The 132,500-nt window shown below is 42.3% G+C and overlaps 4 protein-coding genes across 7 annotated transcripts in view; 1 reads left to right on the top strand and 3 right to left on the bottom strand.

Annotated features, from left to right (window-relative positions):
* The window catches only part of LOC139340574 (E3 ubiquitin-protein ligase SH3RF3-like), an 88,581-nt gene extending 50,735 nt beyond the window's left edge, over positions 1-37,846 (bottom strand). For both annotated transcript variants that reach the window (XM_070976484.1, XM_070976483.1), the window contains exon 1: positions 37,267-37,846. In XM_070976484.1, the coding sequence (XP_070832585.1) occupies positions 37,267-37,680 (414 nt within the window). In that variant the 5' untranslated portion in view covers positions 37,681-37,846. The remainder of the gene's footprint in view (positions 1-37,266) is intronic.
* Positions 37,847-44,394: 6,548 nt separating this feature from the next.
* edar (ectodysplasin A receptor) lies at positions 44,395-84,613 on the top strand. 3 transcript variants are annotated; one of them, XM_070975921.1, is made up of 12 exons: positions 44,395-44,579; positions 57,853-57,918; positions 62,173-62,292; positions 66,865-67,046; positions 69,808-69,893; positions 74,741-74,812; positions 74,963-75,088; positions 75,185-75,259; positions 78,081-78,153; positions 80,379-80,703; positions 80,825-80,888; positions 81,739-84,607. In XM_070975921.1, exons 2-12 carry the CDS (start codon positions 57,868-57,870, stop codon positions 82,122-82,124), a joined length of 1,560 nt encoding a protein of 519 aa, XP_070832022.1. In that variant the 5' UTR covers positions 44,395-44,579; positions 57,853-57,867; the 3' UTR covers positions 82,125-84,607. The 3 variants fall into 3 exon arrangements, with proteins under 3 accessions (XP_070832022.1, XP_070832023.1, XP_070832021.1); XM_070975922.1 differs by lacking the exon at positions 74,963-75,088 and having other exon boundaries at positions 81,739-84,613; XM_070975920.1 differs by lacking the exon at positions 44,395-44,579 and having other exon boundaries at positions 57,820-57,918.
* Positions 84,614-92,623: 8,010 nt separating this feature from the next.
* On the bottom strand, positions 92,624-109,120 carry LOC139340464 (coiled-coil domain-containing protein 138-like). The gene is made up of 15 exons (XM_070976302.1): positions 109,046-109,120; positions 108,603-108,642; positions 108,396-108,510; positions 108,203-108,303; positions 106,609-106,763; positions 106,219-106,356; positions 104,722-104,841; positions 104,115-104,192; positions 103,863-103,976; positions 102,513-102,665; positions 102,265-102,381; positions 100,520-100,733; positions 98,185-98,358; positions 93,585-93,723; positions 92,624-92,756 (listed from the first exon to the last, which is right to left on the bottom strand). The coding sequence occupies exons 1-15, from the start codon at positions 109,118-109,120 to the stop codon at positions 92,630-92,632; spliced, it is 1,860 nt and encodes a 619-aa protein (XP_070832403.1). The 3' UTR covers positions 92,624-92,629.
* A 22,302-nt stretch (positions 109,121-131,422) lies between these two features.
* The window catches only part of vgll3 (vestigial-like family member 3), a 2,620-nt gene continuing 1,542 nt past the window's right edge, over positions 131,423-132,500 (bottom strand). The window contains exons 3-4 of the mRNA XM_070976324.1: positions 132,245-132,500; positions 131,423-132,124 (exon numbers count right to left, since the gene is read on the bottom strand). The exon at positions 132,245-132,500 is cut by the window's right edge and continues 284 nt beyond it. Of these exons, the coding sequence (XP_070832425.1) occupies positions 132,084-132,124; positions 132,245-132,500 (297 nt within the window). The 3' untranslated portion in view covers positions 131,423-132,083. The remainder of the gene's footprint in view (positions 132,125-132,244) is intronic.

The raw sequence follows: 132,500 nt of genomic DNA on the forward strand, positions 1-132,500 counted from the left end.
GCAGACAGGAGGACCAGAAGAGAAGAATTAGTATCAGTAGTTACTGGCAAAATGAATCTTTAATAAGTCCTAAAACTGAATGGAAGTTACGATGCATTAACAAGTGGACTGATTCTTACTGCACACATAATGTAGTAGCTGCACATAACATAGCATATACATTAAGCTCCGCACTTGGAGAGCTCTTACAGGCAATTACAAAGATAATCTTCACCACATGAAGCTCTACTGAAGCTATTACATCATTAAACAACCACTGCAGCTAATCAAATGACGCAACCGCGACACAAAACATGACACGCCACCTGATGATTATCACTGGTCCGTCTGCGTCAGCGACACGCATTTCTGCCTTATGTGCAGCTGTGACAAAACGATGCGTGTTAACTCATTTCATCGCGGGGGCATTTTAGATGGAGCGCGCTCGGAAATTCAGAATTTGCCATTTTGATCAATGTTTTCGCTCCAAGGTCTGACACAGAGACTACCTGATTCAATATGCTGACTGGAAAAGATGGCATAATGATGAAATAATGACATTACAAACGGGCTTAGGATGACACACTCATACATACTGAGACAAGTGTCAACGCAAGTTAAAAATGTTGCCGCGACCACGACTGCCAAATCTGTATACAGCCAGAGCATCACAGCATTATGGACATATTTTTTTCCATTAGTCATATTTCCCTGTGTAGTATTTATGTTTTCAATGAACCGTTTTGGCAGCCAGGCTGACGGGCTCTCAGTCCAACATTCTGGTCTTCAGTGAAATATCTTGACAACTATTTGATGAAGTTCATGGTCCTAATAGGATGAAATTAAGCTCCTATTAGTGCCTGCTGATGCTGGAAGTTGTCAGAAATCATCTGGACTGCTTCATTTTTTTCGATTCAAATTCTCCTCCTCCTACATATTATGTAAAAATGTACAAAAGAGTATTTAGAACACAATATTTGCACCTAAATGAATAATGAAGTATGAGTTGGATGTGAGACCTGACTTTGAGAAGTTACTGAGGTTTAACCAAGGTGAAAAAAACAGGATTGTGCTCGTATATGTCTGGAGAGCGTTATTGGTTCATATCTGAATAATTCATTCAGACTCACTTAAATCCCTGCTGACTCCTGACACATTTGTCATTTTAAACGTGTTATTTTACAGGTCGCCGTGTTGCTGACTTTGAATTTGTGAATTGTGTACTTGGTGCATATTCAAAAAAACTGAGAATCTGCATCCGGACGACCCCTTCGGATGTTTTCCGATGCGAGGCGACTCTCTTTATTGCTGTTTACAGTAATGTGGTCCTCTTATGACAAGAGAAAAAACAGGGTGAAAATAAGCTGCAGGTTACAAGTCCCCCCAAGTAAGTAACAACATGTGAAGAGATAAAAGCCTTTTTCAGTCTCCAGCCACCTCTTGTCTCCGACATGTCACCTTGTCCTCTCTGTTGCTGGAAACTCTTTCTGACATTTGACATTTGATTTCAGTCCTCGGGGTCAGGGGTGTAGCAGGAAGAGGTGCTGAACAAACCTTGTTAGCCTCCTCTGTCATTAGCACCCAGGGCTCCCGCTGCGCTTTCATAATGAAGCTGCTCTTTACAGCAGCCTCTCGCTGTGATTCAAGTCACTGCCCGCATACTGGCATTGCTCGAGAAGTGACTCAATTACTCACAGCCAGAAAGTTTAATGTGTGAGTTTCTCAAGGCCAACAGAATATCATTATTGGATATAGGACTTACGGCTTGTGCAAAATTTCTAACAGCCTAAATCTGGTCCTTGTGAAAGCGTGATAGACGAAAATTAGCTGTGATGAGAGGAAGAGATGCAGGGAGCAGGTGAGGTTACTATGGTTGACAGGCTGTCATGGATGTGCCCTTTCTATTGGTCCCCTCCCCTCTCCAGACCCCTGTTACTGTGGCGACAGGGGGCCTTGAGTGACAGATGGTTGCTGAGGCGTGTCGGCGGTTGTTAAGAGTACTAAATGTGTCAATCACAGTCACAGATATAAAGAGCTTAGAGGATGTACGCATGGCCAAAAGAAACACAAACCACAGTGAGCTCGAGAGTCCAATATGGACACAAATGCAAGTGAAGTACGTAAGAACTCACATGTTCTGCAAAAGGGATTCATTAGAAGATATTTATGTCACTTGTAAGATAAAAGAACTTCTTTCATGTGCGACCTTTCTCACCCAATGCATGCTGGGATAGACTCGAGCAGCCCGCAACCCTGAACATGATAAGTAGTTATCTAAGTGGATGGACAGATGTGCATCAGTCATGAATAATTTAGCAATGGAGCATGAATTCCACTTTGATTGAACTCTTCCTTGTCAAGAGATAAACTCTTCATTCTTAAGCAGGGACATGTGAGCACCGGGTGGCTCGTTTTTACAGAGTTTGTAATACATTTTTTCTATATTTGGCTGTTGTTATGCTGTTAAAAGATGCAGTTAACAGCGCATTTACAAACTAAGATACTATTACAGCTTCAGTAAATAATTTTGTATGAATCAAAATTAAGCATATCATAGGGCACAATTTTTAAACCCGGTCTCCGAAAAGTACGTTTATATACAACCAATTAGCATTAGCACATGATAACATGGTTAGGCCAATGAGTAAATGTTCACATAATACATTTGCGAACTACTATGCGATGCGGTTGAAATCGTTTTTAGCATTTAGCATTTCACTGCTATAACACTGCCACGGAGCATGTCTGACATTGTCCGATATGCCTTTTAAATTTGTCGCATTATTCATCCTTGTCGAAACCTGGCGCCTGCGTTACCCACAATCCAACTGTGCAGCTGATGCGCAAAATCTCTGGAATTAAAAAAAGGTCCCACTAAATACATTCGGCAAAGCAAATTTATTTTAGAGAAACATAGAGTGCATCCTCTGCACTGGACGTTAAGAATACTGCAGACCACTCTCAGGTTTGGTGTTAGAGACGTCTCTAAATGTGGTGCATCAGCGATATCTCTCTTACTCTTCCTATTTTTCCCAGGTATCCCTCGGTAGGCTGGAAAGAGAGCGAGACATGAGCGATAGTGACAAATCTGACCATTCAGATAAGGTGGACTCTGTCTGGCCGAGCCGGGTTGAAATGAACGTAGCAGACAGACATAACAGATGAGCGTGGCCTGATCCAGAATACTGAACTCTACAGTCTAATGCAAACGTCCCTCTGTAGAGCTGCGTCCCAATGCAAAGAGCACAGTCCTGCATAGTGAAAGACTGACCAAGACGCTCACACTGCAGTGTCAACACAGAAGAACAGTGCTGCACACACACACACACACACACACACACACACACACACACACACACACACACACACACACATGCCCCTCCACAAACCACAAAAGCATGTGCACACATGCATGAGCGCTGAAGTCAAAGGGAACACAAACTGAGGTTCTTCCCTGAGGCTCTCCAGCGAGCACTTGTTGAAAAGGAGATTCCTCCACCATGATGTCAGTCCTTCGCACAGTACACCAGTGTACACACACTCCCACACACACAGCTGCATCGACAACAAAGATGACTGGAGGAGGAGCTGTTGGCGATGACCAATCAGCTTACACTAACATGTGATGATGACAGCAGCGTCTGTCTCCTATGTCTTCATTTCTCCTGCCTGTGTGTCTCTATCTTTACATCCACCACCTCCTTCCAGCTCCACCTGGCATGTCTCCCTCTATCACACGTCACATCTCTCCCTCTTCCTCTCTCCCTCGTCTCCCTCTGCCTGTCTTCCTTCCTTCCTGCTCTGCCTCATCCTGTTGTTCCCGGGTGTTATTTTTTTTGTGTGTCTTGTCTGTTTCTCAATTTTCAGATTTGCTTCAGAAAACAAAAGGTCCACCGTGGAGGATTTAGGTGGATCTATGGGCAGAAATGGAATATCATATTCACAACTATGTTTTTATTATGTCTTTATATTCACAGAGGGAGCACGTCCTCTTCCACGCTGGACCTTTTATAAGAAAGCAAATAACCAGAATCAACAGCGACGACACTGCATGGCCGGGTGATCTGATCTGGCGTGCCTCACCCTAAACATGATGGATATGATGCATTTTATTTTACTCAAATCACCCTCAGGCTGCGTTTTTTCATCAAACAAATACATGGAGTATACATTTTTATTTATTTGTCTTAATCTTGGTTTTCACCGCTGTGCTGTCAGCTCCCTCGTCTTGACAAATTAGACACCAAAGCAGCTGCGCTAAAATAAATGATCAATTACTGAACCTGAAGCGAAACTTAAGTTTGCTTTTGTTTCCTTTTAATCTCTGTAGCATGCCTGATTAGTTGCAGTGAGGTGCTTTAAGGCTGCTTAGGCATTATATCGACTGAAAGGCCACGCAGGGTGGGTAGAGGTAAATTTGCCCCGGCAGCACAGAGGCAGACATTTACCGAGATTTAACTGTAGACATGGGAGTCCTCCATCAGCGGGAACACGGCAAAGGGGGGGGGGGGGGGGGGGGAGAGAGAGAGAGAGGGAAAAATACTCTTGACACTGCCTAACAATTTGTTTCATTTCTCCCCCGGTATCATTACTGTACACAGCTCCTCTTCCTCTGTACCATCACCTCGGTTTCGTCACATTTGTTTTCCAGAGCTCTTTGAACCTCAAACCTATAATTACCCCACTAACTTATTTCACTGCGTGAGTTAAGTAGGCGTCGCTGTGGTTCGGGAAAACCGCACCGATGTAGTCATAAGCACTCGGGGAGAGTTCATTTATGTAAATGCATGCAACAGCACAGCCTCGCCGGGCGCCGCTGCACAGCATCACGTGCCTCTGATAAAGCACTCTTGATTGATATGCGCTCGGACAGCCTAAAGGTGTGGGCAAAATGGAATCAAACAACTCAAGAGTGTGTGATGTTAGAACAGGTAAATGTGGCTGACAATCAAAATCCCGCTTCATGCATCACACTTTCTTAAATCTAGAAATTAGAGAGGACGCTCAGGAACACCCCCCAAACCAACCACTGTTTCCATAGACATAATTACATCTACCTTGCTTAATGGATGAAACACCACCTCTAAAAATAACACTTCATTTCCTTTCCCACTTGTTTGGGTGTTCCTCTAAATTCAACATATTTGATCTGCCAAAATGTCCATTTTTACACTCGAGCGTTAAGGTTTTCACAAGCGCTTAAGGCGCTGAGTGAAGATGCGGCGCATGGTCGGCAGCACATCAGGTGTTTAATGTGGAGCAGAAGAAAGCTGATGTGGCTTAGACTGATGTATTCTGAAAGCAATCCAGCTAAAGAGACTTCTTCATGCCATTAGCTACTCTTAGTCAGCTGTATCTTCTGTTGTAAGCTGCCAAGCTACATTACCAAGTTAATGAAGCCTGAATTGTTCAGTTTTTGTGAACAAGAGGACGATTTTTATCAAATGATAAACCTCTAACTGGTTTTCTTCCACTTTCTACCACTGGACAGGTTTTTTTTTTTTTGAGTAACAGCAGGTGTCATCTGTGCCAGCACACCATGCTGGCTTCTACAGCCTGTTTGATGCGTCTCCAATAAATTTCCAGCAGACTAGATGCTGCAAGATGCATTCCTGCTTCCCAGGTCGATACTACACATCAAATTTTTGGTGGAACTCGGGGATATGCGTTAGGAAAATGAATGTGACCACGAGTTGCCGCCACAGATTTAGCAAAAGCATCACAAAGTGCAGGATTAATAGTTTTCACTGAGGAAATGAGGTGCGGCTTACTGCACATACAAAAACTTCATCATTCAAATGACTGAAGTGCACTGCTGCACGCTTTCATACAGAGAAAGGCATCAGAACAAAAGCAGGATTTTTCTGTGTCAGCTGCCCTCATTTCACCTCCATGAACCACTTTGATTTGATGAGCGCAGGTTAACTAATAAAATTAATAATGGCTGCATTTGGCTGAGGTCACGGGGGAATAACATGATTAATGTCATTAGTAACACCTGTGCTTTTCCTACCAGGACCAGTTAAAACACCTGCTCTGAAAAGGGGTTTTTGCAGCATCCTGTTAGTGCAATTCCTCCAAGTCCAAATGTCTTCTGCAAGAAAGGCCTATTTCTCAACATCTCACATAAAGACGCACCTCTTGTGCAGTGTATGTGTGATTAATTGATAGCATGAACTGTACAGTGTGCCTGCAGTCGTTAATTTAACACTTCATTACAGCTCGTTAGAACTTCTGGGAAAAACTTGCAGCTGAGAGAATCTGGTAATTAATGCAGACAATGAGAGGAGGTTACTCTTTAGGTGTCTTACGAAGCACAACTTTATGTATGGAAATACTTTTTCATTCAACAGGACCAGAGCAGTAGTTCTTCATCTAAAAAAAAAAGAGAGGATGTGCCATCATTGTAATGACATTAAACTACAAATGCCAAACAGCCACTGAAGAATCAGTTTTTTTTTCTGTTTCGCTCATAATAATCTCATTTTTTGATAGATGACTGTGAAACATGGTCTTTTTAAATGGTTCTGGGGTGTTTTCACAGTTCCTCGAGAGCAAAAGAGTGAACAGTAAGGCTGTGATAGAGCACAGACAAAGCAATTCACTGACAGGAAGTATACTAAAATGTACTTTTTCTCTTCTCTGGTGTGTATGTGTGTGTGTGTGTGTGCCCTCTTTTGCTTCTGTCTTTTTTCGGAGCATTTTTGAGTTCAGACCATGAAAATTATTAAAAGCCTCAGACGAGAAGTGATCTGTGGCTGTCAGAGACTTGGACCACTAGTCTACAACTGCATGAAGTCACCAAAGAAAACACAACTGCAGCTGCAAAGACAAAATCAGCCAGTGTCTGTTCAAGTAAAACCACGAGCAAAACTGCTGTAAAATGAGCAAACAAAATGAGCTAAACACCAAACATTAATATGATTTGATCTACTCCTGTGACGTTGTCAGTCAGAGAGCGAGCGATGTGCGAGCGAGCGTGTCGTCATTGATGATACAGTGGAAATAATCTGGACCATTTCAAATCCTCTCTTTGGGAAAAGTAAACAGTATTTTTCCAGTCTTTAAGCAAATCTCCATTTCAAAGTGCACAAAATGCATAATTTTGTGCCCCCTTGCACCTTGTTACTTTGAAATGCTAATGATGCTTCTTGCTTGCTGAGTGTGTGTGCGTGTGTGTGTGAGTGAGAGAGTATGTGTGGTAGAGTGTGATTGGTCTGTACTGTATAGCCTTGCTGTTAACTGAATGACGTCTTCAGTTCTCATTTGTCCCATTTGCTCTCATTTGTCACACACACACCTACGAGCAAAATTCAAAAATCACACGCGTTCTCACACACACACACACACACACACACACACACACACACACACACACACACACACACACACACAGTCCTGCAATGCTCCATATCTATCTTGATGTACTAGGAAGGTGAGCCATTACTCCTCATACATCAAGTCATGGACTCTGCCGCCTCCCTGGCTATTACACCAATACATCTCCCACCCACACTGCTTTTATCTCCGCAGTTATTTAGGAAAAGGTCATGACCTATGTAGGGTTCATTAATCACGCGGCGCAAACTGCTCTGATTGGTGCGTTCACATTTAACAAGGGGCGGAGACTGACCTTTGAGAAGCGAGGGCGCTTGTTAGGACCTGCAATATAAAGTGGTGATAAGCATGACAAGAGCTCTTATGCTCTTAATGTGAAGCTCTAGAAAGACAAAATGAAAGGATGAATTAAAAAGAGGGGGCAGAGGGGAGGAAATAACAACAGGAAACATGCCCTTCAGAATGTGGCGTCAGGTAGTTTGACTCCTGTAAGGCCAGATTAATCTTCAGCTTTGCCCCACAGCGGAAAGTTTGATGGTTTTGAAGCAGCATCTCTCTTTCCACACCTCTTCTCTCACTATGACTGACACTCTTTCCTCAGCGTGCAAAGGATGAATTCTCGATATTAACATGTACACTTCTGGTTTCCAGTCCTTTTCAGGCCTGCGTGTGGGTGTGTGTATATATATGTGTGTGTTCGGGATCTCTCTTGGCAGCTGGGTGAAGAGACAGCACTACAGGAGATGACAGTGAATAGTAAAAGAGGGGTGGAAGGATTGATGTAGTAGTTGGGAAAACACGGCTGTTTAGCTACAGAATGTGTGTCCTTGGGGGAAGAAATAGTAAGAATGCCAAAATGAAATCTGATTGCCAAGCGATCTCCAGGAACGCAGTGCAACAGCACCAAAGTAAGGAGCCTAAATGTAGGCACAAAGCAAGGAGAATAGAGCCATTATACAATGAACATCTGGGGAGCTCATTTACAAACACTGCATATGCACAAAAAAGGGGGCTTTGAAAGATGTATACACCACTTCCTGTGCAGAAGCTGGGGTTTGACGGGGGCAAGTCTGAGTGACACCAACAATGAAGTGGTGAAATAAAGTCGAATGTTTTAATGAGCCTTCTGACACACTTCTCTCCAAATCAAATCAAATTACTCAATAATTACAGCCTGTCACGGGAGGCGTCTAAGGCTAATCAGTGTTTGCTTGTTTTTGTTTCAGTAACTAGATGTGAAATGACAAGCAGCTAATGAAGTGCTCTTATTCACTTGATGTTTTTTCCCCCTCTGCGTGTGAAAGTCAGATCAGACTTACAGAATATCAACACCAGACACCTCATACAATACGATTATTTCCACAAACACGCCGTGTCTGGTAATTTATAGTGTAAATTTCACAGAGAAGGCGAAAGAAATGGAGGAAGAACAGCAAGTTTTAACGAGGTGGCGCACAGCGAGACGCAGGCACGACTGCGAACGCTGCAAGGAGAGTTGACAGTTGAGGGTGTGAACTTTGGAAAAGTGAGGTGAACTTCAGGTGAGCTGTGGCCGCGCTCTGAACCCTGATGAACTGGATTATAGATGAATTTTCGCTGCACTGTTGCTGGACTGTTTTTAAAATTATTTTCTGCGGCTCTGAGATGCTGCCGGCCCCACACTCGTAATAAAAAACACAGAATCGCACGTGGAATCTGCATTCAAAATTAGTTTGAATGCAAATTTTGTTGCATTCAAAAGTGACAAAAACAGAATAAAACAGGAAAAACTTCCTTGGTTCATGCGCGTGTGCATGCTAGGTGTCTCGCACGTGTCTGAGACCCCAGAGGGCTGACTGGGAGACGTGGGGGGACTGGGCAGCAGCGTGTAATGGCTTTAGGGGCTGAAGGGGTGGGCTGGATCAGGTGACACATTAGGTGGGTGGACCACTGCTGTGAGCGCACACGCATGCCAACCCGCACATGCAACCCCCGCCTCTGACACACACACACACACACGTGCACAGGAATAACACAAGCAATATCCACAGATATACAGTAATGTATCCCAACTGACAGGAGCAGGAAGACACACAAACGCACACACACTGCCTATTCAGATAGGCTTGCATGAGAAAAATGCGCTTTCCTCCCTGACCTTCTCCTGAGTCATCTTGACCTGGTTATAACCCCGAACCATTAGCAGACTGTACGTGTGTGTGTGTGTGTGTGTGTGTGTGTGTGTGTGTGTGTTTGAGCGTCTGCGCACACACACTCGCATCCTCAGCTGTTCAGCTCATTCAGTCCTCCCCAGCGTTCAGCTGCTTCACTGAGCCGATTTCTCGACAGTGTCTTCACAGCTCTATCGGAGCCTCTGTCACTTCAGATCTCTACAGGGTATTTTCTCTCTTGCTGCCTTGCGTTTTCACACAGCTGGTAATTAACCAGCCTCACTGAGTGCTGCTATTTCTGAGAGAAAAGCACAAAGCGTCATGACAGACATAAAAGCTGTGAAGGCCGTTACCTCTGCCATCACCTGCAGTTAATGACAGGCTCGAACTTAAGTCGTAATCTGTGAGTTGACATTGTTTTCCTTTGTTCTCAGCACTATCTTCTGTAGTCAAACGACAAGAACATTAGACCTCAATGTGTTTGAGTTCTGACGGACATCCTGATTTTAGAAGAAAAAATTTGCTGGTTTGGGAAATAAAACACAAACCTCTTAATTAGAAGTGTTTCTGCTTCTTATTTCTTTTCAATGTGTTTGTAGCGTACAAATTGACGCTCCAGGGAGTCACAAGTAATCCTGCTACTTTTTGAAATGAGTACTGAGCTCTTACATTCATATATTCTGTCTGTATCTTGATGTTTATCATTTCCTTCCGCGCGCACACACACACGCACACACACACACACACACACACACACACACACACACACACACACACACACACACACACACACACACACACACACAGGACGTCGCTCAGTGGCTGAATTTGAGAGGGAGCGCTATCAGTAACAAAGACAAATATTCATCAAATCCCACCAGACAATGCATAATTCATCACATATGGATTTGAATTATATATATCGATCATCAAATATTTACAGTATTTGCGTTCTTTTCAAGAAGGGGCTCTGGATGTAGTCTTGTCTGGATTGGCTCGATGCGACAGAGGGGGAAAAAGACAAGATGTAACGGGATTTGGTTTCGCAGGGCTACAGAACAAGATGATGATGATAAAACAGAGATGGAGTTTGATCTCTTCTCCTCGCGAGTTCATTTTGAAGTTACACACTTTCTGAATTTACTCTCAGTGTTATTAAAATGACTTTCGCTGAGATTAATTAGTAGGTAAAAAGAGGATTGAGGGAGCTCCTGACTGGGATTAAACCACTGTAATCTGTGATATACACACAGAAACACATATGCACAGGCTTGTCATCCAAGCCCACCTCATGTCAGACAAACTGATCTGCTTGATCTCTTTGGTCTCCAGCCAAAAAACACCGGTGGGTGAAATAAAGGGAACCTAAAGCGAGACAGTGTTTTTCAATCCAACCCAACAGACCTAAAGTAAATGTAACCTTTCCATAGGATGTTCATGTTTGTTTGTCCACCCCTGTTAAAATTGCCCCAATGAATAGTGGATTTTCCCCTCTAAAATAGATGGATTTGGTAAAGATAGGAAGCAGATTAACTGTGTGTCTATGTGTGTGTGTGTTTGTGTGTGTGGGTTATAATTCTTTTTAAAGGAGATTAAACCTTTATTTTGGCAAACATCTTCCTCAGAAATGATCCTTTTTACACACACACACACACACACACACACACACACACACACTCATGCGCTGCAGGGGAGTGTGATTTGGGAACGGGCCAAATGAGAGGGATGGAGGGAAGTCACGAGAAAATGAAAGAGAGACACTGAACAAAGATAGAAAGACAGAGAGGCAAGTGGGACAGATGTACCAGGCCACAGTGGGTCAGATAACGCCTCACTGATGGAGAGAGAGACAGAAAGAAACCTGATCCTCTGATACTCTTTCTCTCTCTCTCTCTCTCTCTCTCTCTCTCTCTCTCTCTCTCTCTCTCTCTGTGTTCCCATATGTGTCTTGCTCTCTCTCTCACGGAGACACTGAGTCTTGCAGTCAAGCATGCAGCTGTCTGCAGCTCTCCCTCAATCTATGGCAGCTCCGCAACACACAACTCCTTCACCAAAAATGAATCGTACTGTGTATTAGGGATGTAATGGTACACAGAAGTCACGGTTTGGTACGCTGTTTCAGCAGCTCTGTGAGGCTTGTACTTACACACAGCAGTGTTTTGAGCTAAATGCTAACATAAGCATGCTAACATACCCACAACTGCAAAGCAAATCTTGTCTAGGTATAATGTTTACCACGTTAACTTAGTTTATTGTATTAGTTTGCTAAGATTTGCTATTCAACACTTAGATGCTTGCCCATGAAGCGTTACTGCTTTCATTCATAACACGTTCACATTTCCCTGAAATATGACTGACTCTTTAAGGGGTACACTGGCAGCGAAGATTTCCCTGAATATTGATCCCTGCTCCCATTCACACGCGAGCCCAGGCGGGAAAAGTTCCCGAACATTTCAGGGATAGACTGCGTGTGTAAAAAGGGGCTTATTAAGACGAGCTTAAATCGATAATTACAGTTCAGCAAGTTCACACTCAGTCAAGACTCACTCTATTTCCAAATTTTACACCGTGAAGTAGCTGCTGCAGCCCTGGAGGTCCAACTATCAGTGGTGAGAGCGACTGGCGGTGCAGGGGATAATTCCCGCTCAGCTGCAGCTTGTGCTCTTTCACACAGTGCGGGCACAACAGACTGACTGATGCGCACATAAGGAACGTTATGGCAGGGCTCAAGGCTGCAGATCTGTGATACACTGTATCTTTCAATTTTCTTGGAAGCAGCCCACTAGACTTGGAACAAGATAAGAGTCACGGTTAATGAAAAAAACTTGATAAGGGCTCATAATAAAGGAACTTGATTAGTTATAAAGGAGAAAAAATTAATTTGAGAGGAGTCACAATTTAAAGGGAGCTAGATAAGAGGCATTCATGGGCGATAAAGGAACAAGAGGATTAAAGTAGTGATACTGGGATACTGTTAGACATCTGCCATATGAGAGTGACCACCAAAACAAACTAAAACATCTGCCAAATTGCTGCTTTCTTTATTGGCAAATGTATATACAGTACATTAGGGAGATCACTTTTCTGACCTACTGTTGTTGGGATACAAATAATCCATCAAACAAATAGTGGATACAGTTAAAAAAGACGAGATTATACTTCTCTCTTGCTTAAAATCTTGTATGATTCTAACTCTAACCTTCATAAACCAATAAACCCATTTAAATTAAGGTAAAATCAACAAAATTTGTGCAGGTTTATTTTCTTTAAATTTAAGACAGACGGCAGAAGTGTTCTTTCGGAGCTTGCAGCCAGCTTTAATGTAGAAATATCTACTAATTAATTCAGATTTTGTAATGATCTTAACACATCCAAGAGCTGATATTTTATGGAGATGCAGGAGCTTGGAAGGTAACTCATATACAGGATTCAGTGATTTAGGAAAAAGTCTTAATCGCCTGATATAAAGGCCACATTAGAGCAACAGTAACTTTGATGGAGGTTAGTGTGGATGGAGTTTATCTACTGAACCATTTCACGCAAGGGAATATGCACTGGGGTTCAGGACCTCTTTCATTCTCCATTGCCTCAGTAATGGTCAAAATTGTGCTAATGAGAAAATGTTGTTCTTTTCCTTTGCGGGAAACTGAGCACAAGTTCATCAGGAGTGGAAGGCAAATTACACACAACAGTCTAATATACTGCGTTTCAATAGCACGATAATGTGCAGACATCCTATGGAGAACAATGCCGGGGCGATTGAGATGGAAGATTTCATGATGTCAGAGTGAGGGGGTGCGGAGTGAGATACACAAGAGAGGAATAAAGTGTGTAAAAAAGGAAAGGGAAGGGAAGGAGCAGGCTGTGGTGTCAGATGGAGCGGGCAGATGGTTGGAGGATGCGTTTCCAATCAGCCTGGTGATGGGAGCGAATCCTCAAACACTAAATCCAGAGAAATCCTTACAATCAAAACACACACATACTCTCTCTGGGCTAGCCTGAAGGTTACAGTGCGCCCTATTCTTGCCAAAAAAACATCATGGTAAATAACATCATATGGCCCACTAACAGCCAAGTTAGTGAGCGAGTATTTCTTTCGACTCTTGCATTTTTACACTGTGTGTAAGAGAACTATAGCAGCCAACACTTCATTGAGAATCACCAATCGGACACCAAATCAACAAATAACAATTATGCAAAGGTGGACAAAACAATGCATGAAAGCACGAGCCGCAATGCCACCAGTAAAACCCCCTGCACGTGTCGGGGTGGCTTGGTATAGCTGGGGGGGTTCTGCAAAAAGTTTTCTGCAGTTGCAGCACCATTAAGCGACTTGCTAAGCCCAAAGGTTCAGTCTGTGTGGCCTGACAGTTGTCGACATGCTTTTCAGCAGATTGTGTTTTTCTCCCCCTCGTTTCCTCTTTCTTCTCTCGCAGATGCTCCTGGTTGTGGTGATGGCTGCGTGGCCTCTCTCCTTTTTCTCAGTTCTTTGTTTGCTAAAGCAGATTCCATGCATGACAAAGTAACCCTGAGGTACACCGTTCTGTCCCAATCACAAGGTTGAGCCAACTCGCTTTTTGTGGCCGTAACAAGACCCGCAGATTGAAAGCTGCATCGTTTGTGTCTTCTTGTAGTCGTTTTGTGCCTTTTGTTTCTCAGCGAGAGGTCACTTTGCATCACTTTGCGGTCGCTTGCATCTCTCTCTCACAGTGTTCAGGAAGTGGTTGAAGTTGGCACAGGATTTTTTTTTGTTACATGTTTACTCTGAAAACAAGCAGCTGCTGGATGATTTTTTAACCCTCAACTATCAATATAAGACTCAAAAACAGTAACTATCCACGGGCTCCGTCTTTTATGGTCAGATTTTCCTTTAGCATCAAGGAAATTAGAACAAGATGCGAAGCTGCAGTGGAAACTAGTGTCAGAAGTCCAAATAATACTGATGGCTTCAGCTAAAACTGACCTGCGTTACAGGTAAACACTAGCTCATGTGAGGGAGCCAATACAGAGTGTGTTTCTGTCAGGGACGGGTGGGTTGTCAGTGTCATCGCTGGGCTGCAGCTGCTTGTTGACATCATGACCACGAGACAGCTGAGAGCAGCTGCAAGGCCCCAGAGTGAGAGAGAGAGAGAGAGAGAGAGAGAGAGGGGAGTTCAGGTCATTGAACCAAACCTTCAGTATCTCCACCTTCCTCCGTCTCTCGTGTTTCTCTCTCTTTCCATCCCTGTTTCTCTCATTGGAGCAACCACAACCTTTTCCTGAACAAACAGGCTGAAACACAAACTTTGCAGAGTTTAACTTGAGGGCCTCACACGCATGCTGCCAAAAATACAGCATGGAGAGTAGATTGTAGCCATAATTGTGGTTGAGTCAGTCTGAGGTGCACTCAGCCAACGAGGATTACTTTTTATTCTTTCTCTCACGCACACACATCGTACAGAATGCTGTATATTTACTGTACACGCACACGTGCACAGAGCATCTGTGACTGACTGACTGACTGACAGACTGACTGACTGACTGACTGTGGCCAGACGCAGCAGCTAGGAAAACCATACGTGTGTCAGAATAGTCTGGCCAAAAACACAAAGGCAGGGGAAGCGACTGCTGGTGCAGACGGACACATGCAGACACACACACACCTTCCTCCATCTGTCTACTTAGCGGGTCAATCATAAGCTCATTCACGCAGAGAAACAGAGAGAGACTGAGAGGCTCTGAGTCCCGCTGGGACCGAGAACACATTCACATCCTCACTATGTGAACTGAGCTGGTCTGAACCAGATTATACTGAAGTGAAATGGGATTATATTAAACTGAACTGAATCATGTGGTTCTAAAACTGATTATACTGAATTAGTGGATTATACAGAACTGGATTATACTAGACAGATAAGACTAGTGGAGCGAGTAGGAATAGATGGCAGTGAATTAAAGTCGAATGAATCAGATTATACTGAAATGAACCCGGTTTTACTTCACTGGCAACAATTTTAGTGGAATTACTGGTAATAGAAATTTAATGGGTTGAAATGGATTAGTTTAAAATAACAGAGGTGTATCTGCACAAGCGTATGTCTGACTTTTCTCGATGAAACATTTCAGCCATCTTTAATGGAAAGTGTGAAATATCAGCTGGTTCCAGCTTGTCATATATGATGCTTTGCTGCTTTTCTTTGTCATATATAACAAACGATTTATCTGGAAAATAACTGGCAGATTAATCGAGAACAAAAAGAATCCTTAGTTGCAGCCCTTCAATATACAGATTAAATAATATTTAATTAAACAAAAAAAAGAGGGGAAAAAATCAAGGAAAAGTTTGGTGAGATCAGTTTTCTTCTTGTCAGTGAATCCAATGAAAAGACCAAATTATTTTCACTGCCTGTGCAAACACAAACAATGGTGTCCTGCCTGCTAAAGTGGCCTGAAGCAGGACAGCAAATCCCAGGGTGCTGTTCACCGCCTGACCTTCAGAAAACTCAGAAGTTCCCCACAGGGATAGAGGAGTTCATCATTATCTGACATTAAATTGGTTCAGTTCATTGTATTTCACTGGGCTCTTTCTGGTACTGTGCTGTGAAATACCTCACTCAGATGGCAGGTCAAACAGTGGGGGCCAAGGAGACACACACGCACACACACACACACACACACGCATGCACACACACATGGGCAGCTCCGATACCACATGCAGGGAAGCCTCAGCCATGCGAGCACAAATGTCTCTCTCTCTCTCTCTCTCTCTCTCTCTCTCTCTCTCTCTCTCAGATATACACACACACACACACACACAAACACACACACACGTCAGTAGACCACCAGTGGGATACCAGACTAGCCCACCTGTCCGCTTATGGACCACCAGTGGCTAATGGATCAGTGTCAGTCGGTGAGTGCCGAGGCAAAAAAAAAAAAGACACTACTGGAAAACCAAAACAATGTTAATCTGCGTGTGTGTGTGTGTGTCTCATGAGCCACAAGCCAGTCATGAGATTCAATTATAAAAAACAAGAGATCTTTATTCACGATTGACAACAGCAACACACAAACATCTGCAGGGTTCAGAGCCATCTGTTGTTACAGACTGCTCAATCAGCGCCGGTGTGTGTGAGAGTGTGTGTGAATGCCACGTATCTTCCTGTTCGACATAAACCATTGTCTTCTGAATGTGTGTGTGTGTGTGTGTGTGTGTGTGTGTGTGAGAGAGAGGGAGAGAGGGTGAGTGTGTGGTTTCTGAGAGTATGCTCAGTTTGTGGCTGGGAATGTAGCCTGTCTGCGAATAGGAATGTCAGTCAGCAGAAATTCTTTGCTTTATCATAGTGAGAATATGCAGAACTATACTTACACACAGTCAAACTGATTACTGCCTCCACCATATGGAAAAAAGTATGAAGAAAGAGGGAAACGCTAACCCATAAGACGTCTAAAATATAGACGCACGATGGCAGTTATGGGACAATTCAGGATTTCAACACTACAAGGAGCAAAGCCCTGCTTCAGTCATGATGGACGACATTTACTTCAACGTGTCTTATTTTTTTGTGATTGATTGAACAACACAGACCAAATGCGCGCCCTGATAGTCTTCATCTACACAAAAGGCCCGGCAGCGATGCGTCCAGTAATCTGCCTCCTTCATGCTGCCACCATCACACGTTCATCCCGGCTGCTGATGTATTCAGTATTGTATTCTCTTTGAGGCACTTGACGGCCAGTGACACATTTCTTCACACACTCCTCGTCAAGATTATGTAAGACCTTTATGTAGCGGCACGGCTCAATGCTGGAGGCACGACCGAGTGGAGCTGTACTACACTTTGTTCAGACATCATTCACAATTCGGCTGGTTTAAGCAGGGTAGGAAGTCGTTCATTCAACTCTGACCGATGCGATGCAGATTGATCACACACAACAGAACTGAGACCCCGAGTAACAGCTATTATTGATGACTGTATCGATTAGGGCTGCAATACTGTCAATTATCTTCTCGATTAATTGTTTTAGTGATCAAATGTCAGCGAGTAGTGAAAAATGATGATTATCATTTCCCATAGCCCAAGGCGACATTAAAATTGCACATTTTATTTTACTAACAGTCCTTAAAATTCATTATCATGAAGCAAGTTGGAACCAGTGACAGTTTTGCTTGAAAAATAATTGAAACAATTAACACTTTGCACCATTAACTAGTTACTTATTAGCATGCATATTAGCAGCATATTGGCTCTTTATTAGTCATTATAAAGTCCATAATAACAGTTTTCCCTCAAAAACCTCCTAACTGCTTATTAATAGTAAGTAAAGAAGTTGTTGTACATCAATTATGATCTTGATAGAGTAACCGTAACACCATAGCCCCCAGAATAAGGCATTAATAAGTGCTTTATAATGACTGATGAAGAGCTAATGTGCATGCTAATGAGCAACTAGTTAATGGTGAAAGGATCCACCTTAATATAAATTGTGCACAATTCCTGAGAGCTCAAAATTATTTTCAGAATTAGTTTATTTTGTCTGAAAGTCAATTTTGAATTAAAAAAAGGAGCTGGAAAAGGTGAATGTTTGGCATTCTTGCTTGGTAAATGACTAAAAAAGGTCAGCAAAGATGTTTTTATTACTATCTGTCTCCCAGCAGGTTTGCGTGGGACGACCTTAACTTGAATTTGTTCAAATTTGTGTGCAAATGTATTCGTAAGTGTACTACTGCTAGCTTCTGGCAAGGAAACAGACAATCTGGAAGAGGTTAAATACCAGAAGAAATACCAGCTACATTATTAGCAATTGTCAGCAAAACAATAGCGCTGGCCTTAAAGAGCCCACATCAGCTGGGTACGACTGTGTATGCGTGCGCATAAGTGTGTGTGTGTATATGCATGCACCGAGGGACATGAGTGACTTATCTGGGACGGGGACATCACATGGAACAACAGCGGTAGAAATTCAATTTTCTGGTGGCGATAGAAGAAGGAGCAAGAGCGTGACTGAATAGGTGTGACTGCAGAGGTTTTCCTTTAATACAGCCAAGATCATACAATACACAGAAGAACAGGCGGCTGGGAGAAGCCTTCCTGCTGACATTGTTTTATGTCTTAAAAAGTGTAAGAGCGTGTGTGTGTGTGTGTGTGTGTGTGTGTGTGTGCATGCATCTAAAGCTGCAGCAGCTGAATTCAGCAGATATAAAGGAGCACTGTAGTGTCACTCAAAACCAGAGGGAGAGAAAAGAGTGCAGAGAACAAAGAGGAAATAAAACAACGAGGGAACAGCCGAACTGGAGAGAGGACATTAGTCAATTGAAGAGGATAGCTGCTATTGTACAGTGTTTACCCTTTTTTATCACTTATAGGGTATATTTTAATTTAGTTTCCTCCTAGCTGTCATCCTGAAGGGTGCCTCAACTCCCGCAGGACTGCACTGAATTATAAATGGCAACAAAATGGCTGCTGGACTTTCCTCTAATGGGTGAAACTTTCAAGCATGTTGCACTTCTGAACTCCCAACAAGTGATGTCACAGCAGGTGCTGTCCATCAGCTGTCGAAGGGAAAACACCTGGTGTGCCAGCGCCGTTTGGAACGCAAGTACTACACCGACACCATACGGTCCATTTACAGCTCCCACTCAGGATGGGGCATCAGTATGGGCCACTGGCTAATTGCTGGTATGTTTTATGAGTGGCAGTGAGGCTGTTAAAGCTACAGGCCACTGTGGGCGGTAAGAACATTTCCCATACGCACTTTAAAGTCTGATGCAGTGCTGCATCACAACTCAAATTTAGACCACCACAGTAAAACCTTGTGTACCGAAAATAAAAAAAAAGCCTTGGAGAGACGACGCAGCATCTCTTCCTGTGACTGCGAGACACTAAAAACTTGCCAGCTTCACAAAGACATGCAAACACAGTGAGAGTCGCGAGAATCCGAGACTGGTGCTATTGTTAAATCCCCCAAAATATTGTCATTTTTCTTTGTCCCAGTAGCCACCCTTCAAAGTGCATACTGAGAATATCTATTAAGGGTGTTTGGAAAAGGCAGAAAAATGCAGATTTTCTGGCAAGGCGTTTGTGTGGGCATAACAGCGCTAACAAACACTATTTCATGCTTTTGCAGGCGCTTGCAGCATCACAGGGGCCACAGTTTCAAAGCGAAATAGTGCATTACTGCCAATTCAGCAAGGGTCACATCTGGGTTTATTTCTGTCAAAGTTATGGTGTGGTAATACAGCTGAAACAGATGTCTGCTTTCAAAAGTTTGCTCATGTGGTGCTGCCTTTTCGGTAAGAAGCTGTGACATCTCAGGAAGCTAATTTTGAAAACCAAAGGGGCACGGCGGTGATGTCGGACTGCTTTTGGTATCTTCGCGACTGCACGTGTGCAGGGTGATAAAAAGGAGGTGGCATTGTCACATGCTCTCAGTGTGCATGTTGGGGTGCTGCTGTTTGGTAATTATGGTAACAGCCACATGGGCTGTCCTCAGCTCCCGTCAAAGCAGAGCTCTCCCACCACGCAGCACTGACTGACTGGTAATGGAGAGCAGAGAGGAGCTTCTCTTGAGAAGTGCAGTGTTGCAAGATGAAATATAGAAGAGTGCAAATATTTCTATTGCAAAGGACTTTGTGCCAAATAAGTAACTGAACACTATATCAGTATCAGTATATATCAGCCCCATTGCTTCACATTGTAACAAATAAGATACATACAGGCTCCACTGCTTCACTTTCTTTCAAATAACTGTGTGTCTTTCATCCTTTGTGGCCGCCCCAAGCACCGGTACTGTAACAGCGCAAGTTGACACGCATGAAAATCCAAGCAGCGGCTGGTTTGGCACGGTTTTCGCATGACGGCTCACAAGACCGCAAGCTAGGCTCCATACGTGGTGCTAATAACTTATAGAGGAGTTGGGTCTCAGAGCGTTTCAGAGCGCAGAAACAGAGTTAACTTAACTGCATCAGTTCTGGACACATTTGTGAAGAGGTGTTTGTGATACTAACAATTTGTTAACTCCAATTTGATTCTATTTGGGAATTAAGCTGCAGGGGAAAAGCCAACTCCCAAGCATGATCATGACTTCAATGATGAACTCTAGATGCATTGTTATGTCAGTACAGCCAAAATGAGAACACAACAATAGTCTCTTCATGCATTTGCATGGTTGCATAAACTGACAATCATGAATCGCTCCTAAAATAATAATGAAATTAAGTCATTCTTGCAGTCATACACGTGATGCTTCAGGCACTACTCTTGTCAGACTTTGCTTCAATAACCCGATGGTGCTGGATGAAAAGACAGAAACCGAGTATACTGAGTGATTCCAACGACACTGATGATTTTTGTTGCATCAAGCGGCAGACTTTGTCGAACACTGAGCTATAACCAACCAGTTTGATTTGCCCAAGAACACAGAAGTTTGTGTAGCTATTTTTCAACAGGCTGGTGCTGCACGGTTTAATCAAAGGAGCCGCAGTGGAAGTGAAAGCCTTGAAGCTGTTGTTTGTGACAATCGCTGGAGAGCATCACACGCTGATCTAAACTCTGCCTTCCTTGCAAATTATAATAATAAACCTGTGATAAAACTATACAATTTGTCTGTACAATTGCATGTTTCAGGTGGGTGCTTCCGCAGCTACTTTGTTGTATGAGTCACCAAAACACTCAACAGTCACAGGTGAAGACATAACCCGTTTTTTCAGCGTACCAGCTTTCTAAAAATACAAAGGCGATAATTTACATAATCACAAATGACTGTGGCTGGCTGGCCAAAGAGTTCTTTTCCTCACATCAAACATGCAACACATAATGCCGCGTTCAGGATGCAGACATGTCAGGTGGCTCTGTTTGGGATATTTTGGAATAGTGTTAAGAGTTCACTGTGTGCAGCTGCATTATATATTTAGTTTTGTATTTGATTTTTGCATCTGTTTTTGGTGTCTTCTGGTGTAAAATCATCCAGCTAGTAGCTTGGTTTCAATGTTTTCAAAGCAGCTTCAGTCCAATGTCAGTTTCCTTCCTATCATGGCACTGGCGTTGATTTTTAATTGATTCCTAGGGAACGTGTTAATAAACTGTAATTATACAACACGCTTATCTTTCTCGTCGTGACCAAGAAGCACAATGGAAGTGAACCGAGGTGGGATACTGGGAGGGGGGTGTGCAAAAGAGAAAGAGGGCGCGTTAAGGAGGTTGAGATAGGAAGGCGGAGTGTGTTGATGAAGGGAGAAATGGGGTTAATGTATGAAAGAATGTGTTTTCAGAGAGGAAAAGGGAAAGCCATGGCTGCAGGGTCTGACACTGTCCCAGTTTTACTACAGTGCCAGTATCTCCTGTGGCTCTCCAGCACATTTCCACCCAGTTGATTAATGCTGCCATCACAACCATTGCCAGCGTCTTTGAAGACCGAAAAAAAAAAAGGACTACGATGATCCACATAAAAATTTCTGTTCAACGCTGCACTCAGTTTTAGCCTAGTTTTAGTCTTGATTGCCGGAGACAAACAGTTCTGGGACATGATGGCATGATGGTGGAAGTAGGCCATGACAGCACACTACAGCTCAGGTTGGTCTGTAACAAATGAAATTTATGGCGCAGAGCAAAACGGTTCTCTAAAAGCTGAAGCTGCTATATTTTCTATCAGTCATTTCTTCAGAGTGACAGTTTCATGTTATCAAAGGTGTTTTTCCGTTGTTACTTTTTATTTCTGTCTCTTTTGCAGCTCTTTGTGTGTCTGACTGATAAGGCAGGATATGATTACATAAAAATCTTTAGCCGCTTCAAAAAGAGCCAATATGAGCAGCATCTGCTAAACTTTAATGGGAGCCAACCCAACGGTTTGTCTGAAAGAAACCTGCGGAAGAGGAACAATGCATACATTGTTGATTGATTACTGTGTAAGAGCAGCAATTTTAGTTTGCTTTTTAAACCCCTTAATTTCTTCTTTCGAACAGATGAAGATTTTGGATAATAGCACATTTATCTGGAAAGTGTACAGCCCAAGATTCCTTCCTACAAAGCTATAAGGCTGGAAATTGGAGGTGTAAGTACTGCTATTATTGCCACTGTATGAGAAAGATGAAAGTCATGCAGATGTTAAAAAAAGGAAGAGGATCCATCGTGGACCTCTTTCAGCAATGTGCGTGAGATATGTATAGATGCACACACACACACACACACACACACACACACACACACACACACACTGTTGCTGAGCATCAGTGTCTGCCTTTTATCTGTGCCTGTATAGGGATTTGATACTAATTGATTCCTCTTATCAGTCACAGATAACCTTCGCTTGGGTAGAGTATCATATGAAAGAAAGACACCACAGCAGGCTATACGACAGGAAATGCCGTTGCATAACGAAGAATAATCACACAAAAAATCACTTTGTTTTGTATGTAAATTGATTTTTACCTGAACACGATCCTGCCATATTTGCATGAGCAAGAGATGCCAACAAAGCACTAATTTCTCTGGAAGCTGCATTAACAAACCGCAAGACTGTGTCAAAACCGCATGACAAACTGTGCACAGGCAGAGGGGGATGACAGAAAAACACATTTTCCGTGCGAGAGAGCGAGATCATGGAGCGAAACAGCAAAATAACAAAATGAGAACAATATGAGTCATGAGTAAGAATGATGGCCTGACACCAAAACACCCTTCAAAGTCTTAAAAAACACATGATGGTCAAGCTGCAAGGCTGCTTTTCCCAGTTTCAACAAAAAGACATATTGGGCATACTATGAGGTTTGCCGATGACAGCGATATGCAGCTTGTGCCAGACAACAGCACGATGACCTATGGTGTTTTAATAGAGCTGGCAGGACCGGGCGAAGGAAGCCTGAGATGAGCCTGGACCTCGGCCAGCTGTCTGAGGACAGACGAAGAGAATGAATGGAGAGCTGAGCGGAGAAGTGGCTGCGTTCATTCCCTAGAAGTCTCTCTCTGAGCTGACAAACATCAGTCAAAGACAGAGATGAGAGTAAAGAAAGAGAGGGAGCAGAGAAAGCAGAAAATGAAACATGAAAGAGATGACAGTGATGCACAGCGGCAGAGCAAGACGTGGAGGGGCTTTAGTATTCAGGGAGCGATACCAACTTCTGCTCTGAAGACTGCCAGCGTTTGTGCCAGTTAAATAAAATGACACATTATCAATGCACTGGCTGCGCTGCTCAAACACCATCTCTTGTTAGGTGATCCGATGATTTTGATTAATCAATACATGATAGATTTGACATTATTTGCAATGTTTTGTACTTACATGCTATTTTGTATTTTGTCATTCCAGGACGTAACGTAGGCTCCAGTGTTTTGGGGGTTTTGACTCATTCTTGAATCTAGTTCGCAACCTTTCTTTTTTTTTTTTTATTCTCTCTCACAAGTCCATCAAATTAATGGAAGTGCACTAAATTGCTGCAATGCCTCATTAATAGTATTTGGGAAAATGTGAAAAGTGAGAGTTATTATGTGCAGCCTTCCTTTATTAAAATGTAACATTGAACAGTTGTTTCTTCAGCTCAGTGTTCGGATAATTTTTCAATGTCATGCTTTCCTCTCTGGTTACACAGATGTCACAATGTGTCATAGATATCATCGTTTTTCACCGGCATGGTGTGATTTATATATATATATGATATTCTCTCTCTATATGACAAAGAGTATATTGAGGATATTGATAAGGAAAGCCTTGAGAGCAGTATGCCATTGTTGTTGTCAGCTGTGAGACAAAAGAAGAAAAAGAGTAGAAAGATAGATGATGGAGATTGAATGCAGCTGGGATTTACGACAGAATAATAACTGTGACATCTCTATCTGTCTCTCTGGAAATGAGGTGTGGAGTGGAGATGATGGACCTCAAGTTTCATCACAAACACGCGAGCAGGCACACGCACACGCTCGCACAACACAGAGCAGATGAATCACGCAGGATAGATTGAGCCACCTACGCACACATTCCCAAATACCCACACATTCGCATTAACAGGTGAACGCAAACAACAAGAGTTGCTCATCAACACAAGGACAGTTATTTTCCGTGGCTTGGTCATTTTAGACCAACCTGAGCGTGACCCCACGCAAAAAAAAAGCAAAATACTATCAGACAAAAGCTCCTGAACGACTTGTTTAAGTGTTTAAGTGTGCGTTTCATTTCCATCAGTAGCCTTTATACAAACTTTAACTTAGTTACTGGCATTAATTTAATTAAATGTAGTGCAGAGAGGAGAGTGATAGCATTTTCTCAGGTTAAATGACTAAACAACAAAGTGAGGCGAGTCCCATTTAGGATGTAAATTTTGTGTTTACCCAAACAGTCTGTCCACCCACGAAAAGTCACAAACTGCACTTCAAAAGAACAAATTGTTGATATTAGTCATGCGGTAGCACACTTCTAATGTCCACAATGCCTGCAGGTGCTGTTTTTTACCCAGTTTAAACGACAAATGCATAAACTATAAAATGATATTGATGTATATATTAAACAATATGGCATATTTACAATGCGAAATGATTGAGCTGAATGCAGCACGCTGTGTTTAGCTCTTACGTGCTGCAGCAGAAAGTCACATATATAAAACCAAAAAACCTTTTAATTAGAAATTGCTTGGAATAATTACCTGAACTTCACAGTTTGATATTCACATTAGAGTATAAATTCACCAAAAGTTAGTTTACAATAATGAATGTAAACAGTGTTTTGTTATGTCTGAGTCCATATCGGGTGACATTAGACGTTCAGGTTGATGAAAACTGAGTCACCAGCAGCCAACAGTGTTAAATGTAGCTGCTTCGGCTTGGCACCGGTGCACGTACTGCCTGCACACGGGGTTGTTGACGATAAAGTGTCATCAGCAGGTGGATGTGATAAGCGTCTTACACGAACAGCCAGGTAAACACACAGGGCTTCTTTTAGGTTTCCCATTGAGATGCTTACACGTTTACTCTCTCGCATACTGGAACATGAAGCACTTACAGGCTCCACAAGGAAGTGCGCCAAGCCGCCTCTGAACATGAATGGCCCTGAAATAAATTCACTGGACTGCAGAGACGGCGTGGATGTTTACACAGCATGTGTGGATTCGCTCTTCAGCAGAAACACGCTGTCTTTGTGTACTGCGGTGTATTAGTTCTGACTTGTGTCTTTGCAGTTCAAATTGGTGACCAGTTATCTCTAACTACTGTCGTTTTGTGTCATGCAGCCTAACACCTACAAATCATTACCACATCTGGTGTGATTTTAGATTGCAATTACTGTAAACAAACAAGACCATCGCCGAGGACAGCGGCAGCCTGCACCAGCCTTTACAGTGTACTTTACACAAATGACCCTATATCACTTTTTTTGTAAATGTTAGCTCTTGAACCTTTAAAAAAATCCCAAAAATTGTATCATCTGTAAGACAGGATGTCAGGAAACCTTCACTACTACAAGCACAAACATCAACACCTGCTTCTTTTTCCACAAAGAGCCGATTTACAACATGTACAACATCGGGCGCTGCTGCGTTTAAGAGCAGACGGTTCTGACTGTACCAGTGTTACCATTGTTCCCAGTCTAAACAGAACACAGCTGGATGGAGGGTGGTATTTGACCTGACTTTTCTCTGCTTACATAATCCCTGTCCTGGATGGAGAAAACTGCCAGATCCCCTCTTATATACACAGACACACACATATACACACACCAGACCCCAAGCCAAAAATTCACTACATAACTGCCACTCGGCTTCTTGCGCTTTCCTTCCAACTTTCCCTGCACACTCCCTTCCCTTCTAACATATGAGCATGACAGGCTACACACCCCTTAAACACACACACACACCGCCCTCAATCCCCGACCTCAAGTCCAGGACTATAAAAGGTTGAGAAATTCTGCTGAAAAACAGCACACACATGCACGTTCTGATTTATATGACACGAAACGAAACTCATATTGTTTCTAAGTACACATAAAAACAACCAGCAAACACCACAGTGACATGCATATGAAACACATGTACACACACACACACACACACACACACAGAGCCAGGAGTGGATGTTTGGACGCAGACGTCAGAGTGGAAAGCTGATCACAGTTGTACTGCAGCCATGAGCAGTGTGGATCAGAGTGTGTCCCGAAATAACCTGAAATGTTCTAATCTGACCCCCAAAAATTCATATGCATGCAGCACACATTCGGAAGAATATCACAATTATCCTCAGCGGGAAGAAAACATTGTAATTGCGATACCACAACAATATCCCTGTAGTCACAATTTGTTATGCATAACACTCATTAGTGAGTTTATCGTGGCCATATGGTCGTCCACTAGCACTGCAATAATATTCCTTTAATGCTCATGCTCTGTTAAATAATAAATTTATGGTGACCTAAAAGCAGTTTGGTGTACTTATCCTATTATAGATGTTATATATGCTTGCCATTTTTGTGTTGGCGTCATATTTTAACACCTAGACTATTAGAAAATGTAATTTATTACATGATTCAAAACTAGCCTGCTCTATTAATGCCTTCAAGATTTAGCTTCAATGACTCAATACTTGCTTTTTTGGGGGGTTTCATTTATTTATACTAATATTTTATGAACATAGTTCAGTCCAAGACATTCAAACTGCTGAAAAGTCCAGTTAACACATTCCAGTGAGCATCTTATTGTTAAGTCGAGAGAGAAAAAACTCCTTTAGAAGGGACTGAACTACCTCAGAAAGTTCAACCAGTCCTATGGGCAAAGTAAAAAAGAGGGGAAAAGAATGATTTCACAAAGATCCATAAACACTGCTGGTGATGAATTGAAGTTGAGAGCTGTGAGAATGAACAGCAGGTCGATGAAGAGGAGGACCTGTATTTGCTGCCATGTTTCCAAATTCTCTTCAGATGTGTGTGCGTGTATCTGTGAGTGTGTGTGTATGTACACTGATCTCTCTTCTCTACTCCAGCCAAGACTCTGTTTCCTGCCAAATCTAAAGTGGGTGGTGGGTGAATTTCAACATCTCTCCATTACAGAGAAAGCTGAGCAGGGGGAGGAGGAGGCGGGGGGGTGGAGGAGTCATTTTTGCAACACGACAGGAAGGAACCTAAATGTATTAACGCACAGGCAGACACACACACCTGCGCCGTCTGACACCTGGAGAAACCGCAGTGTGTTTCCATGAATCTCTTACCCCGAGAGAAGCGTTCCACTTCTTCAAGCACATCACCAGTGGAACCTCATCTGTTATTACAACAGACACACACATTATGTCACATGCTGCTGGAGGAGTCAGCTCGAGTCAGTCAGAATCCAAACACCAAAGTGAAACTACCTGGAGTCACAAACTATGACTCCTAACACTTTTCCTACATTGTAGAAGCTGCTTGGGGCAATTTTACACTTGGACGGTCCCAGCTGGCAGCAGGAGGTAACTCGGGTTTGGTCTGAAGGTTGCCGGTTTCATTAATCAGAAGCCGTGTAATGCGATGCCAGCACAGAAGCTGTGACTTTCCCACCAGGAAGTAGCACGTAAACGCCCACCCACATTGGACAGCGTTCTAGATGGAGCACTAATTATGAAGTTGTTGCTTTGCACAACATGGCACGCTTCTTTGCCTTCTCTGCTCTTCTCTTCTCTATATGCTCTGCCTAATTAACATTCATTTTAGATGGTGACACTGGTAACCTGAAGCTAATAATGGCTGCACCTCATCTGTGACAATAACCTCATGATCACAGTGTGTGACATGAAGTATAATAAACACAATAATCACTGTTTAGTTATTGTTACTGACTATCCATCCTATGTTCAAGGGCTCCTAGAGGAAGAAAAAATTCATTTTCTTGTCACTTCAGATTTGCAGATGATGGATGGATGGATAGACTCTACTAGGCGAGCAAACAGCAGATATTAAAAGGGGAAGGGACAGTCCATTAAACATATGGGGGATTTCTTGTGTGTGTCCAATTACTATTAATTATTTATAGACCTGAGTACTTGTGATATCTACAGATTAAACTGAACATATAATAAACAGACATGAAAGGCAGAAGCATAAAACCTCTGGAGTTAGATGAGAATTGCAGGTGCTTATAGCGAACACACTCTCTAATGTGGTGCTCATACGGTTGACGCTAACGCTAGCCGCTTGACATTATTCAATTCCCCTATGTTGCCCTTTGCGTTGCTAAATCTTTTCATAACTACGGCTCTGTTCGCTGACAGTAGCTTCGCTTCTTACACCATGTTGTGTTGGTCTTTTTCAATAACTACAAGAATCTACCCTGATTTTGAGACCAATTTGTTGTGGCTACGAATTACCGGCATCGTGGGAAGCCCCACGACACCCCGACGCAACGACTAGCATGTCAGAATTTTTTTGTCTTGAGTTTGTTGAGCTGTGGCAACAGTACCCCTGCCTATTCGACGTTTCCTCGAGGACGACATGTTGACGAGAAATGGCGGAAGCTCTCCATCAGCCCGACGATTAGCTGACTGTGCTGTCTTAACATTATCCCCGGTCTTAACTGTGGACATATGCTTATCATTACTAATTCAATATCTAAAGTTAAAGTAGCTGTTTGATGCTGCCATCACAGCCATGTCAGCTCCTTGTAGAATAAATTACTACGGAAATAAAATTACTATATGTGAAACTCGTTGGCAGTCTTAGATAACTTAGATTAGGGCTGGTCGACATGTTGCCTTGGGTCATCCAGGCTCAGGTCTCTGGGTGGGCATGTCCAATGAATGACAGTGTTTGTGACACACTGTCACTTTCTGTGGTGACTAGAGGAAGTGATAACCCTGCACAGCCTATCAGCATTGATTCGAGATTTTTTTTTTTTTTTTTTTTTTACCCTTTTTCAGCAAGTCCACAGCGATGGATGTATACTGTGAGAGACTTTTGGGAAGAACGATTGTGCTGTTTGTATTCCACCAGAAAAGTGGAAGCTGGTTAGCCTAGCTGCTAACATTAGCGCTGATCCCTCTGACTTTTCATTTTTGTTATTTCAAAAGCTGCTAAATCAAAATGTATGTATATTTATTAGGGCCCGATCAAATTCCCAGTAAAGATATGGTCAGTCATAGTTACAATTTTGATGATATATGTACTGATTTCTTAACAAAAACACATTTTTTGGACTTTAAATATCTACAGTGTGATGCATTAGACATACGCTGTCAAGTTACTGTTCATGGTGCCATGTTTTCATTTCAGCCTTAATGTGCCCTGTCTGAAATATATTAGCTTGACCAGTGGCCAGTGACATCTCACCCTCATCTCCATAGTAACAATAGGACCAGGAGTGAGGGGGTTAACCCTTAACCTAATGTGTGTGCGTGCGGATGTGTGTGTTTGTGCGACTGGGGGATGGGATTGATGGGATTCCACCCGTGCACCCGTGGGAATGGCAGTCAAGCTCCAAAGCTTGTTTAGGCTTTAACACCCATTATGCATCCACCCCCCCGAAACTAAACAACACGCACCATCTCATTACACCATAACCTCAGCTATAAGCTGCGCTCAACTGCCATCCTGCCTCCATCCATCAATGCAACATCTGACCCCCCTCCTCCCATCTACATATCTGCATGAGCAGGATGATAGCAGGGCCAAGGCTGACACTGATGTGAGAGGACATCGTCCTGATTCAACGTGGACACAAATACTTAAGGCATCTTATGTACATAGTAGGCACACACTGTAACAGCTGGTCAGATGACAGCATGAGTGGATAAGATTGATCCAGTTAAAGCAAAGTTGAGGAGGCTCACTCATTTTGTCCTTCCTGGCTTTTCACATTAAATTAGTACCAACACGATAGCCAAAGCTCTTTGACTGTGAGTCAAGATCAACGTGGACACAAGCAAGTAATTTGATGTTTCATGCTAAATATGCTATGCTATGCTAAAAAAAATATGCTAAAATCCTATCATTTACAGTTTTACCACAAGCTGATGTTACCAGTCTTTAAATCAGAAAAAGAAGCAAAGGACCTTTTACTGGTAATCATATTTGGCCCAGCTGTTTAAACTTGTCATCCTCTGTTTACTGCTTGAAACAGTAGCTGCCAGTGACTGTATTGAAAGTTTGATTTCATTATCCCTGTTTATTCAGTATTTTTAGTACCACCCTGTATTTCAAAGGAGGGTAAGAAATAAATGCAGTTTCACAGGCTTTTCCTGGCGGACAAGAGTGAAATTCTGCAAGAAACACTGGCACGGCAATTTTTGGCATGAAAACGGTTTAAACAACAAAATGTTGAATGCTGGCTGTGGGCAGCCTCATTGCAAACCATTCAAAATCCAATTGTGCCTCGTGTTTACGAGGGAAAAAATATAACTGGTAAACAAACACACAAGCATGGAAATAGACGAATGCATGCTATATGTTGACTTACACGCATTTGTGCAAACCCATGTAAACACACACACACACAAAGAACAAAACAGCATAATTCCCAAGAGATCCCAGGAGGCACAGAGCGCAGTCGTATAGTTTTAACTACTCCTTAAATGGCAGCGACTGTGTGTGTGTGCGTGCACGCCTGTGTGTGTGGAGGGAGGCTTCATTATGTGGTAACAGTGAAATTAATTAAGTTCTCTTCACACGGACATCAGAGGAAAAGCAAGCGGAAGATGACAAAGAATTAGTAAAGAGCGACTGAGGAAAAAAGATGTGTTTGTGTGCAAGTGTGTTCATTGAACAATCTGGGTTGAGAAAGGTGGAGAAGGCAGAGAGAGATCGTTCACACACATACACGCACATGCGTACTTCTATCCTTGTGAGGACACTCATTGGCATTATGCATTCCTCAGCCCCTCTAGCCTTAACCATCACCACCAAATGCCTAACAGTAACCCTTAGCCTGACCCTAACCTAAACCTTATTCTGACCCTTAAAACCAAGTCTGAACCCTCAAACAGGCCTTTGAAGGTCTGTCCCAAAAACTTGTTCCAGTTCCACACACACAAGCAAAGAGAAAGAAATGTGTCCAGAGAGATTTTCAGGTTTGAGAAGATGAATTGTGTGTGTCTGTCTGGTTGCGTGTGTGTGCTCACACAGTGTCAAACCTTCGTTCAGTATTCATGAAGTGAGGGGGTAATGTGGAGGTAATGACTGAGAGCCTGTTGTTTACTGCAGAGATCGTCAGTTTCTAACAGTAATGAATGTGCATGCATGTCTGCGTGTGTGTGTTTGTGTGGGAGAATAAACAAAAAAATGAGGCTGTCTCACATTGTGTTATTGTTAAGGTGAGGGAGATATCAAGATTAACTATGAATGGAGCTGCAGAGCAGGAAATGTAGCGAGAGCCTGTGTGCTTTTGTATTTCTATGTTTGTGAAGACCAGATTGGAAAGTGAGGATATTTTGGTCAGTGGTACTTCAAAGGGCCACTGTTCTGAAAAGACTTGGTTTTTTGGGTTGAGTTAAGTTTAGGTTAAGGTTAGGCCTTGTGTGTGTGTGTGTGTGTGTGTGTGTGTGTGTGTGTGTACAATAGAACACAAAAGACACAGGTTTAAAGGATCATTACAGGGATTGGTAACAGACTATTTCCTTTTTGGAACCCCCACCTAATCCTCTTACACACACACACACACACACACACACACACACACACACACACACACACACACACACACACACACACACACACACACACACACGCACGCATGTACACACACATGCACACAGTCACACACATAGGATACACGGGAATGACAGGGCAAAGCAATGAGCAATGTCTCACTCCAGAGATGAAAGAAGGCGCCGTCATTGTTGCAGTGTGTTGCCATGGTAACCTCAGGTGTCACCGTGGCAACCCCAGGTAAATACAGGTAAGGGAGAAGATCAAGGGATGGGACCGTTTAGAGACACTGCTTTGATGGGAGCTGGACGGGCCGAGTGTAAACAGTAAACTGCGATGGGTTTTCTGGCAGTTCACGCGATATTTTTTGTTTATCGGAGCTTTTTTTGCAATTGGTAGCAGTTTTTGATGCTGGTCACATCATCGCCCTCTGATACGACGGATATGCTGCAGATGGCTTGATTTGATCATCGAGCAACACACCATTGTGTGTCTAACATGAATTGATTTTCATGTGACATTTTCATTGTCAGAGCTCCGGTGTCCCCTCACTGTCATCTGTACCTGCCAGGAACATAATCCTGGGAAACATATTGGATTCTTGTTCCTGTTTGAACATTAAAATGATCAAAATATGCTGTAAGATGTTTAATGCTTTCGGCACAGCACGAAATGAATCCCCTCCCAGTCTCTTGTAAAAACCTATCCTCGGCGGATGGACGAATAGACAAATAGAAAAAGAAGAAAAAACAGCTTCATGAACACCAAACAGGAACCTGAGTTAGTCACTTAGGTGTGAAAGAGAGACCACATTCAGAAGGCCCCCACTCTTAAAGCACGATAACTCCAAGAGGACATTCACCTGCCAAGGCCCACCAGCCAAGGCCAGAAAAATTAATGAATCAGTGAGAGTCATCTGCCAGTGTTGTTGCTAGGTAGGGAATTAATCAAATTTTAATGCCTCAGGTATATGCGGTCTGTTTTCAAGCTTTTCACCTTTCTGCCAACTAAAACCTTTATGACCACATCAAGGCTGATCAATGCAAAGGGCTCAGTATCGCAAGTAACAAGCTGTCAGATAGCTTCTCTCTTCTCTGGAGGTTTAGTTATTCTACACTTAGTTGAGTCCCTAAGTGCAAGATATTTATCTCAAAACATCACTGCAAAATAAGCTTTGACACATGCTGTGCTGTGGAAAAACTGAGACCGTTAACAGCGTAAACTCTTTCCACAAATGTATGGCTCTGTATGTGTTCCATGTGTCCAAGCCATGATTTGGCAGGAAAAGCGCAAGATGACATATGGCCAAAACTTCTTCTAGTAAGCACAGACACAAATTCACAAACCCAGCAAACACTGAGTGTGTCCATATCTCCGTCGGGCTGAATAATTCCTCACATTTGTTGCTTCAGTAATGTAAAAAGGTTTGTAAAATCTGTTGACTGAATCACTGGATTGATTTCTGCCTTTCAAACTGGTGTAGCACTTAAAAAGACAACAGAGAATATGCTTAAAAATGCCTTGTCTGACAACACCAGGAAATACTTTTGCAACTAATAACTGTACATGTGGACCCTGGATGAGCATTTCACCAAATGTAATTGATGATGGCAGATTTTTGGGATATCCAGCTAACGAACAAAGAGATCAACAGGACTAAGAGCCGAACCTCCTTGGCTGTGGTAACAAGATCGGTCAGTTTAGCTCAAGGAGGTGTGTAGTATCCACTGTTGTGACGGTACTAAAGAGGGAAAACTTTGATGATAATGGCAAAATTTACCAGTGTATTGTCTGGAATTTGAGATTTGCTCTCCTGTACCACAGAGCACTAATCTGCCAAACGGCAGGGGAAAAAAAGCTGGTCTTTAAGCAAGGCATCGATGACTTCATCGACGTCTTGAGGTAATTAATTACCTAGCTGGATAAGCTGTTGTTGGAGATAACTGTGGTTTTGTCACTGTCTTGGTTGACGTTAGATTAGCATTTTTACAAGCCAACACTCATCCATGTTTTTAGCATGTCCGAAACCACCAGTGACAATAACAACAAGAACAAAATAACTGACACTTTTTCTTGTTAAAGACAGAGTGAAACACCGAAAAAACAGCACCCAACCCTCGCCTTGACTGAGCCTCATCACGCGTTGAAGCAGCGACATTTGGTTGACAGGCTAAACTGAGACTGGTTCCTGATGAGCATCTTGTCACATTTTGGAAAAAGAACCCACAAATTGTCACACAAATGTATTACAGTCCCATTATTCAGTTTACATGACACTGCTACATTGTTAAAACACCTCTTCTGTTTGCATACAGTGTGTGTCCACACGCTGCTGTCTGTGAACGGGGGAACGAGTCGCGAGTCATCTCTGCAACAGCTGATGCACGACACTGCAACTGAGGGACTAGTTAATGGGTTGCCACAGTCATCAGCTGCTAACAGGCTCGACATTTTTCCTCTGGGGTAAGTGACTAAGCACTTGAACGCTTGAGGCAGCACCTGATTAAGCACAGAAAATAACGCTAAATACGTACGGGGAAATATTCCTACGACACACACGAGCTAATTATCTGTGTTAACATTGTTCTAGGTGGCTGTTTTATTTTTCCTTCTCTTGGCAAATTGCGTGTTTGTGAGAAGTTCATCTCACACGGAGGCTCGAGGAAAAGAAATGATCAGCCTCGATAAACTCTTATGGTCAAAGCGCAAAGTCAGTAACAGCGGCCCAAAGAGCACAAACGGCGGGGGAAAAAGCTGGTCTTGCTGCTGACTCAGCATGTCTGCATCTTCTTCTATTTCCATAGCAACACATTCATCCTCATCTTCAACCCTTAATACCTGATGTAGAGTGCTCTGTTTGACCCGTGTGACTCCTTCAATTACTGCGTGTGTGTGGTGGTACTGCATTAGAGTGTCATTCAAAGACAGATTTAACTCCCTTTGCAAGACCCCTGCTCTTTGTGTGCACATCCACATGCACACACACGCACACACACACAACCGTTAGAGGAGATTAATTCACACTTTCATCACCAAGCCGCGGTCCCAAGGGAGCCTGGAGGAGACTTGGGCAAAGTGACTGCAGGGGATTGCAAAGGGTAATGGGTTATAGGTGTGTGTGTGTGTGTGTGTGTGTGTGTGTGTGTGTGTGTGTGTGTGTGTGTGTGTGTGTGTGTGTGTGCATGTGTGTGTTCACTGGCAATAAAGGCTCCATCCACAGTGGAGTGCTCTCCCCATGGGGTCCTAAAACAAACACAGACTGGCCACCACTAAGAGGTGAGTGTACACTGTGCGTATTGTGTGTTTTCGCGTGTATGTGTGCACGCATGCACGCACGCGCTCCCTCTCCGCTGGGTTAACACTCTTCCACACAGCCTCTGAAATTTCTCTAATTTTTCATCATGTCCTCACAAATTAAACATTTTCTGGCTCCAGCTCCTCCAGGCTGAGGACCAGCTGCTTTTCTCTCATTCATGACACTCTGAAGTGAGTCCCTTTGGATTTTAAACCATTGGCCACACTAAATTAATTCAAGACTTTTCTCGGGCTCTGAAGGAAGTTATGATAAGCGCTTGTCTAAACATAGAAAAAAGGTGAGTGATAGGTGCACTCCAACACATGACGGTTGCTTTTCTGCCGTTTCAATCTTGTGTGTTGGTCTTTTTTTTTTTTCCTCTCATGTACCAGGCATTAAAAAAAATTGGCCTGTAGGGACCGGTAAAGTTTATTGAGTGAACTGAAATGGAGTGTTAAGTGTTAGTGGAAACGTCACTGAGGATTTGGATTCCTGTTCATCTCCATGAATGAGTGACTGCCCAGTGCTGCGGCACTTCATCACACCACGGCGCTCCACTGCTTCAATCAATGGTGAGCTGATGCCTGGTAAGCCTTATTGTACTGAGTACTGTGTGAGGGTGTGAAAGCCGATGACAACACTTTTGTTAGGCTCATAATTCACTGCATCCCTCTTATAGGGGACGTCACGACCCTCAGGGTGAAAGATGCTGAAGCCAAACATGAACACACCTGCCCGCGACCACCCTCATGCACTCCAACTCTGAGAAATCCCATTGCGTTTATCAGTAAGCACACAACACAAGCTCAGCTTAGAGAAATACAGCATATCCGTCAGAACAAGCCATAACATGAAGTTTTGGGACTGGAAATCTGGTCTTTAAAGAAAAACAAGCAAGTCGTGACTATTTTTTCTTCCGCTAGAAGTGTCTCCTAGAAGTCTTTAAAGATTTTAGATTCCAACTGAGGCAAAATGACAACCAACAACTTCTGCAGCACAGTGCTGCAGATATTGGATTTTCTGTCTAATTGCCACATTGCAGCCTCATTCTTCAGCACATCTCTCATGACAGCCATGAGATAATGCACTGGATGCACTGCATAGCAAGTAATCAAGGCTCTCCATTCTACTCCCAAGGAGCCTGGCTTATGAAACCTCACACGGCTGCAGCCTGTGGGCATCTGTGCTCCACCAGGGCTATGGAGAACAGTATCACAGACAGGTGACCCTCTCAGTCTGCAGCCTGTCTCAGCTCCTCAGTTTAATTATACCACAGGAAACACACCCTCGTTATGACACCCAAGTCACATCAGGGAATATCACAGACACAACTGGTGACAATTCAGCAAGACAATCAATAGACAACAGTATACATCAGTCAATAGATATCGGTGTCACCCGCCAATATGACAAAAGCACAGCCATGCATTTCTCTGTTTGCATCCTCCAGAACTTGGGAGTCTGCATCCAAGTTTATTCCTCATCATTGTTATCAATCTATGCTACAATCAGTTTCTCTGCGTGAATATTCAGAGCAGCGTCTGCAAATTTGCATCTATATAACCATACAGCAGCAGGGTATCTGTGCAGGCAGCATGCTGCACACACTGTTCCCCATTTCCAGCAAACATCAGAGATTAACAGTGGGGAATTCATCTTTGCGATGCTCCTCCAAAGCTTCTCCCATCACATTCTGCTGCTAAACTGGGCAGAAGCTTGCGATGGGATCCAATCTTTAAGTTGTTATCGTGTCTTGTGTGTGCCGAATCGAAAAGGGGCTCCAGAGTATTCGCAAAATCTTGAAGTCGTATTTTCGGAAGTGCGTGTTTTGGTGAATAAACGCGGGTTCTTAAAACGTGGAAACATTTAAACATAGTTTGGTTGTGCACAGCTCCACACAGACACGCACTGGCACATATTGTAGATGGTGGGAAAGTAACTAACCTTAACAGGAGAGCTCCTGATGGCTACGGGCAGCTCTCTGATAGCAGTGCCCGGGGGAGAAGCGGATATCCCGGCTGCATACCCCTGCAGCGAGCCCCCGGCCAGGGACTGCCTGCCGCCTGCTCCCACTCCTCCTCCGCTCCCTCGCTGGGGCCGCTGCTTGATACCGTCCAGGAGGCGAACCAGGAGGATGTTAGCCGGCAGGTCGTCCACCCCGCAGTCCACCAGGATGCGGCACTCCGGGCAGCGGAGCTCATTCCGGGAGCTGACAATGTTTTCCAGGCAGCGGCGGCAGAACGTGTGCTGGCACGGCAGCACCTTGGCCGTGGTGTCCAGGCGCTCCAGGCACACCGAGCACTCCAGCAGATCCAGCAGCGACGAAGACTCGTCCATGTCGGCGGAGAGGGTGAGCATCTGGGCTTCAGTGTCCGAGTGGACGCCGCGCAGACTGGTTCGTGTAGCGGAGAAATGAACCGGGGGCACAGAACATTCTGGGAGGCAGCCAACGGACGCCCCACGACCGAGTCCCCGCGCGCCGAGCAGTCCCCCCGGTGTTGCGAACGCTCTCCGCTGTTCCGTTCCTCTCTCCGTCTCCCGCAACGTGCTTCTGTTTCTAGCTTTCTCTCTCTCTGTGTGTGTGTGTGTGTGTGTGTGTCTCCCCCTCTCTCCGGCAGCTGTGCAGAAAGCAGTGAGGTCACGTTCTCATCACCACCATCATCCGCGCGCCGATCAGAATTGCGGCGCGCGCTCGCGCACAGAGACAGATTGATCCAGACCGGGAGGAAGAGAGCGCGAGCGAGCGAGCGAGAGAGAGAGAGAGAGAGAGAGAGAGAGAGAGAGAGAGAGAGAGAGAGAGAGAGAGAGAGAGAGAGAGAGAGACCCCACAGCCACCAGAGACACGCGGCTCCTCCAGCTCCAGTTATTACCAGTCAGGCTCCTGCGTCCTCACACCTCCGCCGGCTGGTGTCACACCTTTCTAACAAGCCTGTGAGGCTGTTGAAAGCTTTCCCATCACCTCACCTGCTCACGAAGACAAGCTAATGTAATCTGCCAGGCGGTGCGTTCAGGTTCGATTCACAAAACCCTCCGATGTGATGTTCAGTGTTTTCACCCAAGTTGGAGCAAGACGGAACCTAAATGTTTGTGCTGTTTTTGGGCAGAACTTCGGAACAGATTTCTGGCCGTTTGTTTTAGGTGTAGCCTGCAGAGCAAACAGCAAATCAAAGTTTAACTGACTTGGTGTCAGTTTATGTGGTTTCACACAGATGACAGGCCAAAGACATCACTTTCATTACCTCATTAACTACATCCAGCTGACAAACGGGGCAATTTGGAAAAATTGGTTTCTGGCGACGCCTCGTGGCGGATGATCAGCTGATTTTTCTTGCTTTTTGCTTGTTTGTACAAGCGATATCTCCAAAAAGTTATCATCAGCTAATTTTTAACAATCTGAGACAATATAATTATATTGAAAAACAACAATGATGCTATTTTTGTGCCTGAGGGATTTATATAGGATTATTAAAAAAAACATGTAAAACAAAATATACCATTACAAAGTTTAATCAGACACAGCATGTCAGAAGAGTATTGTTGGATAACTCCTCAGTATTTTCAGAAGGGGCTGCATTAACTGTGCACAGCATGTTGTAACTCACAGATGCAACATTAACAGTCTTAAGGTAAAGGTAACAACCAGCAGCATTTCCACTGAGTTACACCTTGAAGATAAATGCTGTCACGTGCTGCGTGATGGACACAACACAGGACAAGGAAATATACGTATGTGTATGTGCATGCATGTGTGCGTGCATGTGTGCGTGTGTGTTGTTTCTTCAGCCGTGACTGCAGGCTTGCTTTGCCTGTCCACCTGTTCAGACCTGCTCTTCTCTCACATTCAGCCCTAGAGGGGTAGGGAGTGATTGAGCCAACAGTGTGTGTATGTTTGTCGCTGTGTGGTGTGTATGTGTGTGTGTGTGTACATGTGTCACACAGTGACGCCTTCCTGGATGAGGGGTGGGCCCGCTATTTACCACCCACGACGAAAAGCAGAGGGTGGACTGCTTTGGCACTCAATGAGAAAGACAGTGTGTGTGTGTGTGTGTGTGTGTGTGTGTGTGTGTGTGTGTGTGTGTGTGTGTGTGTGTGTGTGTGTGCAACCCATTGCATTTACATTGATTAGTCAGATACTAAAAATGTTGTGCACTCTAATTAATTTCACAACAAAGGTCATAAGTCACAGTATTTCAAAGGTCTTGTTATTTTCTAATGACAAAATTGTACTATTAACACACACACACACACACACACACACACACACACACACACACACACACACACACACACACATTTTGAGACTGAATGATAGTTCAGAGAAAGCATACTTCAAGCACAATTAACATAATGAAATCTGACCTGTGTGACTGACCTGAATATCGACTTATGTGCTCATTACTTACTGCTTGTGCACAGTCACATGTGCTCTACGTTTACACAAATCAAATCGAAGCAGCGTAAACTGAATACTTTCTAGCGGATGGAAATGCAAAATAGCAGGTCAAAGTAGGCCTAAAATCCAAAGAAAAGTGTAGACGGAGAAACAACTGGGAGAAAGAAACCCTTCTAGAATCAAGTCAAGGTCGAGTCTTTTGCACCAATAATGGGGAAACTTGGATGCTTTTTGCTCTTTTTCAGCTCAGCGGTGAGACCAAGCTCCCCTTGCATTTAATCTACAGAGACCTCGGTCTGTTTGTGTCCCCATGGCTGCAGAACATTGCGATGCTACAGTAAATCAGCCACTGAAAGCGTGTGTGTTGTTGTTGTTGTTGTTGTCAAGCCCTGATTTTGTACGCCTCACTAACGCAGCGGCCCACAACTGCTGGCAACAAGCCTAAACTCGTGGTGTCTCTCTCTCTCTTTATCATAGCCACTCATGTCTCATGCCCAGTGCGTTTCATCTGCTTAATACAATTCTCCACAGCCAATGATTCAGAATTAGAGGGGAACTACAGGGAGAAGCGAACAAAAATGATTATTGGGTGAAAATCCCCTCAATCCATTTAGGCAGAATAGTCAGGGGCTCCCTGTAGGACACAGCGCTGTCAATAACAGACAAAAGGTGGATGCTGCTTAAATAGTACATGTGTCAATTAGGGAAGGTAGCTAGCATTTTGGAGCGATAAGGGTTAAACAGCTCTGTGACGCATCACTAAGACTGACATTTGTCCAATGATGACACATGCTGTAATGAAGCAAATGTTCTGGATATGTTATGTTCATGCTGTAATGCTGCACATGTAAAGGCTGTGATTGAGTGTTGTCGTGATGTGCTCATAGATTATGCATTTGTGCACCAAGTTAAATAATTTTTCTCACTTTATTCATAGAATTGTTTCTTTACATATTGAATCAAAATGTCAGTTTTATTATATTTAAAGCAGCAGGTCCAGGTTTTGTGGATGAAAGCACCACCTGGCACAGTATGGCATGCTGAGGAGTCCCTGTGAGGGAAGTTTTCAGTCATTTTTACCACTGAAAATGTTCATTTTTTCCCCCTTTTTGTGATGTCCAGTTTGCTTAAAGAAGGCAAGTTAAGTCCGTTAGACTTCTCAATTGTTTCCGATGGGTTTTTAGTGTTTTATGCATTTCATTTTACTGCATACTGCAGTATTATTATTGCAATACACACACAAAAACATTGCTAAGTACTTATCTTTGTAACTGAATACTGCCCTTTGGGAAATTCTCATGGTGATAACCTATGACAATAAACTTGACCTGACAGTGTATTCATATTCTTTTTTTAATGGCTATTTTATTCGACATCAAAGTTTCATAGGCTCCTTTATCATCCTCATTTTTATCAATAACATCAAAAAGAATTCTCACTCTTTCCTTTCCAATCATTTCTCTGCAAACACAAGACTTCTCTCGCGTGATCCTCTGGAGAAACATTAAATCATGTTTTCTTGAGACGATCAAATATAATGAATATCTAGTTCGGGTTTACGTGTGTGTGTGTGTGTAGACCTTCTCCATGTACCTACACTTACCATACACCTCTCTCGCCATCCACCAATGTCCTTCGTTCATGCAAAAGTAGGTTAGCTGACACGGCAGTTACCATGGCAACCGGCTCTCTGCTTCCTCGTTGAAGAGTAGTTAGGGGATGTGAGCGTGTTAACACAGACGATGTCCATGGGGGGATACTAACTGAGGTACTAACAAGGTCATAGACTGTGTAGTGGGTTCACTTGTAGAGCATGTGTGTGTTCTCCGAGAACACTTAAGGTTTATTTTGAACATAAAAAAAGGACTGCTAAGTTTCAGAGAGTGATATTTCAACCTGGGTTGAGATATTTGCTATTTGGTTCAAAAGAAGTGAATCAAACAAGAGTCTACATCACGGAAGTCATGCACAAATATGTTTATATTATCACCATAATCCTGGAAATCAGTGGAGAGTTTTTATGCCCTGTAGGTTAAATTTCCTTTTCCATGGAGGATCACTTGGTAAATAGTGAATATCAGGAGAAAAACATCAGCTATTGCGCTTTTTCTCTTTTTTCTGTCTTGTATCGGTTTCATCTTTGAAAAGTGGAAAACGGTTAGTCCATATTTTCAGCTTCTCCTCTCAGAGTTCAAGCCTCCTTGGGGCACATAAAAAGCATGAGGAAGTTTGTTTTTAATGATTTTGCTGCAAAGTTAGCCTAACTTCATTATACCAAGCTGCAAATTAGGCCTCCACTGACTGCTATCTTCTCTGAGCTACAGTACTTTGATGTGGTGCTGAAGGGGGGTGTGTGGGGGGGTTAAAACAGGATAGCCAGTCTGTGACAGCTGCTGCACTCCACCGCATCTTTAAAACTCACTTCTCCAACGTTAATGCATGTTGACCCTAAGACTTTGCAAAGACTCAAAATATATTCTGCCAGTGATTACATTTGTTCAGCGCGATAATGAAAGCAGGCTCTTAAGATAAACAGGCAGCACATGAAGATAATATATTGGGTAAGCTAGAAAGATGCTCTTTTATGTTGGAGGAACAAACTCAATATGCGTCAATATGGCCATTAATAGATTATTTATGAAATTAGTAATCTTAAAAATGTAATTTTTGGTGCCTTTTCCTGTCATAAATGCTGTTTTTCATACTTCGCATGTTTAGTTTTCATGATCATTATTTGTATTTGTTACAGTATACATAGTGTTTGTTTCTTTCCTAGTCTACTGTTTAATGCTGCAAGAACTGAATCATATGCGATCCTATAATGTTTTATGTTGTGTTGCCTTATCAAGCAGTCCCTTATCTCATCGTATCTGATCGTGTTTGATCTGCTTTTGTCCCATTATGCTGCAGCTTGTCTCATTATATTATACGTGTCACATTATCTCAACATATCCTATCTTGTTATACCCCATTTCACCTTATGCAGAGAGAGTTGCGTGTGTTTTTGTGTTACACCATCCATCATAGTAAATACAGGTTTTGCTTAATATGTGTTTTTGTCCGGTCTGTGACAGAGCAGCCATCATTCTCTCAGCAGAACTCATCACTCTTCTCGTTATCCTCTCCTCATCCTCCCTTTATCCTCTCTTCTCATCTAATCTCTTCTCCTCTCATCCTGCTTTTCAGTCAGGAAGCCCCTGGATCGACATCAATGAGCCTCTAGAAGAAGGAGGGAGACAGAGCGACAGACAGAGAAGACAGAAAAGACAGAGGAGGACGGAGAAGGAGAGAGGGAAACGGAGTGAGAGAGGGACAGAGAAAGTGAAAGAGGAAAAAAGAGAGAATGGCTAAGAAGGAGAAAGTAGATGGAGGTAAACAGAAAAAGAAAAATAAGGACAGAGGGAAAGAGAGAGAGACAGAGAGGGGGAGAGTAAGTAATTACAGGACTCCCAGTGTTTTCAAGCCCCTCTTTTATCTCACCCTTCCTGTGGCTGAGAAAAAGAGAAGCAGCGGAAAGAGGGGGGAGGAGGAGGAGGAGGAGGAGAGGAAGACTAAAGTCCAAGCTTTAGTCCAATTCAGACAACAGGCACCAGTCATCCACATCACACACACACACACACACACACACACACACACACACACACACACACACACACACACACACGCACACTAAAACTAATTTATAGCTTCTGTTTCAAAGACATTTTATCATCTGAAACAAGATGTTCGTGTGTGTGTGTGTGTGTGTGTGTGTGTGTGTGTGTGTGTGTGTGTTCGTGTGTGCGTGTGGTGTGGTGTGGGCTTCATGTTAAGTACTTGGATGTCTTGTATTCTCAAAAGCAGTATTATGCAACTTTTATCTGCCTTTGAACATTGCGGTTGTTATTTTTATATATTTAATGTCTGTGTATATGTTGTTGTACCACTGACACTGCATTAACTACATAAATATACTGTAGTGTTAACAAACTGAAGTAGTATAAACAGTAGAAGTTGAGATTGTAGTGTTAGTTGGTAGAAACAGAAGTTGAGGTAGTGGCAGTATTAGTATCAGTATCAGTAGTATCATGTAAACAATGACAATAGTAGCAATAATAGCAGTCGTAATGGTCATAAATAGCAATTTAAAGATGTCAATTTGGACTTGTGATACACATTTTTCACTCTTCTCCAACTATCAGTTGACTTGCAGATTAATTGACAGTAACAGTTGCATTGCTAATATGCAAGGCTGCGTGTATTTATACACACACAAACATATGTACATGTTCAGAGAGAGCTGTGAAGACAACAAGCACAGCAGTGGCTGTACAGTAGTCTGTGTTAAAGTGTATTAGGGTACATGCCCTAAAATACTCGTGCAATAACCCTTCAGTACTTAACGTTTGGCATTTATTAACTAATTCATTAAGTTTTTATATATTTTTCATATATTATTGTCGAAGTGCAGACTGTAACTGATGCACATTAGTCGTTTTCCTCATGGTCACTGACTTGATTCGTCATGATGAGCCTGCGACCACTAGATGGCGCAGTTGAGTTGTAGCCTGCAGCATGTTAATTGCCCCCGCCGAGAGTCTACCTGAGACACGTTAATCTGTTTCTCATTCAGGGCGGAGAAAACTTCTCACTTTTTTCCCCATCAAGGAGGAGCCTGCAGACACGCCGACATGCACCAAAGTGGAGGCTGAGACGCAACTTGGAGTGTGTGGAGTAAAAAGTCGCAGCCAGACGGTCCCTCGGCGATGCTTATCCGACACCACGCGAGAGATTGATCACCGATCACCAGGACTGATCAGCCGCCCGCAGATCCAGCAGCGCAGCGGAGAACCCAGACCAGTGTGCCCCCCTCTCTGAGCTCCAGGTAAGACGTGAGAGCAGCTCCGCTCTCAGGAATGCAAGGACGGATTGCTGCAAGACTTCGGGGAAATTCCTGAGCAACACTTATTATGCCAAACAAACATGTGGTTTAATGTAATTTTACTTCAAAGAAAAATAAGTCAGCTAAGAGTTGTTGTGCTTTTTTTGCTGTGGGAAATGCATGAGTTAGGATAGAAATACTGCTGATGCATGTCAAAAGCAACATAAAAGTGCATCTTAAAGTTTCCAGTTTGGTGTCAAACTATGGAAACACTGCTTTTCCACATTTAGATGAAATCTCATTTCCTGACAGGCTGATTCTGACTGGCCAAAGTTTACATCTCAGGCTTTAAAGGCACATGCAGCATGTTTGTTGTCAAGTGCACACGATTGGAGGAATGTTATTTCTCATACTGTTATTTGCATGAATTATACCTACACGAAACACATTTTTGAGTGTACGGCGTGTAGAAAGCATACCCCCAAATACCTCGTGAAGAATGGGAAAGGTACATGTTGGTGCAGAAATTGTAGCCCAAGGTGGAAGACAGATGAGATGTCTTTCACATCACTACCTTCACAGTTTAGGCCTGAGTTGCTTTTTGACATGGCTGTGATTTTTCAGTCCCAAACATGCAGATGCGAACACAGACTTCATCCTCGTGATCAGTGTGAATAGAACAGAAAGTGAAAGGGTTAGGGCAAATTATTTCTTAATGGTGCAAAATAAGACATATCGCTCCCGTAATATGTGATGCGTCGGGGAGTTTGCACATGACACTGCATTTTTTTTTTTCTGTGCATTTGAGCAAGTGTGCGGCGGTGACCGTGCACACCTTTCTCCTCTGTCTGCATAATTGTTTTTTTTGGTGCCGCCTGACTGTCCCGGGCCCCGGGGCCCCCGGGGGAAGTCCTGCCCGCAGACAGGCAGCTCGGCCCGGCTGGGGACATGCCGGGTCCTGCCGAGCCTCTGAAGTCTTCTGGCTGGCTTTGAACTATAGCTGCTGGAGGTGGAAATCAATCCGTCTCTAACCCCACTCCCCCACCTCTCCCCCCTCTCTCTCCTTCTTTCTATCTCTCTATCTGCGTCTCTCTCTCCCCCTGCAGCCCCCAGCACAGCGCGTCTCCGCTGCCATTGAATCTTTCATGTTCACAGGTAGAAAGGCGAAGGAGACACAGAGAAGAAACAGGGGAGGGAGTGTAACTCATCTTCAAAAGAAATTCATATGATTTCAGAGGATTAAAGGGATGAAGGCAAAAAAAAACTAACAAAGCCAGTGCCTGTAGTCATGATCATCCTATACTAGAGTGAAGTGAATAGATAATTTGTTTACTTACTGGTTGCTCTGTCGCTTAATGCTGCTCAATACTAGAATTCACACAATGACCCTATTTATTTTGGAGTGATGTCATAGAGAGGAAAGGGAGTCTTGTGAAAGTTATTGTTGAGATTTATGTCGCAGCTGATTCCAATCCACACAGCATATCCATTTCCCCCCGTTGAGAAATTTATAGAGCTCTGGAGGCCTGTTGAGGCTGAATGTTTCATAATGCTTCACACATCTAAGACAAAATCCTCCTAAACACGTCAGAAAGAGTTTACATTTGGAAGTGAAGTTATTTCAGCTCATTAGGTTACTACATTTAATTTATGGCACGACTGTTTGTTGCAGGCTTTTATCCAAACTGCTTGAACAGAACAAGGACCATGTGCAGGACTGACAGCGATCCATTGTGTTTAATGTATAGGTTTGCAATAATTGTCCGTGAGAATGTGAGAACAGGAGATATATGGGGATAATCTGGCAATGCAGAATAAGATAAATCAAAAGAATACAAGTTTTGCTGTCAACTTCAAGGCTGACATTTGTTTTTCGGGTTTTTATTATATCTGGAAAAAGGACAAAAATACTTGTTCCTCAGTACCCAAGTAAGCATAAAAGTCTGACTAGTAAAACAAAGAGTAGCTCACAGAATAAGTGCATAATTGTTCAATGCATTAAGGTCCAAAGTAATAATGCATTCATATTTAAGAATATTGAAGTCTATGTTGAGATTACTAACAGCGAGGGAAAAGAAGTGCGAATGTATGTTAATGTGGAAGGCTTGAGAGCATTTCAGAAATAATCTGCATCAGTATGACGAGCATCAGCAGCGCTCAGCACTGACAGCGTACAAACCGATGCACACTGTTCTTAAAAGAGGAAACAAAAGGCTTCTTGTGACAATAACATGCCCTAAATCATTTGTCTGCGTCACTCATTTTGCAGTAGAACTCACAGTCGCCAGGACAGACAAGGTCATTTTGAATGAAGCAGCGGGTCTTCAGTACTCCCTGAGGGGCTTCCAGGAGGTCCCCGGCAAAATAAGCGGTAGCTGCATTTCATTATATTTTAATTTACATGCAATAATCCCAGCAAAGCAACACGAATGGAAAAAAAAAACCTTTTCTAATCATAGGTTGCACTCTCACTGCTGTTCTTTCCTCATGCACAGTGCAGACAGTTCAACAAACCAATGCTAAATGAACAGTTGAAACCTCGCCATGTCGGCCCCAGGGAGCAACTTTAATCAAATTGGGGTTTGTGGTCTAATTTGTGTCTACTTAAGAGTCCTCCACATGGGGAACCTTCTTCAGTTAGTCATCAATTTCCAGTACACAGAGTCTGAAACTTAAAATTTTACATTGTGGAAAAACAGATATACTCAATGAGTTGTTGAAAATCCTATTTTACAGAACGCACAAAAATACTCGTGCCTTAAGATGAAGCTAAAATTGGTTGTTGTGTGCTGGCGGCTGCTTCAAGGAACAACTTTTGCACACCATGCCAGGTCTAATCTCATGATACGCTGTTTCTGGCTTGGTTGGTGAGACAGTTGGCAGGTGGGAAGCAGGTGAGGGATCATGTTGTTGGTCGGGACACCTGTGCAGATGGGTGTCAGATCAGGGGTGAATGTGTGATCCTTATTACGCCCTGATGGTGTTTCTCATAGTTGCAGAGTTACTCGAGGTAGGCATGAACGCTTCTGTTGCCTTGCACCTTTCAACCCGCTGAGTAAGTACTTAAAATTGTTAAACTCTTTACTTTTTCTGTGGGCTGACGAGGATTTACGCTCCTCCAACCTCTCAGCCACATCCATCCATCATGAATTAGCTGCTGCTCAGACTAGAATTATCCACCCGCAAGAAACACACCAAGAGCCCGCAGATTTGTTGTAAGAAATTTCCACAAACACACACCTCCAGCTTATTATCGCAATGCTGACATCTGGAAACAAACAAAAATGAACAATGCAGATGACAGTAAGTCTGTGAGTGAGGTCATTTATATCAGAGCTGCTGTGGTGTCCTTGTATGGTGCACTCTTCAGTGCTTCGTTAACTGCACGCCGTTGTCTACCAACAAGGGAATCATCTAACACCATGAGACGTACCCTAATACGTATATCGTAATATATGGAACTTTTTACCGGAGAAGATGGGATTGTTCTGCAATCCCTTTATTGTAGGTTAGCTGGGGGGGGGGGGGCAGTAATACATACAGATGATGGCTGGTTGCAGATTAGGCTTCCCACCTACAGCCACTGCAAAATAAACAGAGACAGAGACAGAGAGAGAGAGATGTTCTGCCCCAGCAGAGCCAAAGAAGGGAACAAGGGATCAGGGAGAGGAGACGATGAAAGACAGATCACCGGCAGGCAGAGAATCAAAGAGTCTACTGACTGACTGGAGCTGGGATAGGTGTGTGTTACAAGTGTGTGTGCGTATGTGTGTGTGTGTGTGCATGTGTGACTTCTTTTCATGTGCCCTAAGAGTTTGTTTTTCCTGCGCACCGAGTGGGAAGCTGACAGTAAGTCTGTAATTAAAGCAATCAAAAGATGAAGAAACATCACACACAAGCGCACATATGTGCACGGACAGGAGCACACACATTTCATGTAGCGCTCCGGCCGTACGTGTTACTCAGTGCTAATGTTACGAGAGGTGTGTCTCTGCTTCTTGGAAAATCTGCACATTATTTAAGGAATTAAGTCTTTGCATGAAGTCTCTCTGCTGTAGAGCCATCAACTCCTTGTGCGTCCCAGTTAGCGTAGCTTCCTCGTCTGATTTGTTGTTGGAAATTCAAGTTGCCGCAAAGCGTGTTTTGACACTCCCGTGAAAAGGCAGCTCGCACTGATAAATAACGATGCTGCAGTTAGATGAGATTGGAGTAAATGGATCTTTAGTCAGCAGATGAGAGCCAGCTGCTGTCTGAGGTCTGCGTCTGTCTCCAAAGTTGGAAATCACTTTGATCATGGGTTTATTTTCACATCAAACTTAGACGGTAATCATGTTGTAAATTAGACTTATCTACAGTGTTTCTGGCTCATTTAGTTCATGATAGCTGAGCTTTGATGGCTACTTTGGTCAGTGAGTTTGACTTCCTTTAGCACTGATAAAGATGTTTCGTGTGCTGCAGGGATGACGTGTTTTTGTGGGTCAAACCGGGAGTCAGCATCGCCCTGCCTCCCTCCACAAAAAAAAAGATAAATCTACAAGTTTGCAAGTTTGAGTTACATTGCAAGAGCACGACTAGCAATTAGATGAGTGTCCGTGTCCAACGTGATGACATTTAATGTCTCCGACGACCTCTGTCGTCTCATTTAGCTATTTGTTAGCAACCACCTTTTTGAAGACATGTCAAAGCTTAATTGGGGTTTTTACTGATGTATTTTGTGTTATAAGATAAGATAAGATCACACTCAGGGGAAGTTCACTTGTTACAAGAGCAAGAATAAAAAGGAGAGGTAGAAAAGAGAACACGTAGAACAAAAAGATAATAAAAAGATACAAAATCAAATCAATTGTAGAGGATAGGTACAAAGAGTATACAAATATTAGCTTGTGAAGAAGGGCTCAATTTCACAGCTGAAAATAGTCAGAGAAGGAGTAAAATCATGAGTCTCACCTGTTCAACTGAGGCTAGTGATGAAAGAAACGCACAGAAACACACACATAGAACAAAATGTGAAAATCTCTTAAGCTTGTATTCACTACCCATTGACTTTGAGATGAGGGAGCTGCAAGTGCAACAATGCTAACTCATATGTGGGCTTCAGGACTCATTCATAGAAAAGTGAAGTGATTTTATTGCAAGTGTACTGCTGTTCTTTTGAGATCTCTTTTCCAAGCAGCGAGTTCTGTTTCGAGAATTTCTGAGACACACTCGTGGTCTGATTCAGCTGAATGTGAAAGCGGTTGGTCTAATTTGACTGACAGCCCCGCCACCACCCCTCTATTTACTCTCCAACTACCTCCAAATCATAGAAAGGAGACAAAATGCCAGCAGCACATTCCTCCTTCATAATTCACTTCTGAAGGGAAAAAAGACAGACAGGAGCACTTATAATTACTTAAAAATGGATTGACAGTGGAAAGGCCAAATTCTTGAACACACACTTTGATTAAAAGTCAGAGCAGAACTTTCAGGAGTACTTAAACTGATGTGCGTTTTGATGCTTTTTAGGTAAATTATTAGAGGCAGAGCAATGATTATGACCACGGTGCAATAATGACATGGCATTACACTGAATGAAATGGTCTGATTTCTTCTCCTGATGATTATAGTCTATTGTAGGACAAGTTTCTCTGATTATAATATCCACACAATTAAGAATTCACAATCCCAGTGTTAACGTTTACTCGGGGCTTTGCTTTGTTTTTGTTTAAGTCCTTTATCACAGACCTACTTGAGTGGAAACCTGATATGAAACATAACAAAGTAGATAGAATCAGAGCCACAATCATCCAGTGTAAAGATAAACAAATATATGATAGAATTAGTTTTGTTGGAGAGAGTTTATCACCAGAGCTGGTGGAGGTTTAGATGACAGACTGCAGGAACTCGATGGAGGGGGAATCCACAGTGTTTGCCGTTTTCTGCTTCAAGTTTTATCTACAAACCCAACAGATTGAAGTTTCATTACCGGAGAGAATTCAGATCATTGATGATTTACATTTCTCTTATTTTCATTGTGGCACTTTTTGCTGATTTTCTTTATAACCCGTTTGCTAGCTAGCTAGGTTAGCAACAGTTCAAGGTAGTTTTTCATTGGTTTAGGCCTAATGAGGTGGGAAGTTGCTTAAAATAAACAGTTTTCACGTGTTTACGTTTACTAAATTCAGTAATAGTTGGAGAATGTTCTTTAGACAGACATCTGCATCATGTGAAGTGAAGCTAATGATGACCACCTCTCTGTCAGGGGGCTCAGAGATGCAGGATTTGGGGTGTTGTGTGTCAGAACATGTGTTTGAGATCTTGCTTGGATTTGGCAGGTTGAGAAGTTGGTCTGTAAAAGGATAAAATAATTGGCTTCTCAGCACAGCGTTGATTAACTTTGGAAGTTGGTTATGGCCTGGAAGCAGTATGTCTGCGAGTGTGTGAGTGTGTTTATGGCCGGGTTAAGTCGAGGTCGTGGTTTGCTGATGCATGGGGCCCATATGATATTTCTTTTAGAGTTAGACATTAGACTGATGCTCGTCTTTGATAGCCAATCTGCAAAATCAATTATGAGGTACCAGCAGCTTCAGCCAAGCAGTGTGCAGTCCAGTCCAAACACGGACAATTTTATTTGTATAACAAGCACTTTCTTCACATTTAAAAGATATCAAATAAAAAGAGAGTAGAGCAGTTTGCTTGAAATAAAAAATAAATAAAGGAAGAAAAAGAAGGATTTCAATGGAAACCAGATTTCCTTTTAGAAATACCAAAACCAGGTTGACAGAGACCCCTGGAACCGCATGCTGCTGATTTAATTGTCATCAGAAATTAAGCGCAGAGGAAGAAAGCATCCTCTAACCACTTTCTTCATCTTCTTCATTGGTTTGCTTCTTGGCCGAGTTCCCTCACCACTGATTGGCCTATTACTTAATGGGGCACAAAGTCATAACCGGTGTAATGAATATCCTGTACAGGGTTAAACACAGATGGTAAAAGTTGTTTCCAACAATCTGCTGGTAATGGTACCGAGTGACATTAAGCTAGAAAGATACTTCTTTGGAATATTTCCCAAAGAAGTTAATGAATAGAATTAAATCAGCGAATCACATACATGAAGCATATATGAAGCAGGCCAATTTCTGTTTTGGGGATTTGACCCCTAAATAAGAGAATAAATGTGGCGTCTGTTTTAAATACAAACCAGTACATTCAAATCAAAGGTTGAAGAAACTGCATTTAATACTGTTAGATGATATTTATGTATGTTTTATTATTATTATTATTATTGACAGTAGCGGCACTGTTGGCTTGGTTGTGCAATCCATTGTACTTATTGCTGTCTTGTTGCTGTATTGGGGATATATTGAATCTCCCAAATGTTATGCTGCAGCGGAGGCCAGAGGCAGAGTTACAACCCCGATTCAAAAAAGGTTGGGCAGTGTGTAAAACATAAATAAAACAGAATCTCATAACTTGCTAATCCTTTTTGACATGTACTCAATTGAAAACAGTGCAAACACTTTAAGATTTAAAGTCTTACCTCATCAACTTCATTGATTTTTGTAATTATCTGCTTATTCTAAATTTGCCGTAGCGACATGTTTAAAACAAGTCGGGACAGGAGCAATTAAAGACTGGGAAATATGTGGAATGCTCCAAAAATATCTGTTTGGAACATTTCACAGGTAAACAGGCTCATTAGTAACAGGTGATAGTATCATGATTGGGTGTGAGAGGGGCATCCTGGAAAGGCTCAGTCGTTCATAAGCGAGGATGGAGCGAGGTTCACCACCTTGTGAACACATGATTGGATAAAGGATGTTACTACATGGGCTCGGAAACACTTCGTAAAACCTTTGCCAGTAAACACAGTTCATCTGCAAATGATTGCACTCTGTTTTCATTTATGTTTTCAACAGCTCCTCAGCCTTTTGGGAATTGGGAATCTGTTGTTGTAATGATAAAGACTGCAGGGGACTGGGCAGAACAGGGGGAGAAACTAACCTACCACAGACTAATCAGGCAGTAAAAATCTATTAAAGACCAAAGCATATTTGTCAGGATGATTGCTGTGCCGGTGACGCTGCTATTATTTCTAAGTAATGCCCAATAACTTTCCCATTTCTTATTAAAAACAACTAATCACTTAAAATGTTTTGAGTCCACCAAGACCCCATCACTTGATTAGTGGAGTCAGGCCAATCCTCGTTTTAGTTGTGTTTAATGGTCTTTTTATAGAAATCAAGACACGGTGTGCTCTAAAGCATTACCGCAAAGAATACAAACACAAGGATGAATACTGAGAGACTGACTGGTTGTTATAGGAGGACGTCCGCTCAGACAAAATAATGAGTGTAGAGAATGAACAGGAGTCCTTGTGTATTTAACATATGTGTGTTTGCATGAGCTGATCTTTGGGAATTTCCATATGGCAACCCCTCCTTTCACCTACAGGGTCCTCACATCCCCATAATGACTTTTAGCTAAGTCTATCACATTTGCCTGTCTTATTTAGCTGCAGTCCATATCAATACACACTTAATCCCACTTTGAAGTTTTGTGCAGGATTTTTAATGATATTAAAGCATTATACTTGTCACTGTAGGCCAAGGAACTTCGATGAAAGATGTCTTCCTTTAGGGTCCATTGAATTGCTTTATATGAATTTTTGAGGTCATTTGGTTTGTTATTGTGCATTTTTTTAATGATGCAGAGTGAATTGTTTCCCCATAGGAATTTCATGTTGGATTTCCTGTGCTGACAAAAAGAGCAATCAAACGCAAGCAAATGAGAAACAGAGATGAAGACAGACCTAATGAAGGGCGGGAGAGAGGGGGGTTGCAACAAAATGTTATTCCGTCTCCGTCAAACGTTGCAAAATAATAAGGCTTTAAAAAACTTTCATTTGTCCAGAAAAAAAGTCAGCAGTTTTCCTCAGCTTTAAATTTACACGTTCGCACTGGGAGCTGCCCAGTACGGTCGCCGCGTTGTACTGGTGCCACAAAGAAGTGCGCAGACTCTACCTGGTAATGACACAGCTAAAGACAGAAGGGTTATTTATCAGAGATTTTGTGGTCGTTAGAAGATTTATACCCTCGGGGGGCAAAAGACTTGAGCTGACTTTCATCTCAGACCTGCCCCAACAGAGAGAGCGAGGGTTAGGGAGACAGAGAGAGGGTAGAAAGAGGTAGAGTGGAGTGTCAGGAGACACAGGAGTCTTCAAACGCAGTGGCGTTGGTGTGAGTGTGTCTGTCTGTACATCACTTTAACCCCATAATGAGTAGCCTTGAGGGGGTCCACAGCCATTTGGCAGCTCTTCATTTCCTGATTTAAAAAAAGTGCTATACCCTTTTATCTCCTTGGCTGCAACACACACACACACACACACACACACACTCACACACACACACGCACACACCGGTTGTGGTCTCACCACAATGACTTGCGCAATTAAGCCTATTTTGTCTCAGAAGCCAACTCGTATGTGTGCGCATTTGTAGGGCATCTATCTACTGTATGTCTTAATGTGCGTGTGTATCTGTGTGTGTGTGTGTGTGTGTGTGTGTGTGTGTGTGTGTGTGAGAGAGAGAGAGAGAGAGAGAGAGAGAGAGAGAGAGAGAGAGCTGTAATTAAGCAAGATCAAACCCTCAGGGTTGGGGAATTAGCCATCACTGAAGATCAGAAGGTTTTTCACTGAAGCCTGCGACATGGAAGAGTGAAATCAGAGGTTTAGGAGCCAGACAGACAGATTTTGACCTGCGATAGCAGATAGAGTGGCGGCTTCCTCCTCTCCCTCTCTCTCACACACACACACTTTGATGCTTCCGACAGCTTCAGGTGGATTTAAAGTTCAGCTGTTAATGTGTTGAACTGAACTGTTCCGACCTCAGGGCACATCAATCAAAACAATAACACGCTTTTATGCCAAGACGACCGTGTTGGTACATTTGTTTTCCTGTCTGCCACTCCTGTGGTGGAAGCATGGTCAAGTTTAGGCAGCTACAAGCTACTTGGTAAAGGTTAAGGAGGGATTTCCTTCATTGTTAATGGAAACCAGCGCTGTCTGCTGTTGTAAAAAGGTCAAACACGGAATATCTGCTACTTCAACCTGCACAGACATACTTTTGGTTGTGTTGCAAGAACATGACACGACAAAGCATTACAAAAAAAACAAAAAAACAGATCACTACTATGGATCTGTGGAATAAGAGAGTTTGCACTTTTCTGTGCAATATCCCTAATTATCACTGCAGGTTATATACACAGGATTCACACCAGGATTGTAAGTTTTTAGATTCCCCTGAAAGAATCCTAGAATCCTGTTATCCTCATATAAATTGTTGAAATTTGCAGCCTGTCGAGCCACAGTCTGTTTGCTCTTGTACTATGAGCACATTGTGCCCCCAAAACAACAACAGCTGACTTCCTAACTGTTGCGCTCGCCTTCAGATAACAGGTGTCCCTGTGCAGGATGCAGCGTCTCATGCATCCATTCACTTTAATGTGTTATACCCAATTAAATTTCAGAACTTGTTACATAAATCCAGTATACACTTTCTTGGGCACGTTATGGTGGTAAGCTCCTTGATCCATTTTAATAAATAATGGCAGCAAATTACGGCCTTAAACGTTTCCTGTCTCTGTCCTCCTGTGGGGGGTCTGGCTGTGTTGTGAGCAGGGTTTAGGGTGTCACTGGGCCCCCTTTAAAACCAGGAAATCAGACATGATTGTTTTCCAAAGCATGTGTGGAAGCCCTAGATCCAAGAAAAGTATCTATATACACATTTATACATCCACCTGCATCGTTCCTTCATATCTAGTCATTAACACTCGAGGAGGCTCCATGAGAAATGAAGCCAATAACAGTAATTAAAGGTGTGTCTGTGTATAGCTACAGTTTATGTGTGTGTGAGGGCATGCTTTAACTCCACCACTGACAGTGTTTGGGCTTGTAGTCTTTTGCTAATACAGGGTACATAAATATGATTTAAAATCTTATTTAGCTGTGAAAATAAGTGTTACCTCAGCAGACGGGAAAAAGTAGATTTGTAATACTGGCCCGTATGGGTTTGTTTGATAGTATCCTTTATTCTTAATTCTTTATTGGATCCCATTAGCTTCCACAGAGTGGCCGCTAGTCTTCCTGTGGCCCTCATTAACACAACAATAACCACAAATTAAAACTGCACTGTAGCAATAAGACCAGAAAAATGCAGCGTAAGAGAAACATAATAATCAGAAAACATATAAAATGACTCGTCTTATAGAGCAGGAACACATCTTGGACAAAAACTAAATTGTCCAAAACACGGGGCACCGAAAAATAATGATAAAACAAGCAAGAAACAAAGTATCCAGCTTTTGTTTCCACATCTCATTTTCGTTATTAGAAGACTGGCTGCAACAGTGACTTTCAGTGTTTGATCTTAATGGCCAGAAAATCCATTGAACCGCTCGCTCAGCTGATCAAAGGATGGCGCGTTTGATTCTTTAGGCCTTATTGACGCTGATAACGCAGGAGTTTGTTAGCTCGAAATATTAAACGCAACCTTGTAATTGCTTGTAGATTAGAAACAAATTATAATTGGGGAGTAATTTAACACCCAGCTGCTCCGTCGTATTTGTGGAAACACTCAGCCAACGTGCTCTTATCTGTACTCCCACTCTGTCAGAGACCACACACGCATGCCCGCGCGCACACACATGCAGATTTTTAGGGAGAACGGGCTTGAAAAAACCCCCGGCATCTTGGGAAAATGTGACGTGTAGTGAGAATTACATAATTTATAGCGTGGCCCTTTAAATGAAGCTGTTTAATCAAGCGTGCAGGCTGGTTGTGCCACTTTAGTTTTACATAGACATTAAAAGGCAAACAGAGCAGGACGCTGAGTGTGAGGCAGCTTGAAGTGAAGAGAGGTTCCCTGCACATCTCCCAGTGATGATTTAAAGAGGCAAAGAGCAGAGCACACCCATCGAGTCTATTTCTCACTAATAAACGCTGCACACCAATCATCTCGCTCCGCTTTTTTCCTCTTCTGAGGGCAGTAATTTACACCAGAGGACTCTGTTTTCTGATTATATAAATTTTTCTAAGTTGTTTGTGATTCTGGGCTCATCCACTCAAACGCAGCCGGAGGGGTGAGTCTTTGCTGAGGACCCGGGCCAACACATATCCTTTCAATTACAACGATGACATTATTTAGACACACGCAAATGCTCCGTGCTCAGTACGCACCAGAGCAGGACAAACACACATTAAATATAATCCCAGGCTTGATCTTGCACACACATGTACAAGGAAATAAACAAGCAATGACACATTAGCACACAGGCGCTCTGACTCACATGGACATATAGATATACGTTCATTTGAGCCCTGCAGAGATAAACACTCACAGGCCGCATGAAGTGTTGCCATCAGCGGCGTTAGCAGTCCATCCAACCACCCGCCATCATTTGACAGCTAACAAACTGAGCAGAGCACAGTTTCCTTTCCCACTTGGTGCTTTTACACCTTTGCAACCTGCTGCTTTTCTTGCCAAAGTCGTTCTGACGGTTTTCAGCAGCAGGATGGAAAATATTTCAGCTTGGTTGTTAAAACAAACGCTCAATCTCCTAATGACTGTTTACCCAGCGTCCCCTTCAGCATCACAGCCACCGTGTGTGTGTGTTGAACAGCATCTCAGCATTTGGGTGGAGCTGTGGAGCTCTTATTACTCTGTGGAAGTCAGAAATGGCATCTTAACTTTTACACCCTTGCGCAGTACAACGTGCAAACGGTAGTTGTACAAGTACTAGCGACAGCGCTCACAGGTGTGAAAGCAGACTTGAGAGCTGTTTTTACTGGCATTTCAAGTAAGTTTGGCAAAAACTTTAGCCCGAGAGACATAACAACGAGATAGGCAGATAATTAAATGTTATTAAGTGATATCACCGTCCTTTATTGAAGCAGAGGTTAGCCAATGGTGATGTGTTCTTGCAGTTATGAGCCAGAGGAATGCCAAGAGCTGTTCAGTTGCTATTACATGTTTATGGGCGATGACGTGATGGCAACGGGACAGTGAACTCATCTGGGCCACACACACACACACACACACACACACACACACACACACACACACACACACACACACACACACACACACACACACACACAGTGTGCCCACTGACAGCTCTACTGTTGGCAGGAATGGTTGGATTCATGACTTTGCTGTTTTGTGAGTGAAGTCTGGTGCAGAAGCGTGAGTGCATCACAGCCAATGACATGTTTCTCTTTGTCTTTCTCTCTGGTCTCCAGGAAGAAGACGCAAAAATGTCAGAGAGGAGAGGTCAGAAGAAGTCCGTCTTTCTGTCCTTAATATTAGTAAGTTTTCATTCTTTCCGTTTTTTTCCTCCTCAATTTCCTCCTTCCTTCTCCTTGCCCTCTGTAAAATATTGTCAAGCAGTAGCTTAACTCGTAAAAAACCATCATCATATTTCTAGTGTCCTAAGAAACTCTTATTGGTCCGTCACGATGGATCACAGCCACGGTCGACTCCACACTTGGCACTGCATCATCCAGACTTTAGCTGTTATGTGCCAGCTGCTTGCACAACTCTGCAGCACTTGTAGCAATTAGTCAACCTTCGAGTTTTTCAGAGAGCAGATATCTTTATAATCTGACCGGGAATCTCAAGATTCTCTGCTTGTTTTGATGTTGAAACCCACTGGCTGAGTTCCCAAACAAGCTCCCCCACCTTACCCTCTGTCCCGACTCTGTTTGCCTCTGATCAGTCACCGTGTGTACATGCAGGCTGACACAAGAACTCTTCATCAAGAAGAAAGAGATATCTGGACTTAGCCAGTGGTATCAAATGAATTGACACTAATTTGGGGAAAGTGAAGAAGAGAAGTTCACTGCTGGTGTATATAATATTACATACAGAGACAACACTGAGAAAGAGGCACTGATGAGCTTCAGTCAGTGATGGAAAGCAAGTCCATTTACTCAAGTACTGTGTTTACACACAGACTTAAGGTACTTGTTTTGTACTTTACTTGAGTTTTTTTCATTTCATGACACTTTATACTTCTACTCTGTCACAATTTAGAGGGAAATATTCTACTTTTGCTGTCAGACAAACGATTAAAAAAAAGTATTTACTTCTGAACTGCAGTGGAGTAGAGGTATGAAGTAGGATAAAATTTAAATACTAATAAATAAGTAAACGTACCTCAAAATTGTACTTAAGTACAGCACTTGAGTAAGTGTTCTTATTTCTTTCCACCATTGAATATGGTGCATTGTAACATATGAAGCAACCAAACAGTATGTAACATTTCAGCTTCACTGATAAGTCACTTAATAGTCAGCTATCGGAAAATCAGTCGTCAAACGTTCTGACGGCTGATTCATTTTGATGTTTTGACTGTGGATGTCACTTTGAGCTCTGGGTAATTGTTATGGACGCTTTTTTGATCAAACAATTAATGGACTGATCAAGAGAATAATATCATAATAATCTCATGATAAACTACACAACAGTCACAGGGCCCATTTTTCTGCTTCTGAGTACTTTTACTTTTGATACTTTAAGTAATAATAATAATGCTTAACATACTTTGACTGAAGTTACATTTTCACGGCAGGACTTTTACTGGTAATGGAGTATTTTCACAGCATGGTATTGGTACTTTTACTTAGGTAAAGGTCTGAATTGTTCCTGCACCACCGGCTTCAGTAAACACTGTGTTTTTTACAAATCAACAACAATATAAACTGAACTATGAGAGAAAACAGTAAGAACCCAGTGGATGCGTTGTGTGTACACTATGTTCTTTAGACTTAACTAAATATCCTCGCAAAGCATTATGGGATAGCTGGCTGTGTATTATTGACCCGTGGAGAATGTTGGTGTGACAGAAAGTTTGTTTTTGCAGCTGTCGAAAAAGAGAACGCTGATAAAACGCTGCCAATTGATGCGTGCCACACCGACAAAGAAGAGTGCCTTTGCTTCCAGTGGGTCATCACCGACCACAATTTAAATGTAGACGACAGGAAATAGTTAAAGGGGCATTCCACCATTTATCACATGAAGTTCTGTTTACTTATCGCAAGCTTAGTCAGCACAAGTAAACAGAGTCCTGCATCACAACCTGGAGGTGTGGGGTTTGAAATAAGTGTGCGTTTAGGAGGTGAGAGGGCTCTAATTAAAGATACTACTGAGCTGCATTAAGGGAAATGTAGGATTCAGGAGCTTGAACCAGGCTTGGTGTCAGGATAATTTGTCCTCTACTGCTTTGATTTTGACCACTTGACTTTTGTTGCTTTGTAAGCAATTTCTTTTAAGAAACACAAAGAGGAAACACCAGTCTAGAATGTCCCCTATTTTCATTTTGTAATGAATCTTGATTATCAGAGAGTGTATTAGAGGATTAAATCATTGTTCATTAAACTGTATTTGTACTCCAGTAAGTGTATGTCAGGTTTGTGAGGTAAAGGTCAGTTCATTCTGAATCTGGTTTAAATTACAAACAAATTACTCGGCCTGGGATGATTGGGCTTCATACAAGCACTTGCTATGCGCACACACACACACACACACACACACACACACACACACACACACACAGGCAGTATACATCTGTATATTTACTCAAACAGCGTCTTGTGTCTGCTGCCATCACATGGTTATGAGGACGGGGAGAAAGAGGAGATGTTATTAAAACAATAGAGAGGAGATGGAGAGAGTTAGTCATGCACTCATTTTCTTTGCCTCCATCATTTTCTGGACTGCAGATGATTTTTAAAAGTCAGTTAGTTTGTTTGGAAAAGAACAAAGTGTGCTGGTAAAGCTATAAATACCAGCTGCTACTTATTACAGTGAGCCACAATGCCACACACACACACACACACACACACACACACACACACACACACACACACACACACACACACACACACACACACACAGATACAATACAGAGACACATAAGCAAATCCTGCTATTGTGCAAACTCTCCCATAGACACACACGCGTACACACATCTAACAATGATCTCCACTAATCTGAGTATCACAGACAAAGAAGTCGGGATGTGATGTTTGTATTTTTTGCTGTTTGGCTTTTGCCAATTAAACTGATGATGTTGATTCTCAGCCAGTCGGTTTCACTGAATTAATCAGCCATCATCCTCTGCAGTCATTTATCTCCGCTGCTGTTGCAGATGTTGAGTGCGACTCATAATGGACTTTTAAATGTCTTAAACAGAAACAAGCAAATGCACAAGACGGTGTGTGTGCTCATGGTTTTAGAGGGAAATATGTATTAAAGTGGGACAAATCAGCAAGCTAATGCAACTGTGACATGTTGGATATGATGCAGTTCATTTGATGACATGTAGAGTTAACTTATCTGTGGTAACCTTACCTTAATATCATATATAAATCAGCATGTAGCTGTAATGTTGTGTAATGTAAATTCAAGTTTTTGTGTTCCTGATGTTGTGAATAAATCCTTTTGGCAGATGTATGTCTAATTACAAAAAAATAAACGGAGGTACAAGTAATTTTTGGTACATTGTGCATGCAAGAAGGTTAATTCAGACGATTCATGAGGTCAAATCCTAGTGCGAAATATTTAAATACTGGCAAACATTGAATCCTCTGGATTTGGCCTCTGCAAGGAAAGTTTAAGTGAAGTCATTAAGACAAATGTTGTTTGAGGGTTGTTTTTTTTTTTTTTTACATTGTTAATACAAATGACAAATGACTTGAAATACATGGTCTACAGGCTTAAATAAAAATGCAGCAACCCAGTATTTTAGGTTCTGCTGAGGAGACTGAAATTATTCAAAGCTAAAAGATTCCTTAGAGCAGTGTTTCCCAACCACTGTGCCGCGGCACATAAGTGTGCCATGAGAAATCATCAGGTGTGCCGTGGAAGATTATCCAATTTCACCTGATTAGTGCTCTAAGCCTGAGAGCACCAATCAGGTGAAATTTTCCTGTGTGTCTTTCTTCAATTCCTGCAAGAATATCAGCTTTGTGTTCAACTAAACAGGCCCAGGTTTCAGTAAGTAAACTGAGACTAGATTTTCATTATATATCAATAAATATACTTTTTTGTGACATTTTTGTTTGACGTGTGCCTTGTGATTTTTCTTATGTAAAATATGTGCCGTGGCTCAAAAAGGTTAGGGAACACTACCTTAGAGAACCAGATCTGCCAAAATTAGTGTGAACATGCATGACAAAAAGTTCAAATAAAAGTCTTCCTGAGTTTATTTTAATATTTACACACAGTATTGATTTGTATCTATGTTTTCAATCTTATGGATAACAGAATACAGAGTTACATATTAAAACAAATAGAAGAATAAAAGAATAAATCAGTATCTACCATAATTTATTCACTAAGGACACAAAATCATCAAAACAATGAATGCATGATAAAAAGTCATTTCTTTTTTCTTTATTCATAATTTTCACTGTTGTGGATCTTATCCCTCCTTCCTCAAAGGCCCCCGAGCAGCAGCATTTAACCCCTAATTCCATGATTCGATGGAGCGTGTTTGTCATTTATATGTCATGACTCACTTCTTATGTCTGTCCCTCTTCCTCTGTCTGTCCTTCCAGGTGTGTTGTATGTTTGCCAGTGCGGAGTATTCCAGCTGTGGAGAGTACGAATTCTTTAACCAGACCAGTAACAGTTGCCAGGCCTGCCCTCAGTGCCAGCCAGGACAAGAGCCACATATGGTGAGACACACAAACTGTTAATTGAAGCCGTAATGATGCTTGTTGAGATAATTATTGCTGTGTAACTTTTTTAATGTACCAACAGTTGGATAAAGCTGCCAATTCAACGTCAACATGTAACCATCCAAAATCGATAAATAGCATGAAAGCTGAGCTTGTGAACTTTTGTGACTTTTTGATTTAGACCACCCACTACACACACACACACACACACACACACAAACACACACGCAGCTGCACAGTGAAGAGTGCCTAAATTCAAATGAACAATTTCTTCTGGTTTATTGCTCTTGTTGAGATCGGTGTGAAGGCATGCATTACAGTGAATGACTTGCAGTAGTCACACAGTGATTTCGCCTCCCTCAGTCAGCCTGCTGACAGCCACAGCAAACAGAGCCAAGGTAAACGCTTCACTTGGCACCCCGGGGGTGGGGGTGGGGGGTGGGGGGGCACACCCTCTTATGAGAGACAGCCGCACTCAAAGGTGAAAAGAATGAATTATAGCCACTGTAATTTATTCGGGTGCTGCAAACATTTTACGCTTTGAGTCGTCTTTTGATTTTAGTAGTTTTACTTTTATATGGTCGTGTTGAGTTAAGTATGATGCTGCAGAGTACAGATTTTGGGTAGATTAGAGCTGGATCAACCTGTGCAAACATGGAGAAATTCTTACTACAAAGACTCCAATATATCAAGCCTGTTTACAAGGGTTTTGATTGCTGAAAGTTAAATCTGGAAAGCTGAATAAGATCAACAGCTCAAACATGAGTGAACTAAGGATGTTAAATTATGTTATGATTAGAGTTTTTCCAACCAGAATGAATAATCACATGAATTGCATACATGCTAGTGCCTCTGTAAGACTGTACTGGCTGCTAACATCAGTGTGCTAAAATGCTCACAATGACAGGTAACCTTTGCTAATTAGCACTTAGCTCTTAGCACAGCTGAGACTAATGGGAAAACAAAACAAAGCATTGGGTGAACTGAAAATTTGACTTGATGACTATGCTAAATGAAGAGATCAATTTCATGGCAATCCATCCTATAGTTAGTATTAGTGCTGTCAAAAATATCGCGTTATTAACGCGTTAACGCAAATCAATTTTAACGGCGTCATTTTTTTTATCGTGCAATTAACGCTCTTTGTGACCTTGTGTACTTGTAGTTTTTTATAAGCTGTAGCCACTGCTAGTAATGTTACAAAAACTACAGGATCCAATTGTAAACCAGAAACAAAACAATAGGCACGTCCAACACACATCTTTGGTCTTACCTGCTCGCTAGCTGTGAAAGAGTAGGCTACCGGTTTGTGTGGATGTCAAGCGCGAAACGCCGAAATGGATGCGAACAAGGTTGTCTGTGTGTATTGTCGGTGTGAACTAAATTATCACCACATCAAGTCTGAAATACCACTTAATGGCCAAACACACGGCGAATGCGAATTCTCCACGTCTCCTTGTCAAAACCAGGCAACAATGGATGGCTTTCAACAGAGGCATATGGATACTGCAACTAAGAACAAGCTTACCAAGCTAGCCAAGTAAGTCTTTCTGGAGAGAAACAAGAGGCTGGGTTGATAAACCTCTGGTGAATAAATAGAAGAGCAGTATAGTCTGACTGCTTGTATGTTCAAAGGAAACTTAAGAAAGGAAAGTTTAAGCCATGGTTTAACTGCAATATAGGCTGAGTCCTAGTTTACAATGATGTGCACTTTGTAACTTTATTTTGTATCACCCTGTTTTGATCCCTTAGAAAGGGTTGTTGAAGGGGCTTTTTTTGTAACCAAGTATTTATTTATTTTTGTCATCTGTTTTTTGACAGTGTTAAATTGTGTGAGATTTTGCTTCAAACAAAGCAAGCCTATCCTTTTCCATGTTAATAAGAGTAAAATGATAAAATGATTAAAATGATAATTCAAGGGACATTTAGAAAATGTGCGATTAATTTGCGATTAATCGGAGTTAACTATGACATTCATGAGATTAATCGCGATTAAATATTTTAATTGATTGACAGCACTAGTTAGTATGCTAGAACAAAACACAAATGCTAACCTCATCAGTAGGATTCATCCTCTGGGGAGCATGAATATCTACCAAATTTAAATGTAATCCACCCAGTAGCTGTTGAAGTCCAGCTGTTGCCATTCTTAGAACCAGGCTTTGAGCAGAGCAATAAACTAAACTGTTTCATCTCATATTAAACTGGGATTAATCACAACACTCTAAGCCTTTCTTCTTCCTTCCTTTCCATCCATCCTTTCTGTCCTTGTCTCTTTTAGCCCCATGAGCTCACATAAAAACCTCATGATCGCACCAACCTTCCTTTCCTGCTTCCCTCCTTCCTGCCTTGTGTTCACTAAGCTACCATGTGCTTCCATTAAGCATTTCCAACAATGCGCTGTGTTTGAACTTGTAAAATCGAGCGATCCACTGTCCGAGACACAGACGGCAGCGAGACATTCAGTCTGATAAACACGGGGCTCTGTCATAAAAAGTCATTTGGCCATCCGTGAGCGATAGAAACATGAGAGAAGAAAGACGTCTAATCAGAGAGATGAGAGCCCCCTTTGCACTTTCTCCCGCCTGTCTGATCCTTGGTGCCACAGTCTGTAATTCATGTGTTATTTTGTTCCCCTGAGCTTTCCCTGCATGTATGTGTGTGTGTGTGTGTGTGTGTGTGTGTGTTTCTTGACACCCTTTTAATCATGGGATAACCATAGGGTTCCTCCTCCCAACAGACACTTCAGAAAGTAAGTGCTCAGACACACACTTACACACATAGACACTGCATGACACATCACACAGCGATACAGACAACCAAGGACGCTTTTAAAGTGCATCTTGTATCCAGATTGTGTGTGATGTAGCTTTAGCTGTGGATGTAACACTGAAGTAGGACTATATTACTGATTTCCTAACTTTTATTGAGGGATGAAAGCGATGGCAAGGTGAGGAAATATTAAAGAGTTGGGAGCTGAAGTTTCAAAGCAGCTTGAATTGAGAATATGCTCCATGGGGGGACCGCATTCACCATCTTTGCCTTGTCAACTTTCAAAATAAAGGCAAAAAATGCCCAAATACTCCTTGTTTGCTGTCAATTCTAGCTTATTCTCTACCTCCCTTACCTCTTAGATTTATGACATGCAAGATTCAAAGGTGACAAATTTGCTTTGAAAAGAAAGACGCTTTCAATCGGAACAGCTTTGCATGAACAAACAGAAGCAGAGCCACGGTGATCCTGTGTACAAAAGATCCAAAGCGGGCTTTAACCCAAAGCGACAAGATGTTGCCGATAGCTGAGCCCAGTTTTATATCAAACAATCACACCGAGACTTTCGGACGTCAAACAGAAGGGAAGAAATATCAGATTTCTCTGCTGTAGCCCAAAGCTAAGAGGCACTGGCTTCTTTTAATAGACAGATGAAAGAGAGAGGGAAATGAAAGATGAAAGAGAGGGGGCAAAAAAGACAGAGAGAGTGTGTGTGTGTGTGTGTGTGTGTGTGTGTGTGTGTGTGTGTGTGTGTGTGTGTGTGTGTGTGTGTGTTTGTGTTTGTGCGTGTGTGGCCTGTTGTTCAGTCTTCCCACTGTGGGGAATTAACATGCGGAGAAAGGAGGAGATCGATGGTAGAAGACAGAATGATGAGTTGGTCATCCTTAAACACTAACAGGCACGGAAAGCTGCACACACACACCAACCGCCATGTATATGTCTATCCTTGTGAGGACACTCTGTGACATTAGCATTCCTGAGCCCATTACCCTAATCTTAACCATTACAACTGAACCCTGACCCCTAATCTAAACCTAATTCAAACCTAACCCTCAAAACCAAGTCTCAACCCTCAAACAGGCATTTGAAGGTCGGTCCAAAAGTGAGGATTGGTGAAAATGTGCTGTCTTTCTGAGAATGTCCTCACTCTGAAACTGGTTCTGACAAAGATAGCTGTACAAGTACACACACACACACACACACACACACACACACACACACACACACACAAACCATCGCGTTTCCATCACTTTTGGGGACATTAAATTTCCTGGAGACTTACCATAACCTCTACTTGATCGACCCTAACCATAACAAAAACCTAAACCTAAAACTTATCCTAACCTTAAGCCCTACAATTTAATGACTTACATTGCAGGGACTTGCATGTTGTCCCTATAAGGACTCTATTTGCATGTTGTCCCCATAAGGACTACATGAAGGGTCCCTGCAATGTGACTATGTAAACACATATATGTCCCCACAATGTAAGTAATACATGATAACACAGACACACACAGACACACACACACAGGGACCTCTGTGACCAATCAGATGACTCTTTTGTCATCTCAAAACAGTAATGCCAGATTTGCTAAGGAGATGGATAGAAACAGATGTGTGTTTACGAGTGTGTGCGGTGTGCTGTTTATGACATTGTGTGTCCACGGCACAGTTGAAAATCATCTCACTGATCTGAAGAGTGTCGAGTTCATTTAGAGTAACATGATGTCAACTGTAGGAGAGAAATGTTAAACAAAATGTGTCTGTATGTTTATGTTTGTGTGTGTCCTGCAGAATTGCGGCTACGGCGTGAAGGATGAGGACTTCGCCTGCGTGCCGTGCCCACAGGGGAAATATTCCAAAGGGAAGTATGAGATCTGCAGACGGCATAAAGACTGTGACGCCCTCTACAAAGCCACCGTTCGCATAGCGGGAACTCCAGAAAGCGACGCGGAGTGTGGACCCTGCTTGCCAGGGTAAACAACACAAAACCCATTTTCTACAACACAGCTTAAAAACAAAAAGGCAGCAGACATTGAACATCCTTGTAATATTACTCGCACACAAAGAAGCGCCACTGAAGCAGCTTATGGTGCAATGCTTTGCATAAAAGGTGCAAGGAGCCGTAAAGGCTGTTGCTGTTCAAATCTGTCATCAAGATATCATTGAAGATGGTGTTCATATGGATATTAGTTCTGAGGTTAATGCAGCTAAACGCCTATTTAAATGCAAGCAAAGCCAATTTTTTTGAACATGTTAAACTTGCATTGTGTACATTTACATTTACTTGCTAATAGCCTACTTACTTTCTTCCTTTTCTCAGTGCTTTGCTGCATTTCTTTGGACGTTTCTGCTGCGAGAAACAAACAGAACAGGGACCCACTCATTGCAAAGTCCTCTGTCACACTAATATTTAAAAGCACACTTAAGATATCTCTAGTTACATGAAACTAAACCAATTGTTGATTTCCACAAAAGCGTTTGTGTGAGCGTTACACAAAATAACCACAGAAGGTGTCCTGGTTACATGCCTCACAGGAAGCATTCGGGCAGATGCGTTCTGACATGCACCAACAACAGCAGCATTTTGGAAAAGTTATGGCACCTTGACTTGAAAGTAAACCTTCAGGAATACTCGTGGTTCAGTGGGAGAGGACGCTTGTAAAAGACAACTAACGGAAACAAAATCATCTGTCAGCACGACTCTGCTGCGTTCGATTGGGAATAGACTGAAGAAAAGATGGCACGTTGCTTCAGATTTTAATGTACTGAGGACTATATATGCTGAATATACATGTCCATCAGTCAGTACAACACTTTCTTTGGCGTAGCCTGAGTTGACATGGACGGACCACCCTGTTGTCTTCATTTCAGTACACTGACTCCCTTTGTGTGCAAACACGCACTAAATCCTAAACTTCTCCATTTGCACATGACAGCTGGATGCCCCCTCCGTCAATTCAAAATATTAAGTCAATAAGGGCCGTTTAAACATTACCAGACCCTCCTGTCCTCCTCTTCCTCGCTCGTCCTTCCCATCATCCATCACTCCCCCTCCTCTTGCCTCTCTGGAGGAACTGACTGATTGGTTGTGATGTCAACACCAAACTTTTGGGTCTCGCCGCGTTCAGCATGTTAAATATTTGGATCTCCCGCTGTGCGATGGATATTTTACACATCGATGTTTGATTACTTTCCTGAATCGTATTTCATCTGATATCTATGATTGAATGTAGGCAGCGTATAATTAAGTAAGTCTTGAAGGAATTGGCATAAATATGAGAGATTCATGATTTGGGGCTATTGGATAACCCTCCCACTTCGACAGAGAGAGTTTAATGTTGAAATCTCCTCCTCTTGTCATCAATCTGGATGCTGCTCTTCCGCCTTCTACTTTTCTTGGCTCTCTCTTTCACAGGATGTTTTTGCTTTTGATTAGTGTGATTGTGGCAGGAACGAGTGCGTTCAGGAACCCTGAGTTTGGTCATGTCTGCGTCTGTATCTGCGCTTTAGATGCCGTATGTATGGGTCTTGGTCCACACATGTTTGACGCAGAGCAGAACAGGCCTGTTAAAGCCTGCATCTAAAGACCTGGAGGAACATGAGGATGAGTCTGTCGTGACAGATGTGTTTATCCGCTGGTTTCCCTGTGACCAACTTCAGTAGCACTTGAAAATAATTAATGTTTATAAGCCATTATTAAGCAGTTAGCTCATGTGGACTCAATTAATTTGTCATCATTATCAATGATACGTTATTTCTTAATAATAAGTAAGAGTGCATCACAGGTGGTGATAATAATTGTAATATATTATCTTCCATACAGCATATGTAATATTTTTAAGAGCTCTGGAAGATCATTTGTTACTGATTAGCGAACATTTTGTGCTTTTTATCTGAATGTGCAACAAAGTATGACCTCAGCTCTTCTTGTTTTGCAACTGTTTTGCTTTAACGACTTGACAGAGGGTGAGATTTTTGTGTCTGTCCACCTTCTAAACAGTTTGCTACATTTTTCTAAGGATTTAATGCAACTTGCAAACATCTGCAAATGTGATGCAGCCTTTCTGTATGTGATCGTATCAAACGGTTTAGAATATTCTCCGTGGAGCATTTACATAACGTGTCGTACATCATCGTGAATGAGTCAGACGATGTTTTTGCTCATCGTCATGAAGTGTTCGGATCTGTTCAACATTTGTAATTGTGTGTTTGTGCAGTGACTAATGTCTAATGGCAGAAATCCAAAATCAATCAAGCCTATCCATAAATGAATTAATATGCGCATGAAGCACCAATTCATAACCTGCATGCTGCAATATTATCTTTTCATAATGTTCTCAGGCCTAAATGATTTAATACCTCACCCAGTCATTCACCGCCTGCCCCTCTCCCTTCCTCTCATAAACACCTCATGACTCAGGGCGATAATATGAACCAAGTCATGTTTAGCGCCTTTAGGGCATCAATTATGCACATTTCTTCTCTAATTCAAACTTTTCACCTCAGCTGCTTCTTCATGTCTAAACGATGGGGACGCCACGTACCATATGCGCACCTGCCATGCTTGCAGATTACTTGCCAATGTTTAATAAAGCAGTTTTTATCTAAATCCTTCCGATCCTCTTCTTTACAGCTGATTTCTCCGAAACGATCCATCTCTTAAGTTACCAGTAGGCCTAACCAGGTCTGGTGTAATCTAATTATATAGTCTAACATGTATTTGCCATCCTCCAGGTATTACATGCTGGAAAACAGACCCAGGAACCTCTATGGGATGGTCTGCCACTCCTGCCAGAACGCACCGCGGAACACCAAGGAATGTAAGACCTCTGCACCGTTTCATTTTCTCCCTCCCCTCACTTCCGCTTGTTTCCTCGCAGCCTCTCTTTTTAGTCTCCTTTCAACTATGAATTCCCTTTCAGCGTTTATCTTCACAGCTTTGTCTGTCCAAACACTGACCTGGTTTCCGTTGAATTAAAAGCGAGCAAACGTTAAAGTTTTCTGTGTAAATGAAAGGAAATAGAGGACGGGCTGGGCAGATGTTGAAAGCCTGGATTTAGTTTGAGGGAACACTCGGAGGTCGGAGGTTGTGCTGAGTTCTTCCAGACCCTCTGGTCACTGTCCTCCCCTGTCAGCAGGCCTCGTTGATAGACACAGAGGAAGCGAATAGCCCACCTCCCCTCCCCGCATCTCTGCTTTCCTGGCTCCAGGGGGGCATTTGGCAGCTCATCCATAACCTCATTGCCTCACTGATTACCCTGCATACCTGACACTGTGTGTGGATACATGTGTGTGTGAGTGCGTGTGCATGCGTGACCGCATCTCTGGACAATAATATTTACCAGAGGTTGTCTCCATTTTTCCATTTCCCATCCACTATCAGCCTCCACACTTCATAAACATTTCTTCACACTTTCGACACAGAGCGGGAATGATTCCTGGTCTGATTCATTTTCTCACATCGATCTATGAAGCAATGAATTTTGTCTACAGTTTGTACAACCCAGAGTTTTTCCTAAAGTGAGTCATTGTAGTAACATCCTTAATCATATGTTCACAAAGTAGTGAACCTCGCTCCATCCTTACTCATGAACGACTGAGCCTTTCCAGGATGCCGCTTTCAAATCCAATCATGATACTCACCTGTTATCAATGAACCTGTTTACCTGTGAAATGCTCAGATGTTTTTGGAGCATTTCACGACTTTCCCAGTCTTTAGTTGCTGCTGTCCCATAGTGTTTGAAATGTGTTGCTGCATCAAATTCAGTATAAGCAGATATTTACAAAAATCAATGAAGTAGATGAGATAAAACATTGAATATATTGTCTTTCTACTGTTTTCATTTGAAGGATTAGCACATTATCACATCCCAACTTTCTTGGACTCAAGGCTTAGATGCCTTTCAACACATTTCTGATATTTTGCAGATTTTAGATTTGACAGCAGTGATAATGGACACAGTTTGTGCTGTGCCCATAAAGCTGGGGAAAGTTGGAACCCAGCCTCTGCGATTTCAGAATACATTACTGACATCATGGTTCAAAGATTTAACTTTATTCTACAGTATTTTTCATTTCCTCGTGGTTGGATTTGAATTATTTCTCAATCGTCACTGTGTCCCCTTTGGGGCGTCTTGCCGTTACTAACGTGTAACTTACATTCATCAGTTTTAAAATGAATTATCACCTCTTTCCCTTTGTATTCATCATGCACAGCACAGTTTCATTTATTTCTATTAACCTCCTGCTGCCTACTCCAGGTATTCGCTCTGCCTCTGCTTACTTCTTGTATTGTCTTTGAACAGGGCTTCACTGACTAAATGATGTCACTTTTTCAATGACAGTCTGGAAAAGAGAAAGATAAATATCTAAAAAGTGAAATGTAATGAATTGTCATCTTGTGTTCTCTTTCATATAAAAGAAGCTTCAGATAATGAAAATGAGAAGATGATTAGACTTCATCCATCAGAATATAATTAAATGCTGGAGATGGCTGCCTGCGCTGCCAAAAAACATCCATGCTATCAAACCTTTCGTTTTAAAATCCGTCACGGTAATTTAAAATAATCTTTCAGTGCCGGTGAGATTAATAGACTTTTGAGGTAATTTTACATTGTGAGCAATTTTCTGGAAGCTGGTAAGTTTAAAAGAAAAGGAAAGGAAAACTGTCAGTGAGTATTTATTACAGAGCTGGAGCTGGATATTTTCACCATCCTGCGGTGCCCTCTGTGGGTTTGTCCAGATGTGACAAATAGATCCCACTGATCAAAATTGAGAGAACGTCAACGGGATCTGAACAGTGTTTTTGATCCTCACTGATACATACTGCTGCTAATGATATTTATGGGCACATAATTGCTCAAAACCCCCTTTGAGTGTAATTGCAGAGCCCGGAAATGAATGTTATTGTCATTGTGTCATATTTAATGAGTGTGTTTTGAAAGATGAAAACCCCAAAAAGCAGCCGGGGCTGCAGGGGAGAGGGTGTGAAGTGGGAGCAGTAATATGTGTGTGTGTGTGTGTGTGTGTGTGTGTGTGTATGAATAAACACTTACTTTTCAGCAGCACCCTAATTGTTTCTCCCAGGCATGAAAATAAATGATTGAATGATGCTGTGAAGAAGAGCAAATAAGACGATATAACAGGACAAAAAAATCCCCAGCGTATTCAGATTTATTGAGCTTATTTGGGAAGTGCAATTAAATTATTATTATTATTATTATTATTATACAGCAAACAGTGCATGTGTTAACTAGTCAGCTTCAGGTGTGCTGGTAGGTGGATTCGGGTTAGCCGTTTTCCCTTCTTTTCAGTCTTTATGCTAAGCTAACTCAACCTGCTGCTGACTATAGATTCATATTTAGTGTTAGCTTCCAGAAATGAGAGTGGTATCAATCTTCTTATTTAATTCTCACCAAGAAAGAAAATAATCACATTTCCCAACAGCCCAGCTTTAGGATTTGAACCATTTATTGACATACTTTTTTGGCAAAAAATTTTAAAGGCACAACATCTGTCAGAGGATTTCTGACAAGAATAAGAATTAATAGCCTTTGATGAAGTGGATTTAGTGGTAATTAATGTGTAATATCAATGATAGGGACAATAAGGAATATGAAAACCTTCCCAATTAGAAGCTACGATTCATCAAAGCAAGCTCTTAAGGCCGTGTGGTTTTCTAAAATAAGCTTGATTAGTCTGGAGAATTCTCTCTTTCTCTCTATTTGTTAAGTCAGGTTGCGGTGCGCTTTTAATTAAACCCTCTTTTGATCAGAACTTATAAATAATGTACCCTCAACAGTAAATAAGAAAACGAGCTGGAAGCTGGGAGTTCTCCTCGCTCAGGGTGAAGGCAGGCTGACACTCGCCATGTAATCTGTAAATTACCATGGCTCCTGCCTCGCTCTGTGTGTGTGATAATTAAAACTTCAGTGGGTATGAGAAAGAAAGATGATTAGCGTGTTAGTGCATGCGCCGATGCTACTCTTTGGCAGGCAGACGTTATGTAGGCATCGCTCCATTTCCACTGTCGCCTTTTGGTTTTTAGTGACTTTTACTGCTATTTTCCAAGCAAGCACCAAAACACCTAAATGCTGAAAAAGATGGCCTCTTCACTATCAGCACAAATCCTAAATTGTGTTAAACGGTAAGGTGCATTTTGAGTCTTATTTGTCCTCTACGTACCTATTGAGGCGCTGGGCACACGCGGCTTGATATCCCAATTTCACACGGACGTATTTATCAGAAGTTAACCTTCCCTTCATCCCTGCTTTCAGAGGTATCACAGTTCTTACTTCAAACAAAAAACGCTTTGATTTTTTTTAATTTATCTCCTGCTCTGTAATTCTGCTCCTCTCAGTTTGTTTGGACCTGAGTGTGCGGATTGCCCTGCAGAATTATCATTTTGCAGTGTGTTTTCAGCCTGCGAGACATGATTAAGACATGAAACCGCAAGACTCTAAACAGAAATCCAGTTCAGGCTCATATCCTTATCCAGAGAGTGTAAACACATACCCTGAGTTAATGTCTGCAGCCACAGGGCACTGATGTGTGTGTGCGCGTGGGTGTGTGTGTGTGATGACATGAGCCTCTGAGACCACGGGAAGCGGCAGGGCACATGCCAAAGAGGTCTACAGCATATCAGCTTGGTGAAATAAAAGACTGATTAAAAGAGCTGATTTATGAGCTGCCAGGGGTTTACAGCTCCATTAGGAAAGAGGAAAAACAGTTGATGAATAATCCAGACACAGAGACAGAGGAGAAGAGGGAGGGCGGGTGATTGGAAGAGAAAGAAAGAAATGTGGACAGAGAGCTGCCTCCCTGTGTCCGCAATACTCAGCGCAACAGTTTGTTTACTGTGGTGGGAGACGGCCTGAGAGAAGTAAGAGTTAAGACATTTAGACTGCTGTTAGTGCATGTAATTTGCTTTTGTGAAATTTTACTGCTTGCAGAATGATGTCATGCAACAATGTTGGGGGGAGACAGTAAAATCCAAGGCCAAAGCAATAATGTCCAAGCCAGACAGTATTTCTGGTGCTCTCTCCTGTTAAAATGTGTAATCTCTGGAGGAACATGGAGCATCGTTCATCCAGCTTTAAAGAGACAACGGTTTGGGAAATGTGCTTCGCCGCCTACGTGCAGAGATTTAAATGAGAAGACTGATACTACTGTCATGTGTGTACAGTGAATACGTATTTACAGCCAGCAGCCGCTTAGCTTAGCTTAGCACAAAGACTGGAAACCTGGGGAAACAGCTAGCCTAGCTCTGTCCTCAGGACAAAACTCACAGCACAGCACAGTAATTTACATTTTACATCTTGTTTGTTTAATCATGACTTCTGACAGACGCTAGCTATTTGGCTTTTCCAGTCTTTGCGCTAAGCTAAGCTAACCGGCTGCTCTAGCGGTAGCTCATTTTACTCTCAGCAAGAAAGCAAATAAGAGAATCTCCCAGCACAGTTTTGCCAGCTTGTTTGTTGAAATTTGTATGTTTAACCCAAATAAATGCACGTGAAGTGAACTAGAATCTCTAATCTGAACACAAGGTTGAAAACATATGTACCAAGATCGTGGCCAAGGTTTTGCTCGTAATGAATATATATTGCCTTAGATTAACACAGTTAACTAACTAAGATTGAACGAATGTGTCTGTGCATGTGTTTCACAGGTAGCAGCGGGCCAAAAGAAAAACCTCTAATTGACCCCGGCAGCACTACTGTGTTCCCCCACCAACATAAAGGTATGCAAAGAATACACACCGCCACAAATATACAGGCAAGCCTCATCTAGCTCCTGATCCATCCATTCTTTATATGTTGTCCTTGTTCTTTCTCTCTCACACACACACAAATCATTAACGCTCCTTTACATCATCGCCCCCATGTTTCAGATTCCACCGGACAAGGTCACCTCGCAACGGCTCTCATTATCGCCATGTCGACCATTTTCATCATGGCCATCGCCATCGTCCTCATCATTATGTTTTACATCCTGAAGGCCAAACCAAGTGGCCAGGGTGAGAGAGAGAGACACATAAACACACACACAAACACACACACACATGCACACACACTGATGATTTATGACGTTCCTCTTCTGTGTGTGTTTGCAGCATGTTGTTCTGGACAAGTTGTGAAAGCAGTGGAAGCCCAGACCAACAAACAGGAAGACAAGAAAGATGTCCCTGGTGAGACATGACACACACACGCACAAACACACACTGAATAATTAATGAGCTCACACAGCATTCATCTTACTGGTTTCCTGTTTGGTGTCTCTCACTAACTGACTTAACTCCAGTGTGTATTCTGGCCTCATAATTGGGGGTCTCGCGCAAGAAAAACAATTTTTTGGTCACACACACACACACACACACACACACACACACACACACACACTGGTGTCCTGGTTAAGAGCCTTATCTTGGTTTTGATTATGTTCCGGATATGGAGTTTACATGAAACATTTGTAATCTTGTTATTTATACCTTGATTCTATATTGCATGTTTTCAGCCATATGGGTGCAGACCCTCGCAATGCCTTTGACTCCATCAGGCATATTCAGGTTAGGGTGAGGCCTTGAATGCAGCTTTCTGTGAACAAGTTGATGATATTTAAATGAAAAAACACATAAATGTAATAATGTAATGTAATAAATCTCCAAAAAAATCAGGTTAAGGCTTGCGAGTAGGTGAGGAACCCACTGAGCTCCAGGCTAAGTAATAGTGTTTATTTATTCTTAAATTTAGGGTGTACAATAAAAGATGCTGCACTGTGTACAAGGACAGAGGACAAGGATAGAGAAGAGGACAGAAGATATGCTGAAACAGCTTCTTTCAACCTGGAAAAATAACAAAAATAAACTGCAGAAACAAAGTAAAGCATGAACTTAGGATCATTTTGTGACATTAGAGACCATCTGTCCTTATTCTCTAACATTCTGAGTGTTTTAATATCAGTCAAAATAAACAGGCCAGCATTCACCAACTGATCGTTACCACTGTCCCTAAAAAAGAGCCGACAAAATCTATACCTAATAACAGATGCAATTTAATACCTAAACTACTTAAAAATGCTCTCTGAATAGTACAAAATCACACCAGGCTTCATAATTGTAGAAACAAGACAAACTGTAATTAGTTGTTTTTCCATCGTTAGCTTTAACGACTATAAAACGACTCCAAAATAGTCGCAGTGACACAGCACACAACTTGCTTTACAGTCAGCAGAGGCACAAACAGATACCACCCAGCAGTGATTAGACCAGCTCTGTGTGTAATTCTACTCAATCCTGCTGCGAAATCCTCTCCAGCCTCGATTCAGGTAACTGAATGTGTGGTTTGCTTGTTAAACCCAATCACTGTGTGTTATCTGTGGTGCCCTGCGCTCGGCTGATAATGTTTTTTTCATGCTGAAGCTGCAAATTTCAGACGTATTTGTAATTATTTCACGCTAAAAAAGTGATTCCCTTCAAACTGAACTCAGGGCAGAAGAGTCTAGTGCAGCATGTGTGTATGAATTATGTGACACTTGAACTCTTAGTTCATGTTACGATCTGCCCTCCAACAACCAGCGCAGCGCTGATTAAATCTATATTAAATGTGTAACCAAACAAACCGAATCATCTCATCAAATCAGACTGAATCACATCTCGAAGCTAAAAACAGCGTTGGCTCAGTGTGCCAGTCGGGTTCATATGTGCATATTTATGATTTGTAACATAATGTATGCAAATGCAGTGTGTGCTTGTGGATTGTGTGTGTGTGTGTGTGTGTGTGTGTGTGTAGGCTGACAGACCTGCAGCATGATGAGGACATCATGGTGGAATGTGAAGCTTCCAAAGCTAAAGCCATACATCGCTTTAGGCGCCATTTCTCCTGACAATGATGCTCTGTTCAATTTCACTCCCAGACTGACTGACTAACCGCTTACACGTGGTGTGAATGAGAGCACACACACACACACACACACACACACACACGCACGCACGCACACACGTAATGCAGCTGTGGCCAGAGACACATTATGTGGTGCCACAAAGGTTGCTAACTTCTTAATAAAAAAAAACATGATAAAGTAGTTATAGTACAATTAGAAAGTAAATGTCTGCATTGTTACTCAATGCTCAGTGTGTGTGTGTGTGTGTGTGTGGGAGAGAAGCCCATTGCTCGGAGCTCTACCGGAGCTAGCTGTCACTCATGCAGACACTGACTTAATAAGGTTGTGAGATGAAAGACACAGGCGCTTAAATACGCGCGCGCACACACACACATACACACACACACAGAATTTGTTCCACCAGGTATTCACTCATTACACTGTCTATCCCTATCAGTATCCATGATGCAAGTGCAATTTCACATAATAGTCGCTGTAATCATTTTATACATCACTCTGACTGCAGTTCTTCTGTTCGAGGTGTAAATCCCTTTAGCCTCAGGAATCTGTTTTCTTTTGTGTGCTCCAGCTCCAGTGCCAACAGCTATTAAAACAAGTAGGTTTGATCCGGTTTTGCTTAGCGATAAACGATCAGAGCCCACGTAATCATCAGCGTTTTCTTCATTTACATCTACAAGTTTGCATTACTCAACTATAACGTGCCGCGCTCGCATTTTGATAAGTTTTCATTAGACTTTCAAAGTGTGACCTTTGCACACGAACGGTTGGTGACATACCAGAATGAGGCATGCACATTCACTAACAGAGTGAGAATATGGAAGAAGAAAAACACTCGAGATGCAAATAGGAATTTTAGGAAATGAAGCTGTCATTGCCTCTTGTTGCCACAGTGGCCGCCATTCAGCAAAGGTGTGAGTCTTTAAATCAAAACTAGTCCCTGCAGATGTTTAGAGAAGTTGAGAAAATTGTGGTTTTTCTTACATGAAATAATCACATGTGTTTGAATACATTTGCAGTGTTATTATTACTGACTTTTCTCTGTGTTTTCTGCCTCTGTGAGGAAAAAAAAACAGCTATAAACCTGTACATCCTTTCTTTTTCTCTCTTAGATAATGTGGTGATCTACTCAGAGAAAGAGGAGTTTGACAAACTAAAAGCTCCTCCTCAGAAGACGGTGAAAAGGTGAGTCCCAAACACCTTCAGCACAGCGCTGAGCGCATGTTATCAGCTTGGCGGTGCAGAAAACATCAAGGACACAGAATAAGATTCTCAATGGAAGTTAAGAGCCTTTACTGATCAGCATGAGGGCACGTTGCTAAAGGTGGCGGGTGAGGTGAGAGAAGCACGAAGCCTTGAAATGATGGAGTTTGACAAAAGGGTAAACAAATCAAAATGTTTTCTTCTTTAGCTTTCCATTATTTAGTTCATCCGCTGAGGTTGTTGAAGTGATTTACAGGTTTTTTCTTATCACAAAAACCCAGATTAAACCACCATTTTTTCCTTTAAAAACCTACACGAGCATCCAGCAGCATTTTAACATTCAAATTCTCAGTTGAGCGTGTGTGTAATTAGGTTATTAATACATCATTTTGTGCTTATTGTTCAGTGAAGTGCATTTGTGCACTTATCTTTGAGCGTGTGTGTGTGTGTGTGTGTGTGTGTGTTTATATGTGGCGTCACAGAGACTTTGCACAACAGAAAGAAGCTTTTGTAATTTTTTTCAGCATCTGCCCATAATTAAGCCACCACAGAACAAGTCACTGCAGTAGTCGCAGCATTGCTGCTGGCCTTTTTTTCACTGTATCTATGTGTGTGCGTGTGTGTGTGTGTTTGTGTGTGTGCGTGTGTGTGTGTGCGTGTGTGAGGCATGTAAAAAGCAAGTTTAGTTGAGGTTCTTTGCCTTTAATGAAGCACAGAGCCATTATGTGGCTTTGGAGCAGGCAGAGAGGTGGGTTGGGGGGGTGTGAGATAGCGCTGATGAGCCCTGAAGCCTGGCAAACCCTGAGAGTATGACAGAGGGGGTAGCTGTCGACGTGGATAGGGGTATTTATTCCAGGCTTCGCCTAAAACCACCGCCAGGTGAAAACACGTCCTGGCAGACAACAAAAGACCGACAGTTTTCTCACCTTCGCTGTTCTGCATACATCTCATCCCCCACATGCAGACAATGCTGCTTTATGGGCACTAGCGTCTAATGTGCAGAGAGAAGTGTGGGAACACTTGAAAGCATACAGTATTGCACACAAACCTACAGTGAGCCATTGTGCTCGAGCGTTACAGTGCCCGTGGTGAACATGGTTAGATTGATATGCTGTTCCAATATATAGGAGAGGATGTAAATGAGAGAATGGATGAGCTACACATGCACATACGCACGCTCCTCAGCATCAATAGCAGTAAACAGTGTGGTATAGCAGCATGCCAGAGGATGTGCTAACTCACTGCTTTAGCTGCCAGAGTGGGTGTTAGATGTCCGGGAAACAATGCCATTTTGTTTTTGTGTGTTGAGGAAAAGAGCATGGGACTGTGAAACAATGGCATTCTGTGAGCATTTCTTTCAACAAGGTGCTTTTGGGAGAAAATCCAGAGCAGGCACAGGGAGGAAGAGGACGGGTAATAAAATGATATTACATGGTATCATGTGGTAAAACGCAGGGCTATTTCAGTCAATCACAGGAACAGCTTAGAAACATCAGCAGCTATGGCAACAACAGCAGCATTCTTCTCCTGCTCATTTTTAATTTGTCAAAGTTCATGTTTGCAAAGACACGAGTCTCAGCAGTCCCTCACCGCACTACAGTGTGAAGTACGGCATGAAAAACCATGTATACTGCAGTTATTTTGATTCCTAGAAGCAGAATTAGTGCATATGCATGGCTATATAGCTGAGCATAAAGAGTAGAAACAGGATGAAACAGCTTGCTTGGCTCCATCCAAAGGTATAAACCCACCTCGAAAAGGTCCTGGAAGTCAATGCACCCGTCCATGAAATAATCCAGTCCACACAACACCCCATAAAACCACAGTTTCTTGTTTTCATACGTAGGGGATTGAATAAAAAAGACATAACATGTTAATAGTGAGCTTTTGAGGTGTTAGAGGAGTGTATGATTTGGATAAGCACATTTTCCAAAACTACTAAATCAATTTTGAGTGCAGTCTACTAAAATATGGTTATGAAAGCATTAATGTTCTTGTGTGCAGCATTACAACACCATCGCAGTGCTGTGTAGACACACCTACCAACAAAAACATACCATCTATAATGCTTATCATGCACACGTAATAGGTACTAAGAGTCGAGCGACTGGAGGTTCAGATACATTTGAAGTGTTTTATGGAGTACCAGTGAGTATGTGCACATGTACAACACAGGATGTTCAAATTTGTGTTTCCTTTGTGTGCAGCGAAAATGACGCATCATCAGAGAACGAGCAGCTGTTGAGCCGCAGCATCGACAGCGACGAGGAGGCGGCGTCGGAGAAGCAAGGATCAGCCGAGACCAACAACCCCAACCTGTGCCTCGTCAACCTGGGAAACAAGCCCGACCTCTGCCTGCTTTCTCTGGGCCTCTTGGACCGTGAGCGGGCCTGCGACGGGACGCCCACCATTGCAGCCGCCGAGGCCAATAACATCCCGGGTCCCAACCACATTGGCAATGTCAACCACATCACCAGCACCAACCACATCAGTAGTGTGAACGCAATCAACAACAACAATAAAACCCCAGGGGTAGGAAGATGGAGCTTTTAAAACATTACTGGAAATAATATGATCATGAACAGATCCTCAGTTCATTTTCATCTGGAAATCACATATTTATTACTGCTGTTATTTATTTTTTACTACACAGATGCTGCAGAGTCGAAGGAAAAAGATCTTGGATCTGTACACCAGAGCCTGCAATGTGACGGAGGGTGAGTTTCTCTTCCATGTATGACAACATCCATCTTACAAAGCCTTCTTCTTCTGTCTTTCTGACAACACTGTGGGGGCATTTTATTTGTTTCTAGTGAAGATGAGCTCTTTTTATGAAGTGCTATGTCTGCGTTGAAGTGAGAAATATAATTTTCAGGAAAATTGCTTCAGGAAGCGAAGCTGCTTCGGAAAGAAGTCAGTACCTCACTCCACGGGCATGTTTTCCCACAAGCAGACAAAATTCAGACTTGAGCAATAAGTAAGCTGGTAAAGAAGATAAGGTGTGCATGTATACGCTGGATGTTAAAGAAATAATGTGTAAAGAGGCATCTTTTCTGATAGAATCAAACAACAGTGCAGGGACACTGGATGACAAATACCAACATCTAAACAAGAAAACAGCAGCTGGATGGAAATACTACCTATAACTATATTAACTAAATACTTCATCCATGTTTTAACTGAAGTCCTTGAAAGTATGACATTGTCCTGTGAGGGTGAGCAAAGGACAAACGAGCACTGCCACGCCAGCAGCATGCTCTGCTAAATGCTAATGTCAGCTTGCTAATACGTTCACAATGACAATGCTAACATGTTGATGTTGAGCTGGTATAATGTTTACCATGTCAGAGGATCCCAAAAGTCTTTAGGATATTCTCTGGGCACCTTAATATCTGTGCTGAATTTCACCACAGTCCATCAAATACCAAAGTGGTGGACCAACCAACCGAACGCCATGGATGTCCCCTATAGCCAAGACATTAGCATGGCTACAAATTTTATTTAAGTCTTGATGTAATTTACTATATTTGCGTAATAGTGAGCTGGAACACTCCTGTCTCCCTCCAGGCCTGAGCCCCACTGAGCTTCCCTTCGACTGCCTGGAGAAGGCCAGCCGCATGCTGAGCTCCTCCTACAGCAGCGAGGCGGCCGTGGTGAAGACGTGGAGGCATCTGGCCGAGAGCTTCGGGCTGAAGCGCGACGAGATCGGTGGCATGAGCGACGGCCTGCAGCTCTTCGAGAGAGTGAGCACGGCGGGCTACAGCATCCCCGATCTCCTGACCCGCCTGGTACAGATCGAGAGGCTGGACGCCGTGGAGTCGCTCTGCTCGGACGTTCTGGGCACCAGTGAGATGGCGGCGGCTGTCGGACGGCAGGGCATCAGCAGCTTTCACAGCCAGCTGGTGTGTCCGTCCCCATGCTCATCCCCATCCCAGCGCTGCGCCAGCGTCTAAACATGTGGTGGAGCAGAGACTTGGATGCCTTACAGTATACATGTATGTAGGGACAGATACTGCCCTGAGGACAGCACATACACAGTATACACCTTACCCCCATCACATGAAGAATGTCAGTGGACCTCCCTGTGCACAATCCTTTTTTTCTACTATGGGTCTTCTCTGTCAAGAAGCTCGTAATCTGAAATTCTTTGCGTGGCCTTCATCTTCTGCCTTTCTAAACCACTACAGAGTTTGAGAAAGACAAGAATCAGAGACCAAAGATTAAGATCATTCTCTAGTTTGCCAGTTCAGATAATTTCTCCTCTGCACGAATAACCAGAATTAATTCCTGTCCTTTCTCAGATGCTAAGGAATTTCAGCCAAAAATAGCTCGATTTACTGTGCGCCGGACGCACCAGTGACAGCTTTTAGTCTGCAGCAGCACCAATGAAGTGCCTTTCTTGTGGGCGCAATGGAGTAACACTGCATTGTAAGTGGGAGGAATGAGGATGCCTTCTTAGTTGTCCTCTCACTGAACCTTCTGATCCGGTCCAAAACCTTCTGGTTCATCCCCCACGGCTGACACAACTAGACGTTTGTGTCCGTATAGAGGAAGCGATCTGGTTTGACCGCAGCATCAGCTAACATTCATAACTTCGCATGTGCTGTTATCGCACAGGAAAGACAGCAGATAAGAGCAACCATCATGCACAGCTGGAAATACTAAAACTTGGGGACAACCCCCATTTGTCTCGGGTTGTCACCAACGTTCACACAACTGCAGTCAACATGACAGAACTTTCCATTTTTGAGAGTTACCGAAAGACATCATGTTGGTATTTTTAACAAAATGCTTAAAACGATTCTGCAATGTTTGCTCTAAAACACTGACTCAGCTCTATTAAGTGATCACCATATGTGTGTTGAATGTGGAAACACTGATCGCAAACAGATAAAGTTTACAGAAAAGTTCAGCCAGTCATTTATATTAAAAAGCCCCAAAACACATTGAAGCGTTTTAGCTGGTGTGTTTAGTGTTATCCCATACGATACATGACTGCTGCTTATGGTCTGCCTAAACACACATGTAAATCCACTTTCCCCATCTTTAACACACAGACCAACCCACTCTCTTACTGCAACTACTTCCTCAGCAGTGACCCAGTCTATGACCCACCCGCCTCATAACTCTTCCTCTCCCCATTTTTTCCCCTTTTACCCCAATGCTGCGGTCTAGCACTGCCGCCAGCCCTAATTATTTGGCGTGTGGCTCCTTGGGCCCCTAATAGGCTGAAGTGTTGCGGTTTACAGAGCGGGTGCAAAGTGCCTGTGATTTCCAGCACCCAATTAAGCATTTAGGGCCACTTAACCGCTGAAAGCCCAGTGGAAAAGCTGTAAAACCATGCATTAAAAAAGAGAGATGCCACAGTAGAGGCATGACTAACTGCCTCCAGGGTTGCTGCACTGTGAACGGTGCGAGAATGCAGCCGGTCGCGGTGGGAGCAGTGCTACGGTTGTCCTGTAACGTCTGACCTTACTCAGCTTTTGTGGTCGGCTCAGTCATGCTCAGACAGGATTTAAGCTCCCCTCTCCCCTATGGGACCAATATGGCAAATGAGAAAAATATGCAGTTGTGTGGGTTGCCCTCTTCTGACAAGCAGCTGAAGCTGGTTAAGTGCTGTACGTACAGACTGAGGGTGGCTCTGATAAGCATCAAGTTAAAATGTTTGACAAGCCTCACGATAATGCTCATCTTTAATAGATGGCCTTAACAGATGATGAAGATGCTGTAGGTCGACATCCAGCAGTCAGCGCCTAAGGCCAACAAACAATGCCAAGACTTACTTTGATCTCATTTCTTGAGAGTAGGACTGGTCTTTATCTGATACCTGATGCTGTCAGCACACTGTCCTGTCGCTGCTCTGCACAACATCAAACACATCACCCTCTGCTGAGTCCCTTTTCTGAGGTGTTTGGTCATATTTTACGCTGCAAACTCTGGGGCTGGACTCCAGTGCTTTAACTTAATGAACGTGCATGTTCATCAAGCACGTATTCAGAATTTGTTTTTCTTTACCATCACCATCGTCTCTGCAAATAAAAAGCTCACATTTACGTATGCTGCCTTTTAAAGCAGGGTCGTCTTCATCCAATCCGATTTCAAAACAGGCTTTGCTGTTGAACTTTTGTACATAATCTAACTGGTGGACTGAACTGAAATGAAATGGACTCAAGCCCTGTTTTCAGACAGGCACAATCTTGTCTGACATATATGATGCTGATAGGATGATACACAGAAGCCAAACATGAATTACTTACCTCAGGAGCACACACAGTATAGCAGAACATGTAGAAACACACACACACACACACACACACACACACACACACACACACACACACACACACACACACACACACACACACTCATCACCGAATCAAAGTATAACTGTATATATAACTTATTATTGTACATAATGTATACATTAATAAAGATGTACGGCAAAAACGGCTTGTTTGAAGTTTATGATGTGATGACTGACTGATAAAGGATTAGATCTTTGTTTTTACAGTTTATCTCGGCTGTTATCTGATTAAGGGAGTGACTGTGGATTGGACCATTAGAGTATAAAACAAACTGCCTGAAGGACTTGAAATATTAATGTAATACCTTTCACATTACTTGTATTTTATGTTCACTATGATAGACTTGCTTTGATGCCATTATTTTGTGCAAGTCAACAAGACTAAGAGTCTCCAGCCACGCTAATGGCTCTCAGCAGTACTTCAGCTAAATGCTAAAGTCAGCACGCTCACATGCTCACAGTGACATTGCTAACATGCTGATGTTTAGCAGGCATAATGTTCACCCTGTTTACCATCTTAGTTTAGCCTGTTAGCATGCTAGAGTTTTTAACAATTCATCCAAGAGTGAAATCAATGTCTGGGCCAAACTTCAAGGCCCTCTGCCAAAGCCACAGACGTCAACCTCATGGTGGCGCTAGAGGAAAAGTCAAGGACTTGCAAATCATCCCCAGAACATGAGTCTGTGAACCATATCATGGCAATCTATCCAATAGATATTTTGGTAATGGACAAAAGTGGTGGACCGACTGACATCCATAGAGCCACACCGCCAACGTGTATGAAAATGTATCTTCATTATCCCAGTGAATTAAAACATACACACACGAAAAAAATACTGAGTTGACACCTGACCCCGTATGAGGTCAATATAGCAATGACGCAATACTTGGTTAACTTTACTCCATACCACTTGGGTGTATTGACCCATTATGACATAAATTTTACATGGGTAGAAAAGCGCTGAACAGAAGGCTCGTTTTGACCCAGTGACCCAACGGTAACGTTAAAATAACACTGACACTGGGTAACTGCGTCAACGCTGTAATGACCCGAGATGGGTCAACTTTTCACCCAGTGTTTTTTAGCTTGCAGTTCAGGTTAAAGTCAGTGGAACAAAAAAATATCATCAGACCTACAGCATGAACAAGGAGACAAAATAATTTAAAATCAACTCAAAATTCACATTTGCGCTGATGAATCTATATATACGACCCCGCCTTCCAGCCATTGCAGCAGACACTGGGTCTGTTAATGGTTTAGAGAAACCAAATGGAAAACGGCTAATCACAACATTTTCCAGCTCATTCAAAACTCCCAACAGTTAATTATAGATCATTAAATCTGACATATTAACTACATGGTTCATGAAACGAGGAATGATTTCACGGGAAAAACACTCTAGGACAAGATTAGTCGACCTCAACATAATTCAGACATTAGTTCTCACCCTTGTGCACTTTCATCTCTCCTACCGACTTGCTACTGCAAGTTGAGAAGACACTCCACTCTTTCGAAGACAACTTATGTACTGTTACCAAACAATGAAGGACATATTTGATGAAGGACATGTTGTGAACTACATTTTCTAGATACTTGATTTCTGCATCATATTTCTAATTTCACAGGATTAGTCAATGATGCAACCTGACCTGTACCAACACAAAACAGCTTCCTCAACCTGGAGGAATTTTGCACTTAAATAAATCCCTGTGCTGCACCCACTTGTCTTTTTTAAAACTACAGACCGTTTCTCCACCAGCAAGACATTAGCCACTACTCTGGAAGCTGCCACCTCTGCACACCACTCTGTCATCAGGCTTTCACTGTGTGTGGGTGTGTGCGTTTGTGCCAAGATTCCCAAGGCCTGAGCTAAACGATTAGGTGTGTGTGCGCTGGCTGGGGATCTTTAGTCAGGTCCATAGAAGGTCTGCCTGGCAGTGTAAACGCCAGCCATGCCGCTGTGGGGCATCAGGGCAGCATCAAGGTCTTTCTTTTATCATGTTTCAAGCACTTGAAGATGCCCACAAAAAATCCAGAGAGCCTTTTAGTCTGATAACACACACACACTGGGTAAACACACACACAAGTGTTTGACTCTCCGGGGTCTGTTTTTGCATCTGAGGCTTGGCTTGACTTTCAATGAGGACGATGAAGCCATAGAGAGCCACTTCAGGGCAAGGAGTGCCAACCATGAGACTAATTAAACCTCTGCCAGTCAGCAACACCTTCAGCCTCCACGCAACAACTACGTGCACACACTCATCCCTGTCAGTCACCTGCAAGCACATCAAACAGCAGGAGTACGAGCACTGTCCACACCTCAGTCAGGTGCATCTTCAATGAACTGCGTTTGCACTCTTGGTAATAATTGGCTTTCAACAGCAATAACTGCTCTACAATTTTATAATGAAATATTGTCCTGCTTGTTATGTTATAATATGCGGTATCCGTTAGCAATGTATCATGCTTTTACAGCAGATCAGCAGTCAGCCATGAAAAAACAAGGAACAGATACTTTCCACAGCTGCCCTTTTGCATCGATTTTCAAAAATCATAAGGAGGAAAATCTTTTGTGGAAGAGGAATAAAGACTGAATATTCCCCCAAAAATGGAAGAGTAGGAGGCAGGCAGTGTAATTAGCTCCATTTTGAAAATGAAAATGTTTAGAACTACAGTGACACACCGACAAGACAGAAAGGAAGTCAAGTATGCTGCAGGAGTGGTTTCTGAACTTTCTACTAGAGCTTCACCTCCAAGCTGATTCTGCCTTTTTCGCTGCTCTCCGTGAAGCTGCAAACGTTTAAGTCTGAGCTGGGTGAGTATTTGATGCTGGGTGAGCATCTGTTTAAACCCCTCAGAGAAAAGTTTGACATTTTGGGAAATACACTTCTTTGCTTTCTTGCGTGAGATGAGAAGTCTGATACCAATGTCACTCTGTGCATAGAGTACAAAGCTGGACAGGATGGGATTAGCGTAAAGCTTAGCTTAGCATAAAGACCTGAAGCAGGGAAAAGAGCTAGCCTATGCTATGCACAGGGATGCACATTTATTATCAGAAGTGACTGGCCAAATTGCAGTTTGCTAAAAAGAAAGAAAGAAAGAAACCACACCGATAAAATAAGTGGTGAAAGTATTTACTGCAAAGTATGTAGAGATTAGGAAAACGGACAAATTTGGAGACACCAAGCTTGGCAATAATACTGCAGGCAGAAACGAACAAGCACCATGTCTGGAAACCCTGAATGGGGACTGACACTTCATTTTTAACAGATACAGTCGCTGTCAGAGGCGAGCCAAAGCAGAATAAGAGAAGTAAAAATAAACGGGGCTATGACAAACCAGCGTGATCTCCGCCCGTCGACCATAAATAACAAGTGACAGCTGCTTCCACTCACAGCTCCTTCACACACTGCCTCATTTACAGGCAGGTATATGACCAGAACCTCCATGTGCTCATTGCATTACTCAAGCAGCATATTTATGCATATTGTGGCTGGTGAAAATAATATACATTTGGTGGTCTGCCATGTCAAATCACTGATTGACTTGACTTTATGGTTGTGCTGAAGTGGAACTGCTAATGTTTCCCTGCGGCAAGCCCCCTCCCCGAGCCTACTAAATAACATTTTAATGAGGTTTACCAGCCAGACCAGAGCGGGGCGACGCTTTAAGGTAATTTTCTGAATTTTGGGCCCACTGAAAAAACACAAACATAGATCAAGATCAGCGCATAAAGTCGTGTGGGTGATGCTGCGCAGGGCAGATTGGCAGAGTTAAGCGTGTTAGGTAACACGGACCAGACACGGCTATTCCGACTGCAGTGCAGACCAGACTTAGCTGAAGTCATGAAAGTAAATAAATCAGCTGCAGACAGATCCTGGAGTAGGCATGTAGGCAATAAGGACCCATTTAAGTGATACTCTACCCAAAATCTATTTGATCCATCAAACACCCACAAGGGTTAGGCCTGACCAGCAGCTGTAAGACATTTGCCGATTCCCTCAGCTTGACTTCATGTCACTTAAAATAAATTCCTAAAAAATCCATACAAACTATAATCTCCATTTCCACTGTCCATGCTTTTTCTGAGTGTGCTCCAGTCATATTCCTTTATTCCTTACACACACACAATGGCAGTTCCACTGTATTGGGTCCATTTGTATAATCAAGTTCAATCCGACAGCTGTGCCATCAACAAAGCTTATCATGCTAACGTGTTAATTCAGCCATATGTCTATTCAAACTTACAGGCAGAAAAGAACGGCAACTTTGGATGAAAATTCTCACTTTCTACAATATCTGTATGTATATATACAGATATCCGTATGGTCAAGGTTTGGAAAAGACCGTGGTGAAGGTTAATGAAAAGGTGAAAATTGAAGGTGGAGAATCATCTAACATAAAGTTCAAAGAGGTACTAGACTGGAGGTTCAGTCTCGACCTTGTGGATAACATAATGTAAACTCAAAGCTCACTGCAGTGTTTCAAATACAGTGATGAATTTGTAGCTGTTCACCACAATATCGAGACTGACGGCCAAATATTGATCTTCTATTTATTTATATGTGTTACTATTCAAAAAAGGTAAAATTTCATTGATTTGCTCAGCCCATCCTCGCCCCCTCCCTCTTACAAACACACCGACCATGCAGCCTGTCCTCTCCGTGCACGCGCTGAATCATGATCATACGCGGGAAGAGAGGATTGTTTTTCGGGTTTCCCGCAGAGACGACGGCTGGCCGAAATCCTGACTGGGATCAATCCAGAGTGCACGCATGGTTATCATAAAGATAAGTCAGTCTGAAACTGATGCATTCAAGTTAACTCTGAGAAGTTAAGCTACGTCTGGGGTCCTCGAGTACAGTTGTTCAAAGGGAAGAATTTTTCTAAAGGACACTGTTGGGACCAGACCTCCAAAAAAAAAACAACAACATTTCACATTACATCTAACTGTTTAATATTTTCACCTTCTTACAAAATTAACATTATTTTTGTAGCCATATATCAGAGCTTTCAAATGTATCCTGCAGAAAAGTCCATTTGATGCCATGGGATATGCTCAAAACTCTGAATAAAAATCCTGTAAGAGACTTTGAGTTTTCAGTATTTTATCACAAATGTTTATTCGAGAGGTGTTTCTAATGTTTTGTCAGAGCTGCTGTTTTGGATTATATTATATTATATTATAATAATGAAGTGGCCACTTGCACAGTCTAGTAAAGAGTGTGTATCCATATTCTCATCATAGAGTGTATTCAGTATATATAAAAGTGGATTACTCTGCAGCAGAGGTTTGAAGTCTTTTGTTTCTCCTTTTCATCTGTGAAATCACTGCTGAAATCTCTGTAACTGACACACAGTCAAATTGACTGCAGCTTTCCCAAAATGAGGCAAACTACAAACTTTCTTTCAAAGCCATATTTCAAGCCTGCAGAGAGTGAAAAGGCAGCATCGCAGTGAGGTCATCTTTAATCAGTGCCGGGCTGGGATTGATCTGAAAGGGAAAGCGTGGACAAAATTGAGATTAGGACAGTTTAACTTGCCAAACAGGGACGAGCCCTCAAGCCTTACGCGCTGTGTACGTCCTGACTAACAAGTGATCACAACAAGACAGCCTGATGGGCCATCCCATATTATTACATTCATTTGTTAGACCTGCAAACAGTGCAGCTCTGATCGGCTGTCATGTGTTACCACTCTGCTCGATAGCTCCGAACTCGAGCCAAAAAAAAAGGCGAGTTGATGGAGAAAGAAAAGTGATGATCGGCCTCGCAGCGAGCTCCAGTTTTCAATCAATTTGTACTCAACACAGAGAGTGGTCGTGCTCCGAGGCAGAAGAGCTGGAGGCAGAGCGATTTTATTAACCGCACTGCATCCGTCTCGACGTGGCAGGAGACAAACAGAATTGAGGGTTGGACCTGCACATGTGGCCTGAGTGGCTTGGAGAACGGTGGTCAGAGCATTGGTGTTTACGTGGCTGCACTGCACAGACTGTGTCCCGCAGCTGATCATATAGCCCGCTGCTTCCATCTGATACCATCCAGACGCAACAAAATTCACAGCAGCCACAAAGGGAAAGCAATGTGAATGCTCTCCTCCTCCGTAATACTGCCAGCACAACATGACCTCTTTTATCTATAACATAATCTCCTCTGCTTATGGCTGTTGACAGTTGGTGAAGTAGTAAAAATGTTAGCAAGAGGAATTTAAGGAAGGATAAGACTTAATCAGGGCGATTTGCTCAGTAGGATCGAGCCGGATTTCCCCTTCCTGGTCTCTATATCGGTGCCCTGGCTGTTTAGTTTCACCCACGGTGGAGATTAAAATACAGTACTTATTTACAATAACGCAAGAATTTTTAAAAGGCCAATAAAAAGAAGTAATTTTCCAGTTGTTCTGTGTATAAGCAGAACTTTTAACATTGTTCTTGCATGTGCTCTGGTGCCAGACGCGTAATAACAGAAGCAGTTAGGAACCAAAGCCATTTGAGGTAATAACATTCCATATCATTAAATGGGCTAAACTATAAGCTGCAGCTCACTCCTGAACCTTTATCACAGCTGAACATAGGAGGAATGATCCAGAAGCTTCCAAGCAGCTCAGAAAGAAAAACCTGGCTTTAAAATGCTTTAGAGTAAATACAGGGAATATATTGTTGTGGTTCAGCTTGTTTTCAGGATGCATGATCTCCAAATCTGGCATTTTTTTTTACAATAATTTGACTGTGCAATACAAATTTTTACATTTCACTTCAATACCTCCACGTGGCTCCTTTTCCCCCGAGGGAGTTACTATAAGTGTAATTCTTGGTGCAGACAGTTTCCAAGCGCCTGCAATCACTCAGGGCATTATTTTAAGTCGTATTTTTAAAACTGCTTTTTTTTTTGGCAGAACATATCATTTCCAACATCTTTGTTCTCGTACGTTTTCTGAAGCAGGTGATTCAGAGCCTCCGGTTTGACTGACACACTGCTGCCTCAAGAACAAACAACAGAAACCTTGATTTGATGCTAAATATGACATTTTTTCAACTATTTCTAGCTGTTTTCTACAAACCAACCTATTCAGTGATTAATCAGAAAATGTAATGACAGATCACTAAATCATGAAAGTCACTGGCTGCAGCACTAAACCAAGCATAATAATAAAAATATGATGAAGATTAATATGTGACGCTCCCTTTCACAGTTGAAATGAAGTTTCAAGTGCAATACAAGAATGACAATGGTAGTTTTCTCATAAGAATATTGGCAATAATACCTTTATAGGCAGTAGGATTTTTATGGCATTTAGGATTTTTATAATCTGTACAAATGTTTTTTATTCCATATAACTTAATTTCTCTGGTGTGGGATCAATAAAGTCTTATCTTTGAACCCTGACTTGAACACAGTTTCGCACTATGACTGACATGCTGTTTATTTAGGAGTCCTGATGCTGGAGGGGCTTTAAAAAACTAGATGCACCCCTTTTAAATTCAGACCAGCCAGGCGCTTCCAAGTGGTTTTCAACGAGAACATTTTAAATATAAGCTGAAATCACCGCCACCACCAGTGTGTCCCATACTGAGACCATTACCCCCACCAACCCACCCATGCTCTGGAACAAACAAATAAGGCACATTTATCCAAAACATATGGATTTCAGCACTTCATATGCAGTCCAATCTTAACGTCCTTCAGTTCTTTTTGTTTATTGTCATTAAAAAGCTTCACAGTCACAGCCTCTCTTCCTCTGAGCACATCAGACACACATTAGGGCCACTTGGCAGGCATGACACTCATTTGCAAAAACAAAAAAAGGGGATGGGGGGGGTTCATCACAGAAAGAAGCCAAGACATCAAATTAACATAGTGGAACATAAAAACAGATGGGTCACAAAGTGCAAAACATACACAACACTAAAGAAGTACCTCTGACAGACAAACAAACAAAAACATAGTACATTACATAAATAAAGAACTTATGTCTGCATGTGCTATTTGAGGTAGGACGGAGCCTTGAAGTACCGCACAGTCGGGAATAACACTGAGCACACATGAAAGAAGAGGCAATGTGCTGCAGTGCTGAAATAAAAAGCAATCTTTAAACGAACTGATTTTTTAAAGAGGCCATGAATCCAGCGCAAGGCAGAGAAACACTGTGTGTGTGCGTCATTTCAGGTTGTGCAGGATGGACCTGAGGTTGAGGCAGAGGAAGGTGTGCGTGTGGCTGGTTTTGTGATTGAGTTCTTGTATCTGGAGGTGCAGGGAGGATAGTTCAAACAGACGACGGTTCCTCCTGGACCAAAACAACAAAAAAAAAAGACCAGCTCATCACTCCAAAGACATTCAAAGAATCATGCTGTGCTCCCACTGCATGGTACCGCTCAGCTCCACTCAACCTGACATGCCTTTGATACCAGACAGTTTTGCATTCCACTGCAGCTGATACACCTTCAATGTCGGCAAGATTTTTAGCTGGTCGTTATAGCAACGGCAGGTGAAACAGCCATGATGTCATCTTTATCGTGACACAAACACACAAGAACAACATCCTTTCCCTTTCAGGTCTTTTCATTGACAACCAAACAGAGGAACATCTGCACTCCATCAATTAACCACGCCGTGGTTTTATCAGTAGGGTCGGTGCGCAGGATGCCCGTGTCGCACAAGTAGTTATCCTCTGACAAATCAGTGGTCTGTAGTGTTTTTTTTTTTTTTTTTATTCCACTGCTTCTTAACAGCTCAGCTCATGTGGAACCTCAACTTAGATGATGCCAAAAAAGCAACAGGTATCAGGTCTATGCCCAATGTTTGACAACGGAACCCCAAAGAAGAGCAAGCCGAGCCGAGCCGCACCATGTGGTGGAAACACACCAATATGGAGCCACACTCCGTTACCTGACTGGTGTACTGCAGCTGTGTAACTAGTTATCTTTGGCTGGATTTAACTAGTTGGATGAACAAGCCACAAAAATGAGGCTCATTAGTCGGACCCGGAAGGAAATGATAACAGCGCACATGGCTGCGTGTATCCGAGCATGCGGGGACTTTCTATGGATGATCAGACGCACGTTAATCCTTGCTCAGTGTGTGATATTATCAGTGTGGAGATCACTGTGTCTACCTGATACTTGAGAGCCTCTGCAGAAGGATGGAGAGCTTCTCCAGCGACGGGAGCTCCAGGCGAGGGTTTTTCAGGAGCTGCGAGGCTGTTCGGAAAAACTCCTCACAGCTACATGCTTCCAGGAAGGGATTTAGGTAGCCTGCAAACGCACAAGCAGAACAAAGACACCGGGATATTATCAGAAGAATTACCCAATGAACAACATATTTTTTTTAACATTCAGACTTTTGAAGAGATTATAGACGTCATTTTGCAATACTTTCCAGATCTGCATAGAGAGGAAAACGTGGACGCACAAACAGACCATGAAAACCCTTTTACGATCAAACCGGGGGAGACAGGGACACAGATGCTGGTCACAGAGACTCTATGATGATTGTTTTATATGGAAGTGCTTCCATATTGTCACTATTAACTCTAACCTTCCCTTCAACTAACCATAACTTCACACACACACACGGAGATGAAACAGAAAAGGCCAACAGAATCCATCCACACAGATGGGAGCTGTGCATTTTTTAAAATGAGTAAAAGCAAATGTGGACCTTATGAGGTCCTAAAATTAGTTGGATCCGAGTAAACAAACATTTGTTTCTGCTAAAGACACATTCCTGCTCTTTCAAAAGCTAACTCTCCACTGTCTTAGACCATGCACGGGGCGAGGGAATACGATCTGAGCCACAGAGGGACTTTTTTGGCTGGTACAGAGGTTCTGCTGGCATCAAATCACAGAAGAAGATTGGACGAGGAAGAGTAGGATCAGATTCAGATAAGAAAGGATAAGACGGATAGAATCTGATAATATGAGGAGGATAAAGCCTGAGAGGACAGTCTGGTCAGTCTTTTTCCAGCAGTAACATCAGCTGAACGTTATAAAATGACTACATATGGTTCATGTTACTGACATGACCTTGAACAATTTCTATACATTCTTTTCTTGCACATTTATTTTGCACGTGTCAAACACCAGCATTTTTTTTTTTAAACCAAAACTTCCCGACTGGCAAATATTCAGTGCAATGTCTGCTGATAATGGCTGGACAATACAGCTGTGAGGAGGGAAGGGGCGTATGGCTATTACTAAAGGTTATTTTAGATGAATCAACCATTTTTTTCTGATTAACTGATACATCATTTAGACTATTAAATGTCCCAAAAAAATCATGCAGCAGGCCCATCAAGGATTTATCGCCCAGAAGGATGTTTTTAATTAGCTTGTAATGTTCTTAATTTGCTTGTTTTGTCTGACCAGCTGTCCAAAACTCAAAGATTTGCTGACAGTGATATAAAACAGATAAAAGAAACCAGGAAATGTCTTGATGATTGTTAGACTTTTGATTCACTTTGTCAACTGACCCGTCATTTCAGCACTGAAGATATACAGTAACACAGACACGATGTTCATATCCACATATTTACTACTAACTTCACTTTCACATATTGCATTTTTGTACTTTCTAAGCACTGTGGGACAGTAGTAGTGTGTACTGTTTGTTGTCGGTGTTGTTGACTGTGCACTGAGTGCAAAATAAACTTAATCGGTTTGTGTATTACACCATTAAAACACTTGTTGTGTGAACACAACAGTGACATGCCATCACCTTTTATACTGATGTGGTGAACTTGTGGTGAACATCCAGCTGTTAAGAAGCAACATTCGGATTCATGTTTCTGGCCACCTGGTGAATAAGTCCAATATTCTGCAGAGCTGTTTTTGGTCCCAAACAACTCAAAGGAAAGATCGGGATCTTTAGCTGCTGCATACTCCACCACGTTTGTCAGGTAGTTGGTAACAGTGTCCGCCGTGGCTGAGCAGGTAGTGTACAGTGTTTTAGAGCTGTGCTTTAGAGGTATTTCACTGAAAACAGCCGCCTGCTGTGGCCAAACAAAATGCTCTGAGAGCAGTGAAAGTGAACACAGTAAACTGGGCTGGACAGCTATCAGTGAGTTGAAACTCTCTATGAAGCTCAGTGAAGGGAGGGCAGCTGCAGACTCAGTGAGTTTAATTCTGTAGGCTCATAATTACAATTGACATCGAAAAGGTTGATGGAAACAACAAAATTCAAAAAAATAAAAAACATCTTCTTTAAATAATTTCTGACGTTGGGAACATTTAACTCTGATTAGCGATCAATTGTTTTCGCTCTAAGAGAAGAAGGAGCTTTTTTTGGCACATCGAAATGTCTCATCGCTCTACAGAGATCTGACGTAACCTTCCTCACATGTATGCCAAACAAACAGAAATGTCATATTTCCATCATGTTTTTACACTTTTTTCACCATATGAGGTTCGACTGGCACTCCTTTCATTCCATTTTTATTTATTTTCATGTAATTTGTTGCGCCCTCATCTTCTGCAACGGTGTAATGGTTTCCCAACTGCACCACCTACTGCTTATCTAAATGAGCCAAATCCTAATAACTGCATAACAATAGAGGATGCAAACAAAACAAAAGCATTATCTTTTACCAGTTTTCTCATACTTTGGTGAAAATTTTGTGATACATTTGATGTGAAGCATCAAACTCATGAGATATCAGTCAGGTAGGTCCTTAATTTATTGAAATCACATTTAAATTCTCATAATGTTGTTTGTGACTGGCACTAATATCTCATTATCTGTTTCAGAGGCACCAACATTGCTGAGACCAGGAGCCTGCAGCCTTTCTGCCCATGCTGCCCAGTCCACTGATGGGTCTCTATGCTTTTAATGTGCGCTACATTCTACACATGTGTGACTACACGGACGCAGATGGAGGCACAGAAATACAGAGAAATTCCTCATGGGTTTGATGATTGACAACATAGATGCTGTGGCACGGAGGAAAACAGTAAGTCCTTGTTTAAAGTAATTTCACCAGGTCAGAGAGTTTTTTTTTAAACAAATCAAAAAACCATCAAAACATAGAACAACAATTGAGCATGGAAAGAATGCAAAAACACACCCCAAATAGGTCCATATGTGACCATGGAAGTTAAATATACTGTATGAAGCAGTTCGGTAGTTAATGCACCCACTGTTTAGCAGACATCAGTGAAAGCCAGTAAAACGCTGTGACTGAGTGGGTCTGTGTGTGCTGAGGTGGCCAACTGCATTTTTGTGATCCATGAACGTGCTATTAATGAGACGTGTTGTGCAACTGGTAGAGTACGCGACTTCATAAAAGCAGTCGAGCTGTCGCAGCATGAGCACAACCGTCCCGTACGGGTGTGTTTTGTGTACAACTTAGAGTTTTTTGTTTTGTTTTATTGGTAACCTTCAGGTGTAAACCTCTCTCCCCCTTTTCCTCATCCCTTTCCCTTCTCCTCTCATTATGGCTTGTAAAACACGATAATTAGCGAGTCTTGCTAGACTTAGAGTCCCCTTGACATGCACGCGCTCGCTCACGCACACACATCTCCGGCCCCAGTCGCCTCCAGCACATTGCACTGCAGTGTATTGAACTCGACCTTCCATGGAAACACAATGCAGCTGTTCTCTCCTCCACGTCCACCTCTGTTAAGTCTTTTGTATATCTATAAAAAGAGCCAGGAGGAGGTGAAGGTCCAAGGTTTTATGACCGCAACTTCCACTGCATGACCAGTGCTGATGATTGATGTGAGCCCAGACAAGCCGTTACTTTTCACATGTGGTTTTTTTATGTGGGGATGATATGGAGTGATATCGCAAGAGGGGCTGGTATAAATCAAAGCAAATAGTGATAGTAAAGACAGTCTATAAATCTGGGCTAGAAGAGTGATCACAGCAGCTTTCAAGGCTACGTCAACCACAGATGGTTTCCTGGGCAAAGCGAATCGTAGAAATTTAAACATCGTGGTCACCTGTGAGGTGCTGGGGAAGAAGCTCTACCTACTACAGATTGCTGTGCTGCTCACTGATGCTCAAAATGTACCAAAGTGTTAGCTAGTGTTGAACTGCTAGAGTTCCTCACTCCAAGATGCGCCGCTCCAGATGAGTGTTCTGAGACTAAATCTGGTCTCCCTTGGGCAGTAATGTACTTCATTCTACTTTTCTGCAGCATCTCTAAAACTTGCGCCTGAGCCAGTTTCACTAAAAGCTATCGGAATTAAAGAGTAAACAGTAAACAAGCTAATGGACAAAAGAAAGTGTGTTGCAGTGGTTGTTTGTCTGCTACAGATCATCGTGCTTGTGCCCCGAAGTAGCAATTTCACTCTTTTGTTTCTTAAGACGAAACTTCCTCCGAAATAAATGTTAATGAACCAGCGTGCCTGGCTCCACAGTGTGCAGAGTGTCTAATAAAAACTGCAAGTTAACTACAGAGGAGCTACTTCTCTGCAGCAAATTATTAAGGCTGGTAACTGCACAACCCTTAACATCAAACTACATTTCCGTCTGTTTAACACAAGCCAGAGCACAAATTCTTCTTCCAGAAAACATTTTTCTATCATTTCACACATCAACTGTGTGTCATTCTTGTCTAAAATGCAATATTACACTATTTCTTTTTACTTTCAAACTGAAGTTGAATGTATATCACATATTTTCCATCTAAAACACAGTTTTAGTGGAGGGAAACCTGCTGCTCGTCACGCTCGGTGCAGTCTCATCATTGAGTCATGTGACACATTCCTACTTACGGGACTGCTCAGTTAGCTGCATCAGGATGTCCACAGGTGTGTGCAGACCTCCTCGGCCAGCACGAATCATTGACAGCAGCACACACACTCCTCCGTAGCGGATGAACAGGCCTCGGCTGTCCTCTGAAATGAGCTCGGTGCGGAGATAGTCCAGAGCCTGGGCCAGCACATCAGCTGCAGAGAGGACAGACAGAGACACATATACATACAGAGACAGTTGGTTCAGGATTAAACTTAGTGTGTTAAACTTAAACTTAAAGTGTTTAGTTTGAGCTTACAATGCTATGATAAGAGTGCAAGCTCAATTATGTCATTTTATATTACAAACAATTCGAGAGACAAATCTCATCTGGAGCTACAACTAACAATTATTTTCTTGACTAAATAATTAATTACCAAACGATAAAACATCAGAAATAGGTAACAAAAATGCTCATCACAGGACCTGAGAGCTCAAGGTCACATAATCAAATGTCTTGTTCTGACCAACCACAAGTTGAAAACCCAAAACATTCAATTTACTATAATGTCAGATGAAGAAAAGTGGGGAATTCTCACTGTTTAGCAGCGGAAATCATCAAAATATCTGGTATTTTTGGCTCAAAAATGACTTAAATGATTACCTGATTATCAAAATATCATAATACCAAAGCCGCTCTAATCTCATCTTTGCACCTGTTCATTAAGAAGAAACTTGTCTTATCTATCCTCTCCCATCTGCTTCCCACTTTCCAAGCTGTTTCCTTTCTTTTCTCACACTCCACCACCGTACTTTGGCCTTAATGCCTGCCATTCTTCTCCAGTCACGTTTCAAGTCCAAAACCCATTTTGCCTGACAAATTGAAACATATGATCTGTGACCATCTCAAATAGTTCTGAGAATTTCTAAAGTTCAGAGAGACGCTGTTCGAATGTCAAAAAGCGCTGGATTTATACAACCTGACATGGGATAAAAGCTTTCTTTTTTATTTTGGACTGAGTTTGGTTAGTCTGTCTCAGAATGGTACCTATTATGTATAAATCCCAGCAAATATGAGGGGGAGGATGCATCTATCCATTATACCCAATCCGGTTTCATGTCAATCCAGAGCGGGGGAGAAAGCAAACCTGGTCAGCAGATTGACAGAAAATGCTCTGTATAGAGACATACTGAGGGAGCCCTCGAGCATTATGAGCAGATGGAAGGTCTGTTCAGAGGAGAGTTTCATAAAATATGTCAGGATATGTCGGCTGTACCCTCTGAGTGCACAGGATTTATGGCATGGAAGGCCAGGGAGCAAAATTTGGATGTAGCTAAAAGCTCCGTACCCTTTTCAAATATGTGTATCAAAACAAGACTGAGGGCCTAAAGCCACGCTGGCAGCTCTGTCAGGTTAATGCCCTTTGTAAAGATAACAAAAGTCTACAACAGACCAAGTAGGGGTGCAAAGATCTGCAGTGCAGCAGCTTTTTCCTCACACTTCAGATCCTGATTGTGACTGAATGGGCTGTTTGCCTCTACTTTTCCCAACTTGTAAAAACATTTTCTCTCCTCCTAGAATGTAAATTAGCTCAGAACACAAAGTACCGTTGGGGCAGATGGGGGTTAACAGATACTTGGTCACAGCCTCATCCAAGAGTTGTTGAGATTTGTCCGTCTGGACTACAGTTGAGGACTAACTGACATGGTAATGTCCAAACAATTGACCAGTGGTGCTTCACCAGCTGTGAGAGACAGGACAGTGCAATGAGTACATTTCAGCTCTGGCTGTCTTTGTTTTGCACTCAGACTGAAGTATGAAATCTTGTTAGCAGTGACATGGAAATTCTGATTAAAACACGAAGCAAGAAGTTTGCACAGCGTGCTCAGTATGTGCCAGAACACAACACTGGGTTACATGTTTTAACACCCTGCTGTTTTTGTGGATTCACACCTACACTCGTGGGGTGTTCGCGTGGTGGGAAGTGATAAGTAACAACAGATGTACCGCTCACATTTTCTAGGTCTGATTATGAGTCTGACCAACAGCTTAACTTACTCAGCTTGCTCGCAGTAGGACAGGAAAATGGGTTTAAAAAAGGTAATCATAAAAATTCCTTTTTTACCACATTTGTTCAAATGTTTCCTCATTATCCAGAATAACTGTTATTTCCATTATCTTCTTCTTTTCTAAAGCCATTTGCCTTAGTGACACACCAGGGAAGTGCAAGCTCTTTCCCATCGATCGATAATGAAAATAATTGCAGGCCTGCTCGATTCATTATTCTAACCCTACTATCCTGCTTTATGTCTTTTTATATTTTCCAAATATAATCCTTAAGTTACAGTGTGTATATGTGGGATCAGTATCATTACCTTGTGTGACAGTGCGGAGGATGATGAGGGTGGAGAGGAGGCGTGTGTGAGGGCAGGGGCTGCGGTAAAGGGGCCAGCTCCTGCAGGCTCCACCTGCAGTCCCACTGCAGGACTTGGGAAGGTCTGGATCTTCAGGCTGAGGCACCATTAACTGCACTGGGGGCTTTGACACTTCCTCTCCTATCCGCCGCAGAGTGGCAGAGAGTGCTACATGCTGTGTAAATACACACAAGGGCACAAAATTCATGACTGTGCCTGCTCTCAGTTACTTCTGTCATACAACTGTAAGAAATAGGAATGATATGCATACAATATCTCCATTAAACGCCAGTGAGGAAAATACATGGTCAGCCTGACGGGAGCCAGCAGGCCTTCCTCTCTGACTTATCCAAATAATCAGTGCAGTAAACTACAGCTGCTATCCAAGACTTCCCGCAGCAGTGACGAGTTGGTGGTTTTCAAACTCACTTTACATCCCTCTCTCTGTCTTCTGTTCTCTCTCGACAAAGTCTCCATCAGCCCCATAGGGACCCCAGATTTTAAGTTATCTCCCCTCTTTCATTCATGCATTGTGGCCCAACAGCGGTTGGTTTTTGGTCTTAAAAGTGAAGACATATTGCAGCAATAAGGCAACATGTGATTCCAGTTGAGCATCAAGCATGTCACTGAGCACACATGACATGCCGTGACAAACATGTGGGCAGGGGGCTAGCACCCTGCGGCGGGACTGGGGAAGAGGACTGAAGCTTAGCAGTGGGTGGCATGGGATAGAGAATTTGGGGCCAGTGACTGAGGGTGAGGGCAGGAGAATAGCTCATGTTTGGAAATGGGTGGTTGGGCAATAAGCTAAAAGTAAGGGTTGAGGGGTGGAGGATGATGTCTGGCCTTCACAATAAGATAAGCCGACAAAGTGGGATGCGGCAACACACCCGTCTCCAACTCTACCAGAAGGCAGCTGATGTACAGTAGTTGTCATGGGGGGGCTCTCGGGGGGCTCGTGGCCATATGGCCGCGTAACAGAGCAGGACACACATACTTACCAAAGCTACAATGACAGGGACAGCCAGTTTTAATGCCTAGGCTCTGCTCAACACACACAGACAGGCAGGGGACTTCAGATAACCACACTTCTCATCTGAACACAAGATGGAACTCGACAGGACCTCCAAACATTAAAGTCCGCCGTGCTGTGAGGGGAGATGCAGCGATAAAGTGGATATCCCCCGCTTGAAGTGGATGTGTACTTCTCTGATGTGTAGCTCTGAGGGAGAGCTGTGTGTCATGTTTGATTTCTGCAGCGTGGTGTTGGGGAAGTGACACAGCAGCTTTCTGTAGGATAACGCTCATCCCTTGCAAGGCTAAACACTAATAACTGAGGAAGGTCAGGCCCCTGAATTAACAGCATTTTGTTAGAGAATGATAATCTCACTCCCCTGAGCTCCTCTCTGCTTTTAGACAGCAGAGATGATCTATCATAGAAGGTGGATAGTGTTGGATGGGAACGGATAACTTTTATCAGGGATAACTCTGGTTTCTTTTTGACGGATGATAGACTGATAGTTTATAGTGGCGATTCGCTGAAGGGTTTTAGAAAATGGAACAGTGATGGAGCGACTGTGCTGCCTGACCACAGACAGATCTGCTGACGAATGACTTTTTGGCAAAGTCATACAAAAGAAATGGCTGTCAAGCTACCGGGGGCAACCCTTAGCTCAGTGACTTACCTGCGCACAGGCCCAGCTTACCTGCGTACTGCTGTCCATGAGTCTCAAAGCCCAGTGGATGAGGCGAAGAAGGTTGAGGAGGAGGTCAGGTTCTGACAGAGGAGTGTGATGAAGCTGATCTGCCAATAACGGCAACACCTAAGGAAGCAGAAGCACTTTATTCGCAAAGTTGATCCCAATAAAAACATGTCTTGATCTGTTGCTCTTTTGTTGAAATACAGCTTCAATAAAACCCAGAAATCGCAGTGAAGCTACAGTGAAAATGCCACCTTAAGGCATCTCTCATGGAGTGCGATCTGTGGAGGCAAACACTGGCCGACGTCTTTCCCTTTGTTGCCTGATGCTGATGAGAATGGCTGCCCATCGAGTATCCAGTCCAGGAGAAGGGCCAGGAGCTTGAGCGGAGTGGGACTGGAGCTGGCCTGAAGGAAGGAGGGTGAATAAATAAATTCTATTACATCAGCTGCAATTTGATTTATCACAAAACAGTGACCATAGCTCACATCTGAATTCTATAAGTGATGCAGAGAAGTCAAGATTTAAAGAAAGGGACTGGAATTTATATCTTTATAAGTTTAGCCGTGGGACAAACAGGCGCATTCAGAAAAGTGTGAAAATTACATCAACACTGTGATTTCAATAGGAAGCCTTAAGGGGTTAATTAAAGTGTGATAATGAAATGAAAGTTTGGTATCACTTTATATTTTTATAGTACACATATGCAGCATTAACTAGTTTCTTATTAATGTACATATTAGGGGCATATTGGCTCTTTGATGGTCATTTTAAAGCACTCATTAATGGCTTGTTCTGCATGACCATATTCTACAGCTACTAGCTACTAATTAACTTTTCCCTCAATAACCTTCTAATTACTGCTTAGTGATAGTAAGGAAAGAAGTTATTGTACATGAATTATGACCTGAATAGCCTTTTCCATAATAACCCTAAACCCAAGAATAAGGCATCAATAAGTGCTAATGAAGACCCAAAATGCTACTAAAATGCTCACTAATAAAAAGCTAGTTAATGGTGGATATGCATGTCTTAAAAATACAAAGTCACACCAAACTTTCATATCATAATCATACATTTTCACAGATTAACTAACACCTTTAGGCTTCCCAGTGAAATCAGTCTCACTCGTTTCTGCATACGCCTCAACGTCCCACAGCTGAACTTCAAATAGATCCAGTTATAAATTCTGCTCGCGTCTCTTTACGTCTTGATTTCTGTGTCATTTAGGTGCTCGCTGTGACTCCAGTGCAGCTGTATCCACTGAGCTCAAAGCTCAACTGCATCCCCTGATAATTCATCTTCATCAGCAGTAGCGATGATAACATAACAAAATCACAATCTATGATTTATCGTGTCAGCTGGCAGCACGAGTGTGGTTTGTGGAGCAGGACTGCTGCGCTGTTTCCAGCTTGAATATGTGTAAATGAGTGTTGGTGTGTGTCTAACCATGCTGAATGATGTACACAGTGGTTTTTTCAATAAACACACAACAAAAAATTAAAGCGATGTAGCCTAAATTGGAATAGATCCTACTGATCGGTCAAACGTTCAACTGTAAACCAAACAAACAAAAATATGCACACACAGAGTTGGTGGAATACCTTGTTGCTGGGTTTTCCTGGAGGAGCAGTTTTCTCCTTTTTGGATGGTTTGATACACTCGCTAACACTCACTTTTTGACAACCTCTTGATGCCATGCTGTGCTCGTACTTCCTCTGAAACCAATCAATTAATCAGTCAATGAGTTCAGGTATGAAAGAACATTTGCTTTTTCAGGTGGAAAGGCCTGGTTATCATTGAGTGTCAATGCATATAAAAGTGCACTGACTGTGCATCTGTTAGTACGTTCTTACCTGCAGGTTCTCGAGTCGAGCCTGCACCCTCTTGGACTGGCTCTCCAGCTTCTTATTCTGTTCACTGACCTCATTCAACTATTGATTGAAAAACAATGGATGTCAATCTGCTATGCCAGACCGCTGTCAAGAAAAACAATCCTTAATTTGTTTAATTTCACACAAACAAATCTGCCCACTTTTATCGAGCTGGATTTTTTATTTGTGTGTTTTCAACGATAGGAAAACACTTAGAGTTCCCTACAGATGCTTACGCCAAGAAAACAAATGCAGATTCAATGATTTTACATCATTTCTGTATTATTCAACATCCAAATACAAGAGGGTTATGTCATAGCGCCCCCCTGTGGTCTAACTGTTTTATATGAGCCTCTGCTCTTCCACCTGGCTCTTAATGTTCAGCCATGAAGCCTGCATATTTAAACACAACGGTAAAATGAAGCCATTTAATCACATTGAGCCTAAAATCAGATGAGAAATCTGTAGACTTGCTTTTCAAAATCAAAGTATTGAAGAATTGGATGACTTTTCCTCAACATTCCTCAACTTTGCTGATAAACACAAAATGCAAACAGACAATCGCAGTTTTTACAGGAACACTCCGAACCTGTTTCTTCATGTTGTCATTCAGCTCCTTGATGGTGTCGAAGCTGGACTTGAGCCTCCTGTTCTCCTTGCTCTTGTCGAGAAGAAGATCCTGCAGCTGGCTCACCTCTTGCTGGTGTTTCTGGTGACACATACACGCACATTCACACACAAGGAACGCTGCAACCATTTAAGTGAAGTGGTACAACACACTGACTGGAGTTTAAAATTCTGTTGTACGACCCTGATTCCCAAAAGGTCAGGATGGTGTGTGAAACATAGAGAAAAACTGAATGCAATGATTTGCAAATCCATTTCGACCCATATTCAATCGAAGACAGTACAAAGAGAATAAATACAACTTTTTGTTTTTTTTGTAAATACACACTGTGAATTTGATGCCCACACTCCAGAAACACTGGGTCAGTTTTAGGGGGACTGAGGACACTGATTCTTCAAGTTTTAAAGTGAAGTTCTTTGCCATTCTTGCTTGACTTATAACTTCAGTTGCTCAACAGTCCGGGGTCTCCTTTGTCGTACTGCGCACTTCATAATGTGCCACATATTTTCAAAGAGAGACACGTCCGGACTGCAGGCAGGCCAGTCGAGTACCCACTCTCATTTACTATGAAGCACGCTGTCATAACATGAACAGAATAAGAGTTCAGTCTTGCAGGAACAAGCAGGGTTGTCCCTGAAAAAGACGTCACCTGGATGGCAGCATATGTTGCTCTGAAACCTGTCTGTACCGTTCAGCATTAATGGTGCCTTCCCAGATGTGCAAGTTGTCCATGCCAAGGGCACTAACACACCACCACACCATCACAGATGCTGACTTTTGAACTTTATGCTGGTAACAATCTGGATGTTTTTCCTCTTTAGCCCTGAGGACATGTTCAGTTTGAAAAGTGGACTTGTCAGACCAAAGAACATTTTTCCACTTTGCGTCAGTCCATCTCAGATGGAGATGTCAGCCATGTGTCTGGATGTTGTTAATATATGGCTTTGACTTTGCATAGTGGAGTCCTAACTTATATTTGTAGATGCAGTGCTGAACTGTGTTTCCAGACAATGTTTTTCCAAAGTGTTCCTGAGCCCATGTAGTAACATCCTTTATACAATCATATTGATTTTCAACGCAGTGCTGCCTCAAGCATCGACTTGCTTGAAACTTTTGCTTTGAGAATAATAACATATGTACAAAAATCAAGGAAGTTGCTGAAGTAAAACAATCAATCTATGGTCTTTGTACTGTTTTCACTTGAGTATAAGTCAAAAAGGATTTGCAAATAATCACATTATTTTACACAGTATCCCAAATATTTTGGAAATGGGTTGTTTTCAGTCCATAGCATCCCTCACTTGTGATCGGAAGTTTGAGTTTTTAATTAAGCTAAGTCAAATTACTTTCTGAAGGAGACCAATGGCAGAGTGGAAGGAGAAAGAACGAGGTAACGTGAAGAAATACATAACAAATCCCTTCCGCTGAAGGGGACTGGATGGTCTACGTGTGTCTGACCTCCTCTACAGCTGACATGCGAGTGTGTATCATCTCCTCCAGTCCAGCCAGCCTCCCAGAAGCCTCCTCCTGTTGCCTCAGCCTCCTCTCTCGCTCTTGCAGCTCCTTCTCCCACTGATGCTGGCTTTGTCGCTCTGCCTGCATACAAACACACACACGCACGCACGCACGCACGCGCACACACACACACACACACACACACACACACACACACACACACACACACACACACACACACACACACACACACACACACACACATTGATCTTATTACTTATTAAAAGTACGGGAAAATGCCAACGCAAATCTGAATATCTCTGCATTTAAGTTGATGTATACTGTTACTATACTGGACACACATCTGTAACTAGCCTCTAATGGCTCCCTCACCTTCAGTTGTTTGTAGATGGTCATCATTTCCTGGTACACCTTTGCAAGCAGTAAAGAAGAGGAGTCAGGGAGATCGCAAGCTCTCGCCAACCTCTCGTCGGTCTCAGTTTCCGGGGACCCGGGGCTGCTGTCCAGACAAGAGGGCAAGGTCACATCTGGACAAACAGAGGAATAACAGAGCTCAGCCCAAGGATAGCTTTTTATCTCTGGATACCAGAGGGTGTTACGAAAAGCCAGAAATTTCAGCAACAACAGGGAATGAAGCAAATAAATGACATGAACTCTGGCGAAACTCAAAGATGAATCACTGTCTGTTTTATTATGCATGATCTTGTCAATTCAAATATGTAACCGTTCTTCTCCTGGAACTGATTAAACCCCGAAAAACTTATCTCTGGTCATCAACAATACATGTTACATTTTTTATCTATTAAAAAAAAAAAACAAATCCCCATCATCAAGAGGATAGTATGCAAGGATCTAAGCAGTCCCTGCCTCTATCTCCACCCACCCCTCCACCGCTCGCCTGCACCTTCGACTCTGCTTATCAAACACAAAAACCTCATTAGCAGCTCAGCTGTCTAACACTTGCTCTAACTTTCTTCATCAACACCCCCAAGCCATGTAAAATGTGCTGTCAGCATGAATCATCATGTAACTTGGCAGGCTAACGTTGACTAAAAGCATCTAGCACAGTCAACAGATGAAACACAAGGAAAAATAAACTTACCAGCATGTTGGCTTGTACTTGCGGCGTCCCCAGGATAAATGGATGGAACAGTCAGGCTTTAATGTAAGTTTCATGTCAAAACAAATGCTCTGGAAAATGGCTACTCCAGGCTACAGTTTGGCTCTCAGATTTTCAGATCCTTTGGAAATACACAAAGGCTTGCCATTTTGTCCTTTTGCAACTTTGGCAACCGAAAACAGAGCGTGCCATCATTTTGAAAATTGTAATCCTTAGCTTGTAAATATCAATATGAGGTGGCTGTGGCTCAGGAGGTAGAGCAGTCCTCCACAGATCAGGAGGTTGTTGGTTCAAAACCTGGCCTCAGCAGTCCACATGCTAAAGTGTCCTTGGGCAAGATACTGAATCCCAAAACTGCCCCTGATGCTGTGCCATTGGTGTGTGAATTCATATGTATGTCGCTTTGGATAAAAGCATCTGCCAAATGACTAACTGTATTTGTAAGACGGCTTCTCCTCTGATACCCCTTGTTTCACTGGAGCCCAACCCCACAAGTTGATGGGACTTGTTCCTTATGTATGTTATGTAAGAAACCCTGTGTCTCTGAATCTGTGTTTGTGTCATTAGTCCACTGCAGTTCCACAGTGGAAATTCTCAGAGATGGCACTGATTATGAGTATTTCTTACGGTATATCTTGCATTACATAAAAACACCATGTGGACGTGTTAACAATTTAAAAACTTGATTTTCATTTGGAGGTGGATTGAAACTGCAACCATAACAACATTCCATGCTTCAAAGGATTTTCCTCAGGAAGCAGAAACGCTGAAATCGTTTCAGCACCTGCTACTTCGTTGCAGTCGTTGTCAGTTCACCTCCTTCAGAAAGCAGAAACACACACTCACCTGTTTCTGTAAACAGCACCTGGGAGTCCTGAAGCGGAGCAGCTGGAGAAACCCCACTCAGGTCTTCATTGCTGCCATGTGGACTGTGATCACTGCCAAATCTTAAAAAAAGATATCAACATGTTTTTATCGAGGCATAACACTCATCACAAACATGGAAAATGATTTATGAGAATAATGTCATTGAACGTACTGGTCAGGATGGCTGGTCACTGCTTTGAAGAGCTCATGTAAAGCTTTGCTGTAGCCTTTCAGCTCTTTGCTTGGCTGTTTGGGCCTGTTGGTCAAAATGAGCCTTTGTACTGCATCTGAAATAGTGAGAATAAAGCAAAGTTAAACATACGAGTTAAACGGTTGTTGTTATCTGAGCATGTGGAGGTCCTCTCTAAAGTGCACTTACCATCGCTGTTTGCTGGGGTAATGTCTTCTGATGGGGGCCACTAAAAATCAGAACATAGTACGACAGGACATCGTTCAATTTGGCTCAAACTCACGCTTTGACAAACTTAACTAACGTGCCTAGCGTTAAGTGTGTCTTAGCAAAAAGTTGGAACTGACGTATTGTAGCATTTATTTTGTTCAAGTTTATTGTGAAGCTTTTCAGTTGTTAGCTTAACTAAACGCTACAGGATAGAACAACCATGGGGGGATTTATAACGACAGAAACCGCGAGCGCTCTATTTGTTAACTTAACGGTGGAAGTAAGCTAACTTGGGCTAACATTATTTAGCCGACTTAGCATTGCAAACACACCGTTGGACCACAGGCAGGACAAACATGTAAGACCACGAAGTTATGAGACAAGCAGATTTCTGTCTGACAATAATGTCGTTAAACTCAAACCTGTTCCCTCCTCGCCAAATATTTCTTCTTCAGCTTCTCGACTGTATCGTCGTCGTCTTCAAACTGCAGGTTCATAACTGTAACTATTGTATTATATCAAAACACTGCAGGCTTGAGTCTTTTAGCTGCCACTAGCGTCAAGAGTCGCAAAACAAAAACAACATCCGGTTAAACATTTCGAAATAACAACCATCACCAGGAAAATGGGTGGGTTTTTGAAATTTGACATGCATTATTTTGAAATTCATATCGCCACACTTCCGGTACTACTTTTATTAACTACGTGAATTGACTTCACACATCCTTGACTGTTGGCTGGCTGGAAACAAAACATGGGAACAAAACACAATCCAAACTTGGCGGATGAGCGATCATGTGAGATCGAAGCTTTTTCTTGGCCGCGAGTAGCGCCCTCTAGCCGCGGAGGACAACACCGAGCAACAGATTTCAAATACATTTGGTTTGAAGACATCTATAAACAAAAAAAGCAATCAATAAAACACTGCTATATGTATTAAAACACTATCCTCAATCATCTTTGAATTGTAAAATACTTTAATATACTTCATACTTTTGTTCTGTTCTTGCCTGTTTGCCATTTGTGCAAAATTAATGAGAAACAAAATAAACACTGCCAGATAAAATAACGTGATGTCAACATACTGAGTACCTATACCTGTGAACTAAAAATGAAGGTACTGCAATCAAAACTGTAGCGACTGTATCTGAGATAAACAAGAAAAGAAGTCATGGAAAGAAGTAATCAGTCCGAGTGAGTTATACTAATTAACTCACCCCCCCAGACTGATGATCCTGGAGGCTGATCGTCCTTAATCCTGCCACATTGCAGTTACACGAATAAGCCAGAGGATGTCAGTGCTTCACCACAGACATCAGGGTCAGGCATAAAGTCTGCTTTGCTGGTTTGTTTTCTTGTAGCCAACTGGATCACCATTCAACAAAACATCTCACTTTCACTTACAACACTGACCTACATGTGTTTGTTTCAGCTTGTCCTGATTCATTCAATATTTTGTCATATAGGTCTACATATTACAAACAAATGTACAGAGTTAACAAATCTAAGGATATTGCAGGGCCTTTAATCTGCTGATATCCGTCCAAAGTGATAAACAATAACAATTTGGAATAATTAAAGAAACCATAACAATTCCTTAGAAATAAAACTGGCATATTCTAGAAATGCTATTAATAATTTTCAAATACAGCATCACTGTCAGTCACACAGACACATGCTGCAGAGCTACAGGGATAGTGTAAAGATGTTAAAGTGAGTCCTTGTTCATATCCGCAGATTAACCTCGCTGCACCCTGGGCCCCTCTCTTGCCCACAGTTTAGCATTTAATGCATTACGTCTGACAAGCGGTTCCAAGTTTGCTCTAGACTTGAATAGTCTACAACTGGGCTTTAAGATTAATGTCCTCTTTCTCTGTTTGGCTAATTAGCAGCTAATGCCATTAATACACATTCTCATGATTCAATCACTTTGTCGCTGCAGGCTTTTGCTGACGTTGGGAGAAATTAGCCGGCAAGCATACTAACACTGATCTTCATTAGAGAGCTATTTGCTTTGTCCACTTTATATGGAAATTACTGTTCTGTTATGTTAATTGGTCATATAAGTTCTTCATTGAGAGCTTTGTACCAAAATGAGACAGCGGTGGACCATCAGCTGTGTGTTTGGTGTGTGTATGTGCATGTGTGTACAGATTTCAATCATTATTCGGTTAGAGCAAGGGTTAAATCTATGGTCAAGGTTAAGTTTAAAGGCCATGCAGTGATATGAATGTAGTGACACTACTGCAAAACAAGATAAACCTTTAGTGATCCCAAAAGCAATAATAATAGTCACACATACTTATGTGTTCTGCCAATTTTGGGAGCCTGGATTAAGATTTTCCCTTCAAGATGTTTTTTCTGGGACCACTATGGGCATAACCACACATTCTTTGGGAGGTTGTGCCCCCCCAATACAGAGAAAATATGGATCTGCCCAGGACACAACTGTTAAATACAATATGCAGCATAGTACAGCAACATTATATCGAGTTTCAAGTATAATGTGGTATAGTATGAGTATAGTACAATATATAACAGAATACATTACATATATAGTGAGGTATGTAATCAGTGCAACAGTCCAGCAGAGGGATGATGGAGAGGGAGAGTGTCTCGAGTGTAGCAGACACTGGGAAAATGCGGCTGTGTGAGTTCAGTGAGCTGTACAAAGGAGCATCTGAAATGCTTCAATTTGCACCTGGGTGGGATGATCCAGTGGCTGAATGAGATGTCCATCCGCCACAGCATGCCATGAAGAGGTGAAAGGGCTTAATGAGGATGGTTTTGATCTTGTACTTCATCCTCCTCTCTGCCACTGCCTGCAGACTTTCCAGTTGCAGCATGACCACACAGCTGGCCTTCCTTAGCAGCTTGTTAATACTGCTGGTCTTGCCAGCCTTGATGTCACTACAGCAGCACACTATGACAAAGAACAGTGCACCGGACATGGTAGACTAGTAGAAGGTCTTCGGGAGCCTGTTGCACACACTGCAGTATCTTAGTCTCCTCAGAAAGAACAGTCTGGTCTGTCTCTTCCTGAAGACAGTGTCGGTGGTGTGAGACCGGTCCAGTTTTTTGTTAATTTGGTTCTCGAGGTCCTTGAGGTCAATCTGCTCCAGATAGGTAGTGCAGTTCCAGGGTGCAGTCGCATCGCCAGGAGCTTGTTCTGTGGAAGGCAGGGCTGGATGGTATTGAAGGCACTGGAGAAGTATGCAATGCATGCAATGTATGCAATCTGCAGGGCCCCTGAAAAGCAGTTAGCAGGGATCCCCAGGTGGCACGGGACTTTCAAAGCTCTATGTGACATGTATATGTGGTATTGTGTCATATTTATGCATATGACTGCATGTGATCTCTATCCTGTTGCTGTACAACCATATACTGTAACTGAAACAGCGCTCAGGGACTGTAGACATGTAAAGAGCAGACGGGGCATTCTTTGACTCTAAAATGCCGCCGTGTCTGTTTGCCCACTTTGTAATTTGACAAAAGCAATCCACAGATAATGATAAGATAATTAGGGTTGGTTGTCGCTGAACAGTGGGGGATTCATATCAAGGGAAAATCTTGTCTTTATTGTAGCGAGTTTATAGACCCTGTTTTTAGGATGCAGCTAAAATTATTTTTGTTGTGTGTGTTTGTGTACTGTATCTGTGTTTGTGTGCGATGAAATTGGTACAGATACAGTGCAGACAGTCTAAAGGGATGTGGCCAGCAGTTATTGTCTGCACCTTCTGTTTTCTGACAAACATCACAAACACATGAGCCAGCCCAGGGGATACAACTAGACAAAAGCAATCAAGTCCTATCAGTGAATTAGCAACATATTGCTATGTTGTATTGCAAAAGCAATTATCCTCTGTCTCAAGATACAAAGCCATGCACATTCACATGCAAGCACTCTCACACTCAATTAAAGTGGTGATGGCAGTGCTCCGCTGTGAAAATGATTGCGTTTCAATTGGCACGATTCTTTGAGTCCACAGAGCAGTATTATGTATGCTAATACAAGCTGTAAAGACGGATCTGGGGTTCAGGGGGGGGCCCTCAGAGCAATTACACTGCCTCCGAGCCCGGACAAGACAGGGTGTCCCAAGGCAGGCGACGCACTTTTACGGGCTTTTCCATATTAAAAATATATTTTTGAAACATCGTAAGGATAAGCCCGTAAAAATGTGAAGCCCAAAAGATACCTTAGGGTTAGATCGATGTACAAGTATAATGGGGCGATATTACCCTTTGATGAAAAATGTTATGAATTAGGAATAGGGCTCTTGTTTAATTTCTGAGAGAGTTCTTAATGTTCACATTTTCCCAAATGTCATGGGTCAGTCAAGAATAGCAGCCGTAAAGGCTGGAAGCGGGACTGCAGGGCTCTGCTCAGAGGCAGGTTGGCAGAATCAGAGCATGGCACATTATCTTAGCCTGATTTTAATGAGCCAGTCGATGATGATTCAAATGTAAAAAGTTTAGTTCCACCACAAGTAAAGGGTTAATTCACCCAAATCAAAAACACTTGTGTTATTTGCCCATGTTCTGATCTGCTTGTGAAACTTGTGCTGCCACCCCAATACACTGGTGGTGAAAAGATGATGAAAAATGCTCAAATATTCAGTTTTTTTGTTGTTGTTCTTGTTGTTGTTTTTTGTTGTTTTTTTTAAAGATAATGCTTACTGTCAACATCCATCATCCCATTTATCAAGAGTTGGGTTGTGGTGGCAGCAAAGTAAAAAGTAGTTCCAATGAAATTCATGATTTGGGTGAACTGGCCCTTTAAAAAGACAGGAGTGGAAGCTGTAGCAGCTCTCAAATTGGCCTTAATAAGAGTAATACTACAAAATCAAAGTTATTATATACTGGAATACTTCAAAATGCTGTATTTAATCACATTCTTCAGTCATAAACATAGGTGTAATTTACGTGGTCAAAAAACACTATTCCATACTCTTACTATACTGCAAGGCCTAAAACATGTGGTCCAACATTTTTATTTAATTTATGGTGACATCTTTACCGCTACCAGAGGCATTTCCAGTGATGCTCCAGATGAATGAGGGCTCATAACGCTAATTAAAAGAGCACTTAGAGGTAATTATTGTAATCAAAACATGACATGATGAGTGAGGCTCAGTGCTGAATGGTACACCTGTATACTGCATTAAATGACACACCCAAACCAAAGCAACATGTTTGCTCAATACTTATGTTCTGTCAAATTTTGTCTCCAATCTGCCTGCACTAAAATTCATCACAAATCGCTGGTGCTCGTTCTCCAGTCCAGCTCCACAGTTTTCTCCAGAGTCAGAAGTACTCGTGCAATCAGCATTGCCACCAAAGCCCTGCAGGATTTATCCTCATAATAACTTCTCATGTTGAAGACCCCGTAATGGCTTTGTCAGGTTATATTTATTAGATTAATTTCTCCAGATTTAATTGATGCATGAATATTTTAATGTTTACCCCTTACATACTGTACAAGGCCTTTGGGGGCCCTGGAAAATGGGAGGAGGAGGAGGAGGAGTAAAGTAAATCCTGTTCCTGGGAAGCCCCTTGAAACCCACTCTTTTATAATAGAAACGTGTGAACGTGTGTTTTAATTATTCAATGGATTCATAGTTTAATCAGACTTTTAGATTAGTCTAATTGTTCTGGCGCTGAAATATACATGGGATTTACTGATTATTGTAAAGTAGGTGAGAATAATACTTGATAAAGTGCAGCAGAGCTTTGAGAAAGAGTTCAGAGTGATTGCCTTGTGTTAGTCTCCTGGTAATACGCTATATAAAGGTACCTGCTGTCGTATAATCGTCCATCAGATTTCTCACAGTCTCATCCTTTTGGTCTCTGTCTTGCTTTCACTCTCTGCCTCTGTTCCCTCTTTGGACACAAATACAGCACAACCACTTCAGCTTAGACACTCCAGACAAACTAATTAGACCACTTCATGTGCTGATTAACTTGTTTGGATTTGCTAAGCTATTAATATGAAAGACAAAAAACAGCTTTAATCAGGGTTCATGGTAAATTGAAATCAATACTAACAGGACTGCTTGTGGAGCAGATTGTGTATTGAACAAGTACAGTGCTCTGTTCAAGGCAGTTTAACGGTACTTCATGTGAGACGTACACTTTTGTGTTTATTTGAATGGCTTGTCTTGATGTGGTCTGTTTTCTTTGATGCTAATGAACGGGTTAAGCATAATTAATAAATGAGAGTTTTTATCAAACTCTCTTCTGTCTCTCTTTTTCTTTCAGATATGTTTGAACCAGGTTCATTTCTACTTTTCCTCTCTTTGTTTCTGTTCAATGTTCCCACTTGCTTGTCATTTAAATGCAAAGACTTCATAATATAATGACGGGAAAAAAAATCTCTAGCACATCAAGAAGCTAATCATGTAAATGGACTCGTAAGCCTGTGTCATTTTCATTTGCCTAAATCTCTAATTCACAAGTTATTTTGCCTCCTGACTTTTCTCACAGGTGGTAAAATATGCAATAGGCCTGAATATTCGAAAAATATGCCAAGATTGGACAAAACTATGTGCACATTATGACATTCATGCAAAATGTATGGCTCATGTAATATTATGGGCGGTTTTTCTCTTTCTCATTTAGTTCTCTGATGGCTCAGTTCAGATAAAGGCCGTTATGCCTTAAGAACTTTGCCTTGTTAAATCCAGACATAGAGAGAGATGTAGTCTAGATGAAGGGGAGCAGGTTTGTTGGACACTTACAGCTGATTATCAAGAATACATAGACAACAATATCGTGCATTGTTAACTGAAAGTCAGAAGTATACCCTAATGATGTCATAAAGGGTTATGTGACACTGTTATCATTTATGCTATCATTTCATGCAGTGTGGAGCAGCTCAGCCTCTGCTGCAGACACACATTTTGACCATTCTGTTATTATTCTATCTCTTGGGAACTGTATGTGAGTGCACCTTAAAACACAGGGATGCCTCAGATAAGATGCTCATTTTTAATAGTTTCTGACGCTTTAATTAAAAGAATAACAAACATTTTGACAAAAAGGGATTTTGCTTTTATCTGCTTTAGTCGATCCTCATTTAATTAGTGACTTTGACTGTGAAACAATCACAGCGGCCGAGTAAAGATAAAACAAGTGTCCTGCTTTTGTTATGACCAGATGCCTTCTTATCATGGTCCTCTTAATGAACCCTATCATGAAGTGATGTATGCGCAACCCCTCGAGAAAACACCGGACGTGACTGGAAGTTGATCAACCCCTTTCAAACGTTGACACGGTCACTTCAGTTGCGTCAAAGCACCCATTTTTGATGCTCGTGGCCCCCCTCGCTCGCGGGATGAATTGACCCACTGTTAAACAGACAGCCTCATGAGTCAGCCTCTATAGGAGTTGAATGCATTAACACAGTCCCTGATAGTGATGTTTGACCTCAACTCCCACTCACAATACACACAACATTCCTCCCACTGTGTGTGCATGAGTATGTGTGCACTCTGATTTTTGAAGGCCGATACGAATGCCAATATTTCCCATATACCGATATCACATATGTTTGATTTGTACCATTGTCATGAAAGCAAATTGGACTAAAATTATTTAATTCCTTTACAAGAATTTTAGGGAGCATCTAATATTTTATGACACATAAAAATGGTCTCTTCACAGATCCTCCCCTATTTAATCATAGATACATACTGTATAATCAACCATTTTTCATCAGATCCACATATCAGAAGCAGACATCAGTGTAATGCAGATATGCAGTTCAGCTTTGATATACTATACTTTGAATACTGAACATGCAGTTAACTAGCATGGGGCAGCAGTGGCCTAAAGGTTAGGCTGCTAGAATAAATCTGGGTTGGGAGGTGAAAGAGCAACATGTGACCCTTCCTCATCGTTGCTGTTTAGGTGCCCTTGAAAAAGGCCCTAAAATCTTACATAATAAAAACAAAGATTTCAGTTAAGAATGATCTAACGTGTGAGACAGCGCGATGGCAGAGAGGCTGAAGGACAGAAATAGAGAGAGGAGAGAAGGCTAATAGAGAGACTATATCTATGAGAGGACCTTCATCGGCGACCCTCGCGGTGCTGTCATTCCTGCAGTGTTGAGTCATGTGGGATGTTTCTTGGTAGTCTCTGGGCCCAGCAGCCCTTTTTTGGGAATGTCATGTTTTAACAACTCCAATGCCTTTTTATTCCCGCTTCTGAAAGTCTGTCTGGAAGTATTGGAATGTGTGTGAGGCAGCAGGCCAGACGCTAGTGTTTGGAAATAAACTGTCTGTCCAATCTGATTGGCCTCGTTCTCAGGGACGTGGGAGCCGCAAGTCTATGAATACACAACACACTCACACATGCACGCACAAACATGGACGGGCACGCTTCCAAACACACCTCTCGAAGATGTTTCACTGCATTCCAGTCGCTTTTACACCCCGAAACCTGCACATGCGGCCTGCTTACACACACATGAATGCAGATAAAACATTATGAATTATGATAAAACACAGACTGTACAAAGACAAACCGATAAATGGCCACAGGGATACACACACACAACACATGTACAGTACAGATGTAAACAAACATCCTACATGTCACATACTGAGTAGATACTGTGTGTGTGTGTTGAGATAGAGGCCAATGGAAAGGCTAATTCTTTGTTGTTAATATTATTCCCACAGCAGTGCTGATGAGTCTGATGGAATGGCTGTGATTCAACTGCAGGAGGCTCCTGGGAGACTGGTGGAGTTAATGGACCATGTGTGTTCATATTATCATCTGTTTGTGTGCAAGTGTGCGTGTGTGCGCTCGCATGTGTGTATTTCAGTCTTAAAAGGAGGACCAGTGGAGGAATCTGATGAAATAAGCTACAACAACATAAAAGGAATCTAATTGTTCCCTAAAGGCACAGTGTTAGGAAAGTGACAAGAATAATTCAAACCTCCCACATCCCACTGAAAGACTGGCAACAACTTAGAACAACTCTGACTGAAGATTACTGTTTTTTTTGGTTTGATAAAACAATGGGAAATGCAGAAAAAGGGCTTGAGGAAAAGGATGTTTGGGAGATGCTTGTTCTTGTCTGCAAGCTCGAAAATCTTGTGATATTTGAAATTAACGTTGTATGACCACAAACCTTGACTTGCTGGTGATTTCAGAATCAGATAAGAAATAGAAGAAATTCCTGGCATATTTCACGTCAAGATTACAATAACAGCAGTAAATACTGTCGTTATACACTGTTAGATCTCCAGGTTTTCTTAATGGACTGCTGATCCTTTTCTTTTTAAGAGCTATATGCCAGAAACTGCTTGTCACCGTTTTGTAAGCTTTGATATCCTTGTGTAATGCAACGTCTGCTCAACTTGTCTATCTCTGCAGGTTACAGCAATGATGACTCAAAATGTATGACTGACAATCAGCTTGTTAATTAAAGCTATTGTGGAAAAAATGCATCCTCATGTAGGCTTTAGAGGCATTAAAATTCTTAGTAATTAAGCTGTTATTTACAAAAATGAAGGTAGAGATGTTTAATGACTGGTCTCTAAAACCAACGTCCAGACCAAGTAGCTGCTTGCTTTTTATAATGCTGTCCTATTTTCAGTCTGCATGCCTGCTAACACGGAGGTGGACTTTCTGGCTCGCATCCTCCATTCTCCTCATTGCCTCATGTCCATAGATCAAGTCAGTTGACATGATGAATTTCTCAAAGTGCTCCTTCTTCCTCTTCGCAACATCACTACACAAGGCCAGTGTTTTCCTTACAAAACAGCTTTTTAGAAGGAATGGACTTTAGTAATCCCTCATTGTGGAAATTGAATTTTTACACTGTTACTGTTACCTGAAATACACACATACACACACAGGACCTATAGACAGTCTGCGATTTGGGAGGATGAGGGAAGGAGCATCCCACATCTTTCCCAGTCTTTAGTTGCTCCTGTCTCAACTTTTGTTTGAAATGTGTTGCTGCATCAAGTTCAGAATAAGCAGATATTTCCAAAAATCAGTCCTCAAGGGCGTCTCAGCAGTGCGAGGAGGTGAACTGGAAGCTCTCAAGCTAACGGTCCACACTCTACCCTGTGGTTCAGGCTGGACTTGAACTGCTTAGCTTGAGGCTTAGCTTGGATGAAGTCCGGCCATTTCCTCACGGCCCACCAATTGGTTTTCTAAAGTTTTAGCAAGTCAGAACCAAAACCCTTCCAAATTTTTGAGCTTGAGACTGTTCATCAGCCATCAGTTTCTGATTCCTGTATGTCCATAAGAAGTCTGAAGCTTTTCCAGAGTCCCCTGCAGCTACATATTTCCAGCAAAGCCCCAACACATGTTTTGGGTGAACCAAGCCTGTATGGTAGCCTCCCTAAATCTGATCCATCTCACCACCAGATGGAGATAAACTGACATCCAAGCCCTACACTTCCGTTAGATGTCCATAAGAAATGAGTAGAAATCAGTAGCCCAGAATGTACACTTTAAGTTTCAGAGCATCTTAGTGTTTAAACATGGTGTTTTTATGGACAGGCTATGACTGCACCAAAGTGGAATAACACAAACCACCGAAGTTCACATCTGGGAGGTCATTTCACACCCTTCCAGATATCAATTATTATCAATGTCAGTCTCGTAATGGGAGAGTAACATACAAGCTAAGGTTCTGTATTTTTACTTTTAATGTATAGTTTAAAATTTTAAATATGCAGTATGAAGTTTGTGTGGCGAAAAAAAGAAAAGAAAATACTGATTATGCCTTTAAAGGACAATGCTGAACAGACTAATATCAGCCTAATCCAACTGGGGTGTTGCTTCCAAACCTCTATGAGGCCCATCAGAGTTCATATAAACACGCCAAACACATAACAACATGTTGGCATTGAACACACACAGAAACAGCTGTGTGTAAGTGTGAGTTTATGTGTATTGAATTCCTAATTTTCTCACATGTGGGCACCATACCTACTTTAATTTGGGTATCAGGCCTCTTGGCAAATACAACGTTAGCGTGAAAGCTGCAAGGACCTCTCTGATTACTTAGCCCAGGGAGAAGAATGAGCTTTTCACCAACGTACTAGTTCACAATGTAAGTATGAGATAAACAGAATGATGAGAGAGGAGGATTAGAGAATGGAAAAAAGTATGAACTCTGGAACAACCTGCCGGAGGAGTTTAGGCTTGCACAATCAGTACCTTTTCTCCAATCACTGATCAGAAGGATGTCTCATAAACTTGCTTTCATGTGTTCTACTCGGTTATTGCTTTGGCTTAAAAAACAGCAGCAGCCACAGCTGCCCACCAGCACAAGAGGTCAGTCTGTCCCGGATGTTAAACAGCACTGTTGATGGCAGGCATGCTGAATGGATGGGTACCAATAGTTCTCTGCAGTGTTCATATTACATCATGACTTTCAGGGGATTTGTTGGGATGGGACTGTACTGTACACATGCACCCACCTAGAGAACAGGAACATTATTAACCAATTCAATGTTTTTTTTAAGTGTTCCCACTGAGAAACAATAAAAATAGCAACAAACAGTGGACGCTAACACTGGATAGCCCGAGGATGTTCAGCTGAAAGACTCCTGCATGATTGGCCGCAGCAGGAACAGACAGCATTGTGTTTATTAGATTCAAATTATCAGATATTGTTATGGGCAAATGAACACAAACATTGACACGCACTTTACTATTACCCTGTTAGTTATTGCAGGAACCTAAATATACAGGAACATAATCATTTATATGAAACAAACAAACAAACCGTGGTATCAAAAGCTAACAAAATTTCAAGCTCCTGCTAAATTCCTCAGATGAGGCTTTCTGGGGACCTCGTGTATCTTTCATTACATGTATATACACATAGCGCCACCGTATTTTGAATCCTGGTTCTCCAGGTGAAGAGATGAACTCAAGGTCCCTCTGAACCACACTCAAGTCAAGTTTAACCAGAGATGACCACGTCCCAGCAACTCATTATGCAAGGACGTGTCTTCATAAGGCCTGCAATTAACGTTCACCTCAGTGTTTTAGTCGCTTAACCCTAATCAGAACTCAACCATAATTATTTGCATGAATGTTTTGTATAGTTGCATGAAAAGTTAGTTCATTCAAAATCAAATCAAATTAAACCCATGCTCGCAACTTGCGATTTTGTCAAAATGTGGCAGCCAAAGGGGTCCACTTGTGGAGAAAATATGTAACCAAACAGAGGGTCCATTCTCCTTCAGGGCTCATTTGCATTTCCCTTGGTGTTAGCAACTATGCTTCACAAACTCTTTTCCTCACTTACACATACAGAGACACACACATAGTGAGGGGTGTGCGTGGGCAGATAGAAAGGAGAGGAATCCCTGATAAGCCAGTCGCCTGGCGGAGGGCATAGAGAGAGGAATGGCAGCTATGTCGGGCATTCACAACACTGTGTGGTGTCACCAAACAAAGCCTTCCCTTCTCCCGCCTGTCAAAGACACCATTGTGGCGTGAGGAGAGAGCCTTTATATCACACACACATTCCACGCATGCTGCCCCCCCAACTACACACACTCATAAGCACACGCACACACACACACACACACACACACACACACACACACACACACACACACACAAATTAAAAAACCTACCATGCAAACCTACATAAATAAATAAAGATGCAAAAAGCATTACAAGAGAGCTTAATGTTTAATTAATAATTAATTAATTAATAATACATACAATATACAGTATACATGCACACAGTTACAAATGCAAAAACTGTAAAATGGGTACAAACACACACACACACACACACACACACACACACACACACACACACACACACACACACACACACACACACACACACACAAAGGCACAACCATGCCATTAACATGCATAGATTCACATGTAGTATTTTACCATTTATAATATACACATATATATACATAGACAAATTATCTCTGTTTCACTTTCATTTTTCTGACCTCTGGCTGGCTGTGTTGACAGAATGGAGACCTCCAGCAGAGAGGCTGGCATTCCCAGCATTTAGCCCCCAGTGAGAGTCACCTGTGAGGGGGTGGGAGGGAGGGGAAGCTCCCCTGCTCACTGGAAGTCTGGGAAGTTAATGACAGCTGACACACTCACTGGGGGGTTGACAGCGAGAGTGTATGAGGGTTGTTCCTGTAAGAGAGAGGGAAGTTGTCTGTGTGTGTGTGTGTATGAGGGAGAGATAGTGAGTGTGTAAGCCTCTTCCTGTTGCTCTGACAAGCTCCTGACTGCTCCTGCCACCTCCACCTCAGCCACAAAGGACTCATGGGAAGGCGGACATGACAGGAGGGTGGGACTCCCATATGTCTCGTGTCTGACTTTGCAGAGTGACTCTGCAAACACTTGTCAATCACTGTCAGGGCAGGATGAGAGCTACTGTACAGCTGAAGTGTGTGTGTTTGCATGTTTGAGATCTAGGAGGAGCTAAAGGAATCAGAAGTAGCGGTGAATGTTGAAGATTTGGTGTTGTAGTACATTAAATTAAATGTGGCAGTGAGGGAGGAAGGCCTGTATATTTGTCAGCTTTAAAAAGAGAAGAACATTTGGTTTTTGGTGCTTAAGAGACGCTGCACCTTTTATTTTCAGATTCAGTTCTTTCATTATGCTGCTGAAAATCCCCTTAATCTCTCCATTGAAAGCTACTCTGACATTATTTTCATTAGGCAGAATATTCTTTAAGACTGATGCATGAAGGAAGGATCATAGGTGACACCAACTTTATATAAGACACTGGGAAGCCAAACTGCCTGAACATAAATATACACATTACTTTATGTAATTTGGGCAATGTCTGTGTGTGTGTGGAAATGGGTGGGTGGGCAGCAGATACTGACAGGTTGAGATAATTTGGGGCTGGCTCTCCTGTCAGCCTCGCAGAGAGATTCCCAGCATGGGGGATCATACTCACAGAGGAAGCTCCCAACTTACTTCACTTCCCCAGGTTACAGTGACAGGGCCTAGCAGGACTCTGGGCCTGGACAAGAAGCCCCGCTGAGGGGCTTACTGGCTGCAGGGTGCCTGGTTAGTTTGGTGGATAAAGACCTGGACAGTAGGGGCTGAGTACAAGGACAATAGAGAGACAGTAGAGGGACAGTAGGGGAGAAGGGAATTACCTGCCAATTAGGCAAAGTTAATGTGAAGAATGATGGGTGTCAACCTGTCAGAACCCGGGGAGGTGGGGGGATCAGCTGGATAAGCGCCACGTTATCCCTCAGATTACACTCTCAGATGACATGATCACACACAAAAACACACACACACACACACACATATGCACACACACACACACACACACACACATATGCACACACACACACACACACACACACATATGCACACACACACACACATACGCACACACACACACAAACACTTTCAGTTTGTACCCCAATAAATTGCAATGTTATTGAAAATCTAATTCCCATGAGTAATTGCATCCATTTAAAATGATCCATTTAATCTTCTAAATCTTGTCTGAACTTTTAATTTTATCGTTTGGCCAAATGCATAGTTTTATTGTTATTATTAGATTAAGTTAGAGTTGGAGAATAATTATGAAAATTCTTATTCAAGTTGGTCATTTTGGTCTGAAATCATCAATTATGGATAAAGTACTTTTTGTTGGGGCTTGTTTGGTCTCTTCGAGGTAATCTTTGATATTATTAAAAACCTCGACAGTCATCTCTTTTAAAGTTAATATTTGTCAGTCATAAACAGGTTGTGGAAATGCACAGACTGGTGTCAGAGCAGATGAAACTGCAGAAACGTACAATGCCAGCAATTTATTCCAACGACTGGAATGAACCCTGTGAATTTTTCTACTCATTTTTTCACTTTTTTGACTGTATCGTCCATTTAGAAATATTTAAATAGTGGCAGAAACACAGGCACCACAATCAAAATGTTTGCTTTAAAACACCACATCGGTCCAACCCTTGTTTACACATAAGCACCCCACTCTTAATTATCTGTGAAGGTCTTAACTGCACTTGGTACCGGTGCACAACATGTGCCTCCACTTCTCTCTCTGGAAACCATCCTTTAGTTGTTTTAATCCTCAGTGGAAACCTGCTGTCAGTGACAGCTTTAAAGTAAAACAGCTGTCTGGCTGAATGGTACAGGAATGCCCCTTTGTGGCTCTGGTATGTGTGGTATGGTCATTATGGGCAGCATGGGACAGCAGCAGCAGGTAGGGTCACGTAATGCAGGCCGGGATGATTGACGGGCAGGTGGCAGAGCAAGGGATTCCCCACTGCTGAGTGATGTGTGCTTTCAGTTCCTTTTCAGCTGATCTGGCACTGAAAGAGTCACAATATACATTAAGGTTTTACTGGAACATTCTTGGCATTTTACGGATTCTCAGTGAAAAAGTATTACAGTAATTTGATACTAAGAACTGTCATCTGCAAAGTCTCTTTTTCTTCTGATTTATTTGCTGAGCATTTTTAGACATTTTACAGACGTCTGCCATAAATATCTGCATTGATTGTTGAGTGTTTTTGGAATATTTGACAAGTTTTTCATTCAAGTCCTTCATTCGAGTGTAATAGCATGACAATAGTCTAGTAAAATTGGTATAGTACCATCCCTCTAAATAAAATCCTTCATAAACAGACAAATGTCTTTAAATTATCATGAAATATGATTTCAGTCTGATTTTTCTCAAATGGGCAGAAAGACAGGACAGTGGCAGATTATTTTCCCTATGAACACCAATTACTGAATAAAGCATATTCGTGCGGGGCAGAAAGTGTGTGTTTCATCTTATCATCGTCTCAATTTGCACTGCTTCATAGTTTATTGTGGCCTCTGACCTCCCTGTGGGTTGAAGAGACAAGTTCATTAAAGCACCACTTAACTACTATACGGCTGCCATTTGGCCAGCACATTATCAATTATCACTATCATTTTGAGGCCAAAATGTCAAAATAAGGACGGAGTATGATTCTGTACAACATTACAACATGGAGGGTTTGTGTTTTTATTAGGCTGATGTTAGTTTATGTCTGACCAGCAGATTTCTCACCAGTGTGTAATGAAGGAATCTGGAAAAACTTTCTCAGCTTTCTTATCAGTTTCAATGTGTTAATCAGTTAGACCAGCCAACCTGTGAAATGTTTTACGAAGCATTTCCCTGCTTTCAAATGAAATTGCTGTTGATTGAAACCAGCAATTTAGCTAAAATTTAGCTTTATTTCCCCTTTCATTATACCTTTAAGCCCCATACAATAAAATTAAAAGTTACTGTGCCTTTAAGGAGCTGCTAATCCACCTCTAAGAATGCCGTACACCTTCCTTAAGAACGTTTTAACATCCTATAAGGGTTGAAATGTTGATTTTGTTGTCATAGCTTGGAGTGACTAACTACTACTGTAACTGTTGGCAGTAAAAATAGTCCATTAGCCGCATTCCAGAAATAGCAGCATTGGCGTATAAAAAGTCATAAGAGTTGAATGGCTGCTCCCCTCGACGCAGGCAGAGCTGTAGCAGAGCAGCACATAGTGGAGACTGAGCAGGGGAAACAGGTGTTGGTTGCTAAATGTGCTTTCAGTGAGCAGAGGAATGACAGCTATGTACTGGCCTCTGTGGTTACTGGCACATTACCCAGAGTGGAGCTGACAGAAACAACCTACTGCTGCTGCTGCTGCGGCTACTCTGGCCTTTATGAATGGAGCACCTCTCCCTCTGATGGGAGCAGAAATCTGAGTTCAGCAAATGGCAGCAAACAAGAGCAAGGAAAAAATATCATCTTTTTGTATGCTGCGTGTATTCGCTCATCCCAACTGAGCGACTCCCAGTTGACTCCATGCTCTTTTACTGCAGTTAAAGTTCATAATTTTTCAATCTCCTCAGAGATTGCTCTCTGTCAGACCTTCTCCTGACCCCAGCTCCGCCAAAGAGTTACCTTCTCCTGGTGGAATTTGTTTTCTACTCCTCATTTCGAAAGACTCATTGATTAACTGAAAATCCGAAAATCCATCTCCTGAAATCTGGCGACGGGAGGCATCATCGTGCACCCTGGCTGCTCTGTGTGTGGGCAGGCAGAGGAATGTGGCTGGCCTGTGTTATGGGTGGATGTTCTTGCTGTACATTGTAAACAGGCGTAAATGTTGATCTTTTCCTGTGGTGTAAGTGTGTATTGAATTTTGATTTAACAGCCTGCCCTCGGCTGTTGGAGCTGCAACAGACCTCATGCTTGCCACGCTCAGGATCATGGACCTGTGCAAATATTCCCTCCCTCTTGCCATATGGGACTACACACATAAACACCAGCCGTACTGAAACTCTTACAAATGCCTATTTTTTGCCTCCGGTTCTAATTAAACATCCTGAAGTGATAAAAGTGAAGCAATACTGAGGGAACTGTTCAGTGCATTCCTTTTTCTGTGAGAGAGCAACACAGTGAGCGGCGCTGATGTCTAATGAAGGGTAGGTCTGATCCAAACCAACGCTGTCGAATGCTTTTCAAACTAAGTTACCTTTGCTGCTGCAGCTGCAAAGAAACGCAAAGGTCAGACAAGTGAGAAATGAAGGCAAGAAACCAAACAAAACAACAGACCAATATGAAAGCCATAGAAGTGATTTAAAGTCACTCTAATCCATATTTTTATATTCACAGTGGATCAGCTGGCTACATGTGAAAGGCATAGGAACTGATCACCAGACTCTACAGTTCAGCTCTATGAAGCGTTTTACTACCTTTCAGCAAATTGTTTTGATTTTCTGGCTTTGCACTTGCGGTTCAGTCACTCAGCAGCAGCAGCTGCAGCTGTTTTCAGGGAAAAACTCAATAATACCCGAAGAAAAAAAAAAAAAATCTAGAACAGCTTTCATGACCCAAACTAGAAGCTTAGTTTGCATAACTTGGCCCCTATGATTAGTGAAATGGTCCAACAGCAGTGAATGATCTATGTGCTGTATGTGTTTCTGAGGGGCAACGCTTCCTGGTAGCAGATTTTGGGGGGACATTACATTCTAATCACCATTAACATCACAACCTAATTAAACCTAAACCATAAACCTAATTAAACATTTGCAAATAATTTCGTTTACGCCAAGGATCCCATCGTCCACTTTCTCTGTGCAATTTTACTGACAGACTGGTTTAATTTCTATTTGATGGTCAATGGATCCAAATGCTGCAAAGGAGCACGTGTCCATCACAGCCATTGTAAGAAATGACTTCTGGACTCTGTTAATCCAAAATATTGTGACGTGCAAATGCCATTTGGGACTTAGCAGCTAAAAAGCCAGATATTTCTCTCAGGATGTTTACAGCTTGATGTGGTGACCCTGCATGGCCAAAACATAGATTATTACAGGTTTAACAAACGTATTTAAAAGAGGCAACTAATGTAGTAGCCTAGCTCATTGAGCAAGTTGATGGTAAGTTCAAAAAAATAATTGTGTAAAAGGCCTGAAGTGCATGTTCATCTGGACATTTAGCTCCAGCTACCATTTCCAATCATATAAAGAGCAAATGTGGCACACTCACCGCAGCATTTAAAGGAATCATATTTTTCCACTTTTCCATCCTCTCGTGAACCGTGACCCATTTTTCTCCACGACATCATTATAACGTCATCCAATTTGAGTTAAATGAAATTAAATTGTAATGATCAAATGTAATCTAAATTTGATTAGAAAGCTTATAGAGACTTAATGGTAAGTCCTGTTTGAATTTCCATTACATGATTTGTTCATCGGACTTGCAACATTAGTCATTTAATTAGCAGCTGAGATAAAACAGAGGAAGCTATTGATGCAATAATCGTTGTTGTACTAATTCAAATAACACTCGAGAACCCGAACGTGAGGGACATCTGGCTTCTCCTCCTCTTGGGTGTTCCTGGTGGTTCAGTGACAAGTAATCAGGTATCACTTAAAACATAGAAGACTTGGCGAATCAAGCGTAATCAGAAGGACAAGTGTTCTGTGACACTCCCAGTGCGCTTCATTAGGCCGCCCTTGTCAACACAAACACAGTGGTGAAAGCTGAGCCTTTCACTAATACCCCTAATACCCCTAATTCTCGCACGAGGAGGGAAAATTAGCTCTGATTACCACAGTGATTTGTAGGCGTGGAGCCGGCTCGTGGAAGTGAGAAAAAGACGTTTGAAGGGAAAAGGGAGGAGAAGGAAGCGAGGAGAGACCTCTGTGTGCCTCTTTAACTCACCTTTACTCACCTTTACTCACCTTTTCCTCTCCTCTCCTCTCCTCTCCTCTCCTCTCCTCTCCTCTCCTCTCCTCTCCTCTCCTCTCCTCTCCTCTCCTCTCCTCTCCAGCCTGATCTCTGTGTTCATACAGCTCTCTGTTCAGACAGCTGGTGTTGTGTTGCTGATTGTGAGACTAATCATCTGCTCAATTACTCTGGAATGTGGGCCGTGTTATGACTGATCAGCTTTCCCTCCTTCTCTCGCTCTTTGTTTTCATCTGTTTTCGTGGACTGTCTCCAGTTTGCTGCTCTCTTTCAACATCTCTTGTCTGTCCACCTTCCTCCTGCTGTTTCTTCAGCACTTGGCACTAAATCCAGTGGCTGGTTAAAGACACACTGAATTGAAGGCCCGTCTTCTGCAATACTTCTGAATGAAGACTCATTTTGAAATAATTGTAAATTAAACAGATAAGTACCAGGTGGGGGTGCAGAAGGCAGCAATGACAGGAAGCTCAGTCTGAACCGGGATCATGAAGGGCTCAAATGAGGTTCTCCAGGTCAGAAGAAAATGTGAATTCCAAAAAAATAAAAGAGAAAATACAAGTATTTGCTCTCATTTCATAAACTTAATGCAATTCCATGTTACAAAGAGGAAATAGATGTTGGTTACAAAAGAGGCAATCATGGCGATGAGGAGATGAAGATCCAGAAGTCGTGACTGGCTCTGAGTTCATCCTTTCCTCATCTGGGGTCTTTTGTCCTTGGAAACATGTGTGTGTGTGTGTGTGTGTGTGTGTGTGTGTGTGTGTGTGTGTGTGTGTGTGTGTGTGTGTGTGTGTGTGTGTGCAGGGCTTATAACTGGGTTTGCCGGACATCCATATGTAAGTCTAAGCTTGAGATAAAAGAATAAAATGCGTCCATTTGGAAAGATATGGCACGCTAACAATGAATGCCGTCATGAACTGAACATTGCCTGCATGCAAAAGTCACAATGTCATCAGTTATTGCTTTGAATATTTTACATATCAGCGCAAAGCATTGGCTGTTTAAACTTTAATTAAATGCTACACATGCAACATTTCCTAAATCTCTGACTGCCCCATTTTTAATAATTGACATATTAATTCACTTCTATACAGCTTCCAGCTCTGTATTACTGTATCTTAGCGCTCTTCCTGCAGTGGAAGTGCCTGCGGTGATTCTCCAAGGGTGCCAGTGGGATGCCGGTTAGCATATAAGTACACTACATGCTGATGCAGAAGCTACATGCTAATGCTAATTAGAAGCTCTGGAAGAGAGGAGAGGACATACTTTGCTGGAAAAGCTTCTCAGATCTCTCCATCTTTTCCCATTTTTCCTCTCGTCTAGTCTTGTTTTACTGTTTTATTCTTCCTTTGTGAGCTGTGGGAATCTCAGAAGTCTGATGTGTTAAATACCCTGACTGAGGATCTAACAGTGAATTCCACAATGCAAATTATTCATAATGCTCGAAAATGTGTGTTTGCTGACACATTTTCTGAATTAATTAATTCAATTAAAATGTAAATTACAGCCTATTATCTCGCTGCTGAAATGAACCAAAACAGGGAAAGCATGGCCATATCTTCACACATCAGCTGCAGCAAAGAGATAAACCCACAAGGATTTTTAGGAAGGGGTGCAGTGCTTGCTAGCATTGTTGTACTGTGTGTGACTTCAGCCTAAGACTTTCCCAGGGAAGAGTAAAAGAGCGAGCAAAAGCCTTTCCCCGATTTATCTCACAACCCTGATTCCAAAAGTGAGAATGTAAAACAGAAATAAAAACAGAACGCCGTCATTTGCAGATGAATTGAGCAGTTTTACAGAGTCCATGCAGTAATATCCTTTATACAATCGTGTTCACAAAGCAGTGAACATCGCTCCATCCTCGCCTGTGAACGACTGAGCCTTTCCAGGATGCCCCTTTCATGCCCATTCCTGTCCTTTTATCAATGAACCTGTTTACCTGTGAATATTCCAAACAGGTGTTTGTGGAGCATTCCACATCTTTCCCAGTCTTTTGTTGCTCCTGTCCCAACTTGTTCAAAACATGTTGCTGGCATTAAGTTCAGAATAAGCAGATATTTACATGACCTTTGCAGAAGGTTGTACTGATCAGAGATAAATCAGATACAAATTCCCTGCCTGTGTGGATTGAATCGCACTGTTGTTGGATTCCCAATCGCATTTCAGTAAAATCTTATAATCAAGTCAACCTCTTCAACTCAATCCACTGAGTGGATGAGACATATTTTTGTTGATAATGAACAAATAATCAAAGCGGATCATTAAATTGGCCTTTTCCCCTCGGGTTTTTCATTTCCGTGCATCGTGATTTGTTGATTCTTTGGATGGAAATGCAGCTGCTGAGGTCCAGATTTGAAGTTCTGCTGTTTAGTGGAGATGGAGAACGAGAGACGTGGGAGAGGAGGCTGGAATGTTAGTGGGCTGCTACTGCTGGTCATACCACCTGGTCAGACCACTCACTACACACACACACACACACACACACACACACACACACACACACACACACACACACACACACACACACACAGCCATGCTTGCACAAGCTCTCAGCCAGCTGTTGGTTATGTCAGGATGGGTACAAATAATGCTGGTCCTGGCACAGGACCGAGACTGAAATATGTATTTAAAGCAGCTTGAATTCTTAATGCAGATCGTCCCGGACCTTCATTCAAACACTGATCTCCAGCCTGTCAGAGTGAAATTATTTTTAAATTTCATTTCATGTATAAGATCTTGATTTTAAATAACAGCCAAACCAACTTTAACTGTGGTAAATATTTTTGCGTGTGTCTGAGCAGTCTGCCACTCTCTGACAAACTTCCTGTCCAGACAGGAAATCCATTCTTTGGTGTGTGTGTGTGTTTGTCAGTCTGGCAGTGTGTGTGTGTGTGTGTTTTTACGTGTGTGTTTGTGTGGACACAGACAACAGACATGTCATGGTATCTTACAATAACTGTCTGTGGAATGCAACCCACTTCCCTTGGCACCACAACAGCTCCTGTCTAGTCCATAATGTACAATATATTGTTTAGCAGTGGTTGTACCAGAAACAAGTTACTGAGGGCTGCAACAACCAACAATGTCTGTGTTGTTGTTTTGGAGCAACAGCCCAGATCCAGGTTAGTGTTAATGAATATGGTGTTGAAAATAAAGTCAGCAGTTATTGGAGGCTGTTTGTACTGTAAAGAATAGAGACAAATCGCAGCTGTTTCTTCATTTATTAATATTCAGGTTTGGTCATCAAACCATCTGAATATGAGGAGGTTTCATGCCACATCACATCAGTTGTTTTGCTAATAGTTATTTCTATAAGTTCTTTCAATTAGTCAGTTTGCTCTCACAATGCATAAGCTTAGAAAACAGCAAGAAATATTCCAACATTTGGATTTTAGAATGGCAAAGCTCTTTAAATGACTTAAATTTTCCTGATTCTGCATCCTTTCATGGGATAAGTTATGCACGAGGAGTTGCATAACAATTTCATGCTTCTTAGGAGCAGGATTTTGAATGACTAAGCTGTCAGTAATAAACAGATTTTTACTTAAAATTTGGGTTATATCCTCAATACCCTCTAGAATAAAGATTTAGTTAGAAGTGAATATTTTGCCTGAATTCTGCATATTTGTGGGTGGAAACTAGTAAACTGATGAATGAAAAAGAACCTTCATTTGCAAATACAGCTCAGCAATTTATTACTTAAACATACAGTACCAATATTTACACTACACAACCCGCAAAAGGAAAAATAGTGAAGTAGCATTCAGGCAAACATTTTAGCAGAGTTCATCCAGCAAACAAGAACTTAGCATGGCAAAACTGTACACACACACACAAAAACATTAACAGTCGTAAACATCTACTGTACAAAACAAAATGTGGATCAAAATCAAGCTCTTGAAACAGAACCACTTGGTCTCACATTGCATGAAAGAAAACATGGTGTTTTGTGCCAACAGAGAAGAAGAGGCCTCCCATTCTTCAAGCTAGTAGTCTGTATCGTTCTTCAAGGGCTTTGACGTGCAGCCAAAGCGCTGGATCGCTGTCTTTTAAGTCCAAAGCCTGAGTTCATATCCAAAATAAGTTGTGTGGACAGTGCGGGACTCATAGCCAGAGCTACAATAAGCCATCTATCTACATTGTAAATTACAGTGCTGGTGTTGCAGCCGTACATCGGTAGAGCCACAGAGTAGGTCCTTTTTGGTGTGAATTGATATTCCTTCTTGTTCTCGGTACATCAGTTAGAACCAAACTGACGTCTTTGCTTTGGTCTGATCAAGAGCTGCAGAAGAGAATAAACAAGGTAAAATTACTTTTGTGCATTAAGTTAGAACACATGAGAAGCTTGACAAAAGCTTGCAATTCAGTGCATGTACTGTGCCGATTTTTCTGTGGTATCTACCTGAGTCGTACACCTCCAAGGATCCATGGAGGGCCGAGGGCGTCCAGGTAACAGTGGTAGCAGTGATGGGGCTGTTGCTGCCGGCGTCCATCTCTGTCTTCACGCCCTCACTGTGTGGAGAACTCCCCGCGCTGGCCGTCGGCTGGTTCTGGTTCCGAACACCGGGCAGCAGCAGAGGATTAAACCTGGGATCCAACGTTGGACTGTGGGTCGGGTATGAATGGAGCATTGGGTGGTGGTGCCGGGTGTGGATGTG

Source organism: Chaetodon trifascialis, chromosome 12 (assembly GCF_039877785.1).
Source record: "Chaetodon trifascialis isolate fChaTrf1 chromosome 12, fChaTrf1.hap1, whole genome shotgun sequence".
Lineage (NCBI taxonomy): Eukaryota > Metazoa > Chordata > Actinopteri > Chaetodontiformes > Chaetodontidae > Chaetodon > Chaetodon trifascialis.

Bases quoted from the DNA above. Each gene is read 5' to 3' on its own strand.
- LOC139340464 (XM_070976302.1), bottom strand. From the start codon at position 109,120: ATGAACCTGCAGTTTGAAGACGACGACGATACAGTCGAGAAGCTGAAG. The intron at 106,764-108,202 runs GTGAGTGTGTGT...CTGTTTGTCCAG, and splicing joins GGTGCTGTTTACAGAAACAG to ATGTGACCTTGCCCTCTTGT. The intron at 104,842-106,218 runs GTCAGACACACG...ATGTGTCACCAG, and splicing joins GCATGTCAGCTGTAGAGGAG to AAACACCAGCAAGAGGTGAG.
- edar (XM_070975920.1), top strand. From the start codon at position 57,820: ATGTTTCTCTTTGTCTTTCTCTCTGGTCTCCAGGAAGAAGACGCAAAA. The intron at 75,089-75,184 runs GTGAGAGAGAGA...GTGTGTTTGCAG, and splicing joins GGCCAAACCAAGTGGCCAGG to CATGTTGTTCTGGACAAGTT. The intron at 75,260-78,080 runs GTGAGACATGAC...TTTCTCTCTTAG, and splicing joins AGACAAGAAAGATGTCCCTG to ATAATGTGGTGATCTACTCA.